We start from the raw sequence: 129,104 nt of genomic DNA, 5'->3' as shown, positions 1-129,104 counted from the left end.
GGACTAGCAACAGAAGGAGATAAAGCCTCCCAGACAACAATTGAGCCAAGAGAATAAAAGTTGCTATTACACTCTTATTCAAGATGAGAATAAAATAAAAACATTTTGAGACATGGAAATGTTTTACTCTATTCCTTCATTTACACCAAAACAAGATGGCAAACTATAAAACAGACTCCGCTTACAGGAAGCTCATGATCTGACATTTGATGAAAGCAGAACAGCCCAGAAATTAAACAGGCGGATAACAAAGGAAAATACAGCACAGCAGATGTGCAGGGACAAACGAAGAAACCACTTCAAACTGGCAGAGTGACCCTTGAGTCCCATAGTGTTGCCAGATGCCCAGGGCTATTGTAATTTGTAGTTTGAGTACCTCTGCTTAACCAAGTTCTTAGGAAACTCACCCGTGCCTCTGAAGGGCTCAATGCTTAAGTAAGGGAAGGACAGTCATTTCATTGCACAGGAAATCTGCCTCTGGGATCTAGAGGCAGCTATGTGAGATTAGAAACTGGGAAACACAATATAGTTCACGCTAATGCCTGTATTCACCCTAACTATCCAATAGGCAGCTGGAGACTCCCAGTGTGCAGCACACTCTCTTTATACTGAGTCTTGCTCTCTTATCTCTGTTCCTCTGACTTTTTCCATAAAGCAAATTACCATTGGAAACCTCTGGGAAATTAAAGCCAGGCTCTGACCCAGACCTTTGGCCAGCTTATGTTTGCCTGGGAGATTTTATTAGCAATAGTCACACCGTCTTTACTTTATACCTCGCTTTCCCCTCACTATTCACCTTAGGCAAATGAAGACACGTATATCAATGGATGGTTTTAAGACAGTGGGGACAGTGACCAAACTCTAAGAGTCAGGACAGTGTTGCCACTGGAACAAGCCCGGGGATAGTACTATGAAGTGAGACGGTGGGGTGTTGGCAATGTTCCATCATGCTAGACATTTGTCCTGAACTACTTGCTTTATTGTTACCACTGCTGTTATTACTTGGGGTTTTGTTTGAAAGAGGCAGTGTCTCATGTAACCCAGATCAGCCTCAACCACCTGAGGTAGCTAAGGATGAGCTCAAGTTTTTGGCCTTCTGTTTATACGTCCTGAGGTTGCAGTGCAGTGTACCACCATGCCCAGGTTCTGCAGAGCTGGCCACTGAAAGGAGGGGATTTGTGTGTGCTAAGCAAATAGTCACTTCAAATAAAGCTATAAGCCTCGTCCTCCATGAGGGACTGTTGGTAGGCCGTTGACCTGGTGATTATTTTTAAGTGGTACATGTGTTTTCTGTTTTCTTCCTTATGGGTGACTGATTTTTATTATTGAAAATATAATAATCCTAAAAGGCAATGTCCACACCTAAAGCTAGGACATGAAAGTAACAAATCTGAGTTCTTAAAAAACTCTCCCTGACAGAAATCATATCCTTCTCTTAGTGGTAAGAGACAGATGCCACCACCTTATTTTTGTGTATTTGTCTGTTAAGGCACAGTCTGACCATGCAGCTCCAGATAGTCTTGAGCTTGCTATTGTCCTAGCTCTGCCTCTTGGATGCTTGAACAGTAGCCATGCATCGCTATGCCTGGCTCACCACCTGTTGTTGTTGTTGTTGTTGTTGTTGTTGTTGTTTTGCCTTAAAAACCTCTACTTGAAGAAAAGAAGATGGTACCATTTCGTTGTCTGTCCCCATTGAATGTAAAATGGAGGGTGCAGTTGTCACTGAATGATCTATACTTGGCTCTTAGGAGACCAAATGGAAATGGTAAAAAGTGGTAAATAGACTCCTAAGTAAAACATATGGCTAAGCTTAGTTCCTAAGCAATGTAGACATTTTTATACGCATTATAATTAGTAAAGACAAAAACAAAAACAAGGATAAAAGAGAATATAGCTGATTTCTAAAATCCTAATGTCTATGATGCCAGTAAGATCTTAGCATAGTCCACTAGGAGATAAGACTGAAGCATGAAGTGGGTAATTTTATATGAAATAGAAATATGAAATAGAAATAGTCAATGAAGCCACTGATTTTTTTTTCTTTTTTCTTTTTTTCTTTTTTTTTTTTTTTTTTTTTTTTTTTTTGCCACAAAAGGCAATAGAGGTTAAAAGGCAAATGATTTCTAGGACAGCTTATAGCCATAACACCTGTCACAGTGCATAGCATGTGTTAAACACAAACACACATACAGGAGAGAGAGAGAGAGGAGAGAGAGAGAGAGAGAGAGAGAGAGAGAGAGAGAGAGAGAGAGAGAGACAGAGACAGAGAGACCAGAGAGAGAGAGACAGAGAGAGACAGAGAGAGAGACAGAGAGGGAGAGAGAGAAGCAGACAGAGAGAGGCAGAGAGAGATACAGAGACAGACACAGAGAGACAGAGACACAAAGAGAGACATACAAATAACATGTTGGTGGGCAGAGTTGATCTAATGCCCTCTGTGTCCACAAGGGCAATGAGTCAACTCAAAATGAGACACTAACATATTATGAAAAGCCAACTGAGAGAACATTACACATGATGTTCTGGCCAACTTTCCTGAAGTGCATATTTGTAGATAAAAGAATGCACAGCTTTTATTATTTAGTGACTTCAAGGTAATATACTAATGATCCAGCTAAAATTCAGGAAGCCCCAAATTGCTTTTATGGGGGAAAGAAAGAAAGGAAGAAGTAGGTATAAAGGAAAAGAGGGAGAGAAGAAGGGAAGAAAGGAAGGAAGGAGAAAGAAGAGTAAGATGAAATGAGGAATGAGGAGAGAGGGCCTAAGGGAGAGAGAAAAAGCAGGAGAAAGGAGGGGGAGCAAGAGGAAGAGGAAAAAAAAGGAGAAAAGAAAATCCAAAACTCAAGCATTAAGTCAACTAGTCTCCAAACCCTACCATCTGAGTTCTCCCCAGAGAACCGTGTGGTGGAAACAGAGAACTGACTCCTGCAAAGTGTCCTGTGCAGCGGCATGAATGCACACACACACACACACACACACACACACACACACACACACACACACACGCACACACACACGCACACGCACGCACACACGCACATGCGCGCACACATACCCCAACTCCAGAATTTGTTGAATAATTATACATTCCCAAGGTGCGGTGGTTTTCATGGTAGCAGTTGGCCAGGTGATCACACTTGGCCTATTCAAGCCCTCCTAGTCTAATCTTAACTGCCCATGTCAGCCTTCATATCACACAGTAAATATGGATAGTGGGTCCATCTTAACTGATGTGAGGTGCAGAATGAATGCACGTTAAAGGGGCTGAGACAGGGGTCTCAGAGGTAGGCTGCTCAGAATACATGTGTTGTTTGTATTGATAAGATAATGAGCCCAAACCAGTGGCAGGAAGAAGCTGCTGTCACCGAGACGGTATAGCAGAACTGGGTCCCCAGCCAGAACTGCTGGTCCAGTCCCTAATGGGTGAGCAGACAGACTTCTAGTAGACCACATCCACAGAGGCACAGAGCTGAGCTAAACCCTCAGGATGGTTGAGAGAGCTCTGTTGGTCCCAGACACACACACACACACACACACACACACACACACACACACACACACACACACACACACACACACACACACCCCTGGTATCAGATGACAGGTGGGTGTGGGACCATTGCCGTGCTGTGCTAGTTGTTTACTAATTCGTGGGGCCGGGAAGAGGGAGTGACAGTGACGCCCTTTTCTTGGTCCAGCATGTCAGATAAGCTATTGGGCCTGATATGATTTTACTATGCCATATGTCCCTACAATATCAACTTAGTATGAGAAGTTTCTAGACTGTCATCCTTTCTACTTCTAAGAATCAGTCATTTATCAGTCTCTGATAGATGGTGCTGGATGGATTGGGCTGTTTGTGCATCCACCCTGGTTTACAATCACCCTCCAGTGTGGAAACGGAGCCCAGAGCTGCCTGAAAAGTGGAGCCCCTCGGGCCAGTGCATAGCCCGAAAAGCCTTTGTTTCATGTGAAGTAGAGAAACTTGGCATACAGCACAGCCCAAGTTCAACAAAGGAAAACAGTGTTTTCCGCTACTGATGTTGCTAATTGTCATGGATATATCTAAACCACACAACTTTATTACTTTATAGTTCTGTTGATTGTAAGGACTAATCACAGCAGGCAAAAGTCCAGTTACCGACAGGCCCAGAGTCCTTGCTGCATTTGCTAGGAAAGAGTTTGTATTATGGCCTCTCTGGCTTTGTTGGAAGCCGTGCACATCCCTAGGATAATAGCTTCCTTCCTCCACCTTCAAGTCCAGAAACCTACCAGACTTTTCTAAGCCCTTTTTATTTACATCCCTTTATGACTCTGGGGGAAGTGAATGCTCCAATTTAGCCCAATAGGTTTTTCCTTTCTTCCATTTTGTTTGAAAACTACTATCTTTTCTCGGCCTATTAATGCAAAGGCTAAGCTCTGTGTATTAAACGCAACCAGAAGTAACATTTTACCAGCTCTCACAGCATCCCTTAACCCACTCAGATTGACATAAAATTAGCCACTTCAGTTAACTTGGACCTAGTACTGGGGGCTGAACCTCAGAAAGTTGTGAGGGGATGGGAACTTTCTTCAGTAGAGATCGGAAATGCTGGAAGCAAAGGATTCCTGGGATTTGGTGTGGGAAGTAAAGTGAACGAATGTGAAAACGTTTCTATCAAGGTAAGAGCTGGTGGGGAGATTAGGAAACAGATTGAAATGACACAAAGATCTGCACAAGTCTCATACTCACCATGGTCAAGCTTGCTGAACGACCTGAGCAAACTCTAGGCATTCAGGTATACTTGTACACACACATACATAAGTATATGTACATATAGATACACACGCACACACACACACACATGCACACATACACACATGCGCATGCACAAACACACAACCATAGGCCCGGAATGTGCCGTATATGAAAGTTCCTGGACCAAATCTGTGACTACACACAGGTGATTGACTACTAGAACTTTAGTGCTGAGGAAAGATTAGAGGGGTGCTAGGCCCAGGGCCAGATGCTCTTGGGCTGCCTTTAGCCCTCTTACTCTCCATTTATTATGGACAATAAATCTGACCTCATATCTCTGTGGCTATTTGTAATGAATGAGCAGAATGCTAGCTTCCACCAACTCCAAAGCTAAAAAAGTCCCCAGGTCGCATTGGAGGCCTGCAACAGGGATGTGCCCACTCTGCTGTAACCCACCTATCTGACAGATGCACTAATGTCCTTAAAAGGGGGCCTTGATATAGCACTGTTTTTGTTCTGTTACTGGAAAAATTTTGCCAAACTGTTACCTCATTGGAACATGGAACTTGGCATAACCTACATCTGCATTCCTGGACTTGGATCACTAACATAACAACTCCAAAATATACAACCTTCTATCCCCTTCAAGGTGAGAGCTATGTTTCTTTTGCTGAAAATGCATACAAGTACACACGTATAGAAAACTGAACGTGTATTCATTAACAACTGGACTTGGTCAGACTAGCTCCACATCCCAACACGATACATCAATGCACGCAACAAGCTCCTTAAGGCTAACTTACCATTTGAAAAACAGCTAACTTTTATGAAAAGAGAAAATGTCTACACTTAAAAATACAGTCTAAGGTGGGTATGGTGGCACCCACCTATAAACCCAGCACTCAGGAGGTGAAGGCAGAAGGATCTCTGTGAGTTCAAGGCCATCCTGGTCTACAAAGCAAGTCCATGACAGCCAGGGCTACATAGAGAAACCCTGTCTCAAAAAACCAAAACCACCACCACCACCAACAACAACAACAGTTCAGTCTAGTATCAGACATAAAGTAAAGGGCCTCGAACTGAGCCCTTTTGCTGTGAGTCAGCTGTCTAGTACCATAACATAATACCTGAGGTAGGAAACCTGTAAGGGGAAACATGTTCATTATGACCCATAGTTTTAAAGACTTCAGTATGTGGGCCATCTGCTCTGCTTTGTTGATTCCTATGGTGAGGCAGAGAGCACCGAGTTAGGAAGAGTGTGATAAAACAAAGCCACTCACCAGAAAGTAACAGAAAGAGCCAGGATTCCAATATGCCAGGTAACATGACTTCCTTCTACCAGGCCCCACCTCCTATAGAGTCACATTCTAGAGACCAATGGACCTTTGGTGGACACATTCAAACCAAGCACTATACTTTGCATTTTCAAAGATCTCTTCATCCTCTAAGATGGCTAATCCCAGTTGCGTAATAGGACTATGATACACAGAAAAAGGAAGACAGTCCCTAATTTGGTTATAAGACATTCCCAAGGGTAATCCAAGATTTTAATTTTATGAGTGTTTAAAATGAGAAGTCATGCTAACAGTTGTGATGTTGGAAAAGACAAACTGGAAAGCCACTCTGCACAGCCTTGTATAGGAAGATTATGTTGCCAGTTTAGTGTCTGTGTGTGTGATAGCCAGTGTGGCTTGAGGCAAGGCGTGTTCCACAGAAGTACTGAGTGAACTTGTAAAGAACTTGGCTTTGACCAAAAAGACCTAGCCGTGAGCTCGATTTCTAGGAGGTCATGACCTTGGGAGGTCACATCTCATAGAAGTGCTTTGACTTCCATGGGTGGGGGGGGGGGCATGGGTAGCTTAGGTGGTCCAACAATAAGAATCAGGGGTAGATCAAGAAGTTTCAGTTTAACCTCCAGAGAAGCTGAAAGTGGAGGTGTGAGTGATACAAGGTATTACATCGTGTCGATGTGAGGTCGAGAAAAGTGTTTATTTGGGTTACAGTTCATCATTGCAGGCAAGACAAGGCAGAAGCTGAATGCATCTCACTCACAGTTAAGGACAGAGAGAGTGAATGCTTGAATCTTTCTTGGCTCACTAGTGCTCTTCACTCCTACATGGTGAAGAGCCTAGCCTAGGGAATTATGCTGCTTGCCCTAGGCTGGCTCAGCGAAGAACCTCCCTTGTTAACTAATGACCCACAGGCCAACGTGGTCTAAATAACTCCTCTTTAGGATCCCTTCCCCAGGAGAGTCTGAGTTGTTGATCCTTAAAACCAACCACTATGAGGCCCAGTAAAGCCTCTGGGCACTGAGCTTCAGGTAAGCTTCCTTGGTTGGCAAGGTGTGTGTGTGTGTGTGTGTGTGTGTGTGTGTGTGTGTGTACGTACATTTGTTGGTACCTGCATGCCATATCATGTATACTGGAGAACAGAGGACAGCTTTTGAGAGTTGAGTTGTTCCTCTTTCCATAATTTGGGTTCTAGGGATCAAATTCAGGTCATCAGGTTTGGCAGTAAGTGATTTTACATGCTGACCCATCTTGCTTGCCTACACTATTGTATATGAGAGATCTGAAAATTTGTGGGTTCAGTTATTGCCCTTTTGGGGGAGGGATGACTACATTTGCCAAGTGATAAATTCTAATAGTGACAGAACATGATAAATTCTAACAGAGATAGAACATGTGTCACTTTTCACAAAATCATTTTGGCTGCTCATACTTGGTTGTAGCGCTGACAGATTGATTCTGCATATCTTAGGTACTTTCTCACTGTTGCAATAAAATCCCTTAACAAGAACCTGTGTGGTGTAAGGACAGAAGCAATTTCCATATGTTGTCCTCTGACTTACACACATGTACCATGGCATGCACATGCACACATACACACACATAAGTAAATGTTACAAAAACTGTTAATACCGGAACTAAAGAAACTTCAGGGACAAATGATTTGTTTGGCTCCCAGTAGCTGGCCATCATGGCAGGGAAGGTAGGAGCAGTAGGAGCAGGAAGACGGCCATATTGTATGTCCACTTGGGAAGTAGAAAGTGAACATGAAGTGAGGCAGGCTAAGCTGTAAAGTGTCAAGGCCTATCACTAGTGACTCACTTTCTCCAGAGGGGTGGGACAAGTGTCAAGATATAAAGTCCTATTGGGAACATTCCACTTTTAAACCACCACCACAACATAGTGTTTTAACTGGTTCCCCAAAACTTCTGACACAACTCCAGCCCTGAGGTGCCACAAGTTGCCAACCTGTTCTTAGATTTTTCTCAAAATAACTTTAGTGTGTATACATTCTACAGATAAAGGCATTTTCTATATTGCCACAACTATCAAATGCAGGGCCTCAAATTGCCTGCATCTCTTGTCTGTCTAATCTTCAGTTGTCATTTAGGTCTTGTTAACTTTCACTTATGGTATGAGGAATTCTGTCGAGAGCCATGTTTTGTGTTCAGCTGTTGTAGAATAGTTCTTTCCTTCTTGAAGCCTTTCTCAGCCATTCCATAGCACTCTTGACTCTGGTGCTTTTAAACTGCAGACCAGTTGGTTGGTAGAATGCCCATCAATCTTAGCTTTATATTTCTCCATGAAATACCCAGTTGCTTTGAAGAACAACCATAAACACTCAGCTTTATATTTCTTCACGAAGTAGATAAAGATTGTTCAGTGTTTGTGGGAAGCTGAAGCTATCGCCCTCGCTAAGATGGCGCCTGGCAACCGGCCAGGCAAAATGACTTGCAATTCTGCTCCTGGTAAACAAGTCCTTATTTGGGTTGTGGGCCGTGCTTTGCTCTGATGTATGCATCCCGCCTTGTCGGGAACCAATTGGAGCTACCGACGTAAGGGCTGCTGATTGGGTGAAGCCGAGGATATAAAGGGGCGCTGGGGTGTTGGGGGGAGGAAGGAAAGGGAGAAAGGAAAAGGAGGAAGGAAAAGAAGAAGCTTGCTGAAAAGGTTCCTGAATAAACTGCCTGGAGAAGAACGTTCAGGTCGCGTCCTTATTTTCCGCTGGTCGGAAGGGTCGCGACAAGTGTTGACAGAAAAGAAAAGAAATGCATGATGCTCTCATGACATTCTTCCTATCAGGATGGTACATGATTGATATTTTCTCATTGCTGATAATGTTTGATGACCTGGTTAAGGTTTCTGATGAGAACTCCTGTTCTCCTTCCCTCTCCTTTTCTCTCCTTTCTTCCTCTCTCCTTTTCTTCCTTTCTTCTTTCTTCTTTTTATATATGAAAGGCTTGGTGGTTGAACCCAAGACCTTGAGCATACTTGGCAAATGCTCAACTACTGAGGGACATCCTCAACCTTGAAGTTTCCTTTTGTCCTTTTGTATTAAGAAATGCTGCTTACTTGTCTGCTACCAGAAGTGGCCAGGACAAAGTTCCTGGGTGGCCAAGTCTCTGTTGTGTTATCTACGAGCTGTCAAGTACATAAAAAAGATACCCAAACGAAATTTCAGAGGCTGGGATGGAGTGACTGTACACAGTTATCAGTGGTGGTAGGAATGGGGACTTATCTCCATACTATCATCCTCAGCAACTTGAGTATTCCCTTAATCTTTCAGGTACTTTTGACTGTGATAAAACTGGGCCCCTGCATTTAACCCAAAAACTATTTTCCAGAAAAAGAAAGTATGAAGTAGAGTTGGGGTTTATTTGAAAAGATGGCTAGGAAGATGGCAAATGCTGATGACCTGAGTTCAATCCCTGGAGCCCACAAGCTGTCCCCCGACCTCCACACCCATGCCATAGCACTTGCACACAAATACAAAAATAAATGTAAACTCTCATCTTCAATATTTTGTATTTTTGAGAATTTCATATATGTATGTATTGAAATGTGATCCTATTTATTCCCATTTGCCGCTCCTGTTCTCCTCATATTGCCCCAACATGCCCCCCTCCCAACTTCATGTCTTATTTTTTTATAACCCTCTAGGTCTAGTTAGGGCTGCTCACACATGCATGGATGTAGTGCAATCCACCAGACCAGTACTTCCCAACCTTCCTAACACTGCGACCCTTTAGTACAGTTCCTCGTGTTGTGGTGACCCCAATCGTAAACATTATTCAATTGATAGTTCATAATGGTAACTTTGCTACTGTGATGAATCACAATGTGAACATCTGTTGTGCAGGATGTCTGATTTTCCACCCCTGTTGACAAGCACTCCACTAGAGCATGGAGATCTACCAGTGGCCACATCTTCAATAATGAGGGAGTCTTCCTGCCCTCAAAGCCATCCACTACTCAGTAAGGGGTGGAACCTGAAGACCACTTAGCCTGTTTACACCAGGGTAGTGGTATCTTCTCTGACTAAAGTATATACACTGCTGACAGCAGTAGCGGTCTATAAGCATAAGCATACGTATTTAGGAGACAATTTTACAAAACGAACTCAAGACCAGCCTAGGAGACATGAGACCTTATCACAAATTAGAAGAAGGCAGAGGATGAAGAAAAAGAGGAGAAGATGGGAGAGCATTAGCATCAGCAGCCACACAAAACAAAGTCAATGAGAAAACTCAAGATGTCCGTCTACCACTCAAGGAGAGAGGCCACAAAAGAAACCAGCCCCCGAATGAATGTACCTTCACCTTAGACTTCTAGCCTTCAGAATTGTGACAGCATCAACATAAATTTCTAAAGTTTAAACCACCCAGGCTTTCATATCATGTCCCTGGCAAACTGCACACTGAACACAAGTCTTCAGGCTATTATTCTCCAACAGGAAAAGGGAATAATGGTTCGTTTCTGGATTTAGTAGCTGTAGGACAGTAAACAATGGTATACACTGGTTGTATGTGCTCTTACTTTGCTGGGAAACTATGTTTCTGCCAGGCTATGACCGGGGAACCATCAGCTTCTTGCCTAGCAGCTCTCAGGAAATAGTGTATGCTCAGCAATCTGCATTATTCCATAGACAGCCCCCACCCCCCACACCCCCCACCCCACCCCCAGTCTCACCAAAGTTAAAGGAAATGTAGCAGGCTATAGCTCCAACCAGTGATTTCCTTCACAAATTAAAGAAAGTTAGTTGATCATCTAAAAGACCAAAGAGATGAAAAAGTAAGCATTTGACAGATTTCCACATGTATTTGCAGTGAATTCGCGGTAATAACGCCATGCATATAAAGACAATGATGCATGTCTGTAATCTCCGTATTCAGAAGGGTGAGTGAGGCAGGAGGATTAAGGGTTTGAGACTAGCTTGAGCTGGTGGTGATTAACACCACCACTCACTTGTAAATTAATCATAATGCGCTCCTTCCTTCCTTCCTTCCTTTCTTCCTTCCTTCCTTCCTTTCTTTTTTCCTTCAAAGATGGGTACGTGCCAATTACTGTGGTAACAAGCAAGCTACCATAGAGAAGACATGGATCCTCGTGGGCAAGAATAATTAATGTGGTATCAACTGCTTCATAAGATCAGCCCTTAACAGACACCCAGTGTTCTGGTGACAACCCTGTGGTTTAGGGCTGCAAGGCTGCAAGTGAACTCCAAATGCGACGCAGCTCCTCCTCCAGCCAGGAGGTGGTGCAAAGGAGAGTTTGTCAGCTTGCGAGCAACCTTTGCACACGGAACCAAGTGACAGGGCTACAGGGATCGGAGGGACTTGTAAGCGAGTGAGCACCACGCCCTGCTGAGCTTCCGGGCGGGTTCCGTAGGAAGCGACGGAGAGAGCAGCGGCTTCCTGCCTGTGGCTCCGCCCCTCCGCTCCATTCTTCCCGAATCTAGGGGCTTACCTGCGCCTTGCCCGGCACCCCGGGAGGCCGGGGCTCGACGGTTCCGATGGAGACCCAGCTGCAGAGCATTTTCGAGGAGGTGGTGGTGGGTGCAACTGTCCGTAACCTAGGGCGATGGCTCGGGGAGGGGGAGACTTTGGGTCCAGGCTCTGGGCCTGGGCCGGTTCCTTTCCCGCCCCCTTTGTTTTGACCGGACTGGAGATCCCAGGTCTGCTGTCAGATTCCAGGGAAAGTATTCTTCCCGCCGCGGTCCCGATAAAAGTTCCTTGCCCTAGAGTATTTCTTTAGGGGACATCGCCCACCACATCTTTTGTTATTCGGGTCGTTTACTATTTTTTGTTTGTTTGTTTGCAGAAAACTGAAATTATAGAAGAGGCTTTCCCAGGGTGAGTATGTGTCGGGCAGGTTCTTGTGATTTTAGTTTGTTCAGATTTATCGTGTTAAGATTTTACTTATATTGGTTTGGGAGAGTTGCGAAATCTGCAGGCTGTGTACCCTTTAAAAACTAGTAGCAAATAATGTAGTTTTTGTTTTTCAGGATGTTTATGGACACCCCCGAGGATGAAAAAACAAAACTAATTAGCTGTTTGGCAGCCTTCCGACAGTTTTGGAATGGGCTTTCTCAGGTGAGAGATTTCATGTCTAACATGCACTTAATGACTTTTGGTTCTCCTTTTTTAAGTTTTGTTTGTTTGTTTGGGGGTTTGTTTGTTTGTTGTTTGTTTTTCGAGACAAGGTTTCTCTGTGTAGCTCTGGCTGTCCAGGACTCACTTGTAGATCAGGGTGGCCTCGAACTCACAGAGACCCTCCTGCCTCTGCTGGAATTAAAGGCATCCACCATCAATGGCCTTTTTTACTTTTCGCATCTACTTTGATCCATCTCTTAAGATCATTCAGGAAAGGGAAAAATAAAACTGCCCATCATTTTACAGTTGTGTATTTGCTGGAGAACCCATGTTGAAAGTTCGAGGTAGTAAGATCACAGTGGGAGGATGTTTTTTCAAAGTTTCTTCCATATTAGATTATATAAGGTCATTTTTATCCTGTTTTATATATTTGTTCTTCAAATGGAAGTACATATGTTAACTTTTTCTTGTAAAAGAAAAATGTCTTTATTTAAAAAAAAAAAAAATGCCGGGGCTGGAGAGATGGCTCAGTGGTTAAGAGCACTGCCTGCTCTTCCAAAGGACTGGGGTTCAATTCCCAGCACCCACATGGCAGCTCACAACTGTCTGTAACTCTCAGATCTGACACCCTCACACCAACGCATGTAAATTAAAATGAAATAAAACATTAAAAAAATGCCCAGGTTTTGTATAAATGTGCCACCATAAAGATGCTGCCATAGAGTCCTTGTTAGAGGTGTATATTGTCTTCTGGCGGTGCACCTGGTAGGGAGTGAGCTGCTGAGCCCTCTTTGCCAGCAGTGGGATTTGCCACCCAAGTGTAGATCCTAAAGACAGAGTGTTCAAGTTTTAAGCTTTTTCTTAAAAAAAAAAAAAAATACTTGGATGCGAATCGGAAAAACATAAGGCGGAAATGTGGTTTCAAATGCTGGCGCTCCTCCTGCCTTTCCGGTCTGAAGCCAGCAGCCTGGTGTGTGTTCCCTGAACCGTTGTTTGCCTGTCTGCCAAGGTCTGGGATTAACAGCGTCATATCGCTGCTTCTCTCTGTGAACAGTGCTGGGGCATTGAACGCAGGGCTTCACACGTGCTAAGTACATGCTCGTCTCTGAACTACCATGTCCCCACATACTAGGCACACACTGGTCTCCGAACCACATCTCCAGTCTCAGAATTATTTTTGCAGAATCACCACATGGCATTTGTAGTGTTCAGCAGTTAGCTCCATGCTTTTCTTGCCCTTACTAATAAGGTCTGACGGTAATTTGTTGAGTTACTTTTTCTTTCTTATTTCTAATAACAGTCTAATATGTTCTTATATGTGTCTGCCACATTCTTTATTTACTAACCGCCTACTTACTTTGGAATTTTTCTATCTTTTTTCCAGAGTTTTGCTGTGTAGCCCAGGCTAGTCTTGAATTTGCAGCAGCGCCCCTAGTCTGCTTCTTAGCATGATAGGCATGGACCACCAGGCTTAGCTAGCTCTTTCTCTTAACTTTTCTACTTTAAATACTGTGATAGTGAATAGTGTTATTGGTTAGGTATAGGATCAGTTACTGGACATAATTTTGCTAAATTGACAGTCTACCTTTTTTTTTAGTTATGGAGGGTAGATGCCTAACACACATGATTGGCCTTGAACTCATGACCCTCCAGTCTCTGCGTCCTTGGTACTGGGATATAAGTATGTATAACCACCCAAGAATATTTATAATTTTATGGAAATTACCTAATTGTTTCTCATAAGGGTTATCTACTTACACTCCCAGTGCTAACACATGAGTCTTCACTCCTTAGAGACATACAATAGAATGGTATCAAGCACTGAGTAATTTTATCTTGGTAAAACTTTACTTTGTACTTCTTTCAATATTTAGCATCTTCCATGCTTTTTTAATTTTTCTTGGACTTTTTTTTTCACTATTATTATTATTATTATTGTTATTGGTTTTGTTGTGTGTGTGTGTCACAGCACTTGTGTAGAGGTCAGAGGATGATTTACAAGAATGAGTTCTCTCTATTTACTCTGTGGGTTCTGGGAATCAAAGTCAGGAAGCTAACCTTGGCCATAAGGTAGCAAGTGCCTTTGTGTGATGAGCATCTCACCAGCCATATTTAATTGTTAAAGGAATTCCCTAGGCATTTAGTAAGTTACGGTGTGACCCTTCAAGTAGCTTATATATGAAGAGAGAAAGCTAAAAATAAAATCGACAAGTCTAAATCGCATGAGGGGTAGTGATCATGTGGAAAAGGAGGCGTATACATTCTTCTGGGGTGTTCTGGAAGGCAGACTTCGATATGAGCATGACTTTTGGTATCATGTTTAACTTATAAAAACTTAGACATTCGATTTGTCATGGCATTCACAGTGGGCTCTGATTTGGGTTCATGGGACTTAGATTCATTTAAATTTTCATCAGACTGAGGTACCCATCTATATTAGGTTTTTTTCTTTCAACAAATGGAATAGTTGCATCACCCTGTAAAGATGCTACTTATAGTAAATTAAGTGAGCTTTATATTGGCAATGAATTTGTTAATATGATCTCATGGTAGAAGCTTAATCTATGTAATTGCAAGATTTTAAAATTAATATAACAAATATTACATTTAATTAGTTTATTTACTTGGGGACAAGGTCGTGCTAAATATACTGAGGCTGACTTAGAACTCTATACATAGCCCAGGATGGCCTTCCCTATGCCTCAACCTCTCAAGTGTTGGGTTTATAGGTGTGCACCACCATGCCTACAGCTAAATATGACTTCCTTCATCTTGCTCTTTTAGGAATTATCCGCATTTACTGATGTTCACAGTGAAATGTTTCATTTATGATATTGACACATTCTCAAGCATAATATCAGCCATTTATGTTAGTCAGAAATTGTAACTTCAGGCCGCAGTAAGAGCGCTCTCTAATTTTTAGGAGTCACATGAACAGTGTGTCCAGTGGATTGTTAAATTCATCCATGGCCAACACAGTCCCAAAAGGATCTCCTTCCTGTATGATTGCTTAGCGATGGCGGTCGAGACTGGTCTCCTTCCACCCAGGTACGTGTGGGTGGGATGAGCGTGGACAGACCTTCAGAGACACAGGCTGGAGAGGGGCGTGTGCACAGCCCATACGTAAGTCGGCTTAAGAGGCAGGTTTTCTGTCTGAAATGTAATTTGTTTGTATGCACATGGTCTGATCGCCATGTATCTGGTTGTGCCTGAGGAGGCCAGAAGAGGGTGTGAGATGTTAACAGCTGGTGTGAGCCACCTGCATGGGTTCTGAGAACTGGACTCAGGGTTTCTGTGAGAGCAGTGTGTGCCCTGCACTGCTGGGTCACCATCTCCGGCCTTGCTTTTGCTTTATTTTCAGAGTGCTTCATAATTACAATCCAGTGTAGCAAGGGCTGAAGTCCTTAAGAAGCTTTCCACACCCAATCATCTACTGGGACCCGTTTTGGGGCTTTCATCCAGGGTCTCCAGGTGTTGCCTGCTGTGACCTGCCTTTCTCCTAATTCCGTAGAGTTCGAAAGTCTGCAAAAAAGAGTACAGTCAAGAAGTAGCTGTGCTTCCTTGCCATAGCCCTGCCCCTGCCCAGACAACACAGACTGTCCCTCTAACTCCCTTGGGGGGGTGTGTCAGTGTCGTATCTCACAGAAGTTTGTGGAGGCGAAAATGTAATGTGGTCACCTGCTGCCACCTGATAAACGATAAACATTTAGCCAAAAGCTTTTGACAGTGTTGTGTTTTCTAGTGGAACTATGGCATGGTGAATAGCATTTAGGTGGACTTCATGTTTGAGCTTTCTTCTAAGTAAAACATAGGAAGTGTTCCATGTTCCTGGAACACTTTCACAGAATGGTTTTAGAAAGCATGCATGGCATGGCACTTAGAATACCCAGCATCCACAGTCCATGTCCATTAGGGAATCTGGGGGAGGCTCTCTTGTAACTGGAATCTTTTCCCACCCCAGGATGGTGTGTGAATCGTTGATAAACTCTGACACACTTGAATGGGAAAGAACACAGCTTTGGGCCTTAACTTTTAAGCTGGTTCGGAAAATCATCGGAGGAGTGGATTACAAGGTATTGTTTCCTAATTGTAAGAAGTGGCTGCTTTCAGACATGGTTGTTTTTTCACAGTGTGCATCTTACTTCACATGAGGGAAACAACACAGGAGTATTCCTAAGTTAGCATTTGCTTGACTCACAGTCTCCTTCCTCCCAACACTTTAAGATGTACACAGGACTAATACGTGTTTATGTGAAATGGGAAGTCTCAAGACAGAATCCATGTTTGATGCCAGAAGTCTTTCATTGCTTTGTGAAATGGAGAACACAGCAGGGGTTTGTGGACCAAGAACTCTGCCTTGGTCTCCTTAGAGTCCTGTCCATCCTTACTGGATGTCTTCAAGAGTCTGCTCCCCGCTGAAGCAGCAGCACAGTTTCTCTTGTATCTTACCGTCTAGCTCAGGGGTCTTTCCATGTCACTCATTGTTGTCACTGTCCTTCATCAAGGAATCGCCAGTGCATGGCCCTGTGCTTCATGTCTACATGCTCTTCCATCTGAAATGACCCAGCAGTGACAAGTAGATAGTTGTTGTTAAATCATGGCTACTCTAGAGTCAGTCACAGAAGACTTCCAGTTCTGTTCTCATTACTCAGACTGAATCTTGTTACCCAGGTTCCCAGCTCTTCACACTGGTGGCAAAGCTGTACCTTCTTAGCCTCCGTAACAGCAGGAGCCCTTCAAGTGGTTTGAGGGCCAGCAAAGACTGCCAGAGTATAGAAACTTCTTTTTATTTTTAAGTGGTTTTGTTGTTCATTACAAGATGTCCTGTGGAATTCTGCTCCATTGTGGAGCATTATTCTTAGGTTACCGTTGGGAATGTGTCATCTCTGAATGGGAAAATGTGTGTGTGACCTTGAAGCAATGCACACTCCTGAAGCCTGGCTGTTTTTTCTCACAAAGGATTTTATGTTTACTTTTTTTTAACCCATATTGTCTCCTTACTTATTAGGGTGTTCGAGACCTCCTAAAAGTGATTTTGGAGAAAATCTTGACAATCCCGAATACAGTAAGCTCTGCTGTTGTCCAGCAGCTTCTGGCAGCAAGAGAGGTAATTTAAGTTTGAACGTGCCTCTGTTTCTAGGTCTGGTTATGTGCTTTTAAACTCAGTGTCTTGTGCTGGGGAAATGGCTCAGTGGCTGAGAACACTTGCTGAAAAACAAGGGAAACAGTTCAGAAACCCAGCACCCATGTGACAAAGCCAGGCATGATCCCTCTGCCCCAGCGGTAGCCTGTCATTATGGTACTGTGTCAGAGCCAGGCATGAGCCCTGCTCCCCCAGCGATAGCCCACCATTGTGGGACTGTGTCAAAGCCAGGCATGAGCCCTGCTCTTCCAGCGATAGCCTGTCATTATGGGACTGTGTCAAAGCCAGGTATGAGCCTTGCTCCCCCAGCGATAGCCCACCATTGTGGGACAGTGTCAAAGCCAGGCATGAGCCCTGCTCTTCCAGCAATAGCCCGCCATTGTGTGACTGTGTCAAAGCCAGGCATGAGCCCTGCTCTTCCAAGCGATAGCCCGCCATTGTGGGACTGTGACAAAGCCAGGCATGAGCCCTGCTCCCCTAGTGATAGCCTGCCACTGTGGGACAGAGCTAGGCTGGTCAGTGAGCCCAGCAGAGAACAGCAGGCTGACACCTGATCCTCACCTCTGGCGTCTGTGTGCACACGCATAGGTGGGGACAGCTACATACATGTGCACATAACTCACACAGCGCACGCTCACATAACTGGCAGTAACTGTAGAGTATTCCTTCCACTGAAGTCAATCCAGCTCTAGTTTTAGTCAGGTGCTCTGCCACTGAGCTACATCTCAGCCCACGTAATGTTTAATAGTGCTGTTGTGTCATAGCTCTTGTATTTCAAAAGGAAATTAAAGAAAAATTTAATTTCTCCTAAACAGTTATGAAAGAAGTATAGGTACTAAAGTATTTTAAACCATTATAAGATAGACAGTGGCCACTTTTATCTTTTTTAACTAATAATAGTATTATAAGAATTTTCTGTTACTGTCTTAAATCTATGAATATTTAAAGGATTTTAAGGTATTAACTACCAACAATGCATTCTGTGGTTAATTACCCTTCATTCTTATACATTATTTAAGAGAATTCCTCTGTTAATATTTAAAAATAAAAATTCTGCTTTTTTAATTGTGTGAGCGCATGTATACGTATATCCTATGGAACGGTTAGGTCAAGCAGTTCAGCATAGTTTACCTCACAGTCTTTTGTTTTTTGAGGTAGGGTAGCATGTAACTGGCCTAGTTCGGAACTGATATGCAGCTGAGGTGAGGATACATCTTAACTCCTGATTCTCCTTTCTCCACTTCCCAAGTGTTGGGACCTCAGACAGACATTTAAGATTTGCTTAGCCTCTGACTAACTGGAGTCATGATGCATGGCTGACCTCTTGAATTTACCCGTCCTGTCTGGTTACGAGAAGTGTGTCTTTTAACCTGCATTTTGTGGGCATCCACACAGATACATCGCTAACTGAGCTGTTTGCCCAGCCCTACTTCCTAATTTTTAAATTCTTTTTTGTTGTTGCCGTTGTTGTATTTAAAGGTTTTATGTGTGAGTCAGGAGTAATGTTGTCTTTTTGGTTCTTTTAGGTTATAGCTTATATCTTGGAACGAAATGCCTGCCTGTTACCAGCCTATTTTGCAGTCACAGAGATCAGGAAACTATATCCTGAGGGAAAACTTCCACACTGGGTACATTTTGCATTTTCTAAAATTTTAAATTCCTATACAATTGTATTGCATGCGCGCATGCGCGCGCGCGCAAACACACACACACACACACACACACACACACACACACACACACACTGTCTTAGTTAGGGTTTCTATTGCTATGATGAAACACCATGACCAAAGCAACTTGGGAGGAAAGGGTTTATTTGCCTTGCACTTCTATCACTGTGCATCACTGAAGGAAGTCAGGGTAGAAATTCAAGCAGGGCAGGATCCTGGAGGCAGAGGCCGTGGAGGGGTGCTGCTTACTGGCTTGCTCCCAATGGCTTGCTCAGCCTGCTTTCTTATAGAACCCAGGACCACCAGCCCAGGGATAGCTCCACCCACAATGGACTGAGCCCTCCCCCATTGATCACTAATTGAGAAAGTGCTCTACAGGCTTGCCTACAACCTAATCCTATGGAGGCGTTGTCTCAGTTGGGGTTCCCTCCTCTCAAATGACTCTAGCCTGTGTCAAGCTGACATAAAATTATCCAGCATAATATGTATGTCTGTACACATGCCGCAGCATGAGTGTGAGTCAGGACAGCTTTTCAAGTTGGTTTTTTTCCTTTGCCAGTTGTATGCAGTATTAAAACATAGGTTATCAGGTTCGCACGCAAGGTAATTTCACCTGCGGAGCCTTTTCACCTCACTGGCCCTTTTGAACATAAATGACTTAGGTATCCAGGCAAACACAGGAAAAGGAAGAACAATTCCCCAGAGTGGAAGGGAGGGCTTCCAAAGGAAGGATAGTGCCGTGTGCATGTGTCCAGACAGCTACTGCATCCTTAGATAGTACATATTTTTATTATATGTAATACCTATTTGTGTGTGTAGGGACTGGACACACTTTGCCTGTGGCTACAGACCCGAAGTGACTTTGTAGAAGTCAGTTTTCTATCCATGTGTCCCAGGGATCACACTGATGCCATCAGCCTTAGTGTCTAGCACCTTTACCAGTTGAACCATATTTTTAGAATAATATATTTATTTTGTGTCTCTATTAACCCACTGAGACAGTTTGTTTGTTTTTTGAGACAGGATCTCTCTGTGTTAGCCTTGGCTGTCCTGGACTCCCTTTGTAGACCAGGCTGGCCTCAAACTCACAGCGATCCTCCTGCCTCTGCCTCCCGAGTGCTGGGATTAAAGGTGTGTGCCACCATGTCCAGTGACAGTTCTTATGTGCTAAAAAAAATACCCAGTTTCATTGACTGTGTAAGGATGTAGTGGTGTGACTTGGCTTAACTCAGGGACACGTGGAGTGACAAGTGTTTGGAAGAAAAAGAAAAGCACACTAGTCATTAAAAAAATTGTCCATGCCAGGCCTTGCACTAACTCTTTATGTCTATTATCTGAATTTTGATAGATGATCACACTGTGCAGAGTAATCTTGATATTATTTTTATATTCATTTGTTTTCTTTTTCTTTTAGTTACTAGGAAACTTGGTATCAGACTTTGTGGACACTTTCAGGCCCACAGCGAGGATAAACTCCATTTGTGGTAAGAGCACAACTTAGTAGATTGGAAAAGGCTTGATCCTTAGTGATCTTTAGGAGTCTTCTGGGCATAGCTGAAGGCTGGCCTCCTATGAGTGGCTTGCCACTTTGTATCACTCTAGGAAACTAATAATGTTTATTTTCAGGGTTTTGGATAAGGCAGAGGCAGAACTCATAGAATGGTGCAGCTTTCCCATGAGACCATTGGAGAAGTCCTGTTATGGCTGACTGGAAACACTTTATCCTATTTTTGTATATTTTAATATAGCTAGACACACCTTTCATTTATTTGGTTCTGGCTAGCCTGACACTGTGTAGGCAAGGGTGACCTTTAATGTCTGATCTGCTTTTTCCACCTCTAAATGCAAGGATTACAGACATGTGCTGCCACACTCCGCTATGGGGATCAGACCCAGGGCTTCATGCCCTCTCAACAATCTACCATCTGAGCTCCACCCCTGGAAACGCCTCCTACACCAGACAACTGGGAATGTCAGCTTTTTCTTCTATTGCCATGGTATTGAGAATGCCAGACTTCTGGTCTGTGTGACCACACCTTTGCCATTCACTGGCCATTTTAGTATGCACTTTCTTATGTTTGGTATGATATTTGATAATCCTTGCAATGCCCAAATATTCTTCCAAATTATTTCTAGGAATTATTGTAGCCTTATAACTGTCTGGGAATACAGACCATTGGTTTTTTTTTTTTTTTTTAATGATCACATACTGAGAATTTATGAGTCAGTGCTGTTTTAGACTCTGGGAATATAAAAATAAACTATAAATTCTGGACAGAAAATTCTGAGCTCTCTAGCTTTTGTAACTGAGTGGATATTAATATCATTAAATGGATTGCAGAAATGAAGCAGGTTTTAAGAAAGACGATGTTGAGTTTATTTCAGGTAGGTTGAGCTTGCGCTCTCTGTGCGTTATCTAAGTGATGCTGCTGTTGAGGCATCAGGCACATGCTACATCAGAGTCTTCTAGGGACGTCCTGAAAAGAGTTAGCCCTAGAGAAGACCTCAGTCTGTATTTGGACAGGTCCATCTCGTGAGCTTGGTGTTGTGTGCAGTCTGTAGTGGCTTTGCAAAAGCAGATAGCCAGGAAGATTTGGCTCAAGGACTCTACTTTGCTGACCTCCACCTTAGACACTTAAGCAAAATGCACCGGTTTTGCATTTGGAAGCCTTGTACAGATTTATTGTTCAGCCATCTGGAAGAAATACAGGGAATAAAAATTCTCACACTTCAGTTTCCTGGCAATGGCATTGCTAAAGGCATTTTAAACCAGTGCCTGGCTTGGCGTGCATATTTAATAAGTATTAGAAGGGGGTGAACGACCTGGCATTGCCTCGGTCAGATTTACATAGAAATGTTTTTGCAATGCATACAGGCCGTTGCAGCCTTCTGCCAGTTGTGAACAACTCTGGAGCCATCTGTAACTCATGGAAGCTGGACCCTGCAACTCTGCGCTTCCCTCTGAAAGGCCTTTTGCCATATGATAAGGTATGTATTAAATTCAGTGTAACTTTTGGGCATCTAAGAGCCACCATCTCATATTGTCTAGTGTTCGATATCAGATTGCCCTTTAATAGTCTAGAGAAGTAAATGTTTTAAAGAAACATAGCTTATGGCTTACATATTTCATGGTGTGTGTTTTGGTTGTGTCTTTGGTTTCCATCCCTTTTGCTAAGGTCTTGCTGTGTAGACTTGGCTGGCCTGGAACTCTGTAGCGTAGTCCAGCCTTGAGCTTGCAGTGGTCCTCTTGCCTTTGCTTTTTAGTGCTGCCATGGCAGTTGAGTGCCACCACATGTGGTGTGGTTGTTGTGTCATTCCGTTACCCCCACATACTCTGTGGTGTGTGGATTCACCCCTGGCAAAGTAGTTAGATAAAGAAAACTCTTTAGGAACAGGTCTTGTCTAAGGCTATACATTAAAAAAAAAGAGAGAAAAAGAGAGAGCCTCCGGATTTGAACTAAGACATACACCCATTAACATTCTTCCATGGGTACTTACCCTTTTCACATTTGGAAATGGTGGTTAACCTCAAGAGTACGTTGGGGAATGGTATCTGTTCTCCTTTTTAGATTTCTAAGCAGAAGATTCTTTTCCTAACAGTGATGTTTATGACAAATACGATGTGTCTTAAGTAGTGTTTCTAAGTTTAATACCAAAGCAAAGAGAGTGGTTTTGTAGTCCCTGAAACTGGGAGACTTTCCTGCTAAGGAGCAGCAGTCGTTTAACTGCACTAATGAGCAGTCTTGCAGACTGTGCTGTGCTATAGTCTACTTGTCCTGAGAACCGTACTCACAAAGCCAGTTGTTGTGCCTCATGTCTGTTACTCCAGAACTCAGAGGAATGAGGCAAGAGGACACTGCTGTCCAGGCTATCCTGGGCTTCAGAGTAAGTTCTAGACCAGAGTGATATATTCTGTCTCAGAGAAAACCAACCAAACCCAAGTAAGCAAAACCAAACTGTGCCCTCAAACAACCCTTGCAAATAGCCGCTGTGTATAACAGACTCCGCTTATTGGGGTTTTGGGGTTTTGGTTTGGTTTTTTGAGACAGGGTTACTCTGTGTGTCTTTGGCTGTCCTGGACTCGCTTTGTAAACCAGGCTGGCCTCGAACTCATAGCAATTCACCTGCCTCTGCCTCCCAAGTGCTTATTGTGTTTTAAATGACCCAAGGAATCCTTTTTTATTTAGTTTTTTGAGATTTTTACTTATATTTATTTTATGTCTGAGTGTTTTGCATGTATGTCCAAATGCCACATGAATGCAGTGCCTGTGGAAGTCATAAGAGGGCATCAGATCCCTGAGAACCAGAGTTATAGGCTGCCCTGGGGCTGCTAGGACTCGAACTCTGGCTCTGGGCAGAGCAGCCATCACTCCAGCCTCACAAGGAATCCTTGACGGTTACGTCTTGATGGGCAGTGCATGCCTGTCACTTTTGCAGATGTTTGCAGCACCAGTGGAGAAGGAGCAGCAAGCAGAGGCATGGGGCACCATTTAAGGGGAAAAACTTTATGAAGGCAGCAATTGCTGTTCACTTTTGCCTCACAGTTCCATGAGCACAGTTTAAAGCATAGCTTAAAAATCAGCTTAACTGCTCCCCGCCACACATCATTTCTCTCAGAATTCTAAGAGATCTATTAAAAAAAAAAAAATCAAGCAACCATTATACATATAGTATCTGAAGTAAACTTTGCAGTGACATCAAAGTGATGATGGCTCTGGCAGCAACGCAGAATAAAAGTGATCCCTGTGTAGCAAACTGACGACTCAGACACTCCACAAACATGCAAATCCAGAGTAAGGCAGCCAGAATCTGTCTGTCTGTGTTGCACATGCCCCAGCTGTGCTAGGACTGGGTGCTGTCAGTGAGGGCTCACTAAAGTGAAAGACACAGTACTCCTTTCCTAAAACTGTGTGTAAGTGCTTAAGTCACTTTGACAATTTCACCAGAGAAATGGGACCCAGCAGCTAATATTGAGGGGACAGGCGAGCCACCTGGTGATTGTTTAAAAGTCAGCCAAAAACTCATAAAAGGCTCTCATGGCTGATGTGCCTTTATAACAGTGCTTCTTCAGACTAGAATCAGAAGAAATCGTGTGCTTGGAGACATAGAAACTTGTGGGAAATTACCAGTTTTGTACAGAAAGGAAACAAAAACCCTAATGATGATGTTTCATTACGTCTGCCAGATGTCCCAAGAACAAAAGGCTTTCTAAACTGAGAGCACGAAGTTGCTGTTTAGGTACACACTCTAAAATGGAAAAGTATAAGTGTTTTGTTTTCAGGAAGAGGGGGAATGAAAATCTGATTCTACTCTTGTCTTGACTTTTAACCCTTAAAAGTATATACATAGGCTTTCACCTTGGATTTTAAATGAGAAAATTAAACTGGGAACATATAACCCGTAAATGTTAAATATCATTTTTTCCCACTAGATTTTGCCTACTGTGGGAAGGTAACAAGTGCCATGGGAGACTTTATTCTTAATTCCGAATAATTTGAATTCACATTTTGTTCATCTTGATGCAGTAATTTCTTTTTTGTTTCCTTTAAAGGATCTGTTTGAACCACAGACTGCTTTGTTGAGATATGTATTGGAGCAGCCTTATTCCAGGGATATGGTCTGCAATATGCTAGGTTTAAATAAGCAGGTACTGTATTATGCTGGAAGCCAATAAAGTCTATAGATCTGCGCTGTTCTTTTCTATCTTCACTGTAGCTGACCGAGCAAAACAGTTAAGAACTCTTCGATGACCTTTTCAGTATACAGTTTATTCAACAGTGTCTTCTACTATCATTTATATATTGCATTAAGAATGTTTAAATTTAAACCAAAATATTTTTAAAGTTGGTTTGTTTTGCATTGCTTTTTTTCTATAAGGCCAGCTTCAAGTTACCTTTTGCCAGAGAAACCTACACATAACCACATTTTTTTGACTTTTTCTTGTTGTTGTTTGGGTGTATTTTTACAACCCTTGATATCTTCAACGTGGCCGCCTTGCTGAATTTTTCCACTTCTTTCCTTCCTTCTTTCTTTCTTTTTTTGGTGTGTGCTTGTTTGGTTTTGGTGGTCTGACATGTGGGCGGGTTTATGCTGACTCGGGGTTCCTTGAGGCTGGCCTCATAGTCACTGTTTTGTCTTTTCTTTTTTTCTTCCTTTATTTTTGTTCTGTCCTGTCTTGTCCTGCCCATCCTCCAATGCTCTAGACCTTGAACATTGCTCAGGTATGTTCACAACCTTACTGCTGTATTGTGACTAACGATACGCTGGCCGCGTGTGGCCACTGATTCAGTTAGACATACGTGTATGGTCGGGGCTTGAAATTGGCGGGGCCATGCTGAGACCAAGGCCACTGAAAAACCTTCTTGGGATATGAGAGTTCTTTTTGGTGGATGGTTTTTGTTTTTGTTTTTTGTTTTTTGTTTTTAAATATACATTTTTTTGGTTTCTTGTTTTTTAAGAAAGAGACAACACTTGGCACTCAGTAAACCTGACACTTTTTGATGGGTTTTCCCCCGACTCCATTTTACTCTTTTCATTTTAGGGCTAAAGTTAGCCTGATGGAGTTTTCAGAGTTGGAAAGATTAGTGGTAGCCTCTTATCTTTCCAGACTATTAATAAAAACAAATAACAACAACAAAAATACTTGGGTTGATTTGCCTAAAAAAAAAAAAAAAACAATTTTAAAAAGGAAAGAAAAATAAAACATTTTCATAGAGATGCCTTGCTTTTAAAAAGTCGGAGTGGTAAACTTTAAACAGGGAAGGCGTTTTTGGAAACATGGGGATTGACTAAGAAATGTCACACTCTTAGGTGACCCCACACCTCTTGATGAACACCCTTCTTTGTCAGTCTTTGCCAGATGTGTCCTTCTCTTGGCGTGGTCTCCTCAGTTGAGGCCCACCCGTGACAGGAGAAAACCACTATGGCTGCATTTGACAAGCCAAACTTTTATGAAGTCCTAAGTCTGTTTCAGGACTTTGTACCTTTGAGATTTTAAGCAAAATAGTGGTTCCGATTATTTTTGTTAACAATTTTTGAGCCCAGCATATTAAAGTAGATACCAGCGTTTTGATTTTGAGACGACGCTCTTTCTAGGCTCCATAAGGTAGCGAGCGTTGCTGTTTGCAATACTATAGTGAAGGTTGTGCGGTGCTTCCATTGATAAAGCCCTATTTTTACGGACATACGGCTTGGCCATAAAACTTGCTCAGTGTTGAAACTGCATGCCAAACTCACCGCAGTAGCAATACCTCTTTTATTTTCCGGTTTTTTTTTGTTTTTTGTTTTTTGTTTTTTTTTCTGCTAAAAATTTTACCAAGTTTCCTTGTTTGGAGGAGCCTTTGTACATGTGAAACTGAAATTCCTAGACCACTAAAGTCCCCAACATCACCTCCTGCAATCTGTCACATTAACATTTTACATCTCAAGTTAGTAACCCTGCTTCCCTCTCACTTGAGCTAGAGGTAAGTATTAGCTAACTTTGCAAGAATACTTTGTTTCAAAACTAATTTTGCAGTGAATGTTAAGTCACACGTACTCATTTTTTTTTTTTTTTATACTTCGGTGGCTACATGTCATCTGAGCTGCAATTACACCTCCCAGGTATCTTTAGCTATTTATGGCTCTGCACCACCACCCCTTGGGGGAAGGAGGTGGCTATCCTCAAAAATAGAAACTGACAAAATAATTTCAAGAAAAGTATTTATGATCTGATCATTTTAATAGCAAGTTTCAACCTATAAAAAGTTTATGACTAAGGCATAAATCCATAAAAAATAAAATTTATAATGGAAATGCTGATAGAACATTTATTAGTATTGGTCCCACCATAGTGTAAACATTGTCAAAAATTCACAATTCATCAGTAATTGTTGTCACAGGCAACTCTGTAGTAAGAGAGTCTCAGATGCAAGATAATATGCCGAAGTGCCTTGGTATATTATTTACCCATGGAAATAGGGTATGAAAGGAGAACACGCAATATAAATCCATACGAATACAAAGGATCAAATCATCTTATTGCATCTTTTACCGTTATGGAACTATATATCCTGTGCTGTACTTTCTTGTCCTTTCTCTAACAGTGCAATAATTAAAGCTTGAAAACTTTATGACCTGTCTGTATTGCATTTTCCAGTAGGAATTGGCCTATGGTTAATCCTTAAGTTGGTCAGAGACAGGTCATAAATAGCCACAGGGTGGTGTAGATTGCTGAGCTTAAGCACATAGGAGGAAAAGAAATGTTGTGTTCTGTGTTCACATCAGTTTCTATCTTTTTTCTTACAACTAAAAGCATCACAACTCACTTAGAGTTCTTAAGCTTTTGTATGCGGTGCGAAGGCGCTGGCCACCGGCTCTGAAGTGACTCTGGGAGCCATTAACCAGCACAGGGATCTGGTTCGAGATTTGTCCACTCAACTTGTTCTGAGTAGAAAGTATTAAAACTGATTTAAATTACTATTCAGAGTTAACTTAAGACCTTGTAAGTTTAATTTGTGGGATGTTTAGTGCAAAAGCAAACTGTTACGTTAAAAGTGTCACTTACCACTCAGAAGTGGATATGAGTGAATGCGGAAAAGCAGCATCGTGACCAGCAAGCCTGGTGGGAGGAAGGAAGGGAACAGGATGCAGCGCGGCTGAGGGTAGACGGAGTCTAGTTCAGGCTGAACTATTGGATAGGAAAATGATTTTAAAATATTGAATTTGGATATTCTCATTGTTAAAACAGATTTAAACTAAATATACATACAGATATGATATAAACTAAGGAATCAACATTTATGCTAGAGATTTACAAATAAAAGTATTAAGGTGCCTTAAAAATGTTCACATTGTCCACTTTGCAGCATGAGGCAGACTTTTTGTTTTAACCTACCTATTTTATAGTAGTGGAAACTAGAGCAAGCTAAGTGTGGTGGCATACACCTGTAATCCCAGTGCTCAGGAGGTTGAGGCAGGAAGATTACCTCAAGTTTGAGTTCACCTGGACCTCATAGTGAGTGCTAGGTCTGCCATAGCTATATAGCAAGTCCTTGGATTTACAAAAAAGAGAAAAAAAAAGCAGGAAATTAAAGCATATTTATTTACATTTGGGTTTTTGTTTTGTTTGTTTGTTTGTTTTTGAGATAGGGTCTTGCTTAGGTATGCTAGGCTGACCCAGAGCACTGCATACAACAGGCATACAGCTGCGCCCTTGTGGCCGCTCTGCTGCTCTGCCTCCTCAGTGGTAGGTAGTCTGGCACAAAAGCTACTTAACAGTAGGAGTACAGGCCATTTGTGTCTCAGATCGTCACTATTTTGATGCTGTCAAATTGGCAGATAAAGCAATGTGAGTATTCCTGTCTTTATGTTTAGATTGGCAATGTACCTGGTTTTATCCAAAATAATTAACCCAATACATATTTGCATCAGATACCAGGGCCTTAGGTACCACCTGGTGTATTTGATTCTCAACTGAAAACCTGGGGGTTATTCATGAGATGCGGAAAGACCATCAGCTTTAGCTATAAATCTCCCAATTGCTTTTATTTTGTCAAAATTCTAATATTTCTGGCATTCCTCTATAAACCATTAACTATGTGACCATCACAACATGCCTGAAAACATGTAGGTAAAAATCCAGCCTTTAAAGGAAAAAAAAAAAAAAAAAAGCTAATATAAGAAAGGGAAACTCCAAAGTGACTGAGGTGCTAAACACCAATTTTATTTGGTCTCCTCTTTTTTCCTGAAGTAGACTGATGGGAGACCACCATGGGTGGAGGGATAGTTGACCAATTGGCAAGTCTCCAAAGTAGAAGCAAATTCTCATCACTAGTTTAAAAAAAAAAAGGAAAGAAAAGAAAAAAAAAGAAAGAAAGAAATTCCTACTGGAAATCCTGGCTTTCCCTCTTTTCACAGATTTTTCTGACTCTTGCATCCTTTGAGCGATCTCACTGTACACGTGTGTTGTCTGGCCCTCTCTGAGGTTGCTGGTGGTTGGCGGAACTAGTAAATTTCAAGCCCTGGACACAGTAGCTGCATGCTGACTTGAGAGCTAGTCTGTAGTGTTGTCTGTTGCACTCTGCTCTGCTTCACACTGATAGCTACGTTTGGAGGAGGAGTACTGCAGTCTGAACTGGTGGTGTTAATCTCGCTTCCCGTAAGCCTGTAACGTGGTGGAACTGTGATCATGGCCTTGTGGTTTTGGAACAAAATAATATGAAACAACCATTGATGCTTCCTGTTCTGGGTAGATGTTTGTTTTACATGCATGCATCAAGAAAGTGCAGCTATATTGCAGCTTTACAACGTGGAGCTGGCAAAGCATGCAAAGAGGGGGTGCAGTGGATTGTTTTGTTTTCTTCCAAAGTTGTCCCCATTTTGCATTTTTCTACAAATTCAAGATATCCCTTTTTCATGGCAAAAGACACTGATAATTAAATCGAAAGTATAGGGGAAAAATCATCTATATTTTAGTAATTGTGCTCACTAGTAAGGCTTCCAACTGCCTGCTACTGAGTAATACAACATTCATAAAGAAAAACTGAAGTTGCTTTTAAAATATGGCTTACTTCTTTTGGTAAAAGTACATTTTAAATCACTTTTTAAAATCTTTTTGCCTCTAGAAAGGGAAGTTGCATTTTCATTGTTAGTGTTTAAACCAAGTCTTTCTCTCATTTTAGATTTTAAAATGGTCTAATTTAAAATTAAAGCTGCATTATGTTTGGCCTGCAGAGGTGGGAAGAGCAGGGCTCACTCATGAGTCTGTTTCCTGCTGGTTTGGAAGAGGTCTCTACTCTTTGTCAGCATTGCTCACTGTCAGCATCGCTCACTGTCCACACAGAAGGGCAGACGTTCTCACGGCTGCCTTACCTCTGCAGTGGCAGAGCTGTAAACTTGGAGTTGTCACTTTAAAACACACAGGGTTATGTCTTACCTCATTTACTTTTTCTAAATATTTAATATCAGGAAATGCAGGCCTTTCAGTTTTTGAGTTAGATTGCAAAAATATGGTATCTCCCTATCATGTCCCCTTTAACCTGCTGTGTTGACAGAGAGAGTAGTCTAGTATACTTTGATTACCTTTTGTCAAATTGGAATAATTCTGTATCAGAATCAAACACTAATTGGAAGCGGGAGACAAGAAAAGATGCTTTTCATGAGCCCCTCCTCTGTGATGACAGGACACAATGCAGCTCTAATAGACTATAGCTAACAGTAACCTCAGCTCCATCCTATGCTTCCTGGCCCCTCGTTACGACTACTGCCCACTAACTGGTGACATCTGGAACTGACCAAGAGGCTTTTGGAATACTGTATCTAATCTCTGCCCTACAGCACAAGCAGCGCTGCCCTGTGCTGGAGGACCAGCTGGTGGACCTGGTGGTATACGCCATGGAGAGGTCTGAGAACGAGGAGAAGTTTGACGATGGGGGGACCAGCCAGCTCCTGTGGCAGCACCTCTCCAGCCAGCTCATTTTCTTTGTGCTTTTCCAGTTTGCCAGTTTCCCACATATGGTCCTCTCTCTCCACCAGAAGGTATGACCAGAGTGCACCTCGTCAGAGCCACTCCACCTGTTTGTACTATGGCTCAGCTGTCTATCTCTGAGCACTGCCAGACTCTGGGTTCAGAGGGGACAGAAGTCAGGGCCCTAATTTTGATTTGGTTAACCTTTTAATTTCTTTGTTTAAGGCAGGGTCGACTGGTCTAGAAGTCACTATGTAGACCAGGCTGGCCTCAAGCTCAGAGACCCATCTACCTCTGGCTCCCAAGTGCTGCCACTAAAGGCTTGGGTCCCTGTGCCTGGGTTCTGTTTTTTAACTTTTCAATGTAATACCACCAAGGAGTTCTACACTGGAAGGGAAGGGATGTGTATGTGTGTATAATATATAACTAGTTAGGTCTCTGTTGCTGTGATAAACACCATGACCAAAGGTGATTTGGGAAGGGAAGAGTTTATTTCACCTCACAATTTACAGTCTATCATGAAGGAAACTCATAGCAGGAAACTGGAGCCAGAAACTGATGCAGAGGCCATGGGCGCGTGCAACTACCAGGCTTGCTCCTGTGGCTTTTTCAGCCTGCTTTCTTATACAGCCTAGGACCATTTGTCCAGCTGTGCTGCCATTAGTAGACTGGGACATCCCACATCAGTCATCAATCAAGACAGTATCCCACAGAGTTACCCACAGGCCAGTCTCATGAAGGCATTTTTGCCATTTGAAATTCCTCTTCCCAAATGACCCTGGCTCATGTCAAGTTGACAAGAAAAAAAAATAAAACAAACAAACAAAACCAGCCAGCATACCATGGCAGCATAGTTCCCTATAGAATGAGTGAAAGGGTGTAGACCCTAAATGAAGACTTCAGAAGTAGCTCTATCAAAGATTTTTAAGCTAATGCTTCGAAGATAAATCCAAATTTCCCAAGGGAAAAACATAGCAAAGAGCTTTCCTAGCCTTAGTATTTGGAAAGATAAGAAGTTGTATGAAAACTGGAAGGAAAAATATGTTCAGGATGACATGAGAAAGGCGGGAAGCAAAGAAGGGCATGGGCAACTTCATGGCCCACGAGAGCTTAGATTTTCTTTTGGCCGTAGTGAAGAGTTGGGAAAATAATCAGATTGGAAAAAGTACTGCTAATGGCAACATGGATTAAATTAACAGTATAGAGACAGGTGTGAGCAGCACAGTAAGAGAACATTGCAATGGGTTGAGTGAGGTATGTTGAAGGTCTGAACCAATATTGAGGAAGATAGATAGACTGAAAAGTTGTGTAGCACAAGATGACCAGCAGGTATCAGGGTTTAACAGGAAGCTAGCATTGCTTGCTCACAGGTTTCTACTTGGTAATGAGCAGAAGGGCAGGACGGTTAGTTCAGGAAAAGTAAGACAAGTAAGAAAGTGTCAGATAAGCTGGTTTTAGCTATAAGATCTTAGGCACATTGAGTGGAAATAAATAAATGTTACACCATAGCATCACTACAACAAGGATTCTTCTTTGTACACACACATGCACACCTGGTTAAATATGTTCTTTGAGGATTTCATACACGTGTATAGTATGTTCTGTTTGTTCTCAACCCGATTCTCTCTTACTACCCTCCCACTTGTGGTAAGCCAGAGTCTGTGTGTGTGGTAAGTGATTTTTCTCTGGCTTTGTCCACCGAGGAATAAATTGCAGCATAGGTAGGAGGTCCAGAGACTTCTGTTTTTCCTGGTTAGAGTGAGCACCCCAAATGGTAAAATTTTTATCTGAATACAGAGGCAGATCTCTCTTACCTGCATGGGCTTAAAGCAGAAGCATGGGAGGTTCAGCAACCTCTTACCTGCCAGGGCCATTGTTGGAGGGGCTGCAGCAGTGTACCACGCAGGCCCAGGGCCAGTAGGAGGGTCCTGAGAGTCCTTTGCTGGCTGTGTTGGGTACTCGTGAGGCAGGTTGTGTGCATCAGAAACAGTGCCCACACACAGTTTGCCTGCATGTGCTGAGTACTGGCTGGATGGTGGAGGTGTACACCAGGGCAGCTTGACTATTTACTGCAGAATAGAGAATCTTAACTTTATTCCCTGACAGTGCCATGCCCCTTTGCACCCAGTGGTTTCTGTTATAATCTTCAGTAAATGAGGAGACTTGTTTTAACTAGTCCTTGAAGGATTTCAAGGTAAAAGGTAATTTTGGTGAAGTTTTTTTTGTTTCTGTTGAGAAAAATTATGTAATACTGAGCTTGATTCTCATGTATATATGATCAATTTAATGTAGCAGGCTATGCATTGTTGTCTGAGTTGAGAGTAAGTAGTTACTGAGCACCCAGGTTCAGCACCGAGTGTGTTAGGGAGTGAGTGACACTTTGGGGAGGCACTCATGATGAAGGAAGGTCTGTTTGGCCTCATCGTTTTTTGAGGTTTTTGTCCGTGGTGGTTTAGCTAAGTTGCTTTTGACCTTGTGGCGACATAGGGCATCATGGTGAGGGATGCACTCAAAATGCATACATACCTCATAGCAGCCAGGAAGAAGAGAGAGAGAGAGAAAGGAAAGGACCACTGTCCAAATACCCAACTGGCCTCTGCCTCCTGAGCATCCCACCATCCTGCAGCATCACCCTGAGCTGAGGACCAGGCCTTAGCATGTGAGCCTTTGGGGGTCATGTGAGGTGCAAGTTATAACATAAGGCGCTCTGTTGAAGACGAGTTGCAGCTCTGTATACCCATGTCTCTAGTAGTGTGCACATCCATCCTTTAACACTTCTTACAGTTAGCAGGGCGAGGACTGATCAAAGGGAGAGACCACCTGATGTGGGTTCTGCTCCAGTTCATTTCTGGAAGCATTCAGAAAAATGCACTCGCCGATTTTCTTCCTGTCATGAAACTCTTTGATCTGCTGTACCCAGAAAAGGAGGTAAGTCTTACCGAGCATTGAATAGAGCAGTTACATTTATCCAATCACAGCAGACCGATTAAGTTTATCGAATCACAACACAGTGATTGAGTTTATCCAGTTTGTGTGGTCTAGGGGCGTACTAGCCCGGTTTTCTGTTACATAAGATGCTTGAGGGAGGCATAACTTATTTTGATGGTTGCCATTTTCTACAAACACTTTCTGGAAAGTTAAACACAGAGTACCATGGATAGAGCAGTAAACGCCTATCACCTGGGGACACTCCTATTTCATGTTGTCTCTTTCCTCATTATTTTGTGGTTGGTAATGCTGGATAATTTTAATTTTAAAGCAGATTCCAGATGTCTATATTTTCTATATCCACTACATCTTGGGGTTTTGTTTTGCTTTTGAGACAGAATCTGCATCTTGTTACCTACTCCAGGCAGACCTCAAGTGTGTGGTTCTTACACTTTCCTAGTGTTTCAGTATCTTCAAGATTTTATTTATTTATTTATTATTTTTCTTGCTTTTTCCAGACAGGGTTTCTCTGTGTTAGCCTTGGCTGTCCTGGACTCTCTTTGTAGACCAGGCTGGCCTCACACTCACAGAGATCCTCCTGCCTCTGCCTCCCCAAGTGCTGGGATTAAAGGTGTGTGCTGCCATGCCCGGCTCACATCTCTGGGGCCCTGGAGGGAGTTGTGTGCATGTAACTGCAAGTAACTGCAGAAGCCAGAAGAGAGCGTCAGGTGGCTCTGAGCTGTTTGTGTGGGTGGGTGCTGGGAACCAGACTCACTCAGGTCCTCTTCATGAGCCGTCCCTCCAGCCCTTACCCTCCTTTTTTAGTTTTGGAAAAACATTTTTTAAATTACATGAATTTCTTGTTTGTGGGGGTGGAGGACACACATGCCACAACCCATGGTGAGGCTGGAGAACAGCTTCCTTGGAGCAGTCCTGGAGCGCAAACTCAGGTTGCCAGGCTTGGTGGCAGGGCCTTTACAAACTGACAGTCATTTGAGTTGTGTATGTGTTGTTTTATAGTGAAACAGTGTCCCCCTGTACAGCTTAGGCTATAGTCAAACCCTTCTTCCTCCTGCCTCTTCCACCTATGTGCTGGGATTACAGGACTGTGTGACTACGATCATCAGTTTTTTGGTTTTTGTTTCTTTGCTTTTGTTTTTTTAACTTTATATCTTCTTGGAAATAGATATTCTTTGAAGAGATTAAGAGACAGAATGATGGGACTAAGTTGCAGTTGGGCAGGAGGAAGTCTTGGTGTGCTGCTGCCCGGTAGAATGTCTGTCCATAGCTATTGTGCACTAAAGAACAAAAGCTACAGGGAGGTAGAGTTTTTGAGGATTTTTCCATAAAGAAGTAACAAATGATGGAGGAGTAGGTGTGTTTGACCTGATTACACAATATGTACTGTACGTGATAACACATTAACATGTGAATTGTGTGTTTTTATTCCTGTCTTAAACATTAAAATGCATTTGTGAGAATTACAGACATTTTATTTTTGATATATTGTCAACAATGTTTTATGGTTTTGGGCATATATTTAATTTTTCAAAATTAAGCTTGAAATGAGTTTAGTTCAATACTTCGGTGATATGGAAAGCTTGGCTAAACATCTTTTATTTTGTTGACAAGTAGAAACATGCCAACTAGAACATCTCTTTTTTAAAAAGTCTTAGGCTATAAAGTCTCTCATTGTAATGTTGGATAGTCAAAGAGCTCCTGGAGCTAAACTAAGACGGGAGTTTTAAAGAGTTACACTGTAAAGGATTTCTAAGAGACATGACTATTTACTTCCCATTCATATGGAAGCTAATTATATTTTCCAGTGTATCCCAGTTCCTGATATTAACAAACCGCAGTCAACACATGCCTTTGCAATGACTTGTATTTGGATTCATCTTAATAGAAAAGCTCAAAATGACAACTCCAAGCTCCAGATCCCAATACCCCATTCCCTGAAGCTGCACCATGAGTAAGTGCCTGTCACCTGGAGCTTAGTTTTCTTGTTTCGTTAACAGTGGCTTGTAGACCAGTGCTGATTTCAGTATTTGTGGTGCTTGATAGCTCCCACGCCATTGAGAAGGCTGGTTCTTTTCTTTTCTTTTTCTTTTTTTTTTTTTATTATGTATACAGTGTTCTGCTTGCATGTACACCTGCAGGCTAGAAGAGGGCACCATATCTCATTGCGGATGGTTGTGAGCCACCATGTGGTTGCTGGGAATTGAACTCATGACCTCTGGAAGAACAGTCAGTGCCCTTAACCGCTAAGCCATCTCTCCAGCCCCTAGAAGGCTGGTTCTTAATATGTATGTTACAGTAAGGAAATTGTCCAAGGGCAGCATCAGAAGACAGCCTGAGTGGGTCTACTTATGTGGGTAGGTATTTTCCTATCCATTTTCAAGACTGCTTTGGGTTTTTATGTGTTTTAAATGATAACTTAAAGTATCTTGTCTCCTATCAACATGAGAGTATTTCAGGGTTTCCCAAGTGCTCATGATTTGCACATGATCTCTCTGACTTGGACTTCTTTTCCTCCCTGGGCTAGCTGGCATGTTCCTCGAGTGTGTCTCAGAGCTATGATGGCCCAGAGACATGCCTGCTTAGGTAGAGCTGTGTGTTAGTCAGGGTGTAGGAGTGGCTGAACTTCCTCCTTAGGACTGCCAGATTGCATCATAGGAGCCTGTGCATGGTCAGACTCTTGTGTCACTGGGCTTTTATTTTATGAAATATCTGTGATTTTCTTTTCAGAAGTGAAGGCATATGTTATATCTAAGCAGGTAATAAATAGAATCTTTTTCGTTAATTTATGAGTTATTTCTTCATTCTCTGAAACAGCCTAAAATAACGCATTATGTGTAGTGTATATACTTGACAAATATTCACTAATTGTTAACTTAGGATGAAGTTTCATCTGCAGTATTAGGCAAGCTTTAATCGCAAAAAATCTGTATTCACTAGAAACTGTGGTGTCTATAAGAATAGAGTGTATTAGTAGCTACATATAGTTGAAATTTTTAAAATGCAAGTTAACTTCATGGATATTGTTTGTGGTTTTTTTTTTTTTTTCTGTTTCATATATGTGGTACTTTAAGGTTCCTACAGCAGAGTCTGAGAAATAAAAGCTTACAGATGAATGACTATAAGATTGCCCTGCTGTGTAATGCATATTCCACAAATTCAGAGTGTTTTACGTTACCTATGGGGGCTCTAGTAGAGACTATTTATGGAAATGGAATTATGAGAGTGCCCCTTCCGGGAACAAGCTGTTTGGCCTCAGCGTCTATAACCCCCTTACCAATGAACCTCCTGGACTCACTGACAGTGCACGCCAAGATGAGGTGTGTTCTTTTGCTTATTTGGTTTCATATCTGCGAATTGATAAAAGTCTGGTATTTTTGTGTTGATTATAGTTATGTATGTGTACATATATGTGTATGATCAATACATTTAAGAATGATTTCTTCACTAAAATGAATATTGTTAGCTACAGAAATTACAGACTATACAGAGGAACGCGAAGCAGATAGTGACTATCCTTTTCATAAGAGATAAGCGTGGGGAAAATTTTGCATATTTTTTCAATGAGTAAATTTATGAATTTATTTTATATCTTGTTGACAAAAATGAGCTATTTTATCCTTTTTTTCTATAATAAACATCTTTTCACATGTTTTTCCCCAAAGCAGTTTTAAATAGCTACAACCAAGTTTCTTCTTATGAGTTATATAAGCAGCCACTCTACACTGCTGGGCATTGAGGTTTTGGTAGCATCTTCATAGTGAGGAGATGTTGGTGGAGGTCGCCTTTATAGCAGGCATTGTGCTGTCTGTAGTTGCACTGGCTTTCAGTTTTTTCTTACATATTTTACTAAACAGTGTACTGGAAGGAGAATTGCTAAGTCCTGGGATTTAACATGGTTAGCCTTTTGCTTCATTAAACCACACACAGGGACACTTGTGGGGATGTGTCGCATTCCTGGAAGGTAGAAAAGCCTCTGTGGGCACTAGAACCCAAGTGCCCAGAGTAGCCAGGCTGGGCCTGGAGGGGAGGCTGGCTCTGCATGGTGCGAGCAGGGTGTGTGGAGGTGAGCAACGCCACTGTGGCTTCCATCTTGAGCTGACGGTTCAGCTAAATGGGCAGTAGACTGCTGCCGAAGCGAGGTGTGCAAAATGAGTTTCTGAGAAGGACTAGGCAATGCAGAAGTTTCTGTTCTCTCAAGCTTTAAGTATTGGCACCACCTTAAGACAACACTGTGTGTAGGCCAAACAGACCTGAGTGGGTCTGCAGACACAGTGTCAGGGCTGCAGAAGCCATGCTTCCCCTCTCACATGGTAGGCATTGTGGCGCCCACGTAGTACTTCAGTTACACATGTGACAAATCTGAGCAAAGCCCTGCTAGAACCAAGCACTTGGGTCTAAGCAATATTTTACTAAATAACTTTTATGGTAAATGTTTTCTTCAAAGGCACCTCGTTACCCATTTGAGAGGAGAAGCCGGCCAAAAGCACTCAGGGCATGCTCTTATGGCTTGTGCAGAGCGTGCTTTCCCCTGAGCACAGGGATCCCTACAACACTCCAAGCCCTAAAGCATCATAGAAACCACAGCTCACTCTAGTTGTTCAGGTCGTCGTTACCAAGTGTCCGACAGCTCACACACATTATGTGAGCCAAGCCATTAGAACCATATCATTTCAGATTGATACGTGTTTGCCGCTGAGTAGAATAACTCCTGTGTTTATAGAGACGGCTTTTCAATTGGTTCTTTTTTCTCCTCAGCCTTATTCACAGCATTGCAACCAGAGTGATAAAACTTGCTCATGCAAAATCCAGTGTCGCGTTAGCTCCAGCCCTCGTGGAAACGTACAGCCGTTTACTGGTCTATATGGAAATAGAGTCTTTGGGCATCAAAGGATTTATCAGTAAGCCAAACTTCATTGCTGTTTCTAATGATTCATGCATTCATTAATTCCAGGAGTAGTCTCCAAGTGCTGAAGATGCAGCAGGGAGCAGATCACTGGCAGCATGAGGCCAGCCCGCCGAGTCAGGGCCAGGGAGTAAGGCAAGCAAAGGAAGGGTACACTGTGACAGACGTGTGCAGCAGAGAAGTGCAGAAGGCCAGAACAGGTGTCACTCTTCAGGAGCAAGAAAAGGGTGCTATGCTGGGCGGGCAGGTGCACTGAGCAGGACCAGGTCCTGACCCATGCAGATGGCTCTTAGAGGCAGCAGCCCCACTGCTGAACACATCTGTGATCCACAGCCTGGCAGTAGGGAGGGAGGTTTTGTACTCTGCAAAAGACAGTGTCTTGTAGGCTTAATTTTTTTAACAACTATATTTTATTATGAACTTATTAAATGAGCCTACCCCCCTTATAACCCAACTAACCCAAACAATAGGAAAAGGAGATTAAAGAACACAGTAATGAAACCTTAAGGATATCACTTCCGAGGAACGATTCTCCTGGCCTAGTCACCAGGACCTCAACAAACCCGCAGTTCAACCTGAGGCCCAGCTGAGCATCTCTTGAAGTGTAGGGACAAACAGCCAAAACAATCCCATGTCCTCTCTCTCAAGCCTCTTGTTTTGGGCTCATGTGTGTATGTATGTATGTATGTATGTATGTATGTATGTATCTTCTCAGAGTCTCTACTAGGATGTTTTAGCTGGCAGCATCCAAGCTCCCTCATGAAGTGGTTTAACTTCTAAGGGCATAAACATCCTGCTCTCTCACTAGTCTGTTCCCCATCCCACACTTGGGATCAACACAAAAACATGTTTATCCTACGGAGTACGGTAGTAGTCAGCAATTCTGAGTAATAGGTCCTTCTAGCTGGAAACATTTTTCTGATTCATGTAACTATTGTTTGAATTTTAATCATGGTAACTCTTTTTCCCAGATGTGAGTTCAGCTTTCTTTGGATAGAAGAAAGAATGAAAAAGGGAACATGTTTGTTTGTTTGTTTGTTTCTGACTTTTTTGAGACAGTGTAGGCTGGCTTCCAACTTTTTATATAGGCGAGTGGTTCTGACCCTCTGTCTTCCCACTGCTTGGAACTATGGGTGTATGCCGCCATGCCTGATCTTGTTGGCTTTTTTTGTTTGTTTGTTTGTTTGTTTTGTTTTGTTTTTTTTGGTGGTGGTGGTGGTAGGAAGTATTAAAACGTTTTAATGACGTGCTAGTTGCAATGGTGTATAGCTGTGGCTTCAGCTGAGGAGGTGGAGGTAGGAAAATGCCTTGCAAGTTCACCGCCAGCCTAGGTGGTGGAGTCCTTGGGTTTAGAGACCAGCACTCTAAGAAAGAGGAGCGAGTCTTCACACTCAAGAAGTTGAACCCCTTCACTCTATAAAGATAATGTGAAAGGTGACTGAGGAAGGAGGCCAATCAGAAGGGCTTTTACATTTTTGGTTGCTTTTTGTTTTTGTGTAGTTGCTTTCATTTTATTTTTACATATTAGCTCAAGCCTGACTTGTCAAATTCTAAAAAGGAAAGATAAATGTAATGCGTGTGTAGACTCTGCACTTTTTACCCCTACAAGTGGAAATATGTATGTACTTGTGTGTGTGTGTGTGTGTGTGTGTGTGTGTGTGTGTGTGTGTTTTATAGTCATGCTTTTACATCCTGAATGTGGCAGCCTTCAGATAAGTACAGGCATGTCCTTCTCCTAACTCATACCTGGAATTCATGCTCTTGTAGGTCAGCTTCTGCCCACTGTCTTTAAGTCCCACGCCTGGGGCATCCTGCACACGCTGCTGGAGATGTTCAGCCACCGCATGCACCACATTCAGCCTCATTACAGAGTGCAGCTCCTGAGCCATCTGCACACACTGGCTGCGGTCGCACAGACCAACCAGAACCAGCTCCACCTGTGGTGAGCAGGCCTCAGGCTGCCCATGCTTGGATGGGGAAGGAGCTGAGGGGAGGAAGGGGGGGCACGGGGAGGAGGGGAAAAATCCTTCATCTCTTTTTTCCTTATTTGCCATAAAATTAAAATCCTGCTTCTAAGATACTATAGTTCTAGCACAGAAGTGGAATCCAAGCCAGGCAGCAGAAGTGAACTGGCTTGAGCTTCAGAGACCTCAAAAGCTCATACTTACCCCAGTCAGGTACCTCCTCCAACAAAACCACACCTCTTCCAAGGCCACGCCCCCTAATAGTTCATTCCCTATGGACCAATGTTATTCAAACCACCACACTGAATTTGCAGGTGTGTGCAAAGTAAAAATGTAATTACTGAAGTGCTGTTTATCTAGGAGAAGGTTTTTCTTGTAGCCTACAAGCTCTCTTTCATGAAATGTGTAAAGTCTGCTGCTTCAAATTACAAAATTTAGCATAAAAAAGGGAGGGTTCTTTTGTGTCAAAGAGAAGGTATAATCTTCGTGTTTACATTTTAACAACTACAGTGGAATTTAACTGCGTGCATGTGAACTGTGCATTCCTGCTTTCAGTGTGGAAAGCACTGCGCTGAGGCTCATCACAGCACTAGGGAGCTCAGAGGTCCAGCCACAGTTCACGCGTTTCCTCAACGATCCCAAAACGGTGCTGTCAGCAGAATCTGAAGAGCTGAACCGAGCCCTGATCCTGACCTTAGCCCGAGCAACCCACGTCACAGGTAGTGACCCTGCACGCAGCATCAGCAAAGGGCGGCTCCTTTCAGATCGGCTCAGGAGTGTGGGCTCAGGAGACACCTTTCACTGGTTCAGAAAAGCAAGCCAGTTGCTTTGGTCTCTGCTCAGAGTCACTTACAAATGGAAGCTCATTGCCCCATCATTCTAATTACAGTCATATGTTTTGTGACTTCTTTACAAAAAATTTGAAATTCCCAAAGATTTTATGGATCTCCATGTATACGTAAAGAAGTATGTTAGTAAGTAAAATGGACAAGTTTTTAAAAATATTTATTCATTTAAAAATAATGCAGCATGTGACATTAGCCTAAGTAACGTTTATTTTAAAAAGCATTTTCCTCCTTTAAGCCCAGTACTTGGGAGGCAGAGGCAGACAGATCCCTGTAAGTTCAAGGTCAGTCTGGTCTACATGAGTCCAGGACAGCCAGGGCTACACAGAGAAACCCTGTCTTGAAAACAAACAAACAAACAAACAAGCATTTTCTTCAACAAAACTTTAATGAGAAGGGTGTTGTTTGTCTTGGTTTTTTCATTGCCCTTTAGTATCTGGTGTAAAGGAACATAGGTGTTTCTCCAGTCTGCTTCTGGGAGTTACCTCCTTCAATATGATGGTGCCGTTTTGGTTAAAGTAAATGAAAGCATGGCTTCTCACAAGCACAAGATAAGGAAGGAAAGGGTTGGATAGCTTAGTTGGTTTTTCAGATAATTGTGCGTGTCCTTTGTCTAGAGTTGGAGAGTTCCCAGTGTGACACCCCAGTCCTGTCAGTGGCTCTTGTATGCCTTGCTGCACCGTGTTCCATTGGTCCACTTTTAACATTGAGTACATGTTTAATGCATGTGTCTGGTGTACTTTTATGAGTTGATCACTTGGAAAATATTCCGAGTTAAGTAGTTGTAGCAGATGTCAACACATCTCATTAGTTTCATCATATTATATTTGTTGACACCACTATTAATTGCGTAAGAAAATGTTTACATCTTGGAAACTATCGCCCTCATGGTGGAAAAGGCTCTTTCCAGTGTCTAATTTTCACCTGAAACATCAAATTTGCCATCTCTAAACGATATTATCATTTATTTCTCTTAAAGCAACAGGCTGGGTTTGCTAATCTTCAAGAGAGTTTATGTTTAATTTACATAATTACTGGGTTTTCCCTCAGGTCTCTTTTACCTAAAATTGAAATTCCATGAAATATAGCTGTTGTGCCTCAGCTCTGCCATGCGCGCGCTTTCCCTCCAGATGCCCTGCACCCTGGAACGCCTTGTGCATTCCTCCACACTGAAACTGAGAATAGGTTCATATGTGAGCATTTTTGCAGCATCATTGACAATATTTTCTTTATTCTTTTTAACTGGCACATTTAAAAATCGTACATATTTATGGGATGCTCCATGGTGTTTCCATATATGTGTGTGCATTGTGTAATGTTCAAATCAACGTGATAAAAACATTCAAAGTCCTTTCTGATAACTTTAATATTTTTAGTTTATAGTACATGACAGTGATCTTAACTGAGACCAGCAGCGTTTGCTGTTGTTGAACTCCGGTGGTGTAGAAAAATGTGATTGCATTGTAGTCTGGTGCCTGCTTTGAGTTGTGCAGAGCAGGCATTTCACCATCACACCCTTGAGAAAATGCTAAGGATATCTTGGTATTGTTGTCTGCATATCTTTGAACACATCAAATCCTTGCAAGGACAGTGTGGCCAGGTAGAGTAGCATAAGCCTGTAATCCTGGCACTTGGAGGGTTTGAGGCAGGAGGATAGCAAGCAGAGGTCAACCTAGACTTCATTGCAAAACCCTATCTCAGAAAAGAAAGAAAGGTAGGAAGGACGCTGGGAACTGCTAGAGATCAGCAGACCACACTGGGAGAGCTGTTTGTTCAAAAAGGGAAAGAAAAGAGATGGCACGTTTATCAGTTTCAGCCAGATTTGTGTAGCTTATTTTGTGTAAGTAAACTTCTCTGATTTAGATTTACTCTTGTGACATACAGAGCATATATTTGTTTCAGTCCCTAAAGCCAGATGTCTGCTTTCTCAACTCCATTCTCTTGGCCCAGAAAAGGCCTTATTAAAAACAAAAATGATGCACACGTCCTTTGCTGCCTCCTCACTAACTATGCTCATATTTTCTAATAAAAAGCCAAGTTAGTCCTAGTTATCCTAGGTATGTGAAGTAAGAAAGGTTTGGTCCTGAGTGAAGTACAGGTGCACAGTGCATATACTGCACTGAAACCCTCTCAGTGGACGCGGCTGCCTTTTGCTTTCTTTGGCAGTGTGTATTTGTGGTCATAGAGATCTGACTCGTGTCTGTGTGTTTAGATTTTTTTACAGGATCTGATTCAATACAGGGAACTTGGTGTAAAGATATCCTTCAGACCATCATGAATTTTACTCCTCACAATTGGGCGTCACACACCCTTAGCTGTTTTCCAGCCCCTCTGCAGGTAATTCGGTTCTGAATTACATATTAAACACTGAGTGAATCTTCCTTCCAATCACAGTGGCTTTCTAAGGAATTAGTCTTGGTGACAGCTAAAGAAAATTGGCTATTTATTTTTTGGAAACACTTGCTTTTACTCCCAAAATCTCTTCAGTTGCTTCTCATCCTATTGAGGATTGAATGTGTTTCTGAAAATGTAATTATTATTATGGTTTTATTTTTTAAATGAATGGTTTTAGAATCTGACAAGAGTCAACCCATTACCTGAAAAATTATTTCCTAACACTAAAATGGAGAAAAATAAACTTTAATGAAACTTCATAGAGTACATAGAAACAAAATGTGACTGTGTTGATTTTTTTTTTTTTTAACCATGCAATAAAATTATAGCTGTGGCTTTATGAAAAAGAAAAAGGCAAGTCTCGTGTGTCTTGTACCTCTCACTGATTTTCCATAACCTCTAGTGAAGCCGAAGTGGTGGTTCTCTCATAGCGGATTGATCTAGAAGGTTTTCTAAGCTATAGATTTCTGGCTCTGAACCTTACAGTTTTGGTTGAGTAGATCTGGGGCAGGGCCTGGGGACAGGCTGAGACTGCCAAGCATAATAGATCTTTCTTATCAAGACGCTAAATACGTAACCCAAGAAGAAGCAGTCACATTTCCTTTTCTTCCCTTTCTCCCTTTTCTCAAAGATTAGCAAACAATGATTTAAGAGACAATGAAGTCAAGATTGCTTAGAGTTTCTGTTTAAGAAGTACAGAAAAAGAAACTAAGTCGCTAGACCAGCCTGTGCATTCCCTAGTGTCGCTAGTCAGGCTTTCAGTACTGAGTTACTCACTGCCAAGCAGGTTTCTCACCTCACGTTACTGTATCTGGTGGCATAAACTTCTGCTCTTCCTTTCAGGCATTCTTCAAGCAAAATAATGTACCCCAAGAAAGTCGTTTTAATCTTAAAAAAAATGTGGAAGAAGAATATAGGAAGTGGAAGTCAATGACTGATGAAAATGAAATCATTACCCAGTTCTCTGTGCAAGGCTTTCCTCCTCTGTTCCTCTGTCTTCTCTGGAAAATGCTCTTGGAGACGGATCATATCAGTCAGATTGGATATAGGTGAGCCGGAAGCCTGGGTTTCCAATCCGCTCGGCACACAGTGCTCTCCATAAGAGGGTTAACTCTCACCCTCTGCCTTTTAGAGTACTGGAGAGGATTGGGGCCAGGGCCTTGGTAGCCCACGTGAGAACGTTTGCAGATTTCTTGGTATATGAGTTCTCTACGTCAGCAGGAGGTCAGCAACTCAACAAGTGCATCGAGATCCTTAACGACATGGTGTGGAAGTATAACATTGTCACCCTGGACAGGCTAATTCTCTGCCTGGTAAGGATACACGCGCTTCTAGGCCTTCTCACCTCCCTTGTTGGGTCATGGGAGTGGGAGCCTGGTGCTGCGCTCTCTAGCTTCCTTCAAGAGTAAGGAGTGTCGAGTTCCTTCTCAGTCTTTACCCAGTGTTATAGTCCTAAGACACAGAGTGAGTAGATTTGTGTGGCCTTGTGATGCTTTAAAATACTGTGTTTCTCTGTAGAGTGCTAGCTCTTGTAACCATTCACTTTGGTAGCCAGAAGTCTAACTGTCTCTCTTATATACCCAGCATCCTCCAAGTGCTCCCTTGCCTTCTGCCTGTTAGTATATTTCAAACAAAGCTAGTTAGTTCAGTAGTTTTGAGGTTTATTTTTATTTTTTTATATTCATGAGTATTTTGCTTGCATTTGTGTTTGTGCACCACGTGTGTGCAGTGCCCATGGAGGCCAGAAGAGGGTGTCAGGGAAATATCAGAAAACAGCAGGCAGAACATGACCCTGAGGGACGCAGCATCAACAAAGCATACTGTTGGTTTGAAAACAGTAAAATCCCAAATCAATCGGTTTTACTAATAAAGACTCAGGAGCCAGATGCTGGGGTAAAGACCTGCTAGCTCAGAGAAGAAGAGAAAGCACCCAGCTGACCTTCCTACTCAGCTCACATCCTGAAAGAAAAAGCCAAAAGCCCAAAGCCAAAAGCTTGCTAGCATAGCTGATGGCTCGGGAAGAAAAGGCCTGCTAGCTCACTCAACAGCCCAGGAGAAAAAAGCAAAAAGCCCCCAAGAGCCAAAAGTCCAAGAGCTTAGAAGGCCAGACAGTACTTTCTGCTTCTCCACACTATCTTAAATACTCTCTCAAAGTCTCTCCTACTCTTTAATCCCTGTCAGCTGGTTTCTTGCTCCACCTCTTGACCTAGGGTTAACTTAATTAAATCCTGTGTACAGAAGGCTCTTGGATTAAAGGTATGTGCTAGGGCTGAGACACACCGAACAAGAAACAGGTTTTTGCAGCTCACAGTCTCAGGGTTCACAATGGGATCAAATATGCTGCAATAGATTAACTTTAAGGTGAGCATTCCTAGCAGAAGGAACAGTGAACCATAGCAGGACGGGAAGGATCAAATCATCTTTAGGATTTCTGAAGATTTGGTTTTGGGTAGATTTGACATTTAAGGAAATTATAGTAATATTGAGACTTTGTTGTCTTAAAATGTCTTAAGATGGCAGAAGCATACTTGTGGATAGATAGGAGAGTCTCCCTTAATTTCTGTTTATTTCCAAAGGCCATGCGCAGTCATGAAGGAAATGAGGCCCAGGTTTGCTATTTCATAATTCAGTTGCTGCTGCTCAAACCAAATGACTTCAGAAATCGGGTAAGCGACTTTGTGAAGGAAAACTCCCCAGAGCACTGGCTGCAGAATGACTGGCACACCAAGCACATGAGCTACCACAAGGTACTGGCGCTGACTGGGCTTGCTCACTCTCTGAAGCAGTGCTGGGGGCTGGGGGCATGCTTCCTTTCTGGTCTGTATAGAGCCAGTTGGCTGTAAGGTTATGCTAATGAGTAAGAGTAAACTGTAGCTGCACTTCTTATAGACATGGTTCCGTATATGGTAAAGTTAGCTATAATAGAGATTAGTATGGCTTATCTCTTGGGGAGCTGGGCTGCTACTGATTTAGGGAGCACATGGTTAGTGCAAGCCAGTTCTCAGTACCCCAAAACAAAACCAAAATATTTCTTCATTTATTAGAAAATTTATATTTTCAGTTTTTCTGTAGCACCTTTAAGTGAGCTTTTCTAAAGTACTCTAAAGATCTGTTTCCTCACCCACAGAAATATCCCGAGAAGCTGTATTTTGAAGGCCTGGCAGAACAGGTTGACCCTCCCGTACCAATCCAGTCCCCCTATCTTCCCATCTACTTTGGAAATGTGTGTCTGCGGTTCCTTCCTGTGTTTGATATAGTAATCCACAGATTTTTGGAGCTGCTTCCTGTGTCCAAATCACTGGAGACACTCCTGGATCACCTCGGGGGCTTGTACAAATTCCACGGTGAGCTCGTTCAAGCTTTCATCCCATCTAATGCCCTCATGAACAGATAGGCCAAGCCCTGCCATTGAAGCAGAGGTTCTGCAGGCTTTAGAGCACTCACTGTTAAATGCTGTGAGATGATGTCGTAAAGATGTCACAGGATGCATGGCATGGCGGTGTGAGCTCAGAGCAGGATGATTTCACTATAAACAAAATGTGTCTTGGCAGGCTTTGATATATATGATTTGTATGAGCAGGAGGGACATAAGAATTCATGAGTCATAAGGAGTCTTTTGGGAAAAAATGTGGAGGTTGGAAGAAAAGATGTATTTGAAGGAAAATTGCTTCATTGGGCTGAATTAAGAATGCTTACCTAGGAGTTTCAAAATAAGGCTGAGAAAGGAAAGCATACCTTAATGTAAGATCACATTAAGTGCCAGTTTGGGTTTTATAACCTATAGATGGTGGTCAGCTGGAGGCCATTGCATAAGGCGGGCACACAGGAACCGTCATCTTAGAAAGATGAGGTCAATAGGAGGATGGGTATGCCTTCTCAAAGCCAAGTCAAAGCCCTGATGTGTATTATCCTCTCAAAAAGCTGTGGGCCATGAATGAAAACAAAAGATCGAGGAACACGGGGTGCCTGGCCTCGTTTGTATCGGAGACCATTGAAGCTCAGGTCTTGAGACTGGATGTGGGAGGATGATGCCACCTGTTACATGCGTGGAGGCTCAGGGCAGCACCAAAGGGAAAAGGTCCAGTGGCAGGTGTTAGTCCCTGATGTACAGCATCTCCCTTGAAAGCAGAAGTATATTACTATACAGAGCAAGTGTCGGGTCAAAGGAGAATGCCTTTAAAAACAGTACCCTGGCTTAGGGAACATGGAAATAGAGTGTATAACTGTCTCAGCTAATTGGCAGTAGTCTCTGAGCAGGCACTATTACAGGAGCTCCGGCACCCTTCATAGATGCTGCTCTGGGTTCTTGTTGTCTTTCCTTACAAATGCAGTGCAGCACTCTGTACCAGGTTCTTTCCCGTCTCCTGTGTTGAGGTTTACTGATGTCAGCGCGTAGAGACCTGTGCCTCTTACTGTGATAATTTCACAGGCCTTTATCTATGGCTGCTCTAACAAAAGAATGGAGCATCAGTTGACATTTGTTGATTTCTGTCATTTTTGCGCAATAAATTTGCAGAGGCCAAGTTATCTACTCAGAATAATGACCGTCCTTAAATGTGTATGATTAGGCATCTTGTGCTTGACTTTGGAGTAAGATGTTCATCGCATGCAGTGGTCCAGAGTGTGAAGTCACATCATAATCTGGAGCTGTTCTTAGGTAGCCATGAAAGCACATGGTTCACTTATCACACTTGTCGGTAGCCTGATAAACACGGTGACCCATTTTCTTCTTGGCAGACCGGCCAGTGACTTACCTGTATAATACTTTGCACTATTATGAAATGTGCCTGAGAAACCGTGACCATCTCAAACGAAAACTTGTCCATGCAATCATTGGGTCCCTCAAAGACAACCGGCCTCAGGGCTGGTGTCTCAGTGACACCTACCTGAAGTACGCTATGAATGCGCGCGAAGACAACCCTTGGGTCCCAGAGGACTCCTACTACTGCAAGCTGATTGGCCGGCTGGTAGATAATATCCTTTCTTCTGTCATGTTTCTTCCAGACCCACCATAAGTAGCAATATTTTAGCCTGTAAGAACAGTTCTTAACGTAATGTTTTTATGTACTTCAGAACCTCATTTTTAATTTTTCTCTTTGAGTTGCTTGGGCTAACCTCAGACCCCTGGCCTCAGGCAATCTTTCTGCCTCAGCTCCCCCAGGAACTAAGACTGTGAGTGCAGACTACTGCATCCACCTTCGATTCTTCTGATGTTTTCGTTTGCCTGTTTGTATTTTTATCGTGAAACAATCTAGCTATGTAGTGATGGCTGGCCTAGAACTTGCTGTGTAGAGCAGGCTGGCCTTAGACTCTCGCAGATATGCCTCCCGCAGGCCGCGGTTAAAAGTGGCCGTGATAATTATTTTATCTCTAAAAATTTTGAAACCTTAAATACATCATCATGCTAGATACGTGAGAATTTTCTCTGTTGCTACTCAAGAACAGACTTTATAGACATTTTTTTTCTCGAAGGAAATCCTACTTCTGCACTAGTACGCTGTCTCCTACAATATAGGTGTCAGTTTGCTCCTGGAGAGCTTGAGTCTTGTTGCTTTAGACGGATCCTTTAAAAGCAGGTGTAGCAGCACGTACCCATAGTCTTAGCTCTGGGGAGGCAGAGGTAGGAAGATTTCTAAGAGTACCAGGCCAACCTAGACTACATAACAAGAGCCGACATCAATTTGATGAATTAAATAAATATTAAATCCTTCAGTTCTCTTAAAGAGAACTGCTGTTTAAAATAGTAGTTAACCTTTGAACTAAACAGCTATTGTGCTGATGTCATGTCAGTTAATTTCATGTGTACAGTTGTCAGCACAGTCTACATAACATGTCTGTACAACATACCACTATTGTTTTCAACAAGGAAGTGTATGGCCTAAGTTAAAAGGATTGCCCATTTAAAAGTAATTGTCATATGAAAACGTCCTATCTCTAAAGTTAATAGGATGAAGAAGCCTGGGGACACTCTGGTCCTGTCTTTTGCTGGCATACTGTGTGTTCTGAGAGCCCACCTGTAAGGGCAACCCTTTTTGCTTCGTGGGCATCCCTCAGTGTGCCTCAGTTATGCCGTGTTATCTTGTCAGAGTTAGCTTGTGTCTAGTCTTTATTGTTTAGCCTTATGTCTTACTGCAGTTAACTCACTTCTTGACAGCCCATAATCAGATAAGCTGATAATCAAATGAGACGCTTACATTGGTTTTGTTTGTTTGTTTTTTGGTTTTTCGAGACAGGGTTTCTCTGTGTAGCCTTGGCCATCCTGGACTCACTTTGTAGACCAGGCTGGCCTCGAACTCACATCGATCCACCTGCCTCTGCCTCCCGAGTGCTGGGATTAAAGGCGTGCGCCACCACGCCCGGCAAGATGTATTTTGTTTTGTTTGTTGGGCTGGAGAGATGGCTCAGCCGTTAAAGGCTAGGCTCACAACCATAAATATAAGAGACGCTTACATTGGAAGATTGTGAAATCTGTAAACACTATACAGATGTGGGTCATTAATCTCAGACTGATTAAATTGTTATTGCCTTAACCTTTTGTACCTATGGCTGGCAAATCCCCTGGACCTTTCCCAAACTGCGACTGGAGATTCAATGAGTTCCCCAACCCTGCTGCCCATGCTCTGCATGTCACCTGTGTGGAGCTCATGGCCTTGGCAGTTCCAGGCAAAGATGTTGGGAATGCCCTTCTAAATGTCGTCCTGAAAAGGTCTGTGTCCTTTTCATGAAGTAAGGGTCTGTTCACTTCTGAAGCTGTTGCTGTCAGACTTGGGCCCCAAATCAAGCACCATGCATTGCGCCCATCTTTTGCTTCCCACTTTTATCTGTGACATAGATGTAAGAGAATGAATATTGGTCACATTGAGAAGACGGAGGTTCGCTCGCATTGACCCCTATCCAGCTTGATAAGTTAGGAACAATGTTAACTTGTCACTAGTAAGTCTTTTTGCAGATCACCAGGAACAGGGGATATAGCTTCATTTTAGGTATAGCTTGTTTATATCTAGATGATGGGTTAAGTCCCTAGCTACACCCCTACCCCCGAAAAGTCTTTAAAAGCTCAGCAAAAAGTAGGGAATAATGATCAGGAGAAAGTATAAATAAATTCAAATAGTCTTTACAGTCCCACAACTATTATTAAAGGGCACGCACACCCAAAGAACTTATTTTGTGTCTATTAATTTTTTTTAATGTCCTTTGTTGTTTGGAGTTGATCAGTTGTGAATCTTAATGACATCTGTTTTCAAAGCAAGATCCTGGTCAAGTGTATAGAATGGTTTGATAATGTCGCCTTTTCCCCCTGTCTTCTCACAGTCAGCCCTTAGTGCCAAGGGAGAACATCACAGCGTGGATGAACGCAATTGGTTTGATCATCACTGCCCTCCCGGTGAGTTCCTGACTGGCTCGTACATATTGATGCAGTGCTTCTCACTACCCTCCGTCAGCCAGGGAGAGCTGCACACAGAGAGCATGCGAGTGAGGGGACCGTCTCACGCTTCAGCCTTTCATACCATCCCTTTTAAAAGTCATAATGAGGCTGGAGGTTTACCCAGTTGGCAGAGTGCCTGCCTAACACACGTGGAGCTCCCTCTGGGTTTGGAAACTTGGTGTGGTGGCACACACCCAATATCGCAGCACTTGGAAGGGAGAGGCAGGACGATTGCAGCCTATAGTCATCCTCAGGTACATCATCGGTTTGAGGCTAGCGTGGGCGACATGGGACCCTGTCTCAATCCATACACGTAATTACAATCACTATTAACATTCTTGTGCCATTCTGCTTCATTTCTAAATGTATCTATCTGCTAGGCTTGCCGATGTCTGCCTGTACCAGCTCACCTATCTGACCCTCATGTCTGTCAGAGTGTGCTCTGATGTACTCTTGCCCAGTTACCATGCTCTGTATCAGCCATTCCTCCCGCACTGTGCTCATTGAGAAACATTAGGAAATAAGGCGTGGCGCCAGAGGGCTGCTTCCCTGTTTCCCGCCAGCCTCTGCAGCCCATGTGATGTCTCCTTTCTCTGACTTCCTCTTCATCGTCCTTTGACCTTTAAATAATGTTGATTAGCATCATGCTCGCTGCTCTTCTTGGGTGGCTCTGTGATTCCATGTTTTGTTTATATGCTTTCAGGGCATAGTACAGGTGTTTATTTTTACAGGTGTCCCAGGCTTGTCTGTGTAGTAAATGCTAATAAAGTCAGTTTACTGTGTGGTAACTATCAGGCACTAAATAATACAACCTTCCCCCCAGGTCAGGCTGCTCAGTACTCTGTTGCAGACTCAAGCCAGATAAATGGGAACCTCCGCGGCTGTTGAAGCACAGCAGCATATGGGCTTTGAGGTTGGACACTAGGTACTTGGCTGTTTTTTAACCAGGCTTCCCTCTGATTTAAAGGAGCCATACTGGATTGTCCTGCACGACCGCATCGTGAGTGTTATCAGCAGCTCTAGCCTGACGTCAGAGACAGAGTGGGTTGGTTACCCCTTCCGCCTCTTCGACTTCACGGCTTGCCATCAGTCCTACTCCGAGATGAGCTGCAGCTACACCTTAGCGCTTGCACATGCCGTGTGGCACCATTCCAGCATCGGGCAGCTTTCACTCATTCCAAAGTAAGTGTTGGAATGTCTTTGTTTTCATAAGTCTCCCTCACAGGGGAGGTGTGTGTGCTTCACACAGTGGAGACCTGGTTCATCTTGTCTGCAGAATTGCTTGTGTTCGTTTCTTACATGTATAAGTAGTAATATCTGCTGTCTCACTTTTCCACTGTGGCTTCACGAGGCTTAATCAGATCTAGGCCTTCCCCAGAGGACGGCACACAAGTCACCTTTGGAACTGAAAAACTGGCCTCAATCTATTTTCAGATTTGTTGAGCATAAAATGCTATCAATTAGACCTAAATTTCATGAGAATGGCACTTTCATAAATTCTTTTTTCCTTTTAAAGAGTTCACCTGGCATTTAATACCTGTACTTTAAGAATTACTTCTAAACCTGAAGTAATTTATTTCAGTTGAAAATGAGAGTAGATGAGGCATGCAAGATAATCAGAGGTCCATTTGTTACCAGGAGAGGAATGTGCTCAGATGGACGGAGAATGTGGCCAGTCAGTCATGAGGACCTCAGTTAAAATCCACAGCCCACACATGGCTGCACACACCTGCAGTGCAACCTCAGTGCTGTGGGGAGGCATGGGATCAGGGGGATTGCTGGATGCCAGCCCCACCTCCAGATTCAGTGACAGACTCATCCAAGGGGATAGCTAGTGTGACAGAGCAGACGCCTGACTTCTTCCTCTGGCCTCCGCATACCCGTACACATCTGCGCACCACATCCACGTCCACATCCACATCCACGAACACAGAATGGAACTATATTGTTACCAGATTAAGTGGGACTTTTGAGAAAAGCGATAAGGCTTCTTAAATACTTTTATAAATAACATATTGACATGATTCAAAGAATTCAACCGATTTACCTCGATAAGAGGTTTACATTTTTATCTTCATCCTTCAGGTTTCTCACTGAAGTGCTTCTTCCTGTGGTAAAGACTGAATTCCAGCTGCTCTACGTGTACCATCTTGTAGGCCCATTTTTACAGAGATTCCAACAGGAGAGAACCCGGTGCATGATCGAGGTAGAGTGTCAGCGGCTTAGTCTCAACAGTCTGTTTCTGGACAAGTGTTCTTCACCAGGGAGGTCAGCCATGAGTAATGGCGTCAGTTTCTGGGGTCTGGGAGCCACTGGGAGCAGGGCTCAGTGTACCTGCGGGAGGCTTGGTGTGTGCTGTGCTGGGTTGGAGATGCAGAGAGAATAGGTGTGGTCAAGGATGAAGTTGGATCAAAGGCCAACATCTGAGGATGCAGTGTCATTTAAAATCATGAGGCTGGGTAAGCTCAAGCACTTCTAGAAAATGAGCAAGAACAGAACTTCTAAGTCACCAGCTACCACAGGGCCGGAGATGGCTCAGTGGTTAAGAGCACTGTCTGCTCTTGCTGAGGACCTGTGCTCAGCTCTCAACCCCTACATGGTAGCTCACAACCACCTGGACTTCAGTTTCAGGGGATCCAGCTTCCTCTTCTGGCATCTTGGGCAGCAGGCGTGCACATGGTGCACATACCAACACTTAAGATAAAGCTTTTACTTTTAGTTAGCTAGCAAATGGAACTAGGCAGCACACTATGGATCTGCGCATCCGTGGGATGCATTTATTGCAGAAGCCATATCTAGAAAGGGGATCTATATCTATATCTTATTTCTAAGAGAGGCACCAAACTATAAAGAGGCATTCTAGTTAGGCCAGTCTGTAGCCAGTGATTCCACTGTAAATTCAGGTTTGGTTGTAGCTCCTGTGTGCATAGAAATGCGTGACCCATGACTGTCCCTGTGCACACGTGCCATCCCATGTGCCAGTGTTGGAGACCAGACATGTTGTGTAGAATCATTTTAGTCATCCAAATAACCTGACATTGTTCGTTGCATAGATTGGTGTGGCATTTTATGACATGCTGTTGAATGTAGACCAGTGCAGCACACACTTAAATTACATGGACCCCATCTGCGACTTCCTGTATCATATGAAGTATATGTTTACTGGTGACAGTGTAAAAGAGCAAGTAAGTAAATTGTATTTTTTAATTTATTTATTTTTACTTTTAGTGATGTTTGTTGTTTTGTTTTTCGAGACAGGGTTTCTCTGTGTAGCCTTGGCTGTCATGGACTCACTTTGTAGACCAGGCTGGCCTCGAACTCACAGCGATCCGCCTGCCTCTGCCTACCGAGTGTTGGGATTAAAGGCGTGCACCACCACCGCCCGGCTTTTAGTGATGTTTGGCCTATCAAACTTAGTAACTGGTGATAAACATTTTTGGTTGAGTGAATGCTTTAGTTTGGGTTTGGTTTTGTAAGGTATCTGGTGTCAGACTTCCTAAGACCACAAGCGAACATCATTCTAGATACAGTGGTAAAGAAATGACCTCTTAGCTTTTCCCTGTGATGTTTGAAACAGAGCACCTGAAAAAACCCCAAGGCACCAGTGAGCAATTGTCTCAACTTGGTAGTCATCTAATCCAGGGAAATGGTGTTGTCTGGCTGGGGGAGGGGCATCTCAGTAAAGGAGACTTCCCTTCCCTGACTGGCTAGGGCACACTGTAGGACATCAAACATGCAGTGTCACGCCAGGCTGGGCAACAGACTGGTATTTGGAGAGGTTCTAAAGAGCACGGGGGTGCATACCCTGAAGAACAAAATCCCAGGGAACGATCTCATCTCCACACTTTGCGAGTGTCAGATTTGTTCTGTGTCATGCGGCACATCATAAGCTCTGTGGTGAAGTTGAAGGGAGACACTCAAACTCAACATGTAAAGAGATCCGTCTCACTAGAGGTGGCTGAAGTGGGAAGACCTCCTTGGCCATGCTTGTGTTCCCGTGTGTAAGAAGCCGTCTGAGCTGTTTTGGGGGGAGGGGGGAGGCAGATAGTTCCATTGGGCTTTTCTCCTCCTCAGCTCTGTGAAGACTGCAGAGCAGTGGGTTCCCACACTTGCAGGGTTGTTCCTGGTCACAGTCACCCCTGTGTCACAGAGAGGTGCTGCTGTGTCGGCAGGAGTGCCGGCCTAGTGCTCGCTCCTCGGAGCTGCTGCTGGGAGACTTACGGGGTGCAGCTTTAAGAATTCTGGACTTTGGTTTCTTTTAAAAACACAGAAATATTGTAAGAAAGAATGTGCTTTCATTTTAACCCCAGGTGTAGGGATGTGGGGCTGCTTTGGACTGTCTGCGCTCGTTGACTGTGATTTGCCTCGTGCTTGTAACTAACAGAAGCGTGGCTTTGCCAGCTGCAGATCGTTTCTGCACTTCTGTGACATTGGGAAATCTGGGAACTTTTCAGAGAGTACATAAAGCCAAGGGCTCTGAAAGGCATTGGGGATTGTTGGCCATTTAGGGAGGTTGGTTGCAGTTTGTTAGTAGCCACAGTCAAAGAAGAAACAAAAGGAAAGAAATTATATTCAATGATTTCTTAATTACTCTCTTCTGTCTATCCTTGTTTCTCTACTATCTAGTGTTAGGGCATGAAAAGGGGGGTGGGAGAGGGAACAAAGGATGGGAAAAAGAAGAACCCACAATGTAGCAAAGACCAGCTACAGACAAGCGCTTCTTTATATACCTTAGCAGTGTCAGAGCTAACAAATATGATCAATGCTTTTTAAAACCAAAAGGTATTCTTTGTATTTGGGCTTAAATTGGCACGAATAAAGCAAAAGGAGACACTGCTGACGGTCCCTAAGATCAAAGAGCATTCAAGCTAAGAAACCTGGCAAAGTGGTGCCTCTGTCTCCCTAGTACTGTGTGAGTGTGTGGCACTGTGGACCGCTGCTGCTTCCAGCTACTGTGTGTGATGAGCCCAAGTATAAAATCAAGAACATAGCTATGGAGATAAATACTGCTTCTGCTAGAACAGCATTCGGAGAGATGGCCACATAGGTAGGCGTTCGGCTTCTAATGGGCGCAGTTCTGGCTGTGGATAGCAGGTAGATGGGTGGTAAGACCTTGAAGTGCATGCATAGGCAGAGCTGCGGGGAAAGTGCTTGCAAATTGTATCTGTTTTTGTAAAACTTGTCCAGTGCCAGCCCCTCTCAATAGTACACTCTTGACAACTGAAAGTCACTCAGCAAATGTGGACTATTGGTTTTTTGTTTTGTTTTGTTTTGTTTTTAATTGTATTCTCACTTCTTAGGTGGAGAAGATTATCTGTAATTTAAAGCCAGCTTTAAAGCTTCGTCTTCGATTCATCACACACATTAGCAAGATGGAGCCCGCAGTGCCGCCTCAGGCCCTCAGCAGTGGGTCTCCAGCGCCTCAGTCTAATCAGGTGCCAACATCTCTGCCAGTGACTCAGTGAAGTCAGAGGCACCTGACGCTGAGGAGTGCACGGCCTGTGTGGGGACTCCGTCTAAATCTGAGCACTGCGCCAAGGAGGCAGGAGCGGCCAGCACGTTCAGATTGGTCTATTCTGATTCATATACTGAATCTTCACTCCCTTCTCCCTGGCTGTATTTTTGTCTCTAAGAGATTAAGTAAGCTACATGTTGTCCTATTTATAACAATCTATTAAAGCCCCGAGGAATGTGGGTGGGTCTATAATTAAGGGGCTTTTATCAGGCACTCTCAGATTGCCTGTTTCAGCCATTTTTAAATTATTTTAAGTGACCTCTTCATGTTTTCTATGCGTCATCATAAAGACACAACACACATAAAATGGTCATTACAAACTTTTGTACATAAATGTCCTTTGGTGTGTCTTCTGCATAGAGCCTTTTTATTAATTAAAAGGCCTTATGTTTCATTTGCATTACAGGAACAAATGAAGTTTCATACTCTTTTTTAACTGGCTGTAAAATTTTACAGTAAATTTTACATTTTCAAATAGTTCCAAATAAATGATATAAATTTTCTACTAAAGTAGATTGAGAATTTTGCCTTTGCTCTGAACTTTCTGTATAAACTGAGTTAGACACCATCCACAATTTATACATTTAAATAAAGCCATACTCAAGTGTTTGATTCCTGGTCTGTTTTTCTACCTACGTTGGCTGCCTTTCCAGGTTCATACTGGCCCAGCAGATGAGAGGGTTCTTCCAATTCTCTGAATTTTTTAGTAACTTCATAGATTTTAAGTATAGTACACAGCTAATTTGAAGGGAAATGACATTTTGAGAAATTCGAAAGCCAGTAAAGTCAACCCAATACACTGCCTGGGTCCTTACTGACCTAATACAAGTTCCTGCGGCTTGGAGACACAGGCTGCCCTTGTCTGCAGTGGAGACCTTAGCATCGTCTCCTGGGAACCTCGAGCTGCTCTTCGTAAAAGCTGATGATGGTAGATCTAGCTGCCAGAGTTCAGACTCTTAGTGTGAGGTGTGTTTCTCCGAGGCCTTTACTTTTGTAGTTCGTGTTCTTGCTGTCACTATCTTCAAATTATATAATGTATCACTAATATTTCTAGGCTAATAGTATGCTTAGTCTTCTCCCAAAACTCTGTATTAGGGATGATTCCAAGTGCTGTTTTTAACATAGTCTCTGTGCCTCAGGGACTAGATTGCCTTGCACTGAGACCCTAGAGGGGAAGGATTTGACACTGACATAGATATATAACTTGTATTTATTATATGTGTTTGACATTGGACAGAAGAATGAAAAGCAGTCATGACTCTTCTCAAGGACACATACATCCCAGTAAATTTGTTAAAAATTCAAATTTCCCTCTCTAGCTTAAAAAACAGAAATGGCTTCTTCTCTGAATAGGGTCTTAGAGTTATTAATCAGAGACATTAATAGGGGACAGAATCTTTGGGTTTATAGCTGTGAGAATCACTAGTTACTGTATATTAAAATTGGGGCTTGGGTGCTTGTTTTCATTGAGTAACTGGCTCTGCCGAACATGACTACAGCAGAGAAACAGCCTGCACCCATGCCCTGCAGTACAGTAGCTAATAGCTGCATGTGGTTGTTACACATTTAAAATTTGGAACTGCATTTTAATGTTTTATTAAGCTTTAATGTAAATACATGTGGCCACTGTATTGCACAAGGTACTTCAAAGACCATAGAGGCAATAATTAGGCTTAAACTCTAGGACTAAATATGAAAACCCAGATGGTCAAGCCTTAGCAACATGCAGCTGCTAAAACAACAATAAAAATTCTTCGTGGAGCCAGTTCCGTTACTAATTCAGTTCCAGCCTTTGCCACGTAAGCTCGGGTGACGGCAAACACACGTGACGCCACTTGTTCTGATGATTATTTTCATTTGTACGTCCCCTTTCCTCGTCTTATTTCAGAGTTGAGGTGGGTTTTTAGGATGCGTAAGGGATTTTAGCTAACCAGGCATGCTGCAGTTACAGTGAGGAGAGGCTGGGCTTCTCAAAGCCTGCGTGACATTAAGTAGGCTCCTAAAATGTGTTAGTAGCTCTTGGGAGGGGACGCTTTGATCTCTCTAGTTCCTGCATAGTTGTTGGTGAATCTCTTCTCTGAGGACACCTGCACAACGGTTGTTCCTAAAATATCATTGCTTAGGGGAAAAAAAGGTCATTTGATATCAGTGAACTTGGGGATGGTCTAAGCCCGTGATTATCAGTTGTACAGGTAAAACAGAAACCAACTTTTAACCACTTTGATAGTCTTCCATTGTTTTAGGGATAATCCCTTCTATGCCTTGTAGGAATCCTTAAGATATATATATTCTGTATGTGTGAATATATATGTAAACATGTATTCTATTTAAAATATAGTGACATATACACACACACAGTGGTATGGTGTGCACACGTGTGGTATGGTATGTACCATGTAGTATGTTACATGTATTTGGCAAGGTGCAAATAACAGAATTTTATTATAAAGAGTTTATTACAAAAACCGCCTCTTTTGAACAGCCTGGACGCGTGCTAACTCTGGATGTCTCTGTGTCCGGCTGTCTTAAGGCCACACTAGTGAGCTGGCGCTTACATCACGGTGTATCTTAAATGTTGGTGCGTTTTTAATTGGAAATTAACTTACACTACTTTTAAAGGATAACTTCTTTTAGGGGGGAAATGCATGCTTCCTAATTTCATAGCTGTTTGAATTTCCACACTCTGAGTTGCATACTAGGAAGAAAGTGCTGGAACATATACCGAGTGGAACAAGAGAAGGAGCCTTGGGAGGACCACTGTTTGCTTAGGTCTGTTCACTTTGCGGTCAGGTATCAGCAGCTGATCTTCATGTGATACATCCACATTTACTTAGGGGGATTAAGGTAGTCAGTCCCTGGCTTATGGTTACCCTCCCGAGTAGTCCCAAAACAAGCCAAGGTTAATGCCACTGCTGTGCTCACGGTACGCGTCACATCTTCTGGTGTCTTCCCAAGAGCTGGGTTTACCTCCATGATATCTAGTCCTGAGAGTAGCCCTGCAACAGAAAGCCGTAATGACATAGTGGGTAAAAGTAACTGCCATTTAAAACTCGGTGACAACTGATTCCAAAACGTATTTAGTGGAAAAGAGGTAGTAACCCACAGAAAACACATTATGTATTACATCACGTGATGGGTGTTACAGAAGGACCAGCAGGCTTGCTTCTCAGGTCAGAGAGGCCTACGTACACATTGGCCAAATACGCAGCTGTTTGTTTATGGCCTCAGACTTTTACCTACCTGTCTTGCAAATTTCTTCTGTGATGTAGAGACCTTCTCTGTAAGTAAGGCCTCCCATGACAGGTGTGCCAGTGGCTGGCGTGAACGCTGGGTCCAGCCCGTCGACATCAAAGCTCAGGTGGATTGGCCTCTTCTTTCTTTTAACAAATAGGGAAGGCTTTCAGCTTAAAGTGATTTCTGAATCAGTAACCAAATATAGGTCTTACCCTGCTTTGTCAAAACAGCCCATGCTTTTTACCTAAACTTTTATTTATTTCCTTTGTTTTTTACTATTGTAAGTAACCTACGTTGGCAAGAATGTAGGAGGAAGTGGCTGTCACACGTGCGCACAGAAGCACCTTACCTTCCCAGTAGGTAGCTGAAAGTCTCTTCCATCACTTTGCCAATTCCCAGCTTATCCACTTCAGTCATTGAGAAATACTTAATTCCCAGAGTTTTTATAATATAGCTACAAAAGAAGAGACTTGAGTTAATCTGCAGTTAATAAAGCTGACTTTTCTTTTGTTTCCCTTGGTGGAAAGATCACTATCATAAGAGACATAAAATAAGTCCAGCGAACTGTGTATATATGCATACAGTTGTGTTTTAAGAGTAAATCGCCCAAATAATATCTATGTGTATAAGTGAATATAAATATATGTACTGATAGAGTTGTATACACACATATGTGTATATATAGTGACAATTTAAAATAAGCTCTTACAGATTTGACCAGCAAAGCGCACCTAGCTAGCATATAAAAGAACATGGAATAAACTTACTGTTCCCCAGGATCTACGTCTCGCAAGCCGATGTACACGATATCTTTGGCAGATATGCAGGGAGTCACCCAGGAGAATCCTGGTACATCAGGGAACTAAAAACAACAGTGTTTCCATTTAGATAAATATGTTTCTCGTTGACAGATCTGCATTTAATGTTAACCACACTTGATTGCTTATACCTAAGATTTAGAGTGTAACTTTAGGAGAAGCGATTTTAAAATAATGTGAAAGGGGTAGCTGCATTGCTTTGGCCTCAACTGCTTTGCCTTGTGGACTAAACCTACCCCAGGCCCTTGTTGGTAGCTTGCTGCTCTGTGCCCCATTTCTACAGTGCTCAGACTCTTTCCTGGGACTCTGATACCTAGAAACGTGTGTTTCCATTTCTCTAGTAGCTGCTATCCTTACTCCCCTCTTTCACAAGGACTTAATTCACAACATTAAAGAAGTTTCTAAGGAAAGGTAAGGGGTTCTTCCTCTTGTGGTTCAAATAAGTGCTTCCCAGAGTAAAGATCTTAAGCCACTAAAAGCATGGGGACACACTCCTGTCTCAGCACTCAGAAGGCAGGCAGAGAGTTCAAGGCCAGCCTCCACCACCTAGCAAGGACCTATTACAAAAGCATTATTGTAACCTGCATGGCAAAGCTGCCCTTTCAACTAGGCTCTGATGTAGAGGGGTCACTTGGTAAAAAAAGGAAAACTTGTGGCACGTAGTGAATAGAGGGAGGAACCAGGAGAAAGGACCGCATGCCCTTGCCTCGCCATATACTTGGTATGATTCTGAGCAAGTTGGGTACCCTTTGAGTCTCTGCAGCCCTGTTTAGAAAGGGTTAATCTGCCCCATCTACTTAAAAGGGTAGTTTAAGAATCCAAAGAGAAGCCAGGCATGGTGGTCCAGGCCTTTAATCCTAGCACCCTAGAGGCAGAATCAGGCAGATCTCTGTGAGTTCAAGGCCAGCCTGGTCTACAGAGTGCGTTCCTGGACAGCCAGGGCTGTTAGAGAAACCCTGTGTCAAAAACAAACAAACAAACAAGCAAATAAATAAAATTAATTTTTAAAAAATCCAAAGAAGAAAGCATCAAACCTCCTCATCCATGTCCCCACCAGCCATAGGTTTAGAATGTAGTAAATCCGTAGTGGTTTGGTCTGCACTGAACATACACAAACATTCCCCCAAGACACTACAGTTTGTAACTGCAGGTCTATTTTCAAAGCATTCATATTGTGTGTAGCTATTATAAGTGACCTAGAGCTGAGCTAAAGGGCATGGGAGGATACACATAGCTTACATGCAAATACTGTGTCATGCTGTTTGAGAGGTTTGAGCACCCATAGGTTTAGTATCTGTGTGGCCATGGGACCAATCCCTCATGGATACGGAGAAACAAGTCCAGATGGAGTCAGTTTGCAAACTGTCCAGCAAGAGCCCTACCACCTATACCAACATATCTTCTACTTATTTACGACAGAGACCTTAGGGTTATACCAAGAATTAAATGCAGAAACACTCTCCTTATCTGCCTACTTCCTGAAGCACTACACAGAGTTCTCTCCTATCAGCGTGCTAAGGAGCCTGTTACCTTTCCTTTTAGTTCCTTCAGGAGAAAGGACACGGGTTGCCCATGCAGATTCCCGGTGTTGGTTGTCAGCGGAGTGTTGATATCAGTGTGAGCATCCACCCAGATGACACACAGGTCAGGGTGGACCCTGGCGTGGCCAGAGATGCTTCCGATTGCCATACTTGGGAGGAAAAACTTTGTGTGAACATCAAGTTTACAATGTCATCACATCATATCACTGGTTTACAAACTATGCCTATTTGGTTATTTTTTAAGTCCGTTTAGATTGTGCCTAGACCTCAAAAGTGCTGGTTAACCCACTATAAGAACAGAGAGGGGATGTTTTACCTATCAGTTACCTTAATAATGTCACTAAGAAAGTCATGGATGGTTTTATCTTTTAAAAACCACCTAATAAAAACACAAATTATAGCTTATAGAAAAAGCACCAGCTCCACAAAAAAATTCCTTAGCGCTTAGACACTCTTTAGTCTTGGGGGCTGCACTGTATTTCTGCACTCTCCTCACTCTTGCTAGCTATGTGATTATCAGTGTTCAATTATGGCAGAGTCCTCCATTTTTTTCCCTCAAAATGCAGCACTTTCATAATTGGGGAGAACCACTAGGAAGTCCCTCTGGCCCCTACAGCCACCGTCTGTCTGTCCAGCCGGCGCTTAGCTCCTCCACCTTCTCTGCTGACTCTCTTTCCGTGCAAGGGCCCGTTCTGATCACCAAAGTCCATCCTAAATACTCCTGTTTCCAAACACTAGGCCAGAATGGGAGAGCTAAGTGCTACCTTGCACAGAAGTTAACACACTAGGTCATATGCCTGTACCATCACACTTGTAAACATAAATGCCGCCCGGAGTCCTGAGCATCCATATTCTCAAAGAGGAAAAAGTCATGCCTTCCTGTCCAGATGTTGCTACTCATTGAGCCTGGTGTCTGCTGTTACATGAAGTTTCTTGCCTTTGGGCCGTCTGCACTCCTAATATTTTCACTTCCAAATGTTTCCACTTAGAAAAGAGCGGGAAGCCCAGTCTCCGTTGCTGCTCTCCTGGAGAAGCCCTGTTCACAGGTGCCACAGGGCACTGAGGGCACCGAAGGAAGCAGCTCCCACTTCAAGAGCAGCAGGCATGTTCTCACTCCCTGGCCATGCTCAGCTCCCTGGGCCTAACGTGATCCCTGAGTGAGAACAGTGAGCTGGCTCTAGGCACAACACGCTCTAATTCTAAATATCTGGCAATATAGATATGTTTATATATGTATATATGAATATATGTTTGTATATCTTTATGTATACAATATGTCTCTTTCTATGTGTGTATACATGTTAATATGTAACAATATAATAATAGCAATAATTGTTAAACTGATCATGTATTCATGTGTGTTCCTTCAAAAGTTTTCAATATTTTTGTAATGGAAAGCATGTATTTTAAAATTGTTCACCTAAAGGAATTGTGTATGTGATCAGTAATCAAGTTGAATAAACTATGACTTTCCCCAGTGGCTAATCACTATACAATTTAATGTTAAGCTGAAGCATTTTTTTGCTGTATGGATAATGATATTTTAAGGCTTCAAACAGAGCTTGATCTAGGTTTCCATAACCTAACACACACTATATCTCTAAGTAAATATTATTCACACGTACACACACACACACTCACACACACACACACACACACACACACACACACACACACACCCTTTAGTACTTTCTTGTCTGCATTTTCCCTTTTCTTGGGTCCCCTTATGCCCTTTGTGCCCAACCCCCAGGGGTGTGGCCCATTCACAAGACCTGTGGTCGCCACCCAGCACCAGGCTGACTCTTCCATTCTTCTGGGCCTCCTCCACCACTCCAGCCAGCTGCTCGTTGGCTTTCCCCACAGACCTTGGGTTCTTCACAATTTGAAAGGGGCTGTCACTAGGGACGCCAGCAAAGGTCACATCCCCATAGTCTCTCACATCGTACTCTACAATGAAAAGTTTGACATTACTAAATAGAAACAGACCTCAAGTCAGCCCTCTAGCCATCACCTCACTCTGGTGCTTGCAATATTACCAGGCCCTCCCTATTCCTGAATCGGTCCATGGAGACCGGATGCTAAAGGAGGCCAGTGATAAGTCTGTGATCTTGACCCAATTAGGAGCATCGTCCTGTTCTTTGCCCCACCCCACTCCCACATGCATGTGTGTGCACACCCATGTATTACATGCTTTTAAAAAAATCTTTCGGTAATAAGCATGTTTGGTTTTTAAATAGACATTTCATATGTTCCCAAATAAAATACATCAGAAGTAGTTAACATGCATTGGTGAAATACCATAGCAGTCTCCAACTTTTTTGGCCCTGCCTCAGCAGTCATCCTGGCTGTCTACCCAAGCTGTCATCTACCGAAGCCTTCGGCGTCTTGTCTTGCTACCCTTGCGGGCTGACTGCGGGCTGACCATGTTGTATGTGTTTACCACCAAACTCCCGACTCAGAGAGTCCAGGAAATACGCTTTGTTGTCACACTGTTTTTCCATTTAAAAAAAAAAAATGCAGAGAATCCAAAGTTCCTACGGACCTGGTTTTGCTTTCTGTCATAAAAGCCTTGACACAGTTTCTAATCTAGGATTAGATTAGGATGCTTGTGGCATCTGTTCCAGGCTCTGAACTAGGTGTTGTTGAAGAATTTACTCTATCTCTGGAGACTTGAAATTTAGCAACAAATTCAAGAAATCTCACCTGATATAACATGTATTTAGTTCATTCTACTTAACTAAGGACAAAGCTGCTTACTCAGGCTTTCTGTTCTCTAATGAGTGACCTCCCTCCCTCCCTCCCTCCTTCCCTCCCTCCTTCCCTCCCTCCACACTCCCTCATAGCCTAGCTCTAGTCACATCATCTCTTCCCTTCCTAGCTTCATGAAATGATGTTTCTCCATTAAACCTGAAGCATTTTAAACGTACGGACCAGTCAGCGTGGGAAACACCTACACTCTGTGACAAGATCACCTAAATGTTTCTGTTCCTGCAGAGGCAGGGCCAGCCCCCACGCCTAGCAACTATCGATTGCATTCTTTAGTGTGTTTCTATCTTCCTAGATCATGCTACCACCTGAATCCTGTAGTCACCCCTGCCCAGCCTCTCACCTAGCACCTCTCACTGATAGGCTGAGGCCTATCAGTGGCCTTGTCTAGGTTGTGGTCTGAGCCTCCCCATTGCTGAGTGGATACACCACTAACCAGTTGGGGTACTCCATTATGGTGTTTGTTTGTTTGTTTGTTTTTACTGTCATAAATATTGCTGTTACTCATGCCCAGGCTGTATCATTTTGCCACCTCCCTGGAATCCATGCAGGTCTTTCACCTCAGCAGCATGTCACCACATGACACTAGACGCTGTCATGATTGCTGCCATTGCTGCTTCGCTTCATTTCCGTGAGGTAAGGATCCCCATGCAATAGTAAGGTGCATTTCTTGCAGCATTTAGCTTTCATTTTCAATCTTCCCAATTCGCCTACCATCCATCCAACCCTCTTTCTTGTATCATACATTCTTTTGTACTGTAGTATGGCTGGAGAGACCAGGCACTCAGGTAACGAAGTGAGGCTATCCCACCAGCGCTGTCTCCTGGGCATCCTCCCCAGGCCCTGCTTTTTTTGTAGGACCTGGTCCTTAACGGTGTACCAAGTACCTCAATTCAGTGGTATAAGGACGATTGCAGACAGACACTACCTTCTTGGAAGCCTGTCTTTCCTTCAGAGTGAAGAGGACATAATCTGAGCATCTTTCAACTTTATTTTTTTAATATATCTTATTAATTTATTCGTATACATCTAAATTGTTAGATGTATCCTCCCATTCCTCCCTCCCTCCCACTTTCCCCCTACTCCCCTCCCCTAAGACTGTGACTGAGGGGTCCTCCTCCCCCTGTATATGCTCATAGGGTATCAAGTCTCTTCTTGGTAGCCTGCTATCCTTCCTCTGAGTGCCGCCAGGCCTCCCCATTCAGGGGATGTGGTCAAATATGGGGCACCAGAGTACATGTGAAAGTCAGACCCCACTCTCCACTCAACTGTGGAGAATGCCCTGTCCATTGGCTAGATCTGGGTAGGGGTTGAAGTTTACTGCACGTATTGTCCTTGGCTAGTGCCATAGTTTGAGCAGGACCCCTGGGCCCAGATACAGGACTCTTTCCAGGCCCTGTAATTGGAATTAGTCCACTTTCAACTTTAAAGTTACCTGTTTCTTTAAGTTTCTCCACCAGGCCAGCGCTCCTCAGTGCCGGGGGGCCTTTCTCTACCCCTCCTCGAGGCTGAACAATGCAAAAAGTACAGCACTTCAGTCGTGATTGTTACTGTCCAGTGCCCACAAGAAAAAAGCCTTCTTTATTTTATCAATTGAATTATTAACCATCCATTTCTGAGCTCCTATGGATCCAGGACCTTATGCTTTCTCATCCAGTCTTCCCAGCAAGGCGAAGTGAGTTGCACCTGTGCCAAGCAGAAGAGACTAGATCCGCAAAGTCATTTTGACCCTGGCAAATAGCAGACAAGTGGCAGAACCAGCTTCGTTAAGTTGGCCTTGGAACACCAAAACATGCTTGCCTCTTCCCAAACGCCCTACGCTGCTCGCAGACTAAGCACACACTCTGTGCAAAACCACTGAACCTGGCTATTCAGTGACTGCTTTTGTACACAGGTGGTTGTTTCCACGCTGATGCAAAACAGGATGCTTCTAACTGAGTCCAGAACAGGGTGTGCCCTGAATGCTGGGGACAACAGATAATCAATCTATGGGTTGGGTCTTGCAACCCAGATGGTGAGACACTGTGACAGAGCGATGGAGAAACGTTGCAACCCTAGGGGAAATCTAGGGCAAAGGCATCGGAAAGCGAACAGAACATCCTAAAGAGACCTACATACGGGACCACAGAGCAGTAATTTAGGGCTCTTAGGGAGAAACCAGACAAGCAGGAAAATTGTCACCTGTGCCCTGAAACCTTTGTGGCCGGCACAGTAATTTCAAATTGTGACCTGTTTGAACCTGACATGAGAAATCTATCTCACTGTGCTGACATCCAGAAAGCTCTTTGGAAAAGTTCTTTCCGAGGCCCCTGCCTGATGGAAGTCTAAAGAAGTAACTCCATTTCATATCTTTCTGATCTTGATTTTCAATACTTTAAGATACAAAAAAATAAAAAATAAAAAAATTACACCAGAGACTGGTGCCAAAAGTCACACGTGTTTATCCTAGGATTGGGACTGTAACTCTGAACTAAGCAAATACTTCCTCTGAGGTTAAATGACAGATGCTCTTCCCCAGGTGCTGGGCAAATCCAGGGTGTCTGCGTGCGCGCAGACTAGAAGACAAACTCGAGGTGCCATTCCACCACGCCCAGTGGAGAACACCTTTAATCGCACCACTCAGGAAGTGAGCCAGGTGGGCTTTCATGAACTCTAGGCCACCCTGATTATAGTTTCATATATTTTATTTAGCTCCATGCTAGCCAATGCTACATAGTGAAATTATCTCAAAAAATTGTTTTTCTCCATTCGATAAATTTAGTCTAGCTTTTCCATAAGTGCCGTGTGTGTGTGTGTGTGTGTGTGTGTGTGTGTGTGTGTGTGTGTGTGTGTGTGTGTGTGTGTATGTGTGGTCTCTCACTATCCTGGAACACATCTGGTAAGCTGTATTGGCTAGCCAGTGAGCCTGAGTTTCAGAGTTTCAACTCTCTCTACTTTCCCCGGATAGACATGTATCACCACAGCTAGATAGTTTTCTTTGTTTGTTTGTTTGTTTTTTGAGACAGGGTTTCTCTGTATATCCCTTGGCTGTCCTAGAACTCACTTTGTAGACCAGGTTGGCCTCGAACTCACAGAGCTCACCTGCCTCTGCCTCCCGAGTGCTGGCATTAAGGATGTGTGACGCCAGGTCCAGGTGTTTTTCTTTGAGCATAGAATTGGGAGCTGAAACTCAAGCTCTCAAGCTTATACAGCAAGTATGTTACCAGCGTGGCAGTCTCTCCAGCCCTGGTGGATTATTCTTAATTATAGCCATCCTGGTTCGATTGACTTACAGATTCAGGTCCTTTTTGTTTTAATGTCAGGTTTCAACTTCAGTGTTTTTACCCATGAGGTGCTATGTGTCTCAATGGAGGGCTGACACATAAATGATACCCCAAATTACAATTTCATAAGACTCACTGGTCTTTCCCCTCCCCCCCTTTCAGGCATCAGAACAAACCCTGTGGATCTCTGAGTTGACACTGTGTTTGCTATGACTGTCTGTCATCGGCAGGATGTATGGGGTTTGTTATATTTTGTTAATAAATGGTCTTATGTAGCCCAGGCTAGCCCCAAACTACATATCCGAAGATGACTTTCAACTTCAGATCCTCACACCTCTACCTCCTGGGATTTGGGGACTACAGGGATACGCTACCATTCTCAGTTCATGTGGCGATAGGAAACTCGCTACCAACCAGGTTAGCACTCCGCTAAAGCCCAGAGGCCAAAGCATGTTTTTCTTCCTTTCTTTCCTTCCTTTTTTTCTTTTTGTGTTTACCTCCCTCTTTTCCTTGTTTGTTTTGTTTGTTTGTTGTTTTGGGGAGTTTTTTTGGTCATTTTCAAGTTTGTTTTATAAATCATTCGAAGAATAGATGAAGGGCTGGTGAGATGGCTCAGTGGTTTTATTTATATATATATATATATATATATATATATATATATATATACTGTTCTCGCAGAGACGGATGAATTAAAAGAAAAGCAAAATCCTTAAAAAAGAACAGATGAGCACACATTATGGATTTGTGCCATTGTGTATGTGTGTGCTTGCTGTGGGGTGGGGCTTACTCACAGGGGCCAGAAGAGACTGAGTTAGAGGCACCTGGGGCCCTCTGACGTGGGGGCTGGGACCTGAACCCTGGTCTTCCCAAGGAGTAGTAAGTGCTCTGACGTGGAGGCTGGGACCTGAACCCTGGTCTTCCCAAGAGTAGTAAGTGCTCTTAACCACTGGGCCATTTCTCCAGACCCGTATTATGGATTTTAAAAGGAACATGTGTCAGGCCAGCCTGGTCTACAAAGTGAGCCCAGGACAGCCAAAGGCTACGCAGAGAAACCCTGGCAACAACAAAGGGAACATGTGTCAGCAAAATACCACCCCCACCCCCATATCCTGGTGTTCTGGGAGAGCTCCTTGGAGGGTTTCCAGGGAAGGTGATGTGCAGTTTAGTGATAACAAATATGGTCTAGAGCCAACCTCTGACCTCCCACAATTTGTATTTTGAAAAAGAAAAGAAGACCCAGAATGTACTTTGAGGCTTCATAGTTTAAAAGGCCAAAGGCTGTAAGAGCCAAGAGAAAGGCCCCACTTAAAACAAAAGGACCTTAGAAGTTATATGACTGTCTTGTTTGACGTGGATTTATTTCCCCCTTCCTTTTTAAACACAGAGGACGCTGGAGCCTAAGGCATTCTGTTATCCCATTATAATTAGCAGAATGTGTGTATCCAAGCAGAGGGGGAAACGCAACAGCTGGTTAGACATTGCTGGTTCACACTTAGGTGGTCTAAGCAGAGATATATCGATCCATTAGTCCTGACAGCTGTGCCAACATCCAGTGTTCTGTGTCTGTTCTCCTTAAAGAGACATGGAAAGCACTCCCCACTCCCCTAGAATTCACTAACCCCTCTGTGAACTAAGAGTCATAAAATCATCAAAGCTAAAAAAAAAAACCAAAAATTTCTCACAAACTTGCAAAAAGCTGTATTATTTAAGTTATGCGAATTAAAACAAGTCTGAAGGCTGCCACCAACACATTGCATTTGTCCAGGTATTAATTATGAAACTAGACCAATGTGTTTTCTTACCATCTCTCACTCAGATGCTCAAAAAATTAAACACATCAGGAGCCACACTAACTCACGGAGGAGCTACAGTGCAGATACAGGGGGTTTCCACCCAGATGATTTTTGCTCACGCATTGCCATGATTCAGATTTATACCGGATGGAGGTAAGCAGCAGCCAAAAGAGGAAGTGGGTTGATGTCCCCAAGTACACCATGCCACACAGTGGCGAGAAGACTGGAGTGCGCGCACCTGGAGGCCAGATGGTGCTGAGAAACTTATAGCCAGACAAGTGTTAAAATGTAACATTTCCCAATACATTCCAGTCGTTCAGACAAACTCACCTGGCCCTTTGAGAACGGTGCTCCAATGATCTCTATGGTCTTCGGCTTGGAGCTCATCCTCTCACAGGCTTCCCACAGCTGCACTGGTGCTCCCCAGCTGCTCCCTGCCAGCTATAACTCTAAAACGCAGAGGGCACATCTTTTCCCCCCACCTTATAATAGGGTTCGAGCTGTTTATCCAACCAGTGGCTCCGCCTACTGAGTGGAAGAATGACAGAGTCAACAGAAACTCCCCATCGGTGGAATCGCCCCATTACCGCGAGCCTCTCGAGCCTCTCCGGGGCTCTAGTTAAAGTGAGCATTACTCATCCTCCCAGTTCACACCCTTTTGAAAAAGCCAGCTGGATGGCATCAATCCTTCCTCAGACAATCGACAATTATGTGCGGCTTTATCATTACCCTGTGTGAAGTACTAGGCACCAAGCCTGCTCAACCTCAAGGCTGGGGACTCTCGCCTTTTGTAGGATTTGAGTCCACTGAGAAATGGCAGAGTGAGGCTAGGACAGCAGTGAGGTTTCTTCTCTTCCAATGAGCATCCTGAGTCAAGGCTTCAAGTGCTAGGGAAAGCAGCTAATCTGTGAGACAGGTTGTTGTTGTTGTTATTATTATTATTATTATTATTATTATTATTATTATTATTATTATTATTATTATTACATCAGTTATTTCCCTGGTAACCCAAGGCAGTTCCATGTTTGAAATTCAGTGTCCAAGAAAATACCATTTTTGTAATCGTGAAATATAAGCCAAGAGAGAGAAAGCAAAACAAGCACCTTGAGTTTTTTGTCCCGTGCCAGGCGCTGTTTTAGTTACGATCACATCGTTAACTCTTTGAACCAATTTAAGGCTAAGTATTCTTATTACAGGTTTGCTGAGGAAGGAAATGCGGTTTGGTGAGGTTGTCAATCACATGCAGGTTGCAGAAGGAGATTAGAGATCCTGTGCTGGGCATTCTGGGCCCACCTAGCTGCTGTGCTTCTAATCTATGCAGGAGCAGAGTCAGTAGGTGTTTTCCCTCTCCCTCACCCCATTCCCCACCCTACCCCCACCCTACCCCCACCTCTGCCCCGAGATATTATTGTTTGTCAATGCGCAAATGAAATGCACCAGCCATAAAGCATCAAGCCTGATGACCTGGGTTTGACCTCTGGAACCCATATGGTGGAAGGAAAGAATCAACTCCTGCAAACTGACCTTTGACCTCCACATGGGTGATATTGTACAAGCGTAAGCTACCACCAACACTAAAGAAATACTTTTAAAAGTACTAATGTAGAAGAAACACAACCAAGTATTCTCCCAGCTATAAAATTAGATGGTTATAATTTTAAAAAGAAAACCAGCATATCAAAAGTAAATTCCTTTATCCTTCTAAGGAAAACAAAACAAACAAACAAAAAAACAGCAAAAAAATAAAAAATAAAAACACACCACCCAGGAGAATTTTAATGCCTCAAGACAGAGATTCTGTTCTCTCTATTCTCAGTACTTAGAATAGTCCAATAGGAGATAAACACTGACTTTATTGAGTCATTATACATTAAATAAATGTATAACATTTATTGAATGAATAAATCAAAAAACCAAAGTCTCTCAGGACCATTTTGATGCCTCCTTTTCAGACATATTTTCCATATTTACTATGTTCTGCTGATAAAATCTAAATATATAGTTACAGGGTTGTTGTTGTTTTTTTAAATTCATCTCTTTGAGACAGGATCTCCCAACATACTTCCAGCCAGCCTTGAACTCAGGGTCTTCCTGCCCCAACCCCTTGAAGCCTGTTCCTGGCATTAGCACTATATTTGGATGGTTCTTAATCCAGCCTGGGTATTCTTAAAAAAGATTTTAATTATAATTTACTCACATTACATCCTGATTGTTATCTCCTCACCCTTATCTTCCAGTTCCCTCCCTCCCTCCTTCCCTCCCTCTTTCTCCCTATTCCCCTCCCCTAGACCTCTGATTAGGGGGACCTCCTCCCCATTGTTTGGTCACAGTCTATCCAGTCTCATCAGGATAGCCTGCACCCCCTTCCTCTGTGTGCTCCCAAGACTGTCCTGGCAAGGGGCAGTGATCAGATCGCAGGCACCAGAGTTCATGTCAGAGGCAGTCCCCTCTCTCCGCCCTGTCCACACACATGGAGCATGAGCTGCCCATCAGCTGCATCTGAACAGGGCGGGTGTTAACCTCTTAATGATGCTGACACTGCAGATCACTGAAACTGTCAAGAATCACAGAGTTTTGTGTATGCAATCATTCACAGTCATTAATTTTCAGACAGGCAGCTGAGCAGTTTTCACCATAAGCTTTGGGAGTCTAAGTTTTACCTGCTCCCCAGACCACAAGTGTGCACTTCTGCAGTTTTTGTTTGTTTTTTGGAGACATGAGGACAAGTCATGGGAGGCTTTGTTTGACAAAGTTCCAGGGACCTCCGACTGCCCAGCATGGTCTCTAAACATCCAGAAGAGCTGTTGAGGCTTTGCTTGACAAGGTTCTAAAGATCTCTGGTCGATCACCACTGCCCCTAAATATTCTGTATGGCCCAGGTATAATTTTTGTCTAGAAATCTGCCTTTTCTCCTAAAACTGCCTTTTTCTCTTTATTTCTCAGCCCTAATGAAAATCACATAGGGAGAACTTTTTCACATAGTGTTGAAAGAGGGCATCTGGCCAAAGGCTTGAGACAATAACAGTGTTTGCTCTGACTGTGAGCACCCAAGCAGAAACTGCATGAAAGAAAGTTAGGACCGTGACATAACAGTTCCTAGCTAGATAGATACTGTTAGGTGGAGAAAATTTGCTTTGAAAACACTAGAAGATGGGCTTGGAACATCATGCTTTACAGATATTTTACAGTAGAGGACCCCTTGACAGTTAGCCTGAGCTTGGATAGTATACCTGTTGATTTGGGACTGGGAATAAATCAAGCTTTTTCTTTATTAGAGAACATTTAGCTCAAGCTATGTTGCTATGACAATCATGCAAACACAATGGCTTTAGACCAGGGAAATTCATGATTAAACTTTCCCGAGTATTGTTTAAGAAATAATAATCAGGTTCTGTTGACCATTGCTTAGAAATTGATTGATTTTTGCTGTATGCTTCATTGTAGGTTATAAAGAACTGTTTGTATTTCCTTGTTAGACTGTTCTCTTGCTTTATTGATTTTTGAATGCCCTATTGATTGTAAAAGAGGAGAAAAGTCATGATGTAATCTGTAATGAAAAAAATTGAACTTTACTTTAAATAAAATACTGGGGTTGGCCCAAGGAGTGAGAGCAGGTGAGACAGAGACAGACAGACAGACAGCATGTGAGAACGACAGAAAAAACAAAAAGGTCTCGTGGGCTTTAAGACCTCCAGTTTGTACAGGATATGCCTGGGTCTCAGTATTTTTCCCTCTGTTCCTCAACCTTGTCTGGACAGCTGGTTCCTACAGTTGGTTGTTTCCCAATGATTGGTTTCCATTAACCAGCTGTTCACTGCCTGCTCAATCTCCCTCCCTCAGATCCACCAACACTTCCTCATCTCTCCTCTTCACTGTTCCTGGAGCTGGTGTTCAGAAGCCGCAGGTTTCTCTGTGTGGCTTTGGCTATCCTAGAGCTAGCTCTGTAAATCAGTCTAGCCTCAGACTCGCAGAGATCGGTCTGCCTCTGCCTCTGCCTTCCGAGTGCTGGCGGTAAGAGCGTGCATCACCACCGCCCAGCAAAACCTCTACATTTTCTTCTATTTGATTTGAATTTTATTTTTCTTTGGTGTAGGCTCAATTTTCTTAATAAATATATCTTATTATGAACTTATTAACCAAGAGTACCTTACTTATAACCCGACTAACCTAAACAATAGGAAAAGAAGATTAAAGAATACAATAACAAAACTGTAAGGATATCAGTTCCAAGGAACGATTCACGTGGCATAATCAGCAGGATTTCTTCTGTTGGAACCTGGAGCAACCAGAACCCAGAACCTCAGCAGGAGCCCAGAGCCTCAAAGCCTTCCCTAAAGCAGTTCTTTCTAGGAGCATCTGGAAGTGGAGCAATGAACAGACAAAACTGTCCCAAGCACCAAAGGCCCCGCCTCTTGTTTTTGGCTCACGTTTATACCTCCTCTCAGCATTTGTTCAAGGATATTTTTTAGCTGCTTAATAACCAATCTCCCCCACATGGTGGTTCGACTTCTAAGGGGATAAATGTCACCTGCTCTCTCACAAGTCTTTTTCTCATCCCCCACTTGTGATCTAAACAAAAAAACATGTTTATCTCTCCTTCACTTTAGGTCTCCTGGTGCTGGCCTGTAATTCCAGCTATTTGTGAGGATGAGGCAGGTTCAACACCTGACTGGCCTATAGAGCTAGATCAAAGCCATAGTGGCCAATTTAGAACCTGCCTCAGAAGTTTAAAAGAAAAGGAGGAGAGGTTGTCCAGGGGTAGATTGTTTGCCTACTCCAAAGATCCTGGGCTCAAGTCTCAGAAGCACAGAGTCTGTTGTTCACATCAAGTGCTATTGTTATACACTTTTTTTTTGGTATATTATTTAAATCCTCCATTCCCCCTTTATCTCTACCAGTTTCCTTCAACAGCACCTGATGGACAGCCTTCCCATATTACCTCTGAGTTCTCACCTGCGGCTACACCAATCTATATAACTCTTTGTCAGTATAGCTTCATGGTGGATATTATGGTTGGGCAAAAGGAATACTTGTGCTTCTCTTTTTCAAAACTGGTTGATCTTATATTTGTGTGTGTATATATATATATATATGGTTTTTTTTTTTTTTTTTACATATGTAGAATGAGTTGGTGGGTGTGTTTTGAAAGCTGCCCTACGATGGTTCACTAATTCTACACATTACTTCCTCACCAGGGATTTTCCTGGAAGTCCTCGCTCAGGCCAACTGAGGGTACCTTTTCACCATTCGATTCATTGATCAAAACTCTGATAAAGTAAAGCTCCTGACCTCTTGGCTACCCTGTCTTTCTTGGGTCTTTAGTGTTTAGGGCACCTCAGTTTGCATCAGCTGCTCCAGGTGTAACAAGACTGACTGTCAGGATCATTACTTGCCAGCATCTCCTGCCTCCCTGCGTTCTCCTTAAGCTGACCCAGAACTCAGTGCATATAGGTCCAGCTGTAGAGGGGTTGTCTAATGAATCAAACATAAGTTTGGTGCTGCTTGCCATGTCTAGGTCACTGCTGAGTCAAAGGACAAGGAAGTACTTAAGGAAGAGCCGTGTTGCTCTTCGGGAGACCTCAGTGCAAAAGGGCACGGCTCTGGCTACCAGATCAGCCGCCCAGCTACAGACCCAGTCGGTTGTTGGCTAACAGGACCTGTTCATTAGGAAGTCTAATTAGGAAGTCTAAGTGTCCTTTACTAACAATATGGTCTTGCTGTGTTTTGTCAACTGCCTTTTGTTCTCTGGCTTCCCTATTGAAAATGAGTTGACTGGGACAGGTCCAGCCCACGCCCCGTGGTGACCTCATGCAGACATACAATGATTGTTGCTTCCTTATGTAAACTGTGTTTTTTTGTTTGTTTGTTTAACTTTACAGTTTTTTTATATCCATTTATGTATTTATTTGTGTGGTCTGTGTGTGTGTGGTGTGTGTGTGTGTGTGGTGTGTGTGTGTGGTCTGTGTGGTGTGTGTTTGTGGTGTGTGTGTGTGTGTGTGGTGTGTGTGTGTGTGTGTGGTGTGTGTGTGTGTGTGGTGTGTGTGTGTGGTGTGTGTGTGTGTGTGGTGTGTGTGTGGTGTGTGTGTGTGTGGTGTGTGTGTGTGTGTGTGGTGTGTGTGTGTGTGTGTGGTCTGTGTGTGTGTGTGTGGTCTGTGTGTGTGTGTGTGTGTGGTCTGTGTGTGTGTGTGGTGTGTGTGTGTGTGTGTGTGTGTGTGTGTGTGTGTGTGTGGTCTGTGTGTGTGTGTTAGTACACATATACCATGGCTCCTCTGGAGGCTCTCTCCTACCATATGGGTTCTGAGAATCAGACGCACTTGTAGGCTGTACCTGAGATTCTCCAGCCTCTGCAAAGGACTTTTTTTTTTTTTTTGAATTTTTTTTTTATTAACTTATTCTTGTTACATCTCAATGGTTATCCATCCCTTGTATCCTCCCATTCTTCCCTCCCTCCCATTTTCCCATTATTCCCCTCCCCTATGACTGTTCCTGAGGGGGATTACCTCCCCTGTATATGCTCATAGGGTGTCAAGTCTCTTCTTGGTAACCTGCTGTCCTTCCTCTGAGTGCCACCAGGTCTCCCCCCTCCAGGGGACATGGTCAAATATGAGGCACCAGAGTACGTGAGAAAGTCATATCCCACTCTCCACTCAACTGTGGAGAATGTTCTGATCATTGGCTAGATCTGGGTAGGGGTTTAAAGTTTACCGCCTGTATTGTCCTTAGCTGGTGCCTTAGTTTGAGCGGGACCCCTGGGCCCAAATCTGCCTATCATAATGTTCTACTTGTAGGTTTCTAGGACACTCTGGATCCTTCTACTTTGCTATTCTCCCATGCTTCTCTCATCTAGAGTCCCAATAGGATGTCCTCCCCTCTGTCCCAGTTTCCTGGTAAGTGAAGGATTTTCTTTTCAGTCTCTAAAGCTGTGTTCTCAGAACACCTCAAGCAGTTGTTCCCACCCTGTGGGTGTCAGATGACCCTTTCACGGGGATCGCCTAAGACCATGGGAAAACAGGTATTTACAGTATGATTCATAACTATAGCAAAATTACAATTATGAAGTAGCAATGAAATAATTTTATGGCTCAGGGGGTGGGTCACCCCACCATGAAGAGCTGTATCAAATGGTTGCAGTGCCAGGAAGGTTGAGAACCACTGCTCTAGAGGAAGAAGCCAGGGTCATCTGCCTGTGTCCTCCTGCCAGAGCCCAAGCCTTTCATTAATACAGAGAATGCATGCTGGGCTTTAAGGGTTCATTCCGCAAGATCACAGACTGGCCTGCTCTGGACCACAAACTGGGTTTTAAAAGTTGATGTTTGAAGACAGAGATGTGCTCCCTGTACACTGGTAGAGAAGTCCTTTGCCTAGCCCCAGTTTCTGGTGTTTTTCTGGCCATCGTTAGTGTCGTTTGGCTTAAGGTACACAAGGCTGCTCCTCTACCTTGCATGACATCCCCCTGCATCTATCTCTGAGTTTTCACCTGATATTCTTCCGAGGACGTCAGTCAGAATGCATTTTGAGATAATAAAGAAGACGGATTTTAAAGCTTCATGATGAGAGGGGCTAAAAAAAAAAAAAAAAAAAAAAAAAAAAAAAGAAAAAGAAAAAGAAAGAAAGAAAAGAAAAGAAAAGAAAAGAAAAGAAAAGAAAAGAAAAGAGAAAGTTTCCTCCACAGTCTACCTGCTTTTCTCTTTGATGCTCCAAGCTGTGGCCCATATTTCTGTGGTATTTTTTTATCAGCCAGCTGATAGCAGGATGTTTTACAGATAAAGCCCAGGATTCTTATCACTCTCAGGGAACTGGAAAATACACGAATGGGGTGATGTCAGGGAAGCCTTCCATGAGGTGGTGTGAGGATTTCTGAAATTGAATACAGCAAGGAGAGGTGGTCCCTGAAACTGTGAGTTTGTGGACATGCTCAAATATCGTCATCATGTCCCTGGTAGGAAGTCTCCTCATCCTTCCCAGAGCAGCACGGAGCAGAGTGAATGGCTACAAGAAGGCTCACTCTGGACATCTGACTCACGTGGGTTCCTAACTCTATGACCCCACCCCTGACTCATGCAGATGTGGAGCAAAGTTCACAGCAGGAAACAGAACATGAAGAACAACACCACTGGTCCCTAGGCGTGCCAAGCCATCATAGCGAGAGCCACTTGGAACCAGGTAACAGAGGATAACTAACCAAGGAAGGATGTCTACCCACTGCGATCCCTGATATCTGCAAACATGACTGCTCATGCCCAGAACCACAGAGCTGGCGTCAGGATACAATACAATCCTTTCATTCTGGAGGTTTCAGCTGCACACACTCGATGGGGGAGCTTCAATAGGAGGGACGACTAAAAGCACCAGACTCATGAGCACACACAGAATTGCCTCCCAGTGTATCTAGAAATGAGTACTTGGTGTTTTGCCCACGAGAGTAGGGACTGGAGCTGTAAGACCGCTGTGTAGGGCCTTTACAGGCAGCCAGGTTCTCTCCATCATTGAATGTGGCCTGGGACGTATCGAAGACATGAGGAGTTGCTGTGGCTACTGATGTGCGTGGCCTGACCAAGTCATTCAAGCTAACTGAGAGGCCAGAACTGATCGTGAGAAGCACAGTTTGAGCTTCTTCTGTGAAGTGTCCATATTCTCATGTCTACCTTCCCCCACACAAGATCTGTAAGATTCTTATAAATTAGTCTTTGCAGCTTTAAAAAAAAAAAAAAAAATCCCAAGAGCTCCTAAGAATCTTTCAGAAATAAAAACTGATGAAGAGTGGGTTATATGTTCTAAGAAATTGACAATCTGCAGAAAATTAATCGTGTTTCTATCCAAACCAAGAGGGACACATTGTGTGTGGTGTGTTTGTGTGTGTGTGCGTGTGTGTGTGTGTTGTTTTTAAAATGTATTCATTCTCTTTGCTTGGTCAATTAAATAGTAAATGCACTAAATCCTACTTTGTGGGGAAAGATTGAACTAATTAAATGCAAGCTTTTCTTTTTGCTAAGAATTTTTAGTGCACTATATATTAATAAATGCTTGATAAAATTTTCTTATAATTAATAAAGGAAGTCAAAAGTATGTTCTGTTCATTTTGCTCTCCATATAAGTACATAAATATGTATTTTAAATATTAAAAATTATTTAAATAATATAAAGAAAATATATTTTAAATAATGCAAAGAAAATATATTTAAAATAAATATAAATAAATGTATAAATATATATTTAGCTTTAGTTAGACCCTATATCTTTATTTTTTATGTTGTTTCCTTTTTTTTAAAGTCCCTTTTTCATTTGATATCACATTCTAAGTAACGTTTCATAGCTTGTTTTCTGGTTCACTAATTTTCCTTCAATGAAGTCTGTTTGATGAATTTTTTTATTTCAGTTGTTGTTCATACCTTTGATTGTTTCCTTCTTCCAGTAGTTATTACATTTGTCTTTTCTTTCTTTCTGTGTGTGTGTGTGTGTGTGTGTGTGTGTGTGTGAGATATATGCACAGGTGTGGTGCGGAGGGTGGGGTGGTGAGAGACACCTGCTCATGTTTGGGTGTTCCGAAGCCAGAGGAAGTCAAAGAGCTATCCAGCGACCTCCTGGAATCCACCTTTCTCTACACAACAGCCCTTTACCCTCCCCTGCCCCCTCCCCCAGCCCCCATCCCCCTTTTCCTGCTTTGCTGATGTTGTAGACACGCACGTGTCCATGGCCTTTCTCCTCCCATATGTGTGATTAGCACATGTGCAACATTCATGTGGGTTCCAAGGACTTGAACTTAGCCCCTTTTGCTTCCACTGAAGGCACCTTATTCACTGAAGCCATGTCCCAAGCCTTCTTTTATTTCAATAAACATAGCACTATGTAAGACGTTGCTATACAGTAAAGTCTTTGCTTGGGGCTCATCTCTATGACCTTTGACATATATTCAACACCCTTAGCTCACTGTGGACAAAACTCTCATATTCCTTTAGTTCCTTTTAATCTGGCACAGTTCTCCTATTTATTTATTTATTGGTTTTGCCTTGCTTTGTGTTCTCTGTCTCATACATATTTCAGACTTTTGAGGAATCTCTCAACAAAGGTGCCACTGATGTTTTCTTTTGATTTAATGCAGCTTTTGCCACGTTTTAAAGGACACTGGGAAAGCAACATGGTGACCTCGGTGGAGCTCTCAGGAATGTGAGGTGTTAAATTAGCCCAGCTGCTGGTGGCTTAGCTTCAGTCTCCTGGCTAAAGTAGGACCTGACAATTGTCTCCACCTTTACGATATTTATCTTGGTGATTAATACGTGTCAGAGCGGTGACTTAGTATGTGTGACGATCCTGGCTCTTGTGGTTGTTGGGCCTCCCAAGACCTCGGCATCTGTTGACAATTCTCAACTCTAATGATCACTGCTACGCCTGCCACATGCTAGTTCGTCTGTCTCAATTCATGTTTTACGTGGGTTGGTCAGGAGTCTATGCTAAAAAGAGCTCTTATTTTTCTCCCACTTGTTTACCTATCCAGGGCTTTATATCACTATGGACTTGTGGGTGCTTGTTTTAATTGCATGAGTAATAATTTCTCCCATTTCTCTTGCTTTTCCTATTGCCCCAGATTTTATCATCTTTTAAAGTTTTCATTGTTTTAAATTCTGTTTATTTGTGAGTTGTGTTGGGGTTGGGGAAGCGGGACACAAGAGTACAATTGTCCCCAGAAGCTGGAGAAGCCATTTGCCCCCTGAAGCTGAAGGCAGAGGTGGTAGTGATTACTCTGATGTGGGTTCTGGGAACTTGAACCCGGGTCCCCTGCAAGAGTCGTGCTGGCTCTTAATAGCCGAACAATCTCTCCAACCTCCTTACCTATATTTTCAGCTGACTCTTTCTACATGGTCTACATATTTTTGGCAAGTCCTTGCTTTTCAGTAGTCCAAATTCATCCTCCTCTTCCCTCCTCCATTTGTCCAAGGAATGCCGGTTCCTCTCTTGTATTTGAAAAAAGATATGCAAACCGGGCACAGTGGTGCAGGCCTTTAATCTCAGCACTCAGCGAGGCAGAGGCTGGCATATCCCTGAGAGTTTGAGGCCAACCTGGCCAGCATGGTCTACAAAGTGAGTCCAGGACAACCAGAGCTGCACAGAGGAACCCTGTCTCCAAAAACCAAATAAGTAAATTGTTTCTAGGCTCTTTCAGTGGACAAAGCTAAGAAATATATGAATACGCGCACGTGCACACGCACCTCTTTCTGTATCTGTTCATCTGCAAATAATTGTCATAAACATCATGCCAGCTAGATCTCTGCTGTGTGAGTGTAGATTCCCGCCACACCAGACATACATGTGCACAACGGCAACGTCCAGCTTCGTGCACGTTTCCTGGTGAGCACAATTCAGGTCTTTCGTCTTGTGTGGTAAAACCCATGCTGTCCCAGCACTCGGGAGGCAGAGGCAGGCGGATCACTGTGAGTTCGAGGCCAGCCTGGTCTACAAAGTGAGTCCAGGATGGCCAAGGCTACACAGAGAAACCCTGTCTCTAAAAACCAAACCAAAACAAACAAACAAACAAACAAACAAAAAAACCATGCTGTGGCTGACAGAACTGTCTCCCTAGGCAGCAGTGACCGTTACAAACAGAAGCATGTAACTGCGCCATAGGAGGAGCTTTGAAGGGTCTTTTCGTGGACGTGACTCGGAAAGTAAAAGCTGCTGCTCTAGGGCTGGAGAGATAGCTCAGAGCACTGACTGCTTTTCCAGAGGTCTTGAGTTCAATTCCCAGCAACCACATTGGTGGCTCACAACCATCTGTAATGTGGTCTGATACCCTCTTCAGGCCTGCAGGTGTATGTGCAGGCAGAGCACTGTGTACATAATAGTAAATAAATGGATCTTAAAAAAAAAAAAAAAAAAAAGCTGCTGCTCAGCAAGCACGAGGCCTTGACTTCAAAACCTACCTCAAAGATGCGCATGGCCACAACTGCCTGCTGCTCTGGCTCTGGGATGCTCACTGGGATGCTTGCTGGCTGGCCAGCCTACACAAAGAGTGAGATCCGGGTTCCATGAGAGATCCTGCCTCAAGGGGCATATGGTGGAAAGTGACAGGCATCCTCCTCTGGCCTCCAGACAAGTGTTTGCACCTGCACACATGCGCGTACATCACACACACACACACACACACACACACACACACACACACACGAATAAGTGTCTTTGTTAGACCTAGGACATCGCCTTGGGTTTTACTAAATATTCTGTCTTTTCTCTTATAAATCATCCTTGGGAATTCAGAGGCAATATTATTGAGTGACATTTGAATGTAACAAAAATAAAAAAATTCTTCCGTGGGGGCTGAAGAGATGGTTCAGTGGTTAGGAGCACTTGCTAATCTTCCACAGCATCCAGATATGATTGACAGGACCCATATGCTGGGTCATAAGCATCCATAACTAACTCCACTTCAAAGGAATCTAGCTCCCTTTTCTGGCCTCCGTGGACATGAGGCTCACACATGGTGCACAGACATACATGCTGGCCAAACACTCACACACATAAAATAAGATAAACAAAATTTTTTAAAAAATCTTGCAATAATATGTTATTTTGAAGTTAATAGATATTTTCTGATTGAATTTAAAAGTATCTACTCAAACAATTAGAGGGTTTATTTTAGTATCTCTGCCTTTTCTGCCATTTCTTAGACCATATGGTATTCTATATAAATATAAGACTTTAACATTGGTGACATTCCTTGTCTATCGTCATCTTTGATATCTGACCATCACACAGAGTGTCCCCAGAGTCCAGAAGGAAATGGTATCCTTTGCCTATGGGATATAAAAATGATTGAAGCTTTATTATCTTTTGAGGCCTGAGAGCTGGCACTAAAACCTCATCCCACGTGGACTCAGGAAGACAGTTCTCAATCTTGGGGCAATTCAAAGTTCTTCTTCCAATCTATTATTAGATATTACATATTTACTTGGGAAACTGTATGAAAGAATTACAGAAGGCCTAATAAGGAAGGGGAGGAGAAAACCTCTATGATGGTTCACTTTCTAAAAGCATTTTTCAGGGAAGATGTGAGGGCCTCAATTCTTAAAGTATCTCCAGCCACAGGTTGCTTTAGAGGGTTTATCTACCTGCTCTGTACCAAAGGTCCAAATTTTCCTGTTTGTTTTGCTTTTTTGGAGGGAGGGGGTTATTGAAAGAATTTGGTAGTTTATCAAATAACACCAAAATGAATGTGCACATTAATCAGAATTTCCCAGCAACACAGGACTGGTTGTGTCTGTGCATACATATACCCACACATGATTACACACATACATGCATGCATACTCTATTTATTATGAAGATTGGATCATGCTATTAGATGCTCAGAAGACTGGTGGGCTTCCACCTGCAAGCTGGGAAGCCCATCATAGTTCTCAGCCACATTCAAATCTGAGGGTAATGGATGTGCTCATGGAAGCCCCAGTCCAAACCTAATGGCCTGAGAGCCTAAATCCCAAAGCCCAAGGGCAGAGAAGGTGGTCTCGGAAGAAAACTTGACCCCCCTCCTTCTTTTCCTCTCTACTTTTGCCACAAAGGACCAGAGATGTCCACCCACATTGGATTTTCCTCACCCACTCTTCTCAACTCACCAGTTTCTCACTGGCTTTACTAGTCAAGTCGACACACAAATTACCCATCTCTACATGTAAACAAAGTACTTTGGTCATCTTGAAAAACATTAACAGATGTAACCACAATCTCCAGCTCAACGACATTGGGTAACTATCCTGCAACTGATTTTAACTGATGAGCTACAATTTATACAGACTTATTTTTATTTCATATGTGATTTTAATGGCTATTTTCAAAATCTCTTGTCTCATTCAGTCGTAAGTACATCCTGAACAACCACAAAAAATACAAGGTGACTCTTACAGACATCCATCAAAAGGGAGTCAGTCTAAGATTACTCCCACACTTTTATTGAGGATTGAGGGAAAACCTAGTGCTATGTACAAACAGTTAAGCTCACTGTACAGCTGATTTTACGACATTTGGTTGGAATATCCTTTCATAAGAAACGTTTCGTATCTGTATCTATTGTTAAGTGGATAGCCTATGATGAAGCACTTCTACTGTTAAATGAAGTCATGGTTTATGACAAAAATCTAAAAGCTTACACCCTTTGAATCCTTGATCCAATGGAGACTGATGTCCCCGGATTATTTCTAGTATCATGAAATTATATTGGAAGAATTCAAGAAGCAGCATTGGACAAACTGTATCCACGTCCTGTGTGAGAATATCACTGAGATCATATGTACCCGTTGTTAGTGTTCCCTGCAGGCTTTGGATGTTCATGTTTTCTTTCTTGGATAATGAATGCTATGAAACAATTGTTCTTTCGGCTATACTTTCGAGGAAACTCAAAGTTTGTGTGTTCACCTGTAGCCAAGTATATCAGACAACATTGCTTATGTATTTATAATGTATGTGTGTGTGTGTGTGTGTGTGCACTTACATGTGTCAAATGTGTTATGTGTATGCACATTTTACTTTGAATTTTAAACTGTTTCTGGTTTTATCGTATCTCTTTAGCCCCACATTCTTCTTAGCTTAAAAGCCTGGGGAAAATAAAACAAATAATAAATTTTAAATGCTGAAAGGATGCTTTTTATCTTGAAATATGATGTACTAATCAGCTTGCATCTGCCGAAAAGGAAGAATTTTCAAGAGGGAGAAAGCGAGTCAGGAAAAGCAGCTAACACCCAAGTAGGAACCAAATGTATAAAGCAGTAAGGTCTGTGAAAGACAGAAAAGTGCTTTTCCAAGTGGGTGGACCTAGTCACCTTCCTTTTTCTAGACTTAAGAGTAACCATCGCTTAAAATTTCATCGGGGGGGGGGGGCGGGTAGGAGTCAAACTTCCAAGCATGGGACCCCCAGAGTTTCAAACATTTTGCCAAGAAGACAGTTTGCAGCAAAATTCTGAGTATTGTTTACTATAAGATGTTCATGAATTTGTCTTCCAAACCATGATAAATAAACAGCAGGGAAGGCTCAGGTTTGGAGAAGAGATTCTGAAAAATCTAGATTGAATAATTTCCATTGGGTGAAAAAAGGTAAGTTAGCATAATGATTAATTTTTAATAAAATGGACTCATATTGCAGTCTTTTGCTTATGGGAGATTTAAAGAAAATTATAGATAAATATATGTAAGATATACTGGAAAATATACTTAATGGTTGATAATAAAATAGAGAGCTATCTAAGAGTTCAAGCGTGCAAGCAGTGAGGTAGTGAGTTGTCCACTCACTGTAGCCTGGGGTACTACCTTGTCCTTGATGCACTTGTTCATTTATTCAATGAATATTATTGATTTCAATGAATATAATATGCTCTGTACCATAAACCTTCTGCCCTGTTTTCAGAGTGAGAATAATGGACCTTAAAAGCAATATCTTGTAAGACAAACTTCCAAAGGACACATTAAAAGCCCATAATTTACAAATACATCATAAAAAACCCCAACCTTTTCACTCAAATGTCTACTTGATAGCCTGAATATGAAATATGTCTCAAAAGGTTAATGCATTTAAAGCTTAGTCTCCAGAGGGCAAATGTAGTCATTTAAAAGCAATAACACCCTAAGGCTTTGCCTACTCGGTAGATTGTACTGCCCGTAGTCCCAAGGTTTGATGTCATTGGATGGTTCATACCGTTGGATGGTGGTAAGGACCAGGAAGTGTGGAATGATTGCCTGGGACATGCCTTCAAAGTATAACTTCAACTTGTGGAGAAAAGTAAACAAATAATTAATTTAAATAATATATACTGCACACTATTAATAGTATTAGTATTTATTTAATGAGGTTTAGATTGGAATAACATTTTATACTTTTTAAAAAAGATTCATTTATTTTTATGTATACAGTGCTCTGCCTGCATGTGCACCTGCCCACCAGAAGAAAGCATTAGATTACATTATAGATGATTGTGAGCCACCATATGGTTGCTGGGAATTCAACCCAGGACTTCTGAAAGAGCCATCAGTGCCCTTAACCTCTGAGCCATCTCTCCAGCCCCTATTTTGTTCTTATTAAAATAGTTACTATGTATCTCACATCCTTCAGGCCACAGTGATAGTTTCTTTAAATATATGATTAACTTCTTTTCAATCTGCCAAAGGATGCATAGAGCCCTTAAATCGACATCCTGTTCCATGATACAGTCAGACACCATGCAAGCATGCATCAGTCCATTCTATAGGCTCTCCTACAACTGCCGTTCAACGAGAGTAAATCACCAGCTTTAAACAAAGGCTTCTTTCATGGGATCCAGAAAGAAACAGAGGATGACAGCTTTGTTTAGTTGCCACATGAGTCTTCCCCATAGCAACCCCCACGGGTAGAATATTAATCTCAGGATGGTGAGCATCATCAGAGGCCAGAAGGCTTTAGAATGTAGTGAAAGGTCAGAATTTGAATGTGAAACACATAACTTGAGACAGTTACATATAAAACGAGTGGAAAAACAATAACTTGATTCTTATGAAGGATATAATGGTTACTTGCTATGTCCAATCCAGTACCTGTCTATGTTAAGTGATCGATAAAATTATGGTTTTGTTGTTTTGGTTTGGTTTGCTTTGCTTTGCTTTTTGGGTTTTCAAGACAGAGTTTCTCTGTGTAACCTTGGCTGTCCTGGACTATCTTTGTAGACCAGGCTGGCCTTGAACTCACAGCGATCCACCTGCCTCTGCCTCCCTGACTGATGGAATTACAGGTGTGTGACACTGCATTGGGCTGATGGCTGTTATTTTAAAGTGTGTGTGTGTGTGTGTGTGTGTGTGTGTGTGTGTGTGAGAGAGAGAGAGAGCACGAGTGTGTATGCTCGCACAAGGCAAGGCAATATGGCTGACTTAGTGCAGGTAGCACCCAGAGAGCAGTGACTTGCAAAAATTCAATCCATAACCCAGAGGCCTCCAGAGCAAAGATTTCTCTAGCAGTTGTGAAATAAATGTGTCTCAAATGAGTTGTTAGCTGAGTGGCTGATTAGTAACAAAAATTGACTTTTCTCCACTCAGGGCAGCAATTGGAAGTTAAAAGACGCCACCCCAGAATGGATTTTTCTATCCTCTAGTTTCATCAGAAGCACTCAGAGATTGTGTTTAAAAATTTTTTTTTTTATTAAAAACTCCACAACTCTAAAGGAGAAATTAACACAAAATTTAAAAGCTCTTCTGTAGCTCAGTAAATTAATTGGGGTACATGGGCTGGAACCTATTTCCAAAGTGCCCTAGTGATTGAATTTAAAAGCCACTGTGCTAATGCATCGTGCATGCTAGGGGTTATAGGCATGTAAGTATGATAAAAGAATTTTCCCTTTGTAAGACTGGAACTGTTTGTCGAGAACCACATACCACACCTGCTGTCTTCAAGCCACAGAGCCCCTGCTATGGCAAGCTCTCGGAACTTCCAAGGGAAGTTTGCAGTGCATGCCTGTTTCAACTCCCACATCTGACAAGATCCATCTGAGCTCCTGGGGACAGAGATTGAGGAGAGAACATGTTTGACTTAAGCCAGTGTGTTGTAAACCCATTCATGCATCAGAATTGCCCGGAGGCTTGACCGGAATATGCAAGCGTGTTCTAATGTGAAGTTTTTCAGCAGGGTAGGTGCTCTAAAAATATTTGCTGTGTAAACATTGCCACATCTGCATTTGTCAAGAACAAACTTCTAGGACAAGGTTAATTTGCCGGTGGCCACAGATGGTGTTGGTGGTCCAGGAGCTCCTGAACCTGCCACTTCACTGGCAGATGCGTCCAAAAGTCTTCTCACTTTCATTAGCTTTCTAAGCAGAATATATGACTCAGAAATGGTTCCTATGTGAAATTAGATGCCATTTTCCTCCAGATTTCATCCCCATTAAGTAAATGAAGGAGGTAACTTATTGCTGTTAATACGCTATCAAAAACATCAATAATGACCATCACTCACAGAGAAATTTTCATTTTGTGTTTTTTTGTTTTTTTTTCTTTCTGAAATATGTTGGGGGCTATGCATTTGGAACAGCAAAACAGCTCTAGAACTCAGGGAATAAAGTCCACTGGTTAGCATGCCCACAATTGATGTGTGCTGGCGAGGCATAACCCCAAGAACTGCATGTTCTCAGGACTTTATGCTGTTATGGAGCATAGCTTTGCTTGTTACCCTTGCGGTCCTCATATCCTCCTAATATATGAATTGTGTGAGCACTGTAAAGGGGGCTTCCAGCCCCTCACTGGGCAGTATCATTGGCATATGCAGTAACAATGCTGATCTCTCTCAGGCACTGCTGCTGGAGCAGATTAACGATTCAACCACCACCCTAAAGATGTAGATTGCTAACAGTGACCCTTAGAAAGAATTTGGGGAAAAAAAATAGATGTTTAGCAAGGTTAGGTAAAGATGTTTTTGCTATTGACTCTGATGCAGAAAATCTTAGGGAACAATTTGTAGTTAAGAAAAAGTGCACTTTTAATAGAAAAGCTGGGAACTTTTTGACGTTGGTGAGCAAAGACAATACCCCAATCAAGACTGGCTCACTGACTCTCAATGAAGCTGGACTCCAAGATGACTAATTTCTTATACTTATTTTTGCCCTCAGCTTCCTGATAGGATTTGATAAAATCCCTAATGAGTAGGTGAGCACCTTTAGGATTTGAAGTAGAAATGACTGACTGCTTTATATAAAGAAGTTTAGATTTGTGATTCTTTTAAGATTTTTATAAGATTACTTTTTATGATAATTGAGTCTTTCTTTGTAACCTCAAATTGCAGCCTGCCAGTAACGAAAAATGGCTGAGAAATCACCTTGCTTGCTTGTTCTCTGTTAATATATAACAAGTTGCTTGGTTACAAATGTGTGTGGGTTCTTGAAAGTAACTTGTTTTCCTTGTTTGTTTCTCACCCATAATATGTAAACATTTGATCATGTGAAGGTATTGAGGAACGTGTTTTTCTAACGGATACTCACTGTAATCACTCACTTACAGAAAATAGACTGCTTGAAAGATCTTGCTGGGATATATAAGCTGTGGGAGAATCAAGTTGTTGGAATCTTTTTCCATCTACAAAGATGTATGTATGTATGCGTATGTATACGGTTGTTGGAACTTGCTCTTTGGAGGTTGTCCCACCTACCGAAGTATATGTGCATATGTACAATAATAGCTTGTTGGGTTGGAACCAGCTCTTCGGAGTTCGTTCCATCAACCAAGATCTATGTATGTATAATGTATGTGAATGTGGAAAGTAAGAGAAACTTGAAAGAAGAAGCTTGTTGAAACCTACCTGCCGGAGTCTGTCTTACCTCATCATCGTGTGTGTGTGTGTGTGTGTGTGTGTGTGTGTGTGTGTGTGTGTGTGTGTTTCTTTTCTCTCCTTCTTTCCCTTTATTTTTTGGACACTTGCCAGCAGCAGTGGGAGCCCCCTCTAGGAGCCATTAGCCCTAGCCCCAGCTTACCACCAACAGTGGAGGCTATTGCTGGTAACAATCAATTCCGGTCTGGGAAGCTGACCTCAGAGAAAGTCTGCAGGGTCATCAGCCATCTGTGGGATCCATGCCCTTGCCATAGTTTCCCCAGTTGATGTTGAAGCAGATCTTCAGCAGACACAGGATCTCATGTAGCCTAGGCTAGCCTCAAACTCACGATGTGGTGGAGGCTAGCTTTGGCTTTGAACACCGGATTCTTCTGTATCTACTTCCAGAGCTCTGGGTTGGCAGGCATATATCACCACCCCCAACTTTCATCGTTGCTAAACAACACATGGTTCAAGTGTGGTGGTGCACACTTGTGACTCATGGTCACTCTCAACCACACAATGAGTTTGAGACCAGCCTAAGATACATGAGACCCTGTCCCCAAGACAAATGATGATGATGATGATGATGATGGATGGGCCTTTACAGGCATTAGTATCCTCATCCCAGAGCCTCTCTTTACATGGTTGGTGATTTTTAAAATCTATTTTATTGGGGTTCTTATGCCTCTACCTCCCTTCTTCACCTCAATACCTTTCAACGCAACACCCTGTAGGAGAGAAATAAGGTTAGTGGGGAGAAAGGATGTAGTTCTCTTTAACTACTTCCTGTTGACTGAGGTCATCAGGTCCCCTGGGGCACGTCAATCTTCATAATCAGGGTATCTCCAACTTCTTCTCAAAGTGCAACAACAGCAATGGGGGAGCAATGGCAGCCTTCTTACAAGAAGGCCCCCTTTCTCTCTGGGGTCTGGCATTTATACCCTCTCGGAGTCCCCAGAATTAAACTATGCACAGCTGGCAAAGATCATGCCCCTTTCAGAGCCCTCACAAGACAAATAGTCTGCTGCTGTAGACAACCTAAAGCAGCCTCATATCCCATACCTAGGATTAAAGCAAAAACATGTTTGTATTTAAAGACACCAAAACTCTCACTACAGTCCACAGTTTGTGGAGGGCTCCTAATTGATTGCAGTAAAGGTTAAGTCTGTCAGCTTGCCTTGGCTGGAGCCCTCACTTGGATATCTTTGTACCTCCAAAGCTCGCACAGGCTAGGTACACAATGTTTGGTTGAAAGCTGAATGTTACTCAATTTTGAAAAATCATACAGTAAATATTAATAAGAATCAACATCATGGTGCACGGTAGTGATCAACTAATGTTTTCTGGATTGTTCATCAAGGAAATAGGTATTGCTATGTTATGTTTTTCCTTCCTCCTATTCTGAATTCTGGTTCAAGACTCAAAGATGCAAATTCTACAAAGCAATTTTTTCCTAAACGTATTATACCTCAGTGTGTATAGAATTGTTATTTTTTAAATTAGATTTTATTGTTATAATATTTGGCTCATATAAACTTTTGCTATACTCTTGTCAGATATAGACGTGAAATGAAATTACAGGTAAGTCAGAATTGGGATGCTCACAAAAGCACTGGGAGTTTTTTTCTTCATTTTCTATATAAGATATGTCTCAAATTCATATACAGTTTGACTTAGAGACATCATCTTCTCAATTTTATGTTCTGTTTATGATACAGTGAATGTTCTACTGAAGGATGCTAGGTCAAAGGTACCAAAGGAAACAGCACTAGCACTAACCTCCATCCACTCCTCCTCCCTCCTCCTGCTATTGCTCCTCCTTTCCCCTCTCTCCCTCCTTCCCTTCCTCCCTCCCTGTCTCTCTCTCTCTCTCTCTCTCTCTCTCTCTCTCTCTCTCTCTCTCTCTCTCATCTCTTGGTGAAAAAAAAATGACCTCTCAGAACGTTCAACTGCATGACAGTTTCTCTGTTTCTACTTCAGTCAGGACCCTATGGATGAACATATACAGTGTCCCTAATTTTTCTGTATGATAAAGACAGCAATAAATATCCCCCAAGCATAGCTTTAGCCCCTTGATTCTCAAGGAGTTGGTGTGTCCTTGTCATTATAGCTTTCCTTCTTCCAGCTGGAGCTTTCAAAAGTCTTGTGTACAATCCATGTTCGTCACCTAGCAGACATAGAAACTTGAGGAGCATATGCTTGCCCCTGCCCCCACCCCCACCCTGCCCCCCACTTTCTCTTTTTAAATGAAATGGAAACGTTGGTCACGTTCTTGCCTCTCTCACACACTTGGTACAGAGAGACAACACGCTCGAAGGTGCTTTGAGAGCTGCTCATTGCTGAATGAATGGAAGCTGATATCACTCTGTTAGTGTTTCTGATTCTTGCTCACTGCACAGTTTACGCTGTCTTCCCTACCCACCCCCCCGCCCCTACCCATGGTGCCACTTTCTCCTTCTCCCTCAGTGATGCTCACTGAAGGGAGTGCTGTGACTGTGGCTCTTCAGTGTTTTCTCAGAGTTTGATTGGTCACAAATTGCCTGATGTACCAGTTTAAAATTCGTACTCCTAGGGCCTTCATCTCCCTTAGCCAGTGTATCTTCTCTCTTCAAGAACCCGTCCCCAATGGGAATCTTCCAGTGCAGATAGAAGCTGAGAATCTCTGGGTTGGGCTGGCGCTGTGATGGGCCATTCTCATTCAAAACTCTTTAGTGAGAAAAGGTACCATTTCCTGCTTGACTGACGCCGATGCCGACGACGGATAAGTAAGGGCAGTACAAAGAAGTGTGCCCTGCACATCTTCCTAACTTGAGTTACATCACACACTCCTTTGGGACTCAACTCTGGATGCCAGCCTTTCCAAACAGATGTTTTATTTCTAACCAGTCAGTTCCCATCACCCTCTCACTAAACTAGGGCTGTGTGGGTTTGGCTGAAAAAATACTAACTGCCACCGTTGCTAAAAGTCAAACTGAACACAAGCTGTGCAGCCTGTCCCTATGGAAGAGAGAAACTAGGCCAGATCTTCCTGGACGATGGAGCCACGAATAATGCAGAGAGAGAGTGCAGCTACTCTTCACTCAGGTCTTATTGTGTTAATATTTTCAGTTATGTTAAAATGTAAGGACTGCGGGGAAAACAGAAGGGAGCACATCAAAATACGAATCACCGCATGTTCAACAGTTTCTATTTTTTCTAGTAGAGTAGGATAGAATAGGATAGAATAGGATAGGAGCAACTAATAGCATGTCCAAGATCAGACAGCAAGACTCCTTCACACAGGAAACTCTTGCCTGGTGCGAAGTGTGCTAATTAATTTATAAGTATGTCATATAAGCCTTACCACTCCATCAATCATGGAGTTGAGTGTGGGAAAAGACAAGGAAGCATAAACAGGCTCTCTGGGATCTTTGACCCACTAGGTGAGGTTAGCGATCCGGCTTTGTCCTAATGGTTGTTAACTTCAGCTCTAGACTATCGTTTGCCAGGTTATGGTTTGCTGAGCTACACGGTGAAATGGCCCGGGGAAGCTGCAAGGTGATTCTCTTGGGAAAGAAAAGCAAACACATTTGGAACATCTAGTGCTATTTGACTTTTTCACCTTTGACGCTGAGAAAAAGACTACCAGAACTGAGAGGCATAAATGTCAGACAGTTAACATTTAAAGAGTATCCATTTGTGTGATATGTAATATAAGGTGTGTCATCGCGGTGGATTCCCCATCTCATGAAGAGTATGAGTTCCCAGACATCTTTATTTATAAACGTGGGTGCTGATTCCAAACAGTGGTTCACTCTCTACAGATTGATGATAAGAATTAAGAGATGAAAGCTTAAAGATCCAAGGCTCATTGGGCTGATGAGAGGACCCTACATTTGGGGGTTCCTAGGCCCCGGGAAGTGTCAGTGAGCAGAGAGTGGAGCTGTTAGCAAGCACCTGAGATCACCCAAATGACGCAGGCAAGGACAAAGGGCGTGGGGAAAGTCAAGGCTCAGCTGTTTATCCTTGTTGAGGTCACGTTGGGCTTTATCCATGGGCTCAGAAATGTCTGACCTCTCTGTACTCACAAGCCTCAGGGGACTTTTTTTTTTTCTTTTTTTTTTTTTTTACCATCCTCTCTTCTTGAATGAGTCCAGGCTACCCAAAGCTCCTTCAGCACCCGCAACTGTTAGTGTCCTTAGCGGGGTAGAGAGTTCCTGATCCCCCAAATCCACATTCTATTTCATTTTGAGTTCTGCCCCCCTCCACCCCCTCAACATCTCAATGTGTCCGTGACCCTGTTCTGTAATGATGCTGTCTGGGGAGTCAGGGACCTGTCCCTTCAGAAGCTTGATTAGGCAAGTACTTAATTTTAGTGCTGGCTGAGGTCCTGACTTTTCAAAATAGCGATGATAGCAGTCACAAACAGCGCAAGTGTCACAATGCTCTGTCAACCCCGGAGTGGCCCGGTGAAGCATGACAAATACAGCGGGTCAGGAGCAGTTGTCATATCTCTTTAAGCTTGTGACAATTGTTTCTGCTCTGGACCAGGGCATGGAGGTTACAAAGTTCTCTCCTGTCCTTCCCCATGTCTGAGAACAGCCAGCCCACCAGCCCACTGGCTACATCTCCTTTAGAAGTGAGAGGAAAACCTAAACCTTTCTTGTGGCACCCTCCTGTCCCTCCCTACAGCACCCACCAGCCTTCATAATTTCCTAGTTTTGCTTCAAACATTTATTTAATTAGGAAATTAGTCAAGCAAATTTCTTGGTATTCTGAATTATCTAGGTTAGGGCACAAAAGAATTGTTTTAAAGGCTGAAATGCCACTTGCTGAAAGAGGTTTATAAGACTCTCTGAGAAAGTCTACCTCAAGAGCACAACTCCTCTCTGTACAATTCCCCTCTCGGGAGCAGTCCATTGCAAGGCCATCTTGGTTGACTGACAAGAGAGACACACGGGACCTAATCAATGCACATGGGTAGGGGACCAGCACTCCTCTGCGTCTTCAGCTGCCATCCTCACACACAAAAGCAAACTATGGAATTCAAATCCTTAGTGTGTGTGTGTGTGTGTGTGTGTGTGTGTGTGTGTGTGTGGTGTTTAAGCAGAAGTCAAGGGAAGTGGGTCAAAAGTGACCAAAAGTGGGTCAAATTTAATTTATTATAAGGAAGTAAGATAAGAGCAGGCCCTTTCCTCACTCTCTAATTTTAGTATTGTCGAGTCGTTACTTTTTCATGAAGAATATTTAGGTCAGAGTTCTGAGCATAGTCAAGCAGTAGAAAGAACTTAGTAGAGGGATCACCGGAAGCTTAGGGAAATAGTAGGTGGACTGGAAAATCAAGTTGAGGCCGGCGCCCAAATGTTACTCACTCTGGGGTTTGACCGAGGGGAGGGGGCCTCTTTCTGCAATCACTGCCCACAGAAGGCCAGATGCTACTGTTTACTTTGTTACCAGGAAGTAGAACTGATGACGTCACAAAACCAAACACCCTGCTGCCCCCAACGGGATTGGATATAGTTTTTTAAATGAGTTTTTTTCTTATTTTAGGCAAAAATGCATAAAGAAAGTGATAAATATATAAAATAAATAAATTAAAAATATTGTTGCCAGCCATGATGCGACACACCTTTAGGCGCAGCACTCAAGAAGCAAGGAGCAGAGGCAGGAGGATCTCTGTGAATTCAAATCTAACCTGGTCTACATATTGAGCTCCAGGCCAGTAAATGCTGCATAATGAGGCTGTGTCTCAAAAAAACAATATTGTAATGATAAATATAAATTGGAAACTGCCAACGCAAACTCACGGTTTTTATGACACATATATGTATTTTTCCAATTCTGTGCTTCAAAACATGTTAAGATAGAATGTCATCACACTGGCATTTAACTCTTAGAATTTAGATTTTCGTCTTTGTGCTATTTCTTGTGAAAAGCACCTAGATCTTGTAAACCAAAAGGAAACTTCCAGAGATTGATGGGGTTGTAGAGAAAGACATCAGGAGCCAGCTTGAAGAGTCTCCCATTGGACAAACACTCACATTTTGTGGCTATAGTTTATTGAAACCCGTTGGATGTATTTTTATGGGTTTGTGCATGTGTGTGTGTATGTATGCCTGTGCATGTGTACATGCAAGTGGGGGTCAGAGGTCATTCCTCAGGAGCCATCTGACTCTTATTGAGGCAAGGTTTATCACTGTCTTGCGGCTCATAGATCATGGATTAGACTGGGCTGTCTGGGATAATAAATATATTAGGTTAGGGTCAGGGTTAGGCTTAGGCTTAGGGTTACATAGGGAATAGAACTCAGTAACTTGTGTTTGTGTGGCAAGGCAAGCGTTTTACCAACTGGGCTATTTCCATAGCTTCTGAAATTCATAGACTGTGAGCTAAAAAACCTGTAAGTCCATAGTGATAACAAGAAGGAGTCGGGTGGGGAAAGACCTCACTGTCCACTGGGTTATGATGACTTTCTTCATGGGTGATCATTCTCGTTGCAAGGCCTTCAAAACATAGCCAGCTGGGACGTGGAGGCTCAGGGAACAGCAACCCGATGCAATGCGTAGTCCCCAAATAAGAACATGTCTGAACAAGCCATGAACACATGATTTGGACAACACTGAGGACAGTTTAAATGGATTGGTCATTATATATAATCCTTTTATTAAATATAATCCCTTTAAAATTAGAGAAAGATATTGCTTTACCTACACACAGGGGAAAAAGCTTTCATTAAAAAAAAAATAACCAAAATATTAATGGTGAAATGTAAGAATGGCTAAAGGTTCCTTTAAAACAATGTGTTATACATATACATTTTAGAAATCTTGTAGGCAATTAGAAAAAAACTTTTTTTTTTTTTTTTGTCAGTGACTTGTTTTTTTTATAATAGAACATTGTATTCTTCGCATTACATTGGAAAGCTTTCACACTGGTGAGACAGCGAGACAGAAACTGGTCAGGCAGGGCAGGGATCCCAGAGCAACAGTTCCAATTGAGAACGTCCTTGCTCGAGGCCAGCAATGTCATGGCAGAGTTGTGGCTCCAGTTTCTCTGTGGTGTTTTAAATGACACCTCTGCCTGGAGGCCGTGGGTGACTACATGACTGAAACTGAGCAAGGCGCCAGGACACCTTGTGGTTGGGCCAACTGGACCAACCAGCTCATCTCCTTTCCTGGGTCTCTTCTCAGGTTCAACAAGTCCTCCAAGAAGCCCCCAAACCAGCCGCTCAATGGTACCCTACTTCCCCACCGGCTATGCAGGAGCTTTACTCGCTGTCACGCTTGCTCCTCCCTCTGTGGTCCACGGATTTCATTTCTCAAATTAAGAGATTAAAAACACACAAGCTTGGGCTGGCTTTTGACATTGTCAAGTGTTCTGGGGACCCTAGTCCCACAAGAAAGCATACCAAGTGCCTAAAAACACTCTGTCATTCTCAAAGGCAAGCCAATATTCGCACATTCATATCTGTGGGGACTTTTCAGCGCTCACCCTAACCTGTGCTATAATACCTAGCAATGAGGAAACGCCATGCCACTAACCGCAAAGTGATGTATTTGATTAACTAAGTGCTGTTACAGTGTTATTATGCCTGCCCAGTGAAAAATCACTCCACGCACTTAGAGATTTAATAAAGGAAGAGAGTCTTCAACAACAGCGCACGGCTGGTCCAGACTACAGCACAGATGATAACCCACCGGAACAGAAATCCGTCAGTTTACGGGGTTTCACAGTGCCAAGTTACACTTTGAGCAATTAAACATGTTTTACAGAGACAGTAATTGCACAGCTTGCTTGTTTGGACAAATGGGGAGATTTATGATGTAAAAAATTATCTCAGGGACAGGCCACGGCTGCTTTTCCCGGGGCAGCTGTTCGTCATCGAGGTCACTCTGCCCGCCTGCCCGACAGAACTATGCTTTCCCTGATAAAAGGGTGTAATCAGTGGCTGTCAGCCAAGATTGAGTTCTCCAAACTGCCCGGACAGAGGCAAATGCTCCATTAACTAAAATTTACTTTTGTATAACTTAGTGTTTTCTAAATGAGCTTACAGGCAAACCCTTCATGACATCACTTCATTGCGTCCATTTTCCCCTTCAGTGCCACACACTGGGAGGTACAGAATAGCGCAAATTCATCTTCTTACAGTTCTGCAGGCTAGAGTCAGGAGGCGGTGCTGGCAAAGAGGCTTTCTTCTGTAGGTTAGACTGTTCAGTGCATCTCTCCAGCTTCTGGGGGTGTGCTGGTGACTTTGGGCTTACACCAACCTGGCCTTCATCCTCACAGATGCCCCTGTATCAGTCAGGGGTCCCTAGAGAAATGAGTGTGTGTGTGTGTGTGTGTGTGTGTGTGTGTGTGTGTGTGTGTGTGTGTGTGAATAGAGTGTGGCTTCCAGGCTGTGGTCCAGCTAGCCCAACAATGGATGCCTCCCAATGGGAATTACAAGAATCTAGTAGCTGGTCAGTCCACAAGCTGGATGTCTCAGCCACTCTATGGCTATATATGTCGGAATTCCTAAGAAGCTCCCTCTAATAGTAGAGAAGAAATAAACATGGCGTCAGGCAGGCAAAGAGCAAAACCTTCCATGCCCCTTACATAGGCAGCCAGCAGGAGTGGCCCAGATTTAAGGTTGATATGATCCAATCAAGAAAACTCCCTCATAAATCTGCCCAGATGCTTGGCCTTTAGTTATTTCCAGATGTGGTCAAGTTGACAACCAAGAACAGCCGTCACATTCCTGGGGGCAGGTGTAGGGTTGGGGCCGGGGTCTCATATGCAGACTGACCTTGAACTCTTGATTTTTTTTTTTTTTTTACCTCCACCAATAAACTGCTATTACAGGCATGCCCGGCCATACAAAGCTCAGATTACCCCCTTCTGTATTAGATCGAAGTCTATCCAAATGGCCTCATTTTTAACTGAACTACACCCATAAAGACCCTGCTCCCAAGTAAAGCCATATTCTGCCAAGCTGCGGTGGCCTGCAATTCTAGGACACTAAGACAGGATAATGAAGAATTTGAGGCCACTCAGGTTAGTTACATAGTAAGACTTTGTCTGAAAACAAAACAGAATGGGGAATCCCACTTTTGCGCTTCTGGGAGCAGGGCCAGCTCCCCAAGGTGTTCAACTCATGGTAGCTAGCATGGGAGAGAAAAGCCTGAAGTTGTGACACTCGGAGGTTCTCAAACTTCACAGTCACTAGTAGAGGAAGGTGTTTCATGCAAGTGGGGTTGGGGCTGGGGTGGAGGGGGTGGGCTCACCCTGTCTTTGATTACAGCAATGGCTGGGTTACCCTCATCACATTTCCTGAAATTGGAACACTGGCTGGAAGCTATGCTTCATAGAAGGTGCTAACAACACAATGTAGCTGGTGCTAGCCTCACCCAGTGACTGTCCACAGGAGAGGCAAGTGCCAATCATTTCTTGCATCTCACTGGAGTGACATTTTCTTTCTCTGTTAAAATTCCAAGAATCCACAGGAACATTGTACTACGAAAGAGCCTCCTTATGGAGATGGTTTCAAATGTGGCAAACCAGCTGCTAGGCAAAATGTCCTTATTTTTGCCACAGACAGAATTCTGCCTGAAAACAGGCAAGCTTTGGTGCAGGAGGTTGACCACCAAACTCTGCCTAGACAGAGTAAGCAAGTCCTCAATAGCTCCTGCCTCACAAATATGTCTGTCAGATATATTGGGCCAGAAGGCTAAAGATGATGCTCCAGCGTTATACAGAGTTTGAGTGACTGATCAGGCAGCAAATTGTCTCTGGCATTTTTTTTTTTTTTTTTTTTTTTTTTTTTTTTTTTTTTTTTTGGAAGCTGCTAACCTGCACTTCTGGCTTACTCAGTTAACTAAGTTTTATTCCTTCTCAAGTCTCTGATGGGGTTGAAGACCAGATAGTTTAGTCTTACAATTAAGCTTAGTTGTTTTGGGGTTAAGATGTTTTTAGGTCTAGATAGATGTTTTAAGTTGATAAAGATGAGATATGATATATACTGATTTTCAGCCAGAATTTTAGACTCACCAAGATAGGAATGATGTTTTCTTCAAGGCTGCCAAACACAAATAGCCAAAACACTATGAATGTAGCATTTATGTAATTCCTGATTGTTTCATGGTTCTTCTTGCTGTATGTAGTTTATTTTATTTATGTGTAATAATATAAATGTATATGTAAAATGTAATTTAAAAATTGCAAAAAAAAAAATCTTTCCCCTTTTCTTTTGAGAGTGAGGTAGATGTTGCGAACTATCTAGATGTACCCCTTGGGACCAGGCTCACGACTCTGCGTTTTGATTGGCTGAGGTCTTTTGTACTGGTCTCTCCCTCTTGCTAAGAGAAGTGTCCTTGATGAGGGTGAGGTGGGACATAGGGGTGCGGTTGTAGGGAAGAAAGGGACGGAGGAACTGATGTAATTATATTATAATATAAAAAAAAAATTTTTTAAATGTTTTGATTTTGAAAAGTGGCTTTTGCTCTCACCTCAGGACAGGAGACTTGATAAACTTCAGTCTTTCTTACTTTTGCATTTTTGTTATGACAATGTTGAAAATAAAAAGGAAGATAAAGCAATATTATCTAATAGTTATACTTCTCTGGTAACTGGATATGGAAACACAATATATAAAATTTCAAACTTAGTTATTAAAACATATTGCACCAGAGGGCGCTAGATTAACATATAATAAGACAACCACCCCCACCCCCCCCCAAAAAAAAAAAACCAATGAGCAAATTAACATTAGTCTAAAAACATTTTAGTCATTGTTTGCTTCACAACTGAGGACTGGAAATATTTACTCTCTGTGGGAATCTTCTACACATTTCTCATATAACTCAGCATCTTCACATCTGAGAGCCCCAGTGTTTCTGAATAAATCTCCAACACATGCAGGATTTGGAAGTACACGAGCAAAGAGGCTTCCTTCGCGGGGTGTGAAGATTACTGAACACTTCTCTCCAGCTTCTGGGGGTTTGCTGACGATTTGGGGGCTATTTAATTTATAGAAGCATCAGTCACACCAATCCAGCCTTCATCACAGATGCCCCACAAATCAGTCAGAGTTCTCTAGAGCAGCTGGTGTGTGTGTGTTATAGTTTATTGAAACATATTGTATGGGTTCATGCATATTTGCATGTATGTGTGTATGAATGTATACAAATGGAAGCCAGAGGTTCTCTCTCTCTCTCTCTCTCTCTCTCTCTCTCTCTCTCTCTCTCTCTCTCTCTCTCTCTCTCTCTCTTACACACACACACACACACACACACACACACACACAAATACAAATGCCTGACAAATACACGCCTATTTCTTCAGGTGAAACATCAATGATCTCTCACATTATTAAGCCTTTCATTACCCACTTAATATGCGCTATTAAGCAATTCGAGGCAGTTAAGAACATAAATTAAGTAAACTTTGCCATTAGTGTAGCATGTCCTTTAAAAGGTTACTAATTTCCAGAGTGGCTCAGTCTAAGTCTGCAGTCTGCACAGGAGTTACATATAGCACACACCACGTCTTGGAAGGCTCACTTTTAACACTTCATCCTGCAGAGATATTTATAGGTGCTTTGAGGCAAAAGAAATCAGCAAGAACTTTAGGAATAGGAAAAAAATGTATGGAAACATCCACAGCATTACTTCAATCTTGCCTAGTCTAAGCACACAATACATAAAGATTTGCATTTATGTAAAGAAGAAATTCATAAAGCCAGGAGTGGTGGCACATGCCTTTAATCCCAGCACTAGGGAGTCAGATGCAGGAAGATCACTGAGAGTTCAAGGCCAGGTCTACAAAGTGACCCCAGGACAGCCAAGGCTACACAGAGAAACCCTGTCTTGAAAAACCAAAAACCAAAACCAAAACAAAACAAACAAACAAAAAAAAAAAAAAAAAAAAAAAAAAGAAAGAAAGAAAGGAAAGAAAAAATTCATAAACTGTAGATAAAGCCAGAGAGGAAAAATGATCACAATGATAAATCCTATTACCAAGTAGTCAAGTCTTTTGTTAGGTAATGAATGGATAACTTTGCAAAGATAACCAGAATTTATTTTTATTTATTTTTTGTTTTTTAAATTGTGCCTGTGTATGTGTGTGCATGTGCATGTGTGTGTGTGTGTGTGTGTGTGTGTGTGTGTGTGTGTGTATTTGTGACATGCTGCAGCATGCATGTAGATGTCAGATAGTAGGCTGTGGGAATCAGTTCTCTCCTTCCACCATGTGGTCCCTGAGGATTGGACTCAGGTCATCAGGCTTAGCAGCAAATGCCTCTAACCAATGAGCAGCAGCCCAGGAACCAGGGTTGTTGCTAACTATTCTCCATCACTGCACTGTGTGGATACTGGACTAGGTGGACTTGGGTAAATCCCAAACCTTGAAGCCCAGTTTTCTCACCTCTAAAGTAGGATCGATATTCATGTTTGGTATATTGTAATTATCATTTTCAATCAGACAGTGTTTGCACTTTACAACACACTACACCACACTACAAACACACACACAGCACCATACACACACCCAACACAATAAACACACACACACCACCACAGCATACCCACAACATACAAACACATCACATCACATACACACAAGATCAAGTAATATAAAGTATTAAATAGTCTCTGTTTTCTATGTTTTAGTTCTCTCCATCTTTTATTTTCTCCTTTTTTTTTTTTAAAGTATCAGCTTTCAGCAACATTTGATACTTGGTTGCTTTCACTGTGGCCACTCCTCTTGGTGCCTCCCTTGATCACCACACTCCTTAAGCTTATTTTACCAACCCTTGTGGGCTGATCCATGACGACAGCATGTAGAACAGCTGAACATGGTGTCTGATGCACAGTAGATGTACTGACTGTTTGTAGGGGTGTCTTTCAGGGGGCACTGGCTGTTTGTAGTGGTGTCTTTCAGGGGGCACTGACTGTTTGTAGTGGTGTCTTTCAGGGGGCACTGACTGTTTGTAGGGGCGTCTTTCAGGGGGCACTGAGGTGTCTTTCAGGGGGCACTGACTGTTTGTAGTGGTGTCTTTCAGGGGGCACTGACTGTTTGTAGGGGTGTCTTTCAGGGGCACTGACTGTAGGGGTGTCTTTCAGGGGGCACTGACTGTTTGTAGGGGTGTCTCTCAGGGGGCACTGACTGTTTGTAAGGGTGTCTTTCAGGGGGCACTGACTGTTTGTAGGGGTGTCTTTCAGGGGCACTGACTGTAGGGGTGTCTTTCAGGGGCACTGACCATGTGTGGGCATGCTCTTTACCTGTACCTGTATCTCTGCTGAGGTTGTGATACTGTTTTGTCATCTGTTGCATGCCTAGTGATCTTGGAGGTCAGACAAGGGTATTCCCTGGAACTGGAGCTGCAGACACTTGTGAGCCTCCATGAGGGTGCTGGGAATTGAACTGAGGTCTTCTGGGAAGAGTAGCCAGTGCTTATTGACTGCTCATCTCCCCAGTCCCCTGAAGTCATTTTTAATAGGCCACCAGAGAATCTCTACCTTTGTTTCCTGTTTGGCATATTTTTAGGTGATCATTAGAGGTCCCATATACTTAGCTACCAATACTGGTCAGGAAGGTGAGCTGTGCAGAGAACTAGTAGAATGACCCCGCATTTAAGGTCTTTTTGAAACTAGCTTCTATGACTGGTCTTGAAACTATGAACTTGACTATTGCAGAACTATTTTCTGTCCATTTTGAAACTATGTGTTTTGAACACTTTTGCAAATGACCAAATTCAATAGTAGACTATTATTTCTTTGAACTGGATTCCATACTGCATTTCTTGTCGATTAAAAGCAGAATTTTAAGCAGCAAGGGGGACCATTTCACAATCATTTTTTTCAACTATCTCCTTTCCCAAAACTTTTTGGCTCCATAAGTAGAGATGGTAAACCAGTGTCTAGTACCTTGGCCTTAAAAATCTTCAGGAAACTCCTCATCATCTCTGAGGTGTCAGAAGCAGGAGCATCATCAAATGATGTCCTTTCACTGGATTGGCTAACAAGTTTCCAGCTCCTACTTACCCTCTCTCTGGCCACCATAATATTCTCTTCTGGGGTCCAATCCAGACCTTGCACACACCAGGCAAACATGCAATTGCTAATTTTCACCCCTAGCCAGCCTATGAGCCTTTACAAAGCTTGTAGAAAGCATCCCTGATGAGAAAGATTGCTGACACAACCAGGAGGAACATTACAGTCAGTAGGGCCTCCTTTTTCTGCGTTAACTAATTTCCCCTATCTTTGCTGTCCAGATCTGACTTTCTGCTGTGTAATTTCCATCATAATATAACAGATTGAAGGTAATGCTGGGTTTGCAGAGCACAGAGAGCTTGAGAATTACTGCAGTAGCAAAAATCTCTGCTTCAGATACTATTTTTCTTACCTTTTCACTTTTTTCTTTTAAACAAAACAAATATTACTGAACCTTTATGGCACCCCAAGCACTGTGAGAGGTTCTTACATGTGTTGCATATTTAACCTGCACTTGGAACCCGCAATGACTCCAAAATCACAACACACACACAAAAAAAACCAGTTCTGATACCATCAGAGACAGTAATTATTAGCCCAATCATTTCAATCTCTTAGGACGATGACTAGACGTTCCACTGTGCACAAATTCTTGATTTAAAGCTATTCCCAATCCATATCTGGGTTATAGCAGGATATAGCATGGATAATTTGTATACTTGTGCCGTGGTCAGGTTCCTAGATAAAGTAAAAGCACACATTAATGCTTTGAGCACAGTGAACTGAGGAGACATTTTACAAAGGTGGAGACTGGGAGTTGAGAATCAATACAAAATAGGACAGCAGACAAAAGCTGGTAATGGTGTGTGGGATGAGAGAGCTGTCACCTGCTCAGAGCAAGCAGTGAGGTCATGCTTAGTGGAGAGTCATCAGGCAGCTGCTTGGAGATGGTTGTGGGATAGGAGGTGATATCTGTGGTGGAAAGATGAAGGCGACCAGCTGTGGAAGGCTAGATGATGATGGGCTGCTTGCTATATTTACAATCAGCCATGACACACACCTCGGGGCATGTCTTCGATGGTCTTTGTGGCAACATTTTATGGCGGAAGGAAGGCCCATCCTGAGTGTGGGTGGTACCCTACACTGAATAGAAAGGGATGAGGAGAAAGTGAGCTGAGTATTCCTTCCCGTCTGCTTCCTGGTTGTGTTTGCAATGTGACTAGCCACCTTACATCCCTGATGCCTCACCACAATGGACGACATCTCCTCAAACTGTGGGTCACACAGAATCTTCCTTACTGTGGTTTTGTCAGATGTTTTTGTACTGCATCGAGAAAAGTACCGAAGACCTCTGGGGAAATGAATATCCAAACTCCACACTATCTAGGGGAGTGGCTTGTCCGTGTTCCACTCTTTTGCCCTTTGAAGACATGCTACTGATCTTCACTTGCTCCTCCTACTTCCATCATAGGAGGATGGCATAAGAAGACTCACACCGGATGAGCATGGGCTTGTGAGCCTCCTAAAAAACAGACAATAACCTTCTGTTCCTCATAAATGACCAAGCCTGTGGAGTTTTGTTACAGTACCACAGAAGGGATTGAGATATGAATTTTTTTTAGTTCTATAGATATTTATGGTTATTTACATAGTAACATCAAGAAAGTCTACAAGTAATTTAGGATATCTTAAGTAAACAACAGTTCATCAAGTATACTAATAATCCTATATAAAATTCAAGTATATTTTTATATTCCAGCAACAGAGAGCAGAAAGGTGCACATGTTCATATCTGTGTTATTAAAATATAGCTTGCCTTAGCTAATCCTGAAGTTCATGATAATTTCAGCAAGAATGCCAGTTGTGTTTGGCAGAAACTGAAAGCCTACCTTAAAAATATACATTAGAGACACAGTCAAGGAACACAAAGTAAGGAGGAGTTGGGGGGGGGGGATCACGGTCAGAAAAAAAAAATATCAGATAAAAAAATACAATCTAACAACAAAACAAAAGATAATGGAGTCTTAATACATCTATGCAAAAATGTCATTAAAAAAACCCTGCAAAATATTGGATTAGATGAAGACATACACAACCTGATATCAAGACTTATTATAGAACTATAGCAATTAAGCAAAAGGGCTAGGAAATAAAATAGGAGAAGGGAGGGAGTTGAGATGCAGATCTCCACATATCTTACTGATTACATCATAGGTCACCATCTATAGTGTAATAAGTGGGATGGAAGCAGGTATAGGACAAATAATCTATGGAAAATGTGAAACCAGATCATTACCTGATATCCCATACAGCTATCACCCAAAAAGTCTGGGGAGGTGCTCACTGCTTGTGGTGAAGCCATATGCAGGCTTCAGAACACTGCTTGTGCTGCCGTTCTCTCCAACAACAAATGCCTTGTGCTTTACAGAGCTCATCTGACCACCCACTGCACACTTAGATGAGCAGTTACCTGATTACATTTTTAGGCTGTATCTTAGCTAAATATAGTTGCTGTGATGAGACACCACGACGGAGGCAACTTAGCAAAGGATGCATCGAACTGGGGGCTCACTGTTCCTGTTAATGAGTCCATTAACTATTAGTCCATGCTCCTGATGGGAGCATGGCGGAAGACAGATGAGTGTCAGGAGCGATAGGACCTTGCCTGACCTGCCCCAGTGGCTGAGAGGCCCTGCTGGCTGAAAGCCACAGCTGTCTGCATACTTGAGATAATTATTCTGCCTGGCAACCACAGAAGATTCAACCTGACCTTGAGAAAGAGAACATTCGGTGTATCGCGACTTCTGAATAATCGCCCCCCTCCCCATTTGCTGCCCTTGGGGCCTGGCCCAGAAGATTTTGTAACTTTCCACTGCATTCCTTCCTACCCCCGCCCTCCCCGAAGCTCACTTTAAATTTGATTACCCCCTTACAATAAACGGCTCTTGACAAGCAATGTTTCCTTGGGCCCTGTCGTCTCTCTCGCCCATTCTTTATTCACAGGTCGCGACCCTCCTCGCTGCACCCCGAATAACTGGACCCGCGGGCCGGGAAAGATGAGCATGAGACTAGATCAGTAACCAAGACTGTACATTCTTCTCCGCAAACAGGAGGCAGATTAAGATCTAACTGGGAATGGGGTGGGCTTTGGAATTCTCAAAACCCAGCCCCAGTGACATTCCTTCTTCAGCAAGGCCACACCTCCTAATCCTTCTCAAACAGTTCCAGCAACTGGGGACTAAGCACTTAAATATATGAGCCTACAGGAGTCATTCTCACCTAAACCACCACACTCTGTAAGTCCTGTGAAACCAGAGTGGTCAGCTTCATTTTTGCTCGAGACTGAGTCCCTCCAAACCTTGTAGATTTCCTGGCTCCTTTATACACTCTGGTTGAATGAGTGAACAAATGACCAGTCAGCAAGGAACTTATTATTATTATTATTTTATTGTTGGATTAGGCTGCATAGCCAGTAAGTGAAAGGGCTGAAGTTAAAACCCACCTGAAGAAACATGACTGGACCGACAATGGAAAGTAAGGTCTCCTAAGTAGGGTCAGATGAGGTACTAGATTCAGTGGGTTTCCACAGGAGGTGATTTCTGACGTGGAGTCAGAAGAGAATTTTGGAGTGCCACGGCTATAGAAAGAAGCATTATGCCTGGCATCTGGTGAACAATCCTAGGGATATTGTTAAATGTTAGGTCATCAAAGAAAACTATGTGGCCTAGGGCTAGAGAGATAATAGGTCAGTTGATAAAGTGCTTGCCTTGAAAGGACAAGAACTCAAGTTAGATCTTGGGAACCTGTGTAGGAGAGAGGCAGCACTTAGGAGGTGGGAACACTTACCCTGGTGTTCACCACACAGCAGGCCAACCAAGTGGATGAGTTCTAGGTTTGATGAGAGATCCTGCTGCAAAAGCCAAGGTGGATAATGATTCTTAGGAAAAACACCCAAGGGTGATTTCTGACCTCCTCATTCAAGTGCACACGTATACACACACGCGCGTGCGCATACATAAACAAAAACGAGAACACCGCCCCCAAAAGTTATTTGACCAAAGTGTCATTGGGCCATACTTAAGAAATCTTGGTCTAGGCTGCATAGCTACATTGAAGTCATCACTAATTTTAACTGTCCATGGAAGACAAGATAGCTGTTGCACAGCCTGCTCCCTGGCCCCACCTCCAACCTCATCATAGATCTGAATTCTTGGCCCTCTCTCTAGACCAGCACTGGACTTCCCTATGGTCATCCAAGTCATTTTCCAGTGGTCACAGCTCTGGCAGACCAACATACACTTGGAATCCTAGAGCACTGTGCTTACTTGTACCCCCTTTTAAAGCTTTCACTCTCATTTTTCTTCTTTCTCTATCTGCAAGACTCTGAGTGAGGGCTTGTTTCTTTCTATTCACTGTCAAGTGTTAGATCTGAGGTTGTTCTTAACAGTAAGGAGTGTGTTGCAGTCGTGGAAAGCAGAGAATAGAGTGTTTTAATGAGCTTCTCACAGTAGGGCGTCTCTAAGGGAGTATTAATGGTGCCTTTAAGAGTTATATTCTTGATTCTTTCCATTGCCTTCATGTGCAGTGAGCATCCTGATTTAATCCCAAACTGAGAACTGCTCTTGCATCCACCACAGTGGCACTGACTGCTAAAGGGCTCATTAAGCAAAAACCCATTGCATCACTGCCACCTGGAGCCATTAGCACACACTGAGACTTGCAGATCAGGCATCCAGGGAACCCAAACTAAAGCATAGCAGTGGCTCGTGTTTCCCACGCAGAAGCTGGTGAAGACATTTTGCCTCTGTGTAATGACAGGAAGCCAACAGACAAGGAAATGATCCAAGACATCCAACAAAGAATTCAAAATGTCTTTGTTTAATAAACATTTGTCTAGAAATGGTGTGTGTCTTTAAACATCAAATAAAAATAGAGTTTTTAAACCAAAGAGATGAGTATCAGTAAAGTCCAGCATTTGCTGTGCTGTCTCTTCACGTAGGACCCTGGCAAGCTACTTGTTCTTTTTCAACTCTAGGTTCCTCTTTGTCAAGAGGAGTCAGGTGGTGACACATCTCTCAGTACATTATTACAAGGATTACTGAGAACAAGCAAGCAGATAATTATGCCTAACACTGTGCCAGTTCATCAGCAGTAACTGTCATTCATCACGTCTATTGCCTCTCACCTTCAACACACCTAGAAAAGTGCAAAAGATGATAATCAATACTAAATAGGAGACATAAATAATATATAGATATCTCTTGGTCTCTTAAGAGTTTCCCAGGGGCTGGAGGGATGGACCAAGGTTAAGCAGACACATTGCTTTTGCAAAGGACTCCAGTTCGTTTCCCAGCAGCCACACCAAATGACACACAAGCACTCCAGATTCCAGGTTTCCGACGCGCCCTCTATACTCACGTACACAAACCCAACACAGACCCACACCTATACAATTAAGGTTAAAAATAACACTCACAGTCTCATGGAGCACACCCTACTGCATAAAATAAAGGATGACGCTCCCTTATCAAATGCATTTTTAAAAAACAGTACAGAAAGACAAGCTGCCGAAGAGTTAATGCACTCTTCCCACCCAGTTTTACCACCGTGTCATTTGACATATCACAAACACTTCACTGTAAGCATAGAGTGATTGTGTAGTTTTAATGCTGATTTCTGTCTCAATGTTATGTAAACACTGCTCCCCAATTGTCTCCATGTTATGCCAATAAAGCAGCTTACAGTCAACTGCTAAGCAGGAGAGAAAATAGGGCTGGACTTCCTGACAGGCAGGAGGGGAGGAGTTAGAAGAGGAAGTAGAGGATTCAGTCTTGAGAGAGAGGTCCAAGAAAGATCAGAAGGAAGGAACTGGAGCCAAGGAAAGCTACAAAGTGCCAGTATCTCTGGAATGTTTGCGGGGAGTGAGGCAAAATAACATAGAGTGTTAAGAACAGACTTAAGCTGCTTATATTGTGTTGTGAAGCCTTGTATTGTAAACAAGCCTCAATCATTTGTGTGATAGGTGGGTTAGGAAATAAACTAAGAGAAACAAACATTGTTTTATAAAAAATGACTCAACAATACTTAACTGTGGTGACAGGCTGAGATTGTCTGCATGAGATCACACCACAAATGTAAACAGATGTTGGTAATTGGTTGTGTCCACATTACAGAGAATGACAGTAGTATCATGTGACCACGTGACCTCTGACTTTAAGTCTACAAATTCATATGTCATGCATAGGAGTATGGGCTTGTGTGTTGTTAGTATCTTAAAGGTTAGAAAGTCAGCTGTGCTTATCTCTGTGGTTTTTGGCACACAATTTTTTCATCTAACAGATAATGGATTATTGATTATTTGTGAGGAGACCAAGAAAAGTTTTAAATGTGAAATAATCTCCCTCCAAGACTCAGGAACATTGTGTAAGAGGGGAAAGAAAGAGTATAAGAGCCAGAACACGAGGAGGGATGCCATGAAAAGATGAACTGGCAAGTGTACATGTGGATTCACGGAAGCTATGGTTACCTGTGGGAGACCTGCACCCCATCATGGGACAGGAAGGAGTTTACAAGGCCACACCCCTCCCCGAATCACTACTGGCACTTAATGGATGCTGGCGGAGGGGGAGTCATTTTCTTCACTAGTGTAACCACTGGCCAGTTATCCATGCTGCAGCAAATAAACTCCGACTTACAATCATGCAAGTAACTGCAATTAAACTCCGTGGGATGCTAAAAAATTAATGAAGGGAGGAGGGGAACTTGTTGAGAAGAAAGGACTTAGCAGGAGATGGAGGGTGGCACAGGGAGTAGGGTAAGAGAAGTTAATGAGTAGTAAATATAGTCAAAGCACATTATATAGATGCTTGAGGTTGTTAAACAGTGAAATAATTATGTATGCCTTTTGTGGTTGTGTTACTTATTAAATAAGAACTTCCTGAAATTCGTGGGTTTTGGAGCAAAAAAAAAAAGCTAATGCCATGTATTATTTCTTTATTATAATAAAAGTAAAGACACAAGTGGATAGAACAAACTGGATGTGCTATTTATGACATACACCTAATGGTCTGAATATGACTAAGGACAGTGTGTTGTCATGGTGACAATATTCAAGAGTTATTATGCACAAAGTCAATGGCAGTGTATTACAGATTATTTGGAGAAATAGCCAGTCCCTTTCTTTTTATGCATGAGTCCTAAATAACAATTATCCCAGGATGATGATGCTGTGTTGAGCTGGCCTGGGATTTACATGCAGGTCTATATGTTGTGGTTCTATGTAGAACTAAGGAGGACTCAGTCACTCTCTCAATAAGTACTTGGAAATTAACCCACTTTGATGGTTACTAGACTGTATTCTGAAGGCAAGAGTCCCAGCCTCTTACTAATGTTGTGATTGGTTTAAATTTAGCTACAATACCTGCCCCGCCACCCCACCCCACCCCCCGCCAATAATCTTTAAAAGTCCAAGGGCTGCCAGGTGTTGGTGGCACATGCCTTTAACCTCAACACTCAGGAGGCAAAAGCAGGTGAATCTCTGTGAGCTTAAGACCAGCCTGATCTATAGAGCTAGTTCTAGGACAGCCAAGGCTACACAAAAAAACTCTGTCTCATAAAACAACAAAACGGACCAAGGACAGGCCACTGGACATTATACTCATGATGTGTCTGCTGAGTGCAAGAATCAAGAACAGAGCATTTAGCTCCTGCAGCAGGAGGATGGCTTTCTGTGTTGGCGAAAGCCACATCTCAGGGATACCAAACAGAACCCAGGGTCTCTTCTGGGCCACCGGTGAGGCCAGGCTTATTCTAGAACTGGCTAGAATCATTTTCAGAAGGACCTCCGTAGCACGAACTTCCTTCCCACAGTGTGAATTATCTACATTTCAAGAGCACCGGCAACTCCTTTTCCTTGGCCAGAACACCCCAGGCCTGACTCCGGTTCAGCATGCACCATGCGGAAGAGTACTTGTTGGGGCAGCTGGAACCTGGGGATGAGTGGGAGTGAACAAACAGCTATGCCGCTGCAGTGACCTGGAGGTTTGCCTTCAAGTTCATCACTTGTATTTTGTTTTATTCTATGAAGCGACATGGATCCTCAACTTTTTTCAACACTGAAAGAAATTGTTTACCAACCATACTTATGACTCTGTAAAAAAACAAACAAAGCCTCCAAGCAAAAACAAAAACAAGAAAACCAACTACAAAGCATTCTCACAAGGCATTCTCAACATTTCTTCTCTCTGGACACATATGAGCTAATGAAGATTGAATGAGATCATGAGGCGCTTTAGTGATCTCATACAGCCTTTTTTAAAAAGCAGGGATATCGGGAACTAGGCACAGAGGCTCATGACTGTAATCTCAGCACTCAGGGAGGCAGAGGGAGGTGGATTTCTGTGAGTTCAAGTCCATCAAGTCCAGGACAGCCAGGAATATACACAGAGAAACTCTGCCTTGAAAAAAGAAAAAAGCAGTGATACCTGGACTATCTGGTGATCTTATGGAATCTTGAAGCTTTAAATACCAGAGCTGTAGAAATGACTCAGCAGCACTTCCTGATCTTCTGGAGCATCCAAGTGCAGATCTCAGCATCCATAGGAGACCTCACAGCTGCTTGTAACTCAAGCTCCATTGGACCTGATACACACACACACACACACACACACACACACACACAAGGAAACACATGCACACACACTTGTACACATGCAGAGACACACACTCATATTCACACAGTCACACACACAAGGATACATATGCACACACATACTCACGCACACACACACACACACTTGGATACATATACACATTCACACACATGCATGCACACACATACTCACAAACACACATATACACACACACAAATGCACAGGCACATAAGTAAAAATAAAGGGGCCGGAGGGCTGGCTCATAGGCCAAGAGCACTTACTTCTTTTATAGAAGACTGAAGTTTAGTTCCAAGCCCCCATGTGGTGCTTCACAACAGTGGGCACCTACAGTTTCAGAGTTCCCAGTGACCACTTCTGGACTCCATGGACACTGCATACATGCACATACTTATATGCAGGCAAAACATTCATATACATAAAATTAAAAATATAATAAAGATAAATAAACCTGAAAAGAAACTTTGATGATGACCATTTAATCTTTACTCTAGCTTCTGTCTTTTTCAAGTTTCAGATTGAAGCATAGTAATTATATACATACATACGTACATACATACATACGTACATACATACATACATATGGTTTACATAGTATGCATTGATCAAATAAAAATCCTAAACGCTTCAAGCTCTTCATACATATTATGGTAATGAGAAACATTAAATTGTCTTATTAACTAGAGTATCAAATAATTCATTGAGAACTATTTCCAAGCATCTCTGCTATCAGGCCCCGGAGCTTGTACCTAATCCGTTTGGCTGCCCACTATCCAATACCCCTCTTCTTTTTTTTTTTCCCCCTTCCCAGCTTCTGCTGGCCACTATTCCATTCCCTACTTTTATGACATCAAGGTTTTGTTTTGTTTTGTGCTGTGTTTTTTAGCTTCCACTCATAAATACAGACACATAGCATTTATCTTTCTTTGCTTAGCTTATTTTTACTTAACATAATTTCCTTTCTTCTGGTCGTGTTGCTGCAAGTGACAAAGTTCCCATTGTTTTTATGGCTGAATATTTCATGGAATGAATAGAACGTCTTTTCAACCTATCCAGCCCTCAAAGAACACCTAGGATGGTCCTGGCTGCAGGGACTCCTGCTGCAATACATCTGGGAGTGCATACACCTCTTAGACATAATGGGTTTTGTTTTGTTTTCCAATCTCTCTGCGTGACAAGAGATACACTGTCTACTGTTTTTCTCCTTATTTACTTACTAAACACCTTTTTTTTTTTTTTTGAGATTATGTCTTTTCTTTAATACATATTTTTGATGCCTTTATAAAAAAAATCAGTTGACCCTAAGCATGTGGGTTTATTTGTGTCTACTCTATTCCACTTGTGTATTTGTTGGTATTCATTTCAGTATGACACTGTTTTGTTTCTTATAGCTTTGTAATGTGCGTTATATTATTTTTATAACAGTTTTATGATTTTCTTTTTAGAAGTCATGAGCTTACTTGGCTCAATTTAGTCCAGGGTAATTTTTTTGTTGCTATTATGAATGAAATTTTTAGCTATGTTTTTAAAAACAAATCTATTGGTACAGAAATGAAATGCTTGTTTGTTTTCCGAATGAGACAACTTATTAACCCAGCATTCTTTGCTCTAATGCTTCTTACTGGTAGCTGCCACCTAGTGATTCTTTCCTGTCTTGTCTAACCCTTGGGTAACAACTTGGGTATCTGATCTTGGTCCTTTTCCATGACTCCTGCCCCTCCAGAGCTTGGGGGACTCTGTGGCCAACACCCTTGGAGCCTCTACTAAGGATGCTGAGTTGGTGCTGTTTCTCTGGTATCCTCCATAGGTCTTGCTCATAGGGCCAATCTTAGCACCATCCAGGAAGCACTGATGCCACACTGTGGGAACAGCTCACGTGGACAAACAGTTCTCACCATAAAGAGCAAACTCTTTATGCTAGGCTAGCTTAACTCTATTTACCCATGTGGGAACTTCCAGCTCTCTGGACTTTTTAAGTGAGACACCCAAACTAGGATGAATTGCCAGCAAGGGGTATTCAGGTTCAGGAATAGCCACACACTGACCACTCGAACACCAGACTCAACCTGATGGAAGTTTATTTGAATGCTGAACAAGAACTGACCAGGCAGGGCCACGGACTGCGACATTGGCAAGAACTGACCAGTCAGGGCCAGCTATGATCCAAATTTGGGAATCAGACTGTGACACTGGTTGACTTCTAAGGCAGGCATTTTATAAGAAGAATTGTAGCCAGAGAACTACCAGGGAACCAGGTGGAAAGCAAGGAGGAAGGTATCATTACATCCTTTTGATTAGCTAAACACAAGAAGAATGAATTATGTTCTTAGGATAATGTAACCAGGTGGCTAGACAAAGCACTTTAAGCTGATTGGATAGGATTTAGGGTAGGGGAGCTCTTGAGGGCTTTCCAGCTCTCTGGGGGTAAGGAACATAGCAGGATGTTGTAGTCTTAAGGCTAATAGAACATACATTTCTCTTTAAACCAAGCAGAAGATGCATTGTTCGTTTGTTATTTTATTCTAAGCAACAAGCATTGAACCTTCCTGGTTTCAAGCACATAGGGTCTGAGAATTTGGACCTAGTTTCACCTTATGATCCAAATGGAGACTTGGAATTAAAGTGGTTTCTGATATGCTAAGAACTGGTGTTAACAGAGGAGCTCCACTCATGCTAGGAATTGAAGCAGGTCTCAATGGAGGGGCTGCAGAGTTTAAGCAGGTTAAGCAGGTTGCAACAGGGGAAAGGGCCTGAAAAAAAAATTTTTTTTTAAATATGGGCTTATGTCCTGATAGTTTAATGAATTCATTTATCAGATCTAACAGTTGCCCTTTGGAGTCTAAGTTTTTGTAAATCTAAGTCATGTAATCTGCAAACAGGAACAATTTGACTTTCTTCATTCAGATTTGGGTGGTACTTATGGATTTTATTATTGTTTATTTCCTTGTTTGTATTTGCTTTTATTTTAGATGGACTCTCTCTACGTAGCCATGGATGGCCTGACCCCTTGCTAAGTAAAACAGGCTGACCTTAAACCTTGGATGATCTTGCCTCTCAGGTCCTAAACTACAAGCACGTGCCCACATTCCTCTCATACTTGCTTATTTATCTTTCTTTTTTGCTCCTTCTCCATTTCTATGGCTGGGATTCCAGAATTCTCTTCACTAAATGAAAGAAGACATCGGCTCCAAATCTTTAAAAAAAATGCTCTCAGTTTCGTCATTTCTTATGATGTTGGTTGGGCTTTTGAATACACCTCGTCTGTCTCGTTGAAGCGCATTCCTTCGGCGGCTACTTTACTGAGAGCTTTCATCATTGAGAACGTGTTGGCTTTTCTTGAATACCTTGTGTCTGCTGAGATGACCATGACTTTTGTCCTTCACTCTGCTGACGTAATGCATCACAGTCATTGACGTGCATAGTTTGAGCCATCCTTGCTTGCATGCCTAGGATATATCTCACTTGATCATGGTGTATTGTGGTTTTGATTCGCTATTGGATTGGATTGTTTCTTAATTGAGAAGTGTTGTTGTTAATCAATCTTTTTGCCATTGTGTCATTATCAGTCATTGATTATTTGGATGATGCTGGCCTCATAGGATGAGTGTGAAATTTTTCTTTAATTTTTTTTTTTTTTTTTTTTTTTTAGTAATAGTTAGAGAATAGGTTGGATTGCTTTTTTTCTTTTGTTTTGGCTTTTTGGTTTTTCAAAACAGGGTTTCTCTGTGTAGCCTTGGCTGTCCTGGAACTCACTCTGTAGACCAGGCTGGCCTTGAACTCAAAAAGATCCTCCTGCCTCTGCCTCCCAGAGTGCTGATATTATAGGCGTGCACTCCGCCCCCTCTACCCCCATCCCCACCCCCCCCCCCTTTGGGATTGGTAAAATTTGCCAGTGAAACCATCTTGTCATAGGCTTTTCTTTTGGGGGGAAACTTAATTCTGACATAACCACTTTACTCATTATTGAACAATGAGTTTTATATTTACTTATAGTTCAATTTTGATAGATTATATGTGCTCAGAAACTTATCCATTCCTTCTGGGTTTTCCAGCTCATTGGAAAATAGTTGTTTATAATGATCCTGTTTCTGTGGGATCCACTGCAGTGACTCCATTCTCACCTGTGTTTGTTTGGGGACTCTTTTTCTTGCTATAGGAAACAGTCTGTTGATTTTACTTTCCAAAGGGTGAGTTTTTATTCCATTGATATTTTGTAATTATTTTTATGTTTAAATTTTAATTAATTATTTCTGCTTTGATATTTATTTTGTTCTATCAACTTAAAGTGCTATATGTAGAAGATTGTATATCTCCTTGCATTACAGTATTAGGTTATTTAAAAATATAAGTCTTAAGTTTAAAGTATGATCTATTATTGCTATGAATTACTGTCTAAGTACTGATTTGCTATATGCTATAAATTTTATCTGATTCAATTTTGTATTTGTTTCAGGACACTTTAAGTTTTTTCTTTTATTTTTTTTTTCCTTGACTAATTTGGCCTTTTAGGTGTATGGTAATTAATTTACCTGTAATTATGCAATTTTTAAAAAACATTTTAAATAATATTTACCTATTACTTTTAGATTGTGGATGTATGGAGGTCAGAGGATAACTTACAGCAGTCAATTCTCACCTTCCACTGAGTGTGACCCAGGGACTGAGCTTAGGTTGTCGGGTGTGGTGGAAGCACCTTTACCTGGTGAACCGTCCTGCTGGCCCTGACTGTTCAATTTCTGAAGTTCCTTTTCATATTAATCTAAAATTTTGCTCTATCGTCATTTGGAAAGATCTACTATAGAATTTCAAATTTTATAAAATTGTTAGGACTCTTTTTTGGCTCAACATATGGTCTACCTTAGAGAATGCGTTGTGGCACTTTTCCCTTTGTTGTCCACTTCAGGTTTAATGATGGAGCCCACTGGAGAGCTTTACAAAGATTCTGGCGAGAAAGAGCTCTGACCCTCACTGCCTAAGGGAGTGGGGGCTCTATGCTCTATGGAAAGTTCTCAGCCTGCCCTTACTACAAGCTCATGGCCCTGTGCCCCTCTGTAGCCTCCGGAACTGAACACACAGCGTGCCCCTCAAACTCTGAGGTGTTGCTCCCATGAACCTGCGGCGGGGAGGTGAGGGGAGGCATGTGAGAGGAAGAAAGTGGCTGGGCGGAGCCACTTCTGACGAGTGAGGACAAAGGTGAGCTGGTTCAGCTGAAAAGGCAAAAGGCAGGGTGTGCGGCTTCCGCGCCTGTGTCGATGGGCCTCATCGTAGAAAACCTTGGGCTCAGGAGGCTGACCTCAAGTACCATGTGAGGAATGCAACAGAGGCTGGGTGAAACCTGTGAGGAAGGCACCATGAAGGGTCTAGCCGTGCACCATGGAGAAGCGTATGGAGGTCAGTGCTGGGCGGTGGGGAGGGATATCGAGAGACGCTACACGGCTCCTAGTCAAAAGTCTGTCACGGCAGGAAGTGACAAAGAGCCCCAACAGAGTGTTCAACGGAACTGTGAGAAAATACGTCTGTGCTATTTGTAATTAATTAGGGTTTTATTTCCATGAAGAGACACCATGACCAAGGCAACTCTTATAAAGGCAAATATTTAATTGGGCCGGCTTACAGTTTCAGAGGTTTAGTCTATCGTCATGGCGGGAAGCATGGCGGCATGCCCGCAGACGTGGTGCTGGAGGAGCCGAGATTTCCGTATCTTGTTCCAAAGGCCGCAGAAGGCCACTGTGTGCCACACTGGGCCGACCTTGGAATAGAAGACCTCAAAGCCCATCTCCACAGTGACATACTTTCTCCAACAGGGCCACACCTCTGTAGGTAAATCATTCAAACACATGAGTCCATGGGGACCAAACTTGTTCAAACCACCACACTATTTAAGCACTGCCCTCTAGTCTCTGGTTCTTTATCAAGGCAATTCAAGCCTCTTTTTTTTTTTTTTTTTTTTTTTTTTAGACAGGGTTTCTCTGTGTAGCCTTGGCTGTCCTGGACTCGCTTTGTAGACCAGGCTGGCCTCAAACTCAAAGAGATCCGCCTGCCTCTGCCTCCCGAGTGCTGGGATTAAAGGAGTGCACCACCACGCCGGGCCAATCCAAGCATATTAACACAAACAGCACTATGGAAGATGCAAACTCTGTTGCTGTCTAACATGTTGCTCTCTGTGAATCCTAGGTTTTTTTCCTCTGTCTTTAGTCAAAGATGGTAAGGCCTAGAGAGGGCAAAACGAGCTGCCCAGGAAGAAGGCTCTCTCCTGAGAGACTCATGGACAGTGTGGCAAAGGATGGCTTCAATAAACGCCTAAGACTGTGGCTGGGGGTGGGGGACAGTTGGGGGGGAGTGCTAGGACCAAGGATTTATAGCTTTATGGTGATGATGTAATCAGAACAAGTGAGAGTCACACCTGCAAATGAACCATTATCTGCCTTACATGGGGTGTCAGAAAAGTGTTATTTTCTCCGACTTCATATTCAGGCGTGCTGTGATCCCAGAGGAATCTGAAACCAAGAAAACATTTGAGGCCCAAGACAGAGCTCTAAGCATCTAATTCAATCCCACTTGTTCTCCCTAAATTGTAAACACAATTGTAGATAAGTGGCTTCCCCCGTGACCATAACCGCCTTCTGGCCATCAGGGATCTGCCTTTATTTCAGGCCAAAGGAGATTGTGGTTCGTAAGGCAGGCGTGTGGAGTGCTGGGGCAATCATGTGACGAGATGCTTCACAAACTTGACTTTAAGGTACAACCTTCCATGTAATTTTTTTTTTCTAGAAGTCAGGAAGCTAAATTGCTTTAAAACAATTTGACCAGCAGTCAGAGCAGGCTCTGTCTGCCTAAGTGCCATTAAAATGTGTTCATTTTCTCCTGCCTGTCCTTCATGTTTGATTTACTCTATGCATGTTAAATTATTCATTACAGTGTAGAGGAATCACTCTAAGTGGGTAGCATTTTTCCAACCAAGGTAAAATTGCTGATTTTCTGGGAAATAGGAATTTAAAAAAAAATCACCTCCAGTAGAAAAATGACCCAAACTAAGGCACCAGCCAAGGACAATACAGGCGGTAAACTTTAAACCCCTACCCAGATCTAGCCAATGGTCAGAACATTCTCCACAGTTGAGTGGAGAGTGGGATATGACTTTCACACGTACTCTGGTGCCTCACATTTGACCATGTCCCCTGGAGGGGGAGACCTGGTGGCACTCAGAGGAAGGACAGCAGGTTACCAAGAAGAGACTTGATACCCTATGAGCATATACAGGGGGAGGTAATCCCCCTCAGGAACAGTCATAGGGGAGGGGAATAAGGGGAAAATGGGAGGGAGGGAAGAATGGGAGGATACAAGGGATAGGATAATCATTGAGATGTAACAAGAATAAATTAATACATAAATAAAAAAATAGAATAGTAATCCTTGAAAAGAATTACTTAAGATCTACTTCTAACAATTTTGCCACGCCCCAGTGCCACACACAGTAGCTTCTATCTGACCCTCAAAATCTTGATGATCCCTGTGTTGTTGAAATGATTGCTGAACACAGAAGGAGGGGAGTATTTTCAATTTTTTTCACACCTCCAATTCGTTTTTTGAAAATCCCGTCACACCAAAACTGATATAGCTAGCACAAAAGAAGCAAAGCATAGATTTCGCCCACGAGTTTGGCGCTTCCTTAAGCAGTGAAACAGAGTGCCCACACCCCGGGCTCCTTGCTCTGTCCTCAGACATTCTGTATTCCTATGCTGGCGTGGGAAGGAAAGTCAAAGGAACAGAAAATGGGCTTGGAGCTTCACTTCAAATTACTGTTGGATGGAAGGTCAGTGCAGAAGGTAAAATCCAGCTGTAAATGAATTCTGAGAGGTTAAAAAAATGTGTCACATACAATCACAGCTGAGCCTTATATATGGTGGTGTTCTGTGTCGTGTTAGCTCCCTCGCAGAGTCTACACACGTGATCAGCAGTCTGTGCGCAATGTGTGCTCCAGAGGCCAGGATGGTTGCAACAAAACCCTGCTCACTTAGAGCTCATTTAAAGTTTTCACTCTGTGGACAATTCTGTCTCTGGGTCAGTATGACACGGCAGTGGTCAAGTCAGTGACTGCTCCATAATCTGATACAACCTGCTCTTTGTGATTGTTTTCGGAAAATGTGATTTATGTAAGCCTGGAGGAAACTGATCATAATTGCTTCCAATGTGAAAAGGGAAGATTTTCAAGTTTGTATGGAAAGTTACCCAAGATTTAAAAGTGTCAATAGCGTGATGAAGTGATAGACAGGCAGACTGACAGATACACTGCACATGTGCATTGCATGCACGAGCATGAACACACACACACACACACACACACACACACACACACACACACACACACACACATACCCCAAATCATGCTATAGTTATATGTGCAAATCCGACTGTGATGCCCACTTAGCAGTTGACAATCAGTCTTATTACACATAGTTTTTGTTGTTTTGAGACCGGTCTCAACTTAGCTCAAGGTGACTTTGAACTCTATGCATCCAACAATGACACTGAATCCCTGATCTTCCTTCCTCATACTGAGAGCTGGGGTTGCAGGTGTGCCCCACCAGGCCCAGCCAACATTAGCCCCTATAGCTCGGTTATCTCTCTATTTAAGGATGGAGCGTGTTTCCTCTTTGCTTCAATCTGGCTGGACTCCGTGACCTATTGCTAACTTATTACTCTGTGATGCACTTAACCTGCAGAGGAGCTGCAAATACGATGTGGTGGATTACCGTGTGCTCTGCACTCCGCTTCCCAGAATATCAACAGATTCCAGAACCACAGTGGGGTAACTTTTATCACTAAAAATCTGCAGACATGAAATTCTAGGACTAAATTGTAATGCTCCCACGAAGGAAGAAAGTCCAGAGAGCTGTGTGGAAAAGTCCACGTATAAGGAAACCAAGGTCACCAGTGCGCAACCCCCGACTAAGCTCCTGGCAGACAGCTGTCATCAGTAGCCATCACTGTGAGGAAGGCGATTTGATCCTTGCAGACATCCCAGCACCCTACCTTATAGGGCAGGAAAAACAACCTGGGTAACCAAAGAAATAAACTGTTACTTACGTGGTGCGTAGATGAACATGCCAGCTATAGCTATTCAGAAATTTGTCCTGTGGGCTAAAAACAGATCCATGTAAACAAAACAGGTTTACCAGGAGGGCCAGGAAAGGATACACAAGACAGTTTGAACATGTGGTTTTCTAGCCTTCCAACTGAAGAGCTTATCTCTTCTATTAGACTACACAGAAAGCAAGGGTGTTCTGCCTTGTTTTGTTTCATTTAAGTGATAAACCAGTAACTGCAACAGCATAACCTTCTGGGATGGACTTGACCTTCTGGGACAGATAGGCTGACTTGAGTTAAATAGTGTACACTGTATCGTATTTAAAAATTGTATTTAAAAGGTTGTCTACAGCCACCCAATCTGGTTAGCTGCTCATTTCCTGCCTCAAGGCAGGAAAAATGGACAGAAATGGAGGGCCTGCCATTAAGAAAAATAAGCTGGTCTCAGAAAGAAAGCAACCACAGTCTCTCTTATATGTAGCATCTAGACATAGAAAAGGGCATAAAAGCAGGAAGGATGCTACTGGGCAAGAAGGGATGCAGGGAGTAACAGAGGGTCAACGGGGAGGCAAATGTGATTAAAGTTCTTTATGTGTATGTAAGAAAATGCAACAACAAAACTTATTATTTTATATGTAAATCAACAAACAGATCCGAATATACACTAATAAAAAGCAAAATGACACGTGTGAAAAACAAAATGAAACTTAGCATCTTTGAATAAAAATTAAAAATACAGCATTTGAAATATAAGATGCAGCTATAATAAAACTTAAAAAAGAAAGTTTTTAATTATGAATGTATATACTGGAAAAGCTTTGCTCATGTAAATGTTAACATTCAGAGTCCAGAAAAAGGCTAACCCACAGGAATTAGAAAAAAAAATAAAACAATGAAGAAAAATAAAGTTAATAAAAGGAAATTGTAAAATCAAGAACAATAGGGAGATACAGCAAGGGCTTTGGCGTTTTGAAAAGTTTGATCAAGAAATAATGAGCAAACCCATGAGTAACTCCTGTGAGAAGGCTAGCCGTGAGCACCAGCACGCAGTGCATGGATGCTAACACGGTGGTGTGTAACAGTTTGTGCACATGCCCTTGCCAATACTGTTGAAAATTTAGATAAAAGGGAAGATATTCTTGAATTTAAAAAAAAAAAAAAGGAACTCTCCAAGACTGAAAGGAATAAAAAAAAAAAAATCTAAGCAGATGTATGCTGTTTAGAGAAAGTGAAAGTTCAGCTGCCGACTCTTCCCTAATGAAAAGTCCAAGCTGGAGAGGGTCACCTGGAGAAGACATCGCCATTTAAGGAAGAAAGATCTCCAATTCCATACAAACTCTTACAGAGACTAGAGACAAGGAGGATGTGCCATGAGGCTTTTGAGTTATAAGGTCAGCACATATCATCCCCCAAGCCTGGGAAAGACGTTATTCAAAGAGACCCATAAGGCTCTTATCTCTCATAAACAGATATTTTTAGAATGCAATGATTCATAAAAGAAAGATTCTACCATAGCCTAATGGCGTTTGCCCCAGAAAATAAAAATTAGCTTAACTTTAGAAAATTGATCAATTTGGTGCAGTCTCTAGAGAACATCCCAGCTTGTAATTCACCACCGTAATAAAGGAGAGGCAGCAGTAATCATTGTAATAGGAGTAAAAATAATTCAACAAACTCTCAAGAATCAAGCTGATTGGACACATCTATCAAAGCATATCTGCAACTAATATCGTGTAAAAGTCTGGTCAGCAGAGAGCAAGGATGCCCACTCAGAACTCATGGAAAATATGATGAAACCATGTAAGTTAAAAATATTAAAAAGACACAAGCATGGATATTGTTATTTGTGGATGGTTTCATTGTATACAGAAGACATTCAAACTAATCTACATATTTCCAGTGCTAGTAAATGAATTTAGCAAAAATCAAATGACAGTACCATATGTATGCAGCAAACTTAAAACAGTTCATTACAACAGCTTAAAACTAGAAAATACCTAGAAGTAATTTTACCAAAAAAAAAAAAAAAATCTCTTCTATACTGAAAAAGGAGAAAGCTACTGGTGGGAATTTAAAGCCTTAAATAAATAGATGAGTCAATGTTGAATATCAGCAAATTGTTGGTTCTAATCACAAAGCGCCAACCATTGCTTCTTCTACAGATTGATTAACTGGTTTTAGCATATGTACAGAAAAAAAGACTCCAAACTATTGAGATTGCCTTAAGAACAAAGACAGAATTGAAAAACCACACTGGAAATTTCCAAGTTTCAGCAGACAGTGTCACAACTGAACAGAAGGCTTCCTGTCTGGCATGAGGGTAAAGTCACAGAATGGATCAGAAGGGCAGGCCCCGTTGTTCCCTGCTCAATGGGGACACCAATAGAATTCAGCGTAATAAATAAAATCTTTTCAATAGATCTTGGTAGGGCAACTTGCTGGTTTTAAAATTTGAGCTTCATTATTTTCTCACGCCAAGTACAAAAGTTAGTTTAAAGGAGGCCATTGACCTAAATGTGAAAATTATAACTAGAAGTTTCTAGAAGAAGATGAGAAAATACATTTTTTAAATAAATGTGATGCTTATGCATGCATAGATGTGTGTGTGTTCAAGTCCAGGTGCATGTGGAGGCTTGACAACCTCAAATACCTCTCTCACAAATGCCATCCACTTCTTTTGAGTCAGGCTGACTCATTGGCCCAGAGATCAGCAGCTCCTCTTGTCTGTCTGTCTGTCTGTCTGTCTGTCTGTCTGTCTGTCTGTCTCTCTCTCTCTCTCTCTCTCTCTCTCTCTCTCTGTAGTCCTGGGATTATGAATGTTTGTGAGCCCCCGACACTTAGTTTTATATGTCTATAAAACAAGGAATTTATTGACTGAGCCATCCGGATAGCCCCAGAAATATCTTTCCAACTCGGGATTAGGCCAACTATTCTTAAGTAAGTCACCAAAAGAGCTTTAAATGGGATTTTAAGAATTATTTTTAATTATGTGTAGGCATGTATGTCTGAATGTGGGTATGGACACATGAGTGTAGGTGCGTGAGGGGGCCAGAGGTTTCAGAGCCTTGGGAGCTACAGTCCCAGATGGTTGTGAGCTGCCTGATATGGGTGCTGGGAATTGAACTTGGGTCCTCCAGGGAAGCAGCAAGTGCCCTTGAACACTGAGCCATCTCTCCAGCCGCCAGGGATAATGAGTCTTTTAGCATTCTTTTAATTTCTTATGTTTTTTTTTCTTGGTATGTGTGTGTGCTTGCATACGTGCATGAGTACCTGTGCATGCCGTGGACATGTGGGGTACATGTGGAGGTCAGGGAGCTGCTTACCTCTTTCCCTCGTGTGGGCATTAGAAATGAAGCTCACACAATTCGGCTTAACGGCAGGTCCATTTACCCACAGGGCAATCCTGACAGCCATAAGTTTTCATGGTTTTTTGTTTTTACAGGGTGCTGTGGGTCTTGACGCTCTAGATCTAAGCGTTGAAGTGGCTAATGCCCTACTTCTATAGAGCCACAACCATGATTTAGCAAGAAGCCACTTTACTCTCGACCCTCGTGATCTGAGCTCTCTTCCTTTCTTTTCTGTTGCACACTTCCCTGGCCCTTGCTCAGCCCATTTCTCTCTAACAACTCACTCCTTGCTACAAGTATCTCCTTGACATCCTTATGATCCCACAGGTTCCTTTGGTGTGTTTTATGTCTTCTAGAACATTCCAGAATACGCTGTCTTCTAGAATGTGTACTTTTTTTTAATGTGTAGTTTTAAATTTCAATTATTTTATTAGTATGTGTGGACTGTGTATTTGTGTGCATGTGTGCACACACATAACTGGCATCTAACCCCTGAATTACTGTGTTGTTGTTATGTTACAAACCCAAGATCTGAACAGCTTGCAGTAAACACATCTTTTCATCCTCACTGATCTATATGTTAGTATGTGTGGATTGTGTATTTGTGTGCATGTGTGCACACACATAACTGGCATCCAACTGTCTGAATGACTCTGTTGTTGTTATGTTACAAACCCAAGATCTGAACAGCTTGCTGTAAACACATCTTTTCATCCTCACTGGTCTATATGTTTAGTTGATTTAGCGTTTGGCCGATTTAGCGTTGGCTTGGCTTTGCTAACTAAAATCTATTTCTGGTCTGATTCATTTCCTTTACACATATTTTCTTTGTTAGTCCTTTATGAAGGGGTTCCAGGCACCTGCAATGTGGTCCTTTTGTGAAAATTAAACACTAGTTAAAGACCTTTAAAAAATATCATGTGTGTTGCTATCCCAAATGACCACCACACAATAGTACAAAGTCCATCCAAAATGTCAACCAATCAGAGCAGTCTGTTCCAGCCGCTATGACAACACACCACACGTAGGTGTAACTCCACAGCAGGGATGCAGCGCAGGAGAGGAAACCTATGCCCAGTTATCGCATCAGCTCTCCCTAAATAGAAGTTACAATTCAAAGGAAAGGACGCTTAATCCATTTCCAACAAAACCAGAAATGAGACCGGAGGGAACCTCTGCCAGCAGTGACAGAGAACACAGCACTGCAACAGCAAGCCATCAGCCACTGTCGCGTAGTAAAATAAGTTCACCATGTGCCCTGGCAAGAACCCAGGTGGCTAAGTGGGCTGACTCAGTCTCAGTCATATTCAGGAGCAAAGCAGGTTGCATAAGCATGGGAGTCTTTGAATCCTAGTCACTATTTGTTAAAGCATTTCAGGAGCCAGCCAGCCTTCTTCTCCAGATTGAGTGTCTTCAGTCAGGGTTGTTTTCCTATTTCCCATAGTCATTTTGTGAAGCAGTGAGCACAAAGGCGTACCTGTGAAATTCTGAGGCCTCTAAGCAGCTGTTGTGATCGCAAATCACAAGGCAAAGACCGCCTCATCTCTGTTCCTGAGATGTGCTGGGTGCTGACCTGGCTCTGTTCTGACTCAAACTTGCGAAATGAAGTCTAGGAAAGGAAGAAGAACCTGGGGTCAAGGTCAGCTTGGGATTTGTTCTTCCGGAGCTGTCCGCCTTGGCCCCCCCCCCCTTTTTTTTTGAGATGATAATACAAGTAATTCCACCTGAAAGAAACTAAAGAGACAGGGAGCAATCACATTGGCCGGACTAGTTCATACCACAGGCTGGTTCACATCAGTTTTCAGAGAGCCCCCCGGGACTCTCTGGTTTGGCAGGGGAACCAAGATGGTGTAAAATACAGGAGCTGCCCTGTTGTTCCTTATCATCAAGTCTTCGTAGTTCACAGGAGTAAGTTCCTCAGCCTCATGTTTCCTGCAAACCTTGCTTGTGCCCTGAGCCCCACACTCTTCCACCCAGGTGCCAACAGCCAACTATCTCAACAGCCATTTGCTATGAACCCTAACCTTCCTCCATAGGAGGGACCTTAAAAGCCCCCCTGTAATGGGGACTGCTCTCGGAAACCCTGATTTAGGGAGAGGCAGTCACCTGGCAAGTCCTTTGTGTGCTTCTAAATACAGCTTACTTTAATCAGACGGTTGTGGAAATGTTTTTTTCCCCCCTTGGATCTAATATTTGGTGACTCCAGTGAGATTGAAAACCATCCCACCCAAATTCTGGAGCTGGGCTCCTCACGGCTATGCTTGAGAAGAAAACTGCATGGAGTCTTCGTTTTGGTAGTCACAGAAGCCTTCTTTTTTTTTCCTTCTGTGACATCTGTCTGCCTGGTTTCTACTTCTGGTCCTGATCTGGGAGCAGAGAGGATCTGATAAGGTCTGTGCATCTTTGTTCAGGGCAAAGAGAGACTGGTTATTTTGGGTTAGTTGGAAGTTCAGCCAGGGACATCAGTCTCTCCCACCTGCCCTCCCCCCTTCCCCCTCTCCTGTCTCGGAGCCCTGAGGACATTCTGGTGACCGAGACTCTTGGAGAGGTCTGGCACCTGCGTGCCCATCAGCAGGGTTCCAACACATAAACTGTACAAACAAGCGAGGATGCCACAGAACACTGTGAACCAAATCTAGAGTTTGGAGCGGCCAGGTGTGGGGGTGTCAAGCAGTCCAGGGGTTGTGCAAGGAGAAAACTGAAACCGTCTCCCGTCTGTTTAATGCTCTTAGTCAGGCTTGTGGGCCTCTGAGTGACAGCAGTTATTACAGTCACTGTGGCTGTTGTTATCTTTGTTCTGTGTTTTGTCTTGTGTCTGGTCTGTTTTCATGCGTTCTGACTTGGAGCAAGAGAAGAGAAAGGTTTCTGTTTTTCATCTATGGATGGGTCTGTATTTTCTTATGTGTCTGTAAGATGTTTGTTTGTTTGTTTGTTTGTTGTGTATTTGTTTTTTTTACAAACAGGGAAGCCCAGACAGATACATGTCAGGCTCAGCTGAATGTATGAATGTATGGCAGCCACTGCATGTTTTGTTTCTGACTGGTCTTCTTTGAATGCATGAGCAGCTTACTGTGTTCTGTGTTTCTTGCTATAGCTGTGCTGTTGCTGTTGCTACCACAATGGCCTGGGGCTCATAATTTACCTCTGAGCTTTCCAGCCAATGGATCTGATGTAATAGGGATTCAAATGTCATTTGAGTATGGATTATATTAAAGTTATTTTATGCTGTTCTGTGTTATTTAAAAGCTGACTCTGGAACTGAGTTATGGCTCTTCATTTTTTCAGAGCTGGGCATGTTTTTGAAGTCCACATATCCAGGGTCAGGAGAGCCTCCTGATGCTGTGACAGGGAGCAGAACACAAAGCAGAACAGTTAAAAAGGAGATTATTTGCTTAATTTAATTGCCAAAGACTATGGATGTTATGTATATCAAGGTTCATAAGTTAATTGGGTGTGGCTATCTATGGAAAAAGTTAAAACTTGTAAAACAGGTCTTCAAGATATTTTAGATTAGAGTCGACCTTTTTATGAAGGTTCCTGCCGTGAAAACAAGATTTATGAAAAATAAGGCCAAAAACAATTTTTAGTAAAGTATTAAAGCTGCACCTCCATGCATTCATCTACAAGAATGCACCTCATGCCAGCAGCCAAACTTTATAAAGTAAGAGTTACCCAGGTGGTGTTGACTTTACAGCACCCAAATTTTATAAAGTAAGAGTCACCCAGGTGGTATTGATTTTAGAGGCATGAAGAGCTTGTGAAGAAGAGCTGACACTTGGCACCGGTGGCAGGGCTGGACTTCCTAAAGAAAGCCCAATTGCAATGGGGACCCTTGCAGTTTGGGAATTCCAGTCCACTTAATACTCACTAGAAACACAAGCCACAATGAAAAGGAGCCAACTGGGACCTAGAAAGCAGGCTGTTAATGCTGCTGAGGGTGAGGCCATAGAGGTGACCCAAGGCCCTTGGGAAAGTCTGGAACTGTGAATGAATCACAGATATTTAACATTGAATATTTACACAGTGTTTTGCCTTGTGTAGATTATGGTATGCCCTGCATCTTCCCTCTTGAAATTATTTTTGATATTTCAGAAGCATATAATTTAGATATTTTAATCTTCTTTAAGAGGAAAATTTGGAATTTTACAGAAAATTTGAATGGAAAATGGATAAAAAAAAAAAGAAACAGCTTTAAAGAATATCTAAATTTGTAAGATGAGCTTCAGATCATAAACAGTTATTTTTAAAGACTCAAACTTAAGAGAGATAAAGCTGTAAAATCCCACTCATATAAAAAGCTACCAACTTATTGTAAGCTGTTAAAGGTAATTTAGACAGGCAAGCTAATGGTCAGTCACCTCATAAGGGATCCAATCCTTTAATGTGTTCAGAATCGTATTTGTAGTCATGCTATATGCAAATCTAACTTATTACAGAAATAAGCCTTTTAGCCTCCTGTATGTATTTTCAAGGTTAAGCCTAAAGCAAGTAACTAAATACAAAGATATGCTTAATAGATAATGCTCCTCAAACTTGTCAGAGATCTGTTGAGTGTGGCATCTAAAATGTTGGAAAATAATAAAAACTTACAACGACAGACAGAGAGACTTCCAGACCCTAGCAGTGGCCCCTGACCCCTCAAAGTCTACAGGAAGATGCAGGGGCCAGCACACCAGGAGTTCTCCACCTGGATTGTGGTAATGCTTACCACTGGACAAGACTGCCCCAATGCCTCATCTGCCTCCAGGACACTGCCCAAACTGGACAAGCAGGACACTGAAGAGTCGACTGCCCCACTTGGCCTAGACAAAGTTTGGTCAGTTCCCAGTGTTCCTCCTCCACAGAAAAACCTCTCATCTTCTGGGTCTGATGGCCAAAGAATGATGCTGTCCTGGTACAGCTGCCCGCAGTGCCATAAAGACCTCAGGAGCCCAGGATGACTGACAAGTTATGGAGTAGGGACTAC

The 129,104-nt window shown here is 42.7% G+C and overlaps 2 protein-coding genes across 3 annotated transcripts; one reads left to right on the top strand and one right to left on the bottom strand.

Annotated features, from left to right (window-relative positions):
• Positions 1–11,411: 11,411 nt before the first annotated feature.
• Positions 11,412–56,791, top strand: Med23 (mediator complex subunit 23). 2 transcript variants are annotated; one of them, XM_051164620.1, is made up of 30 exons: positions 11,521–11,578; positions 11,848–11,879; positions 12,032–12,119; positions 15,043–15,167; positions 16,081–16,192; positions 17,128–17,226; positions 18,789–18,890; positions 20,347–20,416; positions 21,808–21,920; positions 24,484–24,579; positions 25,136–25,153; positions 30,249–30,449; positions 33,163–33,306; positions 35,133–35,278; positions 36,399–36,644; positions 38,083–38,225; positions 39,998–40,172; positions 40,750–40,913; positions 43,252–43,376; positions 44,277–44,482; positions 44,566–44,746; positions 46,010–46,180; positions 46,561–46,777; positions 48,171–48,407; positions 49,974–50,139; positions 50,745–50,817; positions 51,827–52,041; positions 52,945–53,065; positions 53,913–54,044; positions 56,160–56,791. In XM_051164620.1, the coding sequence occupies exons 1-30, from the start codon at positions 11,540–11,542 to the stop codon at positions 56,322–56,324; spliced, it is 4,122 nt and encodes a 1,373-aa protein (XP_051020577.1). In that variant the 5' UTR covers positions 11,521–11,539; the 3' UTR covers positions 56,325–56,791. The 2 variants fall into 2 exon arrangements, with proteins under 2 accessions (XP_051020578.1, XP_051020577.1); XM_051164621.1 differs by lacking the exon at positions 25,136–25,153 and having other exon boundaries at positions 11,412–11,578.
• Positions 56,792–59,102: 2,311 nt separating this feature from the next.
• Arg1 (arginase 1) lies at positions 59,103–70,234 on the bottom strand. Its single transcript, XM_051164290.1, has 10 exons — positions 70,120–70,234; positions 68,937–69,050; positions 68,788–68,883; positions 66,169–66,241; positions 63,740–63,914; positions 61,957–62,116; positions 60,376–60,470; positions 59,958–60,062; positions 59,615–59,751; positions 59,103–59,370 (listed from the first exon to the last, which is right to left on the bottom strand). Exons 2-10 carry the CDS (start codon positions 68,949–68,951, stop codon positions 59,201–59,203), a joined length of 1,026 nt encoding a protein of 341 aa, XP_051020247.1. The 5' UTR covers positions 68,952–69,050; positions 70,120–70,234; the 3' UTR covers positions 59,103–59,200.
• Positions 70,235–129,104: the final 58,870 nt, after the last annotated feature.

This window comes from Acomys russatus, chromosome 21 (assembly GCF_903995435.1).
Source record: "Acomys russatus chromosome 21, mAcoRus1.1, whole genome shotgun sequence".
NCBI lineage: Eukaryota > Metazoa > Chordata > Mammalia > Rodentia > Muridae > Acomys > Acomys russatus.
Note: the sequence above shows the minus strand (reverse complement) of the source record. Positions and strands in the feature narration are given on the sequence as shown.

Coding starts and splice junctions, on each gene's coding strand:
- Arg1 (XM_051164290.1), bottom strand. Junction 66,242..68,787: donor CTCAGTCTCTTCTGGCCCCT/GTGAGTAAGCCC, acceptor TGCATTGTTCAG/CCTCGAGGAGGGGTAGAGAA. Junction 62,117..63,739: donor GTGCTGGGTGGCGACCACAG/GTCTTGTGAATG, acceptor TTTCCTCCCAAG/TATGGCAATCGGAAGCATCT.
- Med23 (XM_051164620.1), top strand. CDS start 11,540: ATGGAGACCCAGCTGCAGAGCATTTTCGAGGAGGTGGTG. Junction 15,168..16,080: donor ACTGGTCTCCTTCCACCCAG/GTACGTGTGGGT, acceptor TTCCCACCCCAG/GATGGTGTGTGAATCGTTGA. Junction 20,417..21,807: donor GAGGATAAACTCCATTTGTG/GTAAGAGCACAA, acceptor CAATGCATACAG/GCCGTTGCAGCCTTCTGCCA.